The 136,411-nt window shown below is 44.8% G+C and overlaps 1 protein-coding gene and 2 long non-coding RNA genes across 8 annotated transcripts; all 3 read left to right on the forward strand.

Moving 5' to 3' along the window:
• The first annotated feature begins 1,929 nt into the window (after window positions 1-1,929).
• On the forward strand, window positions 1,930-39,114 carry LOC102149454 (uncharacterized). Of its 2 annotated transcripts, none has more exons than XR_011426338.1 (9): window positions 1,930-2,058; window positions 4,913-5,163; window positions 20,450-20,535; window positions 21,314-21,420; window positions 32,955-33,026; window positions 33,805-34,035; window positions 34,133-34,290; window positions 35,217-35,374; window positions 38,896-39,114. It is a non-coding gene; the product is annotated as an uncharacterized lncRNA (long non-coding RNA). The 2 variants fall into 2 exon arrangements; XR_011426337.1 differs by having other exon boundaries at window positions 33,805-34,040; window positions 38,896-39,088.
• LOC138917829 (uncharacterized) lies at window positions 21,696-30,506 on the forward strand. The gene is made up of 2 exons (XR_011426339.1): window positions 21,696-21,824; window positions 28,238-30,506. It is a non-coding gene; the product is annotated as an uncharacterized lncRNA (long non-coding RNA).
• A 16,008-nt stretch (window positions 39,115-55,122) lies between the features above and the next one.
• ST3GAL5 (ST3 beta-galactoside alpha-2,3-sialyltransferase 5) lies at window positions 55,123-102,160 on the forward strand. 5 transcript variants are annotated; one of them, XM_014731056.3, is made up of 7 exons: window positions 55,123-56,086; window positions 80,317-80,440; window positions 83,310-83,421; window positions 91,080-91,423; window positions 94,974-95,160; window positions 96,411-96,569; window positions 100,917-102,160. In XM_014731056.3, exons 2-7 carry the CDS (start codon window positions 80,319-80,321, stop codon window positions 101,160-101,162), a joined length of 1,170 nt encoding a protein of 389 aa, XP_014586542.1. In that variant the 5' UTR covers window positions 55,123-56,086; window positions 80,317-80,318; the 3' UTR covers window positions 101,163-102,160. The 5 variants fall into 5 exon arrangements, with proteins under 5 accessions (XP_014586542.1, XP_070092316.1, XP_023474549.1 ...); XM_070236215.1 differs by having other exon boundaries at window positions 55,379-56,090; XM_023618781.2 differs by lacking the exon at window positions 55,123-56,086 and adding an exon at window positions 56,434-56,632.
• Window positions 102,161-136,411: the final 34,251 nt, after the last annotated feature.

The following is a 136,411-nucleotide window of genomic DNA, read 5'->3' on the forward strand; positions in this document are numbered from 1 at the left end:
TCACTCTTTAATATCCCTCGGTTGCCACAAAAACATTTCTTCTGAGGGAAAGGACCAGCTGCACATTCCAGGCTTGTGTTGATCTTGGGTTAACTGCCACCCCAGGGTCAGCTGAAGCTTTGGGAGGACACGTCTTCTGCAATGTAGTGAACTCTTTGCTCCTACAGCGTCACACAGCTGTCTCTGAGGTGGATTATTTTCTCAGAAGAGTCACATGTTTCATCCAACTCTCTTGAGTTTTGCTCTGAAGCTCGAGGCCACCACATATGCAGGCCTCAGGCCTCAGGCCTCACTTAGCCTGTAGGCTCTTTCTTCAGGCATTACATCCCTCACAGAGTAAAATGAGGCAGGAGGAACAAGCCCGGGCCTGGCGCCTCACCACTCAGGGTGGAACCTTCCTGTTGCTCACCACAGCCTGACATACTCAGCCTGTCGGAGTTCCCAAAGAAATCATGCCCAGGCATGTTGAGATCTGAGTGGAATCTTTCTAGACAACAGATGCCTAACCATCCTCCTTGAGCCCACTGACCCCTCTCCCACTCATGCTGGCCGGAATTATTGAAAACACCTATCTGAGCCACCCCACCAATTGAAAAGCATCTCTGATCGTCACCATTTCATCCACAGTCCAAACACCCTTTGTTCTAGACTACTCAGAGAGTCTCCACCTCCCCGACCGCCACCCACCAGCAGCTCCTGATGACTCCCTGTTTGCAAGTACCATACCTCTCCTGTGGAAATCATTACTCATTCTTCTAGATCTGGAGCAAATGTGGCTGCTCTGTGCACCTTCTCCTCCCCCAGACCATTTTCAGTCCTGTTCTCTGAAGCCCGCTGCTCCAGCCTCTATGAGAGTACTCACCCCCCACAGTGGGGTTACAGTACCTCAGCTGTTCACTCGCCTGCTCCCCCTCCCCCTAACAGGGCAACTTGAAGGCAGAGCCTGAGCTTAGCATCTTAAGTGCCTATCACGGATCTATTGCTGAAGATGAGACAGGCAAGAAGCCCTAACTAGAGAAGAAGAGTAACAGTGCATTGAGTGCCTACTTCACTCCAGACGTTGTTCTAGGCTCAGTTGCTGTCCACAACAACCCTACGAGACAACTACTATTGCTGTCCTCACTTTGTAGGTAAGGAAACCGAGGCACAGAACAGTTATGTAACTTACACAGTCTCTCGATTGGTAAAAAATAAAGTCAGGATTTGAACCCAGGGTCTTTGCTCTTAACCACTGTACATAACACTTCTCAAACTAAGCAGGAAGGAGATAAAGAACTAAATTTTAGAAGTTAAACCAGGGTACACACTTTGGCTCTGACCCTGATCTTACTCACTCAAGCTGAGCTTCAATTTCCTCAAGGGTAAAATGGGTGTAGTGACAGTTGTTGCCCCACCTACTGTTCGGTTGATTTTAAAATTATACAGATCTGCTGTACCCTACAACAGCGATGCTGGTGTGCTGTGGCCTGTCCAGGCTTTTCAGTTTGAACTGCAGCTGCCAACCCTAATGTCAACCCTGTAAGAAATCATACTCACAGAGGATTGCCCGGAGAATACGCAGGGTATCGCCTCCTTTAAATTTGACTGAGCCAGACCATCAAAGGCTGCGTACTTGGACTCCTTTTTTGAACACTGACTTTCCTCAAAGTCTCCCACTTGATTTCATTATCATTGCCCGTGGGTGTGGGCCCTCAGCTGTGTATTTGAGATGATTTGGTTTATCGTGGGAGTGTTATGGTGTATGCCCTGAATGTGACTCAGTTTCTCCTACAGGAGGATCACAGGGACACTTCTCAAACACAAGTATTGTCTTTAGCACAGGCACAATGCTGAAATAAGGGAAAATGTTTTGATCATAATTGCTGGTAGTAGAGATCTTCTTAGGCAGAAAACAGTCCTTGTTTGGGAAAATATTTTCATAAGCTGTGAGGCTAGGAGCCCAAGAACTGGGTGTTTCCATTAACCAAGCAACTTAAGATAAGGTGCAGACTGCCCTGTCTGAGACAAATCGGGGAACTTGGCCTCTGAGAAGGAGGAGAAGACATTCAGGGAGGCCAGGTAAGGAATGGGAAGAGACGCCTGTAAGATGGTGAGTGAGGTGAATTCAGGCCAGCGGCAGAGGGGATGTATTGATTTGCGAGGGCTGTCATAACAAAGTTCTGCAGATTGGGCAGCTTAAACAAAGAAATTTATTTTCTCACAGTTCTGGAGGCTGGAAGTCCGAGATCAAGGTGCGAGATCAAGGGATCGGCAGGACTGGTTTCCTCCGCAGCCTTACAGATGGCTGCCTTCTCCCTGTGTTTTCACGTGGTCTTCCCTCTGTGTATTTCTGGGTCCTAATCTCCTCTTCACGTACAGACACCAGCCTTATTAGATTAGGGTCCACCCTCACGACCTCATTTTAACTTGACGTTTAAAGACCCTGTCTCCAAATAGTCACATTCTGAGGTACTGGGGGTTAGGGTTTCAACATATGAGTTTTGAGGGGAGTACAATTCAGCCGATAACAGGAGCCAAAGGACGTTTGAAGACCACCCTCCATCCCCCCAACCTTGTCTTCCTGTGAACATCTTCACTAACTACTTTGTGTGAATGGAATCTTTTGTAGAAGTCGAAGAAAAGGTAAGCCTCACGCCTGGGAGCCATGTGCTGTGGAACAGAGGTAGCCCTTCAGGGATCTTGAGAAAGTCAGCCTCCAGGGAAACAGAAGGAAACTTGGGACATGCTCTGAACCTCCCCTGGGCCTGGAGACCTCAGCTATGCATCACTGATCATGTTTCCTTCTTGGCTTTCATTGTCAGGAAACTCAGAGTCAAACTGGAGATCCCTTATAATAAACATTTAGGAACTTACGCAGAGTTACTCCCCATGCCTTATCCTGCTCTTTGGCCTTTATTTTCTCTTGCCCCTCTCCTGTGGACTTTCTTGTCTTTGTCTACCCAGCATCCCTTCCTTTGAAGCATTTTACGCCAGTCCGCATAGTCCCTACAGATCTGCCAATCCTAGCGCCCAGCCCCATCTCCTACCCTTATCATGGCGTGGGCACCTGACTCAGGCTGCCCGAAGTGCCCCACCCACATGGCCACAGGGATGGTCATATAACTCCAGATGGGCCAATCGGAGAATTGCCTGGGATTGATATGGGGAGAGAGATGTTCTCTTAGCTATTTGCTAATTTGAAAGGGGATGAATCGGAGGCTTCCAGGAGCTATCTTCCCCATCATATGGACATAGCTTCATTTAGCAGGAGGCCAAGTAGAGGCAAGAAGAGCTGAGAGATAGAAGAAGAGACAGTATCATTTGAGCCCCAAGATCTGGCTATACATACAGCCAGAACCACTTCTGGATCTACCTGTAATTGGAGCTAATAGATGCTCTTTTCCCACCATGCAACTGGAAGCAGGCTGGAGGTAGAGGTCAGATTAACTCTACTTCCCATTTCAAGCCCAGAAGAGAGCCCTCAATTCGATGACAAGGCAAAATGGGCAGAGCTTATCTCTGAGTCAGAAACTGCAAGGGTAAGCCCAGTTCAAGGATAAAGACCAGGAATAGACTTCTGGAGTCAGTTTACTAGCTAACAGAGTTGGTAAACTCAAATAGAACAGCCACCCACCAGGACTGTGGGAAAATTATATTTCCAGAAAATTCCAAGCTTGATAAACAGTGGTCTGTGATTGCTCAAACCCCAGGGCAAGTCCCAAGCCCTGCAATTATGCTGACAGGAAGTGGCCGCTAAAGTTGCCCCCAGATGCAGAGTCTTCCGCTATACCCTACTCGGAAGTGGCCATGGAAACCTCTAGACAAGAGGTGTTTTCGCAGTTAGTCGGAAGGGGGGCAGTTGGGCTGACTGACCCAGAGGCTGACTGCACTGCCAGGGGCCGGCCATGTTACTGCCCGACAGAGTGTGGAGTGTACTAGGAGCTGCTCGGCATGGATTCCCCTTCACCGCTTGCCAAATGGAAGACTTATTGCAGTGTTTCTGTTGTCCCTTTGTCATTGGGTCCTGGGTACACTGGGAGTGGTGATGAGGGAGGTTAGACTTATCTTTTAGCTATAGGCTACCAAATCCATGAAAGATTACCCAGAAATCCTCAGCTTGGGATTGGATGTGGCAACTAGACATGATTTTGGTTTTTAGTTTTGTTTCAATAGTCATTGTATTATGCTAGGTAGGGGTGTTTATAGAATTGTATTTACGGGAAGAAGGATGATTTTGTTTGTCAAGCTTCCTTCAATCTCTTTTCTGACCCCATGTGGTCTTGGAGGGTCTAGGAGTCAAGACGTTCCACTCCTATTTCCATCTCCACAGAGGTAGAGTTACCAGGCTGGCCAATCAGAGGACGCCATCTCTCCATCCATAGTGATTGGTTAAATTGTGGACATGTGACCTAAGCAAGGCCAATCATGATTGGCATATGAGCATTAGCTAAGAGAGGTCCTCTTTACCCAGGGAATGCTGAAGTAAACGCAGCTTCAAATTCAGCATTAGATCTTCTCTTCTTGAAGGTCCTTCAGTCATTGTACTGTCAGAGATTTTTCACTAGCTGCTTCATCTCATAAAGTTTGGAGCCTCAGTCAGTTTCCCCTTGACCCATGGCATGAGTTATTTAGATGATATGTTTTAATTTCCAAATCTGTATATTTTTTGTTGTTGCTGATTAACTTCATTGTTTTTGTTAGAGAATGTGATCTGTATAAATCTGTATGTTCAATTCTTTGAACTTTATTTAGACTTACTGTATGTACTAGTATGTGGCCAATTTTTGTAAAACATATCTTGGGTGCTTGAAAAGAATGCTTTCCTAAATTGATTAGCGTAGAGTTCTAGGTAAGTCAAACATTGTTTGTGCTGTTCAAATCATCAATATTCCTACTGATTTTTATTTTATTTTATTTTATTTTTGTTTTTTAGTGAGGAAGATTGGCCCTGACCTAACGTCTGTGCCAATTTGTGCCATTTTGTATTTGGGATGCTGCCACAACATGGCTTGACAAGTGGTGCATAGGTCTGCGCCCAGGATTCAAACCCCCAAACCCCAGGTCGCTGAAGTGGAACATGCAAACTTAACCTCTATGCCACTTGGCTGGTCCCAGTTTTATTTTTTATCCACTTGATCTGTACATTACAGAAAAATATATTAAAATCTCCTAGTATGATGATGGGTAAGTCAATTTCTCTTTGTTATTCTGATTTTTGCTCTATTTTTTGTGGGGGGGGGTTAAGTTAACAGCTAAATTGAGCAGAAGGTATAGAGATTTCCCATATACCCACTGCTCCCATACCTGGATAGCCTCCCCCACTATCAACATCCCCCACCAGGTGGTACATTTGCTACAATTGATGAGTTTACATTGACACATCATAATCACTCAAAGTCCATAGTTTATATTAGCTCACTCTTGGTGTTGTAGATTCTATGGGTTTGGGCAAATGTATAATGACATGTATCCACCATCATAGTATCACACAGAGTAGTTTCATTGTCCTAAAAATCCTCTATGCCCTATCTGTTCGTTCTTCCAGCACCCTTAATCCCTGGCAACCAGTGATCTTTTTACTGTCCCCATAGTTTTACCTTTCCCAGAATGTAATATAGTTGGAATCATACAGTATGTAGCCTTGCAGATTTGTCTTTCACTTAGTAATATGCTTCTCAAGTTCCTTCATGTCTTTTCATAGGTTGATAGCTTATTTCCTTTTTAGCGCTGCATAATATTCCATTGTCTGGATGCACCACAGTTTATTCATCCATTCACCCACTGAAGTACATCTTGCTTGCTTCCAAGTTTTGGCAATTATAAATAAAGCTGTTGTAAACATATTGGTACGGGTTTTTGTGTGGACATAAATTTTAAGCTCCTTTGGGTAAATACCAAGGAGTACAATTACTAGATCCCATGGTAAGAGTATGTTATTTTGTAAGAAACTACCTGTCTTCCAAAGTGGCTGTATCATTATGCATCCTCACCAGCAATGGTTTAGAGTTCCTATTGCTCCATATCCTTGACAGAATTTAGTGTTGTCAGTGTTCTCGATTTTGAACATTCTAATATATGTGCAGTAGCATTTAATTGTTGTTTTAATTTGCATTTCCCTGATGACATATCATGTGAAGCATCTTTTCACATGCTTATTTGAAATCTGTATTTCTTCTTTGGTGAGGTATCTGTTAATGTCTTTGGCCCATTTTATAATCGGGTTGCTTTCTTATTGATGAGTTTTAAGAGTTCTTTGTATATTTTAAATAACAGTTCTTTATCAAATGTGTCTTTTGCAGATATTTTCTTCTGATATGTGGGTTATCTTTTCATTGTCTTGGCAGTGTCTTTCCCAGAGCAGAATTTTTTAATTTTAATGAAATCCAGCTCATCAATTCTTTCTTTGTGTCATATCTAAAAAGTCATCCCCTAAACCCAGGGTCCTCTAGATTTTATCCTCTGTTATCTCCTAGGAGTTTTATAGGTTTGCACTTAACATTTAAGTCTATGATCCATTTTGAGTTAATTTTTGTGAAGATTGCAAGGTCTGTGTCTGCACTCATTTTTTTTGCACATGGATGTCTTATTGTTTCAGCACCATTTGTTGAAGAGACTGTCTTTTCTCCATTGTATTGCCTTTGCTCCTTTGTCAAAGATCAGTTGCCTATATTTATGTGGGTCTATTTATGGTCTCTCTATTCTGTTCCTTTGATATATTTATCTATTCTTTTGCCAATACCACATTTTTTTGATTACTGTAACTTTATAACAAGTCTTGAAGTCAGGTAGTGTCAGTGCTCCAACTTTGTTCTTCTCTTTCAACATTATGAAATCTTTTGTTTTTCCACATAAACTTTAGAATCAGTTTGCCAATAACTATAAAATAACTTACTTGGATTTTTATTGAAATTGCATTGAATCTATAGATCAATTTAGGAAGAACTGACATCATGACAATATTGAGTCTTCCTATCCATGAACATGGAATACCTCTCCATTTATTTAGTTCTTTAATTTCTTGCAACAGAATTTTGTAGTTTTCCTCACATAGTTGTACATATTTTGCTAGATTTATACCTAAGTATAAATGGGGGGGGGTGCTAATGTAAGTGGTATTGTATTTTTAATTTCAAATTTCACTTGTTCATTGGTGGCATATGGGAAAGCAATTAACTTTTGTATATAACCTTCTATCTTGCAAACTTAATGTAATTGCCTATTTGTTCCAGGAGTTTTTTGGTCCGTTCTTTCATATTTTCTACATAAGCAATCATGTCATTTGCAAATAAAGGCAGTTTTATCTCTTCCTTCCCAACCAGTATAACTTTTATTTCCTTTTCCTACCATATTGTATTAGCTAGGACTTCCAGAATGATGAAAGGAGTAATGAAAGCTAGCATCTTGCCTTGTTTTGGTGGAAAAGCTGTAGGTTATTCATAGATATTTTTTATCAATTTGAGGAAGTTTGCCTCTATCTTTAGTTTATTTAGAGTTTTTTTTTTATCATAAGTGGGTGTTGAATTTTGTCAAATACTTTTTCTGCATCTATTGATATGATCATATGATTTTTCTTCTTTAGCCTCTTGATGTAATGGATTATGTTGACTGATTCTCAAACGTTGAATCAGCCTTGCATACCTGGGATAAATCCCACTTGTTCATGGTGTATAGTTGTTTTTATACATTATTGGATTCAATTTGCTGATATTTTGTTGAGGATCTTTGCATCTATGTTCATGAGAGATATTGATCTGTAGTTTTCTTTTCTTGTAATGTCTTTGTCTGGTTTGGGTATTAGGGTGATGCTGGCCTCATAGAATGAGTTAGGATGTATTCCTTCTGCTTCTATCTTCTGAAAGAGGTTGTATAGAATTGGAATAATTTCTTTCTTAAATGTTTGGTAGAATTCACCAGTGAATTCATCTGGGTCTGGTGCTTTCTATTTTGGAAGGTTATTAATTATTGATTCAATTTGTTTAGTAGATATAGGCCTATTCATCTTGTCTATTTCTTCTTGTGTGAGTTTTGACATATCGAATCTTTCAAGGAATTGGTCCATTTCATCTAGGTTATCAAATTTGTAGGTGTAGAGTTGTTCATAGTATTCCTTTCTTACCGTTTTAATGTCCAAAGGATCTGTAGTGACTATATATATTTAATCATTAGTAATTAATTGTTACTAATATTATTTCTGATATTAGTAATTAATGTCCTCTCTTTTTTCCTTTGTTAGCGTAGCTAGAGGCTTATCAATTTTTTTGATCTTTTCAAAGAAGCAGCTTTTAGTGTCATTGATTTTCTCTATTGATTTCTTCTTTTCAATTTCATTGATTTCTGCTCGAATTTTTATTATTTCTTTTCTTCTGTTTATTGTAGATTTAATTTGCTTTTCTTTTCCTTGTTTCCTAAGATGGAAGCTTAGATGATTGATTTTAGATCTTTCTTCTTTTCTAACATATTCATTCAATACTGCAAGTTTCCCTCTAAGCACTGCTTTTGATGCATCCCACAAGTTTTGATAAATTGTTTTCATTTTGACTTGGTTCAAAATATGTTTAAATTTCTCTTTAGATTCCTTCTACAATCTATGTGTTATGAGTTGTTTAATCTCCATGAATTTGGGGATTTTCCAATTATCTTTTTTTCTTTCTTTTTTTTAAACATTGGCACCTGAGCTAACAACTGTTGCCAATCTTCTTTTTCTTTTTCCTGCTTTTTCTCCCCAAATCTCCTCAGTACATAGATGTATATTCTTAGTCGTGGGTCCTTCTAGTTGTGGCATGTGGGATGCTGCCTCAACGTGGCCTGATGAGCAGTGCCATGCCCACACCCAGGATCCGAACCAGTGAAACCCTGGGCCGCCAAAGTGGAGCTCACGAACTTAACCACTCAGCCACAGGGCCAGCCCCTCTTTCTTTCTTTTTAAAAGATTGACACCTGAACTAACATCTGGTGCAAATCTTCTTTTTTTTCCTTCTTCTCCTCAAAGCCCCCCAGTACATAGTTGTATAGTCTAGTCGTAGGTCTTTCTGGCTCTGCTACGTGGGATGCTGCCTCAGCATGGCTTGATGAGCGGTGCTAGGTCCAGACGCAGGATCTTAACCAGCAAAACCCTGGGCTGCCGAAGCAGAGCATGCGAATTTAACCACTTGTTCACAGGGCCAGCCCCTCTAGTTATCTTCTTCTTGTTGATTTCTAGTTTAATTTCACTGTGGTCTGAGAGCAGACATTATATAATTTCTATTCTTTTAAATTTGTTAAAGTGTGTTTTATGGCCCAGAATGTCGTTAATCTTGGTGAATGTTCCATGTGAGCTTGAGAAGAATCTGTATTCAGCTGTCATTGGATGAAATAGTCTATAGACGTCAATTATATCCAGTTGATTGATGATGTTGTTGAGTTCAACAACATCCTTACTGATTTTCTGCCTGTTGGTCCATTTCTGATGGAGAGGTGTTGAAATCTCCAACTATGATGGTGGGTTCATGTACTTCTCCTTGTAGTTCTATCACTTGTTGCCTTATGCCTTTTGACACTGTTGTTAGGTGCATGCATGTTAAGGATTAGTATGTCTTCTTGAGGAATTGACTATTTTATCATTATGTAATGTCCATTTATCCCTGATAACACCTTTTGGTCTGAAATGTGCTCTGTCTGAAATTAATATAGCTACTCCTGCTTATTTTTGATTAGTGTTAACATGGTATATTTTTCTCCATTCACTTACTTTTAACTTATATGTGTCTGTATATTTAAAGTGGGTTTCTTGGAGACAACATTTGTTGGGTCTTGTTTTTTGGTACACTCTGACAATCTCTCTTTTAATTGATGCATTTAGACTATTGATATTCACAGCGATTGTTGACAGTCAGATTAATATCTACCGTATTTGTTACTGTTTTCTATTTGTTGCCCTTGTTCTTTGTTCCTATTTTTATCTTCCATTCTTTTTCTGCCTTTCATGGTTTTAATTTAGCATTTTATATGATTCCATTTTCTCTCCTTTCTTAGCATATCAGTTATACTTCTTTTTTTTCCTTAACGATTGGCACTTGAGCTAACAACTGTTGCCAATCTTCCTTTTTTTATTCTTCTCCCCAAACCCCCCCCCCCCCCAGTGCATAGTAGTATATTCTAATTGTGAGTGCCTGTGGTTGTGCTATGTGGGATGCCACCTCAGCGGTGCCTGATGAGCAGTGCCTTGTCCATGCCCGGGATCCAAACTGGTGAAACCCTGGGCCACCGAAGCAGAGTGCGTGAACTCAACCACTTGGCCATGGGGCCAACCTCCTTTTTTAGCTTCTTTTAGTGGTTGCCCTAAAGTTTGTAATATAATTTATACCCAATCTAAGCCCACTTTCAAATAACACTATACCACCTCACATGCAGTGTGAGTACCTTTTAATAAGAAAAGCATCCTAATTCCTCCCTCTCATCTCTTGTATCATTGCTGCCATTCATTTCATATATATAATACATGTGTCATATAATGTATATAAAATGTATAAGCATATAAAATCAAATGCTTTTTTGCTATGATTATTTTGTGCAAACTGTCATCTGTTAGGTGAATTAAGAATAAGAAAAATAAAAGTTTGCGTTTTACTTTCACTTGTTCTTTCTTCAATAGTCTTTATACAGATCTAAGCTTCTGACATATATTATTTTCCTTCTCTCTAAAGAACTTCTTTTAGCATTTTTCACAAGGCAAGTCTACTGGCAACAAATTCCCTCAATTCTTTTTGTCTGAGAAAGTCTTTATTTCTCCTTCACTTTTGAAGGAGAGCTTTGCATGGTACAGAATTCCAGGCTGGTGAGATTTTTTCCTCTCAACAGTTAAAATACTTCACTCCATTTTCTTCTTGCTTGCATTGTTTGTGAGAAGGAGTTGGATGTAATTCTTATTTTTGCTCCTCTATATGTGTTTTTACCCCTCTAGTTTTTTTTTCGAGATTTTTTCTTCATCTTTGATTTTCTTTCACTCAAGAAATGATATACCAAGATATAGGTTTTTTGGTATTTACCATGCTTGGTGTTCTCTGAGCTTCCTGGATCTGCAGTTTGGTGTCTGACATTAGTGTGGGGAAATTCTTAGTTATTATTGTTTCAAATATTTCTTCTGTTCCTTTATCTTTTCCTTCTCCTTCAGGTACTCCCACTACATGTGTTAAAACATTTTGTAGTTGTCCTGAAGTTCTTGGACATTCTGTTCTGGATTTGTGTTTTGTTTTTTTAGTTTTCGTTCTCTTTGATTTTCAGTTTTAGTGGTTTATACTGATATATCCTTAAGTTCAGAGATTCTTTCCTCAGCTGTGTCCAATCTACTAATTAGCTCATCAAAGGCATTCTTCATCTCCGTTACAGTATTTCTGATCTCTAGCATTTCTTTTTGGTTCTTTCTTAGGATTCCCATCTCTCCTCTTACATTGCTCATCTGTTCTTGCATACTGTCTATTTCATCCATTAAAGACCTTAGCATATTAGTCATAGTTATTTTAAGTTCCCTGTCTGATAATTCCAACATCCAATGTTTGGTTCTAATGCTTACCCAGTCTCTTCCAACTGTGTTTTTTTTCTTTTTAGTTTTGCTTGTAATTTTTTCTTGATAGCTGGACGTGATATACTGGGTAAAATGATCTGCTGTAAGCAGGCCTTTAGTAATGGCTGATAAGCATGACAGAGGGAAAGCATTCTATAGTCCTAGGGTTAGATCTCAGTCTTTTAGTGAGCCTACGCCTCTGAACCGTGAACTTCACAAGTGTTTCTCAGGTTTTTTTCTGCTCCCTTAGGTGGGACAGAATGGCTAGAGTGGGCTAGAGTTGGGTATTTCCCTTCTCCCAGGTCAGTTAGGCTCTGATAAAACCCAGGAGGTTATGCTCTGGTTAACTAATGTCTCCTGAGGGCAGATCTTGTTAAGGAGAACAGAGTGCTCCTGTATATTTAAAAATGGTTCCTTTTCCCCTCCCCCTGCCCAGAGCACAAGGGGAATTTTTTGCAATATTTACTATGAGAACCTGGTGGAGCTCTTGCAGGTAACACTCACAAAGCATGCCAACCACCCCCCCATGACTAGATCCCCCTGGAGTTGCTCACTCTCAGACTTGTCCACACCTAATCTCCAGCAATTACAAAACAAGTTTTCCTATCCCACACTGGTTCCTGCAGAGATTTCTGCTCTCTCATATGTTGTCATTCTCTGTATCCAACTATAAGTCTCTCCAATTTGGGGGCCAGCGATTTGTCCTAGGACCTCACTTCTCTTACAGATCTAAGAAGAATTGTTGATTTTTCAGTTGGTTCAGCTTTTTACTTGTTGTTAGGATGGAGTGATGACTTCCAAGCTGCTTTTAAGCTGAACCAAAAACCAGAAGTCACTCTGTATTTTGAAGATGAGTTAGTAGGTATTTGCAAGTCTGGAATTGTTAAATCTTTCTGTGAAATAAATTTTTTATCAATATGTGTAACTCTCTTTATCATTGGTAATATTTTAATCCTTAACTTCTATTTCATCTGTTATCAGTGTAGCCACACCAGCTTTCTTTCAATAGAATTTGCTTGGTGGACCATTTTTCCATGCTTTTATTTTCAAACTTTCAATATTCTTGTGTTTGTCTTTGTATCTTAGAGACAATATATAGCTGTAGTATTTAAAAAAAAAGTTGTTAATCTTTGTCTTTTAACTGGAAATTTTGGTCCACTTACATTTATCACAGACGTGTTTGGATTAATTTTATCTTCTTCTGTCCTATTTGTGTTACTTTCATTGTTTCTTATTTCCCCTCATTTCTTGATTTCGTTTTAATTGATTGTATTTTTTCTCACATTGTATTTTTTCTCTTACTATTCTTTTAGTGGCTACTTTAGACATTTTAGCACAAATACTTAACAAAGTCTAAAGTTAATGTACTCTTTTGGGTTGCCTCAGAAGCAGATTGTAAAGTAGGAATTTGAACAAAATACTTTATTTGGGAGTTGGCTTGAACAAACACTGATCAGAGAGTACAGAAATGAGACAGGGAAGGAAAGAATGCCAATAAAGGGTGTATCATTAGGTTACAATGTGGCCAACTAGAGCTAAATCCTGACGGGAAATTCTAGGAGACTGTGCAGAACATGTCCCAAGGAATGAGGGAGTTGGGTTATTTATGAACTAACTCTCGTCAATCGTTCACTGAGGGCTTCTTTCAGGGTTATTAATTACTTAGCACTTCCAGCTTGTCCTGAACGTGTACAGGGGAGCCAAAGTAACCAGAGGGAGCCTTCAGCACGGAATCCCATATGCTGCCAGTTAGAAATTAAGCTAGAGTCCACAAATGGTAAGGCCCAAGACTATACAGGCAGGACATTTATAGCATCTATACAGTTAATATCTTTAACCTCCTCCCCCAAAATATGAAGGCCTTAGAATGCTTTAACTCGAACCACTCTCTTCCAAGTTATATGCTATTGTTGTCCAGAATTTTAGTTCTTTTTAATCACAGAAATTAGAGATGATAGTGATGATTTTATATAGTTAAGTGTTTAGATTTCTCCACATGTTTATAATTTTTCTTGCTCATTTTTCCTTCTAACACTGTAAATTGTTCTTCTGCGATAATTTTTATTCTTCATGAAGTATATCTTTTGAAGTTCTATCAGTCAAGGGTCTGTTGGTGGTAAGTCTTGTCTGAAAATGTCTTTATTTTGCTCTTATTCTCAATTAAGAATTTCTTTGGATATAAAACTCTAGACTGATAGTAATTTTCTCTTAGTATTTTGAAGATATTGCACCATTCATTGGCTTGTGTTTTTATGTTGAGAAGTCAACTCTCAGTTTGTCATTCTTTGGTAGGTAATTTGTCTTTTTTTTCTGTCAGCTCTTAAGATCTCTTTGTCTCTGGTGTTTTATAATTTTACTACAAACTGTCTAGATATAAATTTCCTTTTGTTTTTATTTCACAGAATTTGTTGGGCTTTCTAAATCTGACAATTTATGCCTATGCCATTTAGAACTAGATTAAGCACGTGTGACAGAAAACTCAAAATAATAGTGGATGATAAAATACAGAAGATTATTTCTCACATAAAAGCAGTCAGATATTAGGCAATCCTAGGCTGTTATGGGTCTTTTATCTCATTACTCCACTGTCCCATGGCCCATAGTTTCCTTTCTTAAGGTCCAAGAATGCTTCTGGAGCTCTGGCCCCACACCTGCATTCCAGTCAGTCAGATAGCGCAAGGGAAGGAGGGCTTGCCCCTTTTTCTCTAAGGATACTTCCCAGAAGTCTTATACACTGCAGCTTCTACTTCAGTGCCCAGAGCTAGTCACATGGCCACACCTAGCTACAAGGGAGGCTGGAAATTATAGAACATTAGTAGGGTGGATTGCCATCCCAGATGAATTTGTGATTCCGACATGAAGAAGAGGACAATGGCTGTTGGGATAGGCAACTAGTGATCTCTACTACAGTCTACCTTTTGGCTATTAAATATCCATTTTACACTCCATTCCCACGTATAGAGCACCCTCATCTTCCAAAAGAGAAACCTCAAAAGTCCCACCCTCTTACACTTAGCTCAAAGTCCAGCATCTTTGGGTGACATGAAGCTCTTCCTGTCAGGCTCAGGTGTGACTCTTTATGTTCTAGTGATCTATAAACTAAAAGACAATCCATCTGACAAACAATGATTGGGGGGAATAGGTTAACATGGTTAAAACTCTCGTTCAGAAAAGGGGAGAGGGCCAGCTCAGCGACGCAGCGGTTAAGTGTGCACATTCCGCTTTGGTGGCCTAGGGTTTGCCGGTTTGGATCCCGGGTGTGGACATGGTACCAATTGGCAAGCCATGCTGTGGCAGGCGTCCCACATATAAAGTAGAGGAAGATGGGCATGGATGTTAGCTCAGGGCCAGTCTTCCTCAGCAAAAAGAGGAGGATTGGCAGCAGATGTTAGCTCAGGGCTAATCTTCCTCAAAAAGTAAAAATAAATAAAATTTTAAAAAAAGAAAAGAAAAGGGGAGAATGGGAAACATGCGGCAGTCACTTGTCCAGAGCAATCACCAAGTGCATTTGAGCAGAGTAGTGGTGACATCCAGCCCTGGCAGTAGGGTCTGCTGCCTGGTTAGCCCATGTGGCAGCCCCAACTTCCTCTGGGAGGAACACCTTACTCTACGTGAGCATCCTTTGTTGTCATGGCTCCGCCTTTCTAAGGTTCTTCCCTGTCGCTCATCCTCCACAGCCACATGTGAGTGGGCCCTGGAAGGTCTGCTTGGAGCTGCCCGCTTTCACAGTCTGCTTCTTCTGGTGCAGAGTTGAGGCTTGACGTGTGCTTTGGGGATTCAGCTGTCACAGGTTGTGGTGAGCCAGTCTGGGGACTTTTTTGGCAGTCCAGGTCCCTTGAAAACTTGGTAGGCTTCTAGAATTTTTGCTTTCACTTGGACCCAAGATTGTTTCTTTTAAGTCTTGTGACCATCCTCTTGTAGTTGCTGTCCCTGCTCTGCCCATCCTTCTCCCCTTGGGATACCCTATTTCATTGCTTGCAAGACACACCTTTCTCAAACTTTTTATTGAAGTATAACGTATTTGCATAAAAGAGTACAAATCGCAGAATACAGATTGAAAAATTTTCAAAGTGATCACATCTGTGTGACCAGCACCTAGATCAAGAAACAGAACATTACCCATAACATAAAACTTCCAGAAACTTCTCTCCTCAACAGTAACTACTATTCTGACTTTTAACATCACAGATTTGATTCACTTATTTTTAAATTATGTAAATATTATGTATAAATTTATGTATAAATGGAATAATCAGTATATGTTGTTTTCGGGTCTGGATTCTGTTGTTCAAAGCCCCAAATGTTTGTGGGAATCATCCATATCATTGTGTGTGGCTGTAATTTGTTTATTCTTTTTGCTAAATAGTATTCCATTGTGTGACTATACCACAAATTATCTATTCCACATTTGATGGGTATTTTGGGGTAGTTACCAGTTTGGGGCTTGTGCAAACAGTGCTGCTATGAATATCCCTGTATTTCTCTTTTGCTGAATTTATGTACATGTTTCTGTTGGGTATTGTCCCTGTTACCTACTGCTGCATGACAAAGTGCCCCAAAACTTAGTGGCATCAAGCAACAACCATTTTGTTATGCTCATGGATTCTGTGGGTGAGGAATTTGGACAGGACACAGAGGTACAGTTTGTCTCCACTCCACCTTGTTTGGGGCCTCAACTGGGAAAACTCAAATGGTTCGGGGTGATTCAATCACTAGGGCCTGGAATCATGTGGAGACTTTTTCACTCACTTATCTGGTATTTGGGCTGTGATCACTCAAAGGCCGGGCTCAGCTGGGACCATACTCCAGGGTACTTACTCACAATCTCTCCATGCGGCTTCGGCTTCCTTATAGCATGGTGGCCTCGTGTGGTCAGACTTCTTACCTAGAGGTCTGGGGCTCTGAAAGCAAGTATTCTAGCAAGCAAAATGGAAGCTGTAATGCCTTTTATGACCTAGCTTCAGAAGTCACACAGTGTCACCAACACCATGCTCTGTTGGTCAAAACAGCTGTAAGCCCTCCGTGATTCAAAGGCAGTGGATACAGACATCCACCTCTTGAGAGGAGTGCCAAAGAATTTGCAGCTGTCTTTTTTTTTTTTTTTTTTTGCCTTGAAGAGTGAGTTTATAGACAGGGGTGATAACATATTTAGCTCCAAATATAATTATGCATAAACTTTGTTGGGCGTCAGAATCATCTGGAGGCCCTGTTAAAACACAGATTCCTGGTCCCATCTTCAGAGTTTTTGATGCAGGAGGTATGGGATGGGGACTGAGAATTTATTTCCGGGGAGGTCCCAGGTGGCACGCATGCAGCTGATCCAGAGAGCACATTTTGATACCCAGTGCATTGGAGAACTAAGATTTTTTTGTCCATTAGTTTTTTTTTTTTATTGAGTTATTGATAGGTTACAATCTTGTGAAATTTCAGTTGTACATTAATGTTTGTCAGTCATGTTGTAGGTGCACCACTTCATCCTTTGTGCCCACCCCCCACCCCACCTTTCCCCTGGTATCCACTAAACTGTTCTTGGTTCATAGTTTTAAATTCCTCATATGAGTGGAGTCATACACAGATTATCTTTCTCTTGCTGGCTTATTTCACTTAACATAATTCTCTCAAGGTCCATCCATGTTATTGCAAATGGAATGATTTTGTTCTGTTTTGCAGCTGAGTAGTATTCCATTGTACATATGTACCACATCTTCTTTATCCATTCGTCTGTTGATGGGCACTTAGGTTGCTTCCACGTCTTGGCTATTGTAAACAGTGTGCAACTGTCTTTTAAAACTGCCACATACCTAGGACTAGAATTTCTGGGTCAATGATAGGGTAGGCTTATGCTCATCTCTAGTACTGCCAATCAGTTGTACAGCATAGTTGTATCAACTTATACATGAGTAATGTATGAGAGTTCTGGAAGGTGGAGAGAATGCTCCACATTCCTGCCCACACTTGATGTTACCTTTTTAATTTTAGCTATTCTGGTGGGTGTGAAGTAGTAGCACATTGTGACCTTAATTTGCATTATAACTAATGATACAAGCTTTAGTGGGCTAAATGGTGCCCCTCAAAGATATCAGGTCCTACTTCCTGGAAGCTGTGAATATTACCTTACAGGGTAAAATTTCTGCAGATGTGATGAAGGATTTTGAGATGAGGAGATTATCTCGGATTATCTGATGGGCCCTAAATGCCATAACAAGTGTCCTTATAAGAGAGAGGCAGAGGGAGATTAGACATACACAGAGGAGAAGGCGAGGGGAAGAGATTGAAATGATGTAGCCACAAGCCAAAGAATGCCAGCAGCCACCAGAAGCCAGAAAAGGGAAGGAACGGATTTTCCTCCAGAGCGTCCAAAAGGAGGGTGACCTTGCCCACACCTTGATTTCAGACTTTTCGCCTCCAGAACTGTAAGAAAACAAATTTCTATTGTTTTAAGCCACCCGAGTTGTGGGAATTTCTTATAGCAGCCCCAGGAAACTAATAAGAACATTTTCATTTGTTTGTTGGTCATTTGGATATTCTCTTTTAATTAGTGCCTATTCAAGTAAATCGCCTGTTTTTCTGTTGGGTTGTCTGCCATTTTGTTTGTTGATTTGTAGCGGTTCTTTTTATATATTTTGGATATAAGTTGAACCGGTTTGAGGTTCCTGGGAAGCAGAGACTGAAGTGGAGTTAGAAGTGTGTAAGGCTTATTGTGGAGTAACTCCCATGAAAGAAAAGGAAGGATTGGGGAGGGGAGCCATTAGACTACAGTGCAGACCTGAAGGTCTCTGAGAGCCCAACAGGGAGCTCTGGGACACAGGTTGCCCATTAGAGGAGTTTCACTGGGGGTGGAAATAGCTAGGCCCTTGTACCACTGCCTTGTTTACCATTGGCTGGGAACACTCCACAAAGCTCTTGCTTGGTCATTATTGCCTTTCTCAATCGTTGTCAAGGATCACCCCAAGAAGAGCATGACCTTGGCTCAAAAGCTGATGTAGACCCGAGGGAGCTTAAAGCAGGAGGTTGTGAGTTAAACCACACTCCTCACAGCTCAGCAGCGAGTCCTTTCTTGAAGAGGGATCTGAATGGTGTACTGATGTCTGCCATGTGAGTCTTATATTGTGAATATCTCCTCCCAGTCTGTGCTTGCCTTTCACACTTTTAATGGTGTCTTTTGATGAACGGAAGTTCTTGATTTTAATGTAGTCCAATTTATCATGTTTTTCCCTTTATGGTTAGTCATTTTTGTGTCATGGTAAGAAATATTTGCCTATCTCAAGTTTTATTCTAAAATATATATTTTAACCTTTCACGTTTAGACCTATAGTCCACCTGGAATTGATTTTTGTGAATGACGTGAGGAGGAGTCAAGAGTTATTTTGTCCCTTTGGTTATTCAATTGCCCTAGAAAAGAACATCCCCTTTGCCACACTGTATTGCAGTTGACACCTTTGTCATCAATCCGTTGAACATATACGTGTTGATTTGCATTTCCATGATGGCTAATGATGTTGAGCATCTTTTCATGTGCTTATTGGCTGTTTGTATATCTTCTTTGGAGAAATATATATTCAGATTCTTTGCCCATTTTTAAAAATTGGGTTATATGTCATATTATTATTGAGTTGTAGGAGCTCTTTATATATTCTAGATACAAGTCCTTAATAAAATATTTGCAAAGGTTTTCTCCCATTCTGTCATTGTCTTTCTATTTTCTTGATCATGTCCTTTGAAGCACAAAAGTTTTAAATTTTGGTGAAGTCTAATTTGTCTATTTTTTCTTTTGTTACTTGTGTTTTCAGTGTCATATCTAATCCAAGGTCATGAAGATTTACACCTATGTTTTCAAGTGTTACAGTTTTAGCTGTGATATTTAAGTCTTTAATTCATTTTGAGTTACTTTTTGTATATGGTGTGAGATAGGGGTCCAGCTTGATTCTTTTGCATGTGAATAGCCAATTGTCCCAACACCACTTGCTGAAAAGATTATTCTTTCTTTCCTTCATTGAATTGCTTTGGCACCCTTGTTGAAGTCAATTGATTCTAAATGTGAGATTTATTTCTGGACTCTCAATTCAATTCCATTGATCTATATGTCTGTCCTTATGCCGGTACCACACTGTCTTGATTACCGTAGCTTTGTAGTAAGTTTTGAAGTTGGGAAGTGTGAGTCCTCCAACTTTGTTCTTCTTTTTAAAGATTATTTTGGCTATTCTGGGTACAATGGATTTTTGTATATTAACTTTGTATACTTCATCCTTGCTAAATTCATTTCATTCTAACAGTTTGAAGATTCATTCAGATTTTCCACATACGTAAACATGTCATCTACAAATAATAACACTTTCATTTCTTCCTTTCTGCTTGGTCAATTTTGATAGAGTCTTACTTCTCTGTCACACTTCCTAGTCTCTCTTATACTTCTTTAAACATATTATTTTTCTGTTATTTATCCAATTATTCCATTGCTGTTGTCTGTGGGGGTCAACTCTGCAGTTTGTTGTTTATGCTGACTCTAATTCATGGCAGCTTTTTTCCTTAAATATTTTATGATTTCTTTACCATTATCTCACGTTTCTTGGTGCTTTATCTGTTGGGATGTCTTGAGGCGTGGGTTTGGCATGTGTTCCTCACAGGAGGATTTGCATTTCTTCCGCCAGGTGCCTGGGGGGCACTACCAACCTGGTACTCTTTTACATTAAATTTTAGCTTTGAGCTTGGTGTTACATAAGAAGTGTAATTCCAGCCCCTAAAACAAGTGTAAGTAGGCTTATGATTAGGAATTACTAGAGGAGATCTTTTTTCCCATTCCACTCAGAGTCAAGGCCTAGATAGAACTTTGAGGGTTGGGGTTGTTTTCCTAGTTCACACACTGAGGGTGTTACCTTTCAGAGGTACTGTCTCGATGAAGGAGTCTCTAATCCTACCTCCCATCCCACGTAGGTCCCAGAGTCTGGCTCCTATTCCCAGTACACAAGACCTATCAAAACCTGGCTCTAGGCCCCCGGGGACTGGCAGACATCTTCAGGGTGAGTTCTGACTTCCTTTGCTTAATTCTGAATTTGGGTTTTCTCACCTTGGGCCTCTGAGGATTTCCCTTACTTTAACTACTACTTTAACCCTACATTTTAAAAGATGTCTAAAAAAATACTGTATCCAGCATTTCTGAGTGTTCTGCATTGACAGCGTTTCTCTGGCACTTCCGCTGGCAATAATCACTTCTGGAAGGCTGCCCGCTGACAAGTTCAGCTCCAAGCTGACCTGAGCATGTGCAAACCTATCAGACCACTAGAGCTGAACAACAAGGCCCTATTGCATAACAGATTTCCTTCTTTATAAGACAGTTGTGGTTGACCATAAAATTTGTTCCCCTCTGTTATAGTTCATACAAATTATCCGACAGTGATCAGTTGCTCTCAACTGGCAACAATTTTGCATGATCCTTCCCCCCAGGGGACATTTGGCAATATCTGAAGATATTCTTGGTTGTCACAATTGAGAAGAGGTGCTACCTGCATCTAGTGGTTAGAGGCCAGGGAAGCTGCTAAACATCCTACATTACAGAGGACAGCCCCCACAACAAAGATTATCTGGCCTCGAATGTCAATAGTGCCAAGATGGAGAAACCTTGACAATAATTACAATGTCTTTTTAAAATCACCCTACTGGAGTCTTGAGTACAGGTGTGATTGCTGTTTCTTCTAACTCTTTTGGCTTAAATCTAAAATTTGAAAAGGTTTATTTGTCAAAAATTAAAAAAGGAGAATGAACGTCGCTACCATCTACTGAACATTTTTTCTGCTTCAGGCACAGTGCCAAATGTGTTCATGAAGACAGTAACATTCCTCTCATCATTTTCTCCAGAACTTTGGTGCTTTGAGTCAAAGGTTGACATAAAGCTTTCAAAACAAATGGTAGGTACGCTGCAATTTTCAAGCCAATTATGTAATTGAAAGCAGAAAGTGTTTAGATTGAGTTTCTAGGCATGAAAATACATAACATTCAAAGTTGTGTTTTAGTCAGGTCAACATATCACAGTGTGATTGATATGACCACAATAACTTTTCCTCTGACTTTCGAAAAAGCTAGAGACGCAAACACAAGCCTTCAGCATTGTGACTCGGGCTTCCAGCATTGTGACTCGGGCTGCTAGGATCACTCCCCTGGCCTGCGTTATAGACTCTGTCTCAGTCTGTGATGTCTTCCCTGCAGGGTCTCCCTCTCGGGGAAAGGGGAACTGAATAATGATTTGAAAACTTGCTCAGCAGCATCAAGCCCGCTTGACTGGGTTAGAAAGAAAAAACCAAAACAAAACAAGGTAATACAAATCCTCACAAATACAGGGCCATTTGACTTGAGGAATCCCACAGTATTGTCCAGGGAGCAGGGCAGCGGGCAGGATGAGACAAGCAACTACAAAGCAGAAGTGGAATAAGGGTTTATTTTGATTAGGAAGGACAGTATGCAGTGCTGAGAATGATTCTGAGGAATGTCCAAACCCAAAGGGAAAGAATACAGTTATCAGTTTGTGATAATTGGTATATGCCACACTTGCTATGTCTGCTCTAACGTCTTCCTCTCATTTGAGAAAAGCATGATTAATCAGGAAAAGTTATTGGCTGTCTGACTTATATCATTTATATGGGGTTAGAAGAGGGGTCATCCCGCTCTTATTAGCACACACAGTAGAAAGGGTACAAATTCAGCTGAGGGTTGGCCTGTGTCATCAAATTCGTCCACACTTCCCCTTTGTCCCATAACAATTTGCTGCTCTTTCATCTTTCCTGCTTCTCCCAACTGCAGATCAGTTCCTGATTCTCTTCAAGTGCCCTCTTTGGCTTTTCCAAATCCTTTGGGCTACATACCTCAGCTCCTTGGTCATTGACCTTGGGACATCAGAGCCCCTGGTCCTGTGCTTGGGACTGAAGGTCAATGACACAGTCAGTATCCCTAATCTTGCTTTGGGGCAAATCAAATACTGGCACTTCTGATTGTCTCTTACAGCTGTAATAGTTTGTGTTGTATATTATCAAGATTTCAGGCAAAATATCTAGATAAGAGATGACATGATACGTGACCTAGGAATGGACACTCTGGTGGGCACAAACCCACCCTGAACTTTCTCTGGCTTGAGACAATCCTCAGAAAGTTTTCCTGGGTAAGGCTGTCAGATAAAATATGAGACGCTTAATTAAGTTTTAATTTCAGATAAACGAAATAATTTTTGTAAAATATAATCATGTCCCATTTGGTGTAAGTATATCCTACTCCTCAGTGCAGCCAACATTGGGTCCCCAAGACAGACCTGTGAGCAGCCGGCTGGTGGGTCAGGGATGGACAGGCGTCAGCTCCCACCTTCCTCCGCCCCTACCTGGCCCCGATGCACATGCGTGAGAGCAGCTCCAGCATGTGCCACCGCGTGTACCATGGGGATGCTGGGATGAGGAGCTCTGCCTCCCATGCATCTGCTGGAAGGCCGTTTTCTTCAAGGCCATTGTGGCGGGATTTCCCCAAGTCTGGACAGGTTTGAAGTGCTGCCTGGCAACCAGAGAGTGACCAAGGGCCACCACAGACACGGGCCTGGACGTCACTGCAGAGGTGTTGACGAGCAAGCTCCAGGGGACCAGCTGTACCTGTTTCCCCTCCCACGTGCCCTGCAGGGGCCCTGGACTCTAGAGGGAGGGAGAGGGGCCTTTCCTTTCCCCCAGCCCACTGGTCACAGAGGAGGAACCCCGAAATGGAGTCAGGGCAAGGCCAGGCAGACTCTCCTTGTCCTGCAAGACTCCTGTGACTGAGCCACTGTGTACCCTTCTCACAGGGACAGTCCCTAGTCCTGCCCGCCCTTCTAAAAGAGACCCTCATTCTGCCACTGGGCCTCATTGTCTGCCTACATGCATGGCTGCTGACTTTACCTCCCTGGCTTTATTACCACAGCTGTAACATGCACACCTAGTGCCCAGAACTTGGTTTTAAATACCATTCTCCAATAAAAGGAACCAGCGCTCCTTGGAGGGAAGATTGATTCTAGGACTGGGGCAAGGAATACACAAGAGGAGCTTGGAGCATCTTGTAGAGCCAGAAAGTAAGGAAGCCTTGGGGGGAAAAAAAAGGGAAAGCCCCTGACACAAACCCACACTGACGGGGATTTGTTAGAGAGGCTCGGAGCCAACTGAAAGAGCTCCCAATGGCCAAAGCTGGAACAAATTATTTTGAGAAACAAAATAATTAAAGTAACATGGGATTATAACCCAAAATATACAATAAATGTCCAAGAGTCCATAATGATAAAAAAATGAATGATTGAACAAATAAATAATTGAATAAATAAATAGGTGAGAGAGAAAAGATAAATCCCTCACTCAGAGGAGCTCTAAATAATTTATGTAGACAGTTCACCATCAAGGAAGTGGAGCGTCAGGTAAAAATTAAGGAAATCTGAATAAAGAATGGATTTTAGTTACTGATAATGCATCAATATTCACTCATTCATTGTGACAAACGTCCCATGCTAATGTAAGAAGTTAATAGGGGAAACCAGGTGAGGGGTATATGAGAACTCTGTACTAGCTTCTCAAGTTTTTGTAAAACTATTCCAAAATTAAAAGTTTATTTTTTAAAAAGACAGAAAAAAATCTAGCTTTATTGAATTTCTGATTATGAAAATAGATAATAACGTAGATTTAAGCAATACAGAAAATATAAAGACAAAACTAGCAATTACTTGAAATCTCAGCCTTCCCTTAACATTTTGGTAGTTCCTTCTAGATTGTGCCTAAGGGCCACAGAGTTGAATGTGAAGAATCTTATATAAATGAGCTCCTATATGAATTGCTATTTTATCACTTGCTTTTTTCCACACAACAATATATCCAGGATATCTTTCCATGCCAATACAAAGCTACATTATTATTTTAATAGTTTCATGGTATTCTGTTGTACTGTAATTTGCCTAAGCAAGCTTCTGTGCCATTTAAGTGTTGTAGGGTTTTTCCCCTCCTCTAAACAACACTGCATTCACATGCAGATACAAACATCCTTGTCGAATTATGTATTTATACAAGATAAATCCCTGGACCTAGAATTGGCGGGTCACAGGGAAGGCACATTTCCTGTCTTGGAGAGATTGCCAGATACCCCACAGCAGTATTGCTCCATTTTTTCGCCCCTATCGGCAGTAGATGAGAGTGTCTCTTTCCTCACATCCTGCCAACGTTGAGTGTTTTCATTCTTCTTAACATTTGCCAATCTTGTAGCTGAAGATAGCTGCTGATTTTGATCCATTCTTGTTGACCCATCTTTCAAGCTTGTGTTTCCATGTTTCTGCCTCTAAAATTACTATATCTACTCTATATTCTCACTTTTACCCAGCTCTTGAGTCCACTGGTTGAGTCCATATCACTAGAAATGGTTGTTGGAAGTCAGGGTCCTTATATTTCAAAAGTTCCTTTCCCTTTCCAGGGCCTAAAGTATTCCTGGAAGGTACATCATGGCCCAAAAAGATGCTTGTTGATATGAATGGCCCTGCGTCAATGTCTGCATGGAGGAGGAGTGGATTATTGGCGCCTGCATAACTGAGAATTGAGTGTGTTCACCAGGGATGTATAGCTCAGACCCTTTACTCTGCACTCGTCCGTCAGAAGTGGCAGGCCATGTTGTTCTGGGGGGCCCATTCCTTGGTCACAACTGATTGGATTAGAGGGAAGAACTGATCCAAGCTGAGCCAGTTAGATTCTCTTTCAGGCATTCAAAGAAAAAGACACAGAAACCAATCTGGTATCATGGGCTACTGGAGTTGTAAGATCATGAAGAGCTGAGGCCGTTTTTGTTAGCATAGTAACCCAAAACAATGAATTATCGTGGAGCAGGAGATATTAGAAGCCTACAGAAAAAGCTAAGAGGAGCAGAGATGAAGGAATGCGGGGAGGGAGGGATTGAGAGAGAGAGGGGAAAAAGCCTGCGTTCCTCCACCAGGCCCTGGGAGCTCTGGCTCCTGCAGGTGTGTTCCCTGAGGTTCCCTTGTATCCTTACAATAAATCCTCCTTTTACTAACCCATTCTTGACCAAGACTGTGAAATAATTGTTTAAGTGCAACTCTTTTTGCTCGTTTTTCACAGTTACTGAACAACCGTCTGATGACTAACCAAGTTCCTTTGATATCATAGTATAGGACTACACACCCATGAGTGTATATTCACCCACTATAAATGCATGATTAGCAAGTAGTTATTGAGTAACCATTATGTGCCTGCCATAAACGCGCCAGAAAAGTAGAGACTTAATTGCTCATGCCAAGGAGCTTAACGTGGGAGATAAAACTAATATATAAAGGGGCTGGCCCCGTGGCCGAGTGATTAAGTTCGCGCGCTCCACTATAGGCGGCCCAGTGTTTTGTTGGTTCGAATCCTGGGCACAGACATGGCACTGCTCATCAGACCACGCTGAGGCAGCGTCCCACATGCCACAACTAGAAGAACCCGCAACGAAGAATACACAACTATGTACCGGGGGGCTTTGGGGAGAAAAAGGAAAAAATAAAATCTTAAAAAAAAAAAAAAAATGTAGGGTTTAAAAAAAAAAAAACTAATGTATAAAATAATTACACCCCCATTTATCAGTCCCGCATGATAAAAGCTGGGCCAAGAATATCGTTCTTTGAGAAGACTGCTGAGATGAGGGAGCGACATGTCCCAGATGTAGGTGGGGTGAGTGCTGGAAGGCTCGTGGGGCAGCTGCTGAGTCAGGGACACCCCTAAAGAGAAGACCTTGGGTTGTGGGGTCGGGGGACCTCCCAGGAGGTAAATGAGCCCTCTAGGCAGCAGCCCTAAGGCCAACGGGAGTGTCCACAGTGCTCTAGCCCAGGAAGCTGCACTTTGAAAGGGAAGAGTTGCAATCCTGCTGGGCTTGGCACAAGGCGGTAGGGGGAACGGGAAGGAGCTGAGCTTACCAGCCCATGTGGGATGGAGGGGCCCACCCCAGTCCCCAGACTCTCTAGGCGAAAGGCCTCAGTTTCATTTTCTGCGAAAAGGAGGACTCTGCTTCCTTCACAGGGTAAGTTTAAAGATGTCAACAAGCAAACGTGTAGAAACTGCTCTGCAAATTTTAAACTGCTGTTCGAAAGAGAGCTGTGGTTGTCCCGGTGAGGATAATGCTGGACGTAGTTTTTATTTGCTATTGAGCACTTCTTTTAAGGGTAACAGCCCGTCGACCAGCTGTCATTCCAGGCCTGCAGGCCCAGGCCCACCCTACTCTGGGACCAGTCCTGACTTGCTGGAGGGGTTTGGGGCTCAGTAGTGGCTGATGTGAATGGACACATCACATGCCAAGTGGTTCCAGGGGCGTTATCTGCCTTATCTGTCTCCATCCTCCTTCAGAGATAAGCACTACAATGATTCTACTGAGCCAGAGAAGGCCAAATGACTTTCCTGAGGTCACACAGCTGCGAAGTGGCAGAACCCAGAGTCACCTCAGGCAGTCTTATCCCAGAACATTGTTCTGGACTTAGCCACTCTGTTGCCTTCGGAAACCTGCCTGCCGAGGGCCTTCCTTCATGACCCATGCCAGGAAGGGTCCGCCCTTCCCTCTTGTGTTCTCACCATCCAGATGTAAAAAATTCCTTTTGCTCTTTGATGGAACCAGTTTCTCTCTTGCCTCTTGGTCTTCGACAAGCTGTTCCTTCCTCTAGAATACCTTCCTTCCCATCTTTCTTTACTTGAACAACTTTCGCTTATTGTTAGGATCTCAGCTTAGACCACATGCTCCCTGGGAAAGCACTTCCTGAATCCTCTAAGTCTGAATTAGTGCCCCTACTCTGTGCTCCTATTGCACTTCCCCCACTGCAGAATTCATCACTCTGTATTGGAATTGCCTTTTGACATCTCTGTCTACCCATCTGGTAGCACCAGCACTGTGTATGCTTCCACAGGTGTCAGTCTTGCTCATTTGTGCATCCTGAGTGGTTGCAGTGTCTGGCACATAGGTGCTCCATACATACTTGTTGGAGAATGAATAAATGAATGCCTGCTCACTGCCACCTCCCTCACTCTTAGTCTACCCTGCCCTGTCTACACCTTGCACCTCTCACGGGATTCCTGTGTGCCCTTTTTGGTATGCACTCGCCTGGCAGTGGGGCCTTGCCTTGTACCTCCATGATGCTGACTAAGGGCCTAGAGCCCGCCTGATCCTGTTGTCTCATCCTCCAGAGCCATTTTTCACATGCTGGACTGGATGTTCTCCCGAGCCCACGTCCACCCCACCTGGTGAGCAGGTCTGGTTAGTCTAAGTCCCTCCTGGGACTCTTATTCCACTTCCGCCAACTGGGCCATGTCCTGCTGAGTCCTAACTGTGGCCCCATTCGCAGAGAAGGGTTTAATCCATACTTGAGCAAAATATGTTTAACAATCATAAAAGACCTCAAAGTAGACAAGGCTACCTTTCAGCCATTCCCTGAGGCCAGGAATGATGGTTTAAAATAAAATGATTCAAACATCCTGGACCTCAACTGATTACAACCTAGGACCAGAGTCTGGGGCTCCCTTGATATGCAAAGCATTAACTCTTTAGTTGCTGAATCCTGGGGTGGCCCAGGAGAAGAGACAGAGTCGCAAGGAGTGTGGCCTTAGGGAACCCAGGACAGCAGGTGTTTGCCAACTGGGACAGAAATATTTCAATATGTAAACAACTAATAATGCCACGTTGGTGTATTCTAGCTGTGTGCATTGTTTCTTCCACCAGTGACTTCCCTGAAGTGACCAGTGACCGCAGTCGTGGCAGGATTATGCAGAACTGGAGTGGGCTGAATGATTGGAAAGACAGCCTGTCTGCTGGTTACCTAAAATAACATCGTTGGTGGATATCAGCAAATCACACATGGTCGAGATGGGGAGACTGACAGTCAGCCCCTGGCAAGGTTTCCCTGTGACTTGGGGTTTGAGAGTCTCTGGAGGCTGTGGGAAGACAGAAGCAGATACTGACTCAGTTCCTGCCCAGAACAATAGTTGAGCGTATGTGTGTGCATAGGTGTCTGTGTGTATTTGGTGTCCAGATATGCACTGGACACCATATATGTCCATATATGTACATATATGTCCATATATGTACATTTATGTGTGGTCTGTGTGTGTGTGCTGGGAGTAGTATAAGTGTGGAGGGTGGTGTGTATATTTCTGCCCTGTGTGCCACGACTGTGGTGTGTAGGTGTGGTTGTGTGTGTATTTGCCTCTGTGTGTGTGTGTGTTATGAAGGTGCTGAGGCAAACATTCTGCATGAGACTGAGAAGATGGTGACCAGGAGAGAAAAGAATGGAGGCGACTCTCTCTTAGCCAAGCCCTTGAAGTGCATTGGACATGTTCATCCCAGGGGGCCGAGTGAACAGGAGACTGACTGGGCCACCGAGCAACTGATAGCACCTAGCGATGGTCCCACTTGGTTGGGAAGGCTCCTCGCCTCTGCAGGGTAGGAAGAGAAGTATATTCCAAAGAAAATTTGACAGAAAGGAGAGAAAGGGCTCTCCGGCTTCCTTTGCAGTTTATGCACAGCTTTTAGTTTGTACAATTTTTTTTCAGTATAGCTCTGTGCCAAAAGAGCTGGCTCAGTTGAGCATGTGGAGGAAAATTCATGGCCTGAGTCAGTCCCAGGCCACATCAAACAAAGCAAGGCATTTTTGTCCTTCCTGGCAGGGACAGCAGCAGGGAGATTATAAAGGATTTTGGTCAAGGGAGTGTCGTAATGAACATCCTGTTCTAGGAGCCCCGAGGCTCTGGATGGATTGGAGGAGAGACAATGAACGCCTTGCCCTAAGTCACAGCCCTGTTGCTCTCTGGTTGAGTGTCGGCAGAGCCCCAGATGGATTTACTGGTCAGTGCAGGTCATTGGAAGGGTGGTCTCACTGCAGACTTCCTGGCTTCCTGTGCAGAGCTCTTTCCACCACCCCAGCTAACAGGATCTGTGGTCTCCTCTATCTCTGTGGTGCCTTCAGAATCTCGTGTTTCACCTGGGCCTGGAGAAGTGCTCTGTCTGACCAATATGTCACAGGCTCTTCAGACACCAGGTCTGAGGGTTTGGACAAGCCCTGCTCCTTGCAAGGGAGCTTGATGGGACTTGACATAAAAGCTGCTCACAACGACATTTTGAGTTTACTGAGCAGAAACTGAGATCCACTTGCAAAATTACTTTAAGGGCTGAATTGGATGGGCCTCATACTCCACTTTCAGAAAATCCTTTCATAAATGATTAACTAATGACACAAAATGAAAATGTTGCCAGTTGGCTGTTGACCACATGGTGCAAATTGCCTCTCCAGCTTGCAGGTCACCAGTGTCTCCATTAACATTTGGGACATGGATATCCTAAGTTTGACCTTGGAACATTTGAGGAAATAGCCTGATTTTTAAACGATATTTTTTATTGAGGTATAATTTATATAGAGAGAAATGCTCAGCTCTAACCTACAGAGTTTGATGAATTTTGACAAATTTACACGAGTGTAACCACCATCCCAATCAAGACAAAACATTTCCATCACCTAAAAAGTTCCCTTTTGCCCTTTTTCAGTCAATCCCAACTGTTCTGACTTCGATCATCATAGATTGTTTTTGACTTTTCTAGAGTGTCTGTTATGGACTGAATGTTTGTATCCCTTCGAAATTCATATATTGAAACCTTAACCCTCCAGTGTAATGGTGTTAGGAGGTAGGGCCTTTGGGAGGTGATTAGGCCATGAGGGTGGAGCCCTCATGAATGGGGTTAGTGTTCTTGTAAGAGGGATCCCAGAGAGAGCCCTTACCCCTTCTGCCAAGTGAGGCCACAGTGAGAAGATGGCCATTTATGAACCAGGAAGCGGGACCTCAACAGACACTGAATCTGCTGTCTCCTTGATCTTGGACTTCCCAGCCTCCAGAAATATAAGAACAAAATTCCTGTTGTTTATAAATCCTCCAGTCTATGGTATTCTGTTAGAGTAGCCCAAACTAGGACCGTGTCATATAAATGGAGTCATACAGGATATAGCCTTTTGTGTCTGGTTTCCTTCACTGAGCATAATATTTGTGAGATTCATCCATGTTGTTGTGTATATGGGTGGTCCCTTCCTTTCTATTGCTGAAGAGTTTTCCATTGTATGTATATTCCACAGTTTGTTTATCCATTCATCTGTTGAGGGACATTTGGGCTTTTCCAGTTTGTAGCAGTTAAGGATAAAGCTGCTTTGAATGTTTATGTACCAGTCTTTGTGTGAGGTAGGTAGAAACTACATATGTCTAGGGTAAAAACACCTAGGAGTAGAATTCCTGGGTCGTAAGATAGGTGTATGTCTAACTTTATAAGAAACTTGTGGCTTGTTTTTTGTGTCACCTTCCTGAAAGGATGTTCAGAAGTCAGCGTGCAAAACCCACACCAAAACAACCTCCACAGGGAGAAGGTGGTAACAGAGGGTTGACAGCTTTTATTGCAAAAAACTGTTTTAACCAATTCCTGAATTAACCAACTCCTGAGTCGTTTTTATAATTGGTGCTAACTTTGGTCTGTACCCAAGAAAATGCTCATTCACATTAGTAACGGAAGCAGACTAAGCGGGGCAACAATACTGAAAAGCGCAGAAGGTTATTTACGCCAAAAGGTTGACCACACCTTTCGGAATTTTGCCTTAAGCTCAAGCAATTACAGTTTAGCAGGGTGTTTATTGAGAAAGTAAACTGTGGAAAGGTCACCCTTGGAAAAGCTAATCTGAGTCCCGAATTTTCACTGCTGTAGACTCTGTGTTATCTGGGAAAGATAAACAGGCTATTCTGTGACTCTAGGGCCTGGCTGTCTGGGCCTTCACCCTCTGTTAGATGTATCATCAAGCCGTATTGCACAAGAAAGCAGCATGAGAAAGCTTTTGTGTGTGGCAGACTAAACAGGGGCAAGGGGTCTGACCCTGGCTGGACCTGTGGGGAACTGGAGCAAAGGGGTCTGACCACAGTTATGTGGAGGACCCCAGAACCCCTTGGAAGTGCTGCTTCCCTTGGCAAGACCTCAGAGGAAACGGCTACCGGGTGGCTGGTGAGGCCAGGAACTAGGAATTATGGCCTAGAAAGCTCATGCGAGAGGCTGGACTGGCACAGCCTCCCCACCTGGAAAGTGGGGCCATCAGAAGTGGAAGCTAGAGCGGGGGCCTGCCGCCGTGGAACAGGAGCATCGGCAGGCTGCTGGCACGTCTCGGGGGACCAAAACCACTGACGCTGCATTTCCTGGCAGTGTTAGTTGTCCTCTCTCGTAGGATGAATCGTTGTCACCATTCCTCAGACTCTTCCTGTCTTAGAATTTTACACTCACACCCTTTGCCATGTGACTCTGCAGCCTCCCCATTAGCGTGAGTGGAGGAGACCTCCTGCCACTGGTGCTGGCATGGCCATGTGGCTTGTTTAGTCAGTGGGGTGTGGGCAGGAGTGAATCAAGAGGCCTCAGGAGGCATCGTGTGTCTCTGCCTAACTTTCTGTGGTTTGTTATGCAGGATTATCATAGCATTTGCTCACTGACATTTACACTAATAATGTTTCCTCCTGTTTCATAATAATTCAAATAGCAATTTTTAACTGGCTGTTTTTAATAAGACTGACTTTCCCAGCCTTCCTTGCAGCTAGGTGTGACCATGTAACTATTCTGGTCAATGAGAGGTTAGTAGAAATGTTGTGTGGCAGCATTTCTGAGACCTTTCTTAAAGGCCTGTGGCACACAATGTTCACCCCTTCCTGCATCCTGCTATCTGGAACAAAGATATGATGGCTGGAGCTCTGGCTGACATTTGGATCCTGAGAAAGAAGGCCATGTGCTAGGGAAGATGGAGCAGTGAGCTGCCGGGGCTCTTCTATGAGAGACAAATAAACTGTGTTCTTTAAGCCTCTTGATCTTTAAAATTCCCCTGCTGAGCTTACTCCAGACACAGTTCTCAAGCCAATTTTTATAAATCTGATAAATAACTGTGATTTTACTTAGAAGTAGACTAGTGTGCAACAATGATCCACTGTTACTACTAATCGACTGTTTGGTACTAATCCAAATGGGAACAGCGCTTAACAGTTTAAAAATAAATCTCTCAGGAGGGAGAATGGGGAGCGACTGGTAACAGGTACGGGTTCTGTTGGGGGCAATAAAAATGTCCTAATATGAGATAGTGGTGGAGGTCGGACAACTCTGTGAGTATATGGAAAACAATAGCAGGGTGTACTTTTAGAGGGTGAATTTTACGGTATGTGAATTGTATCTCGATGAACTGTTAAAAAACTGATCACCTGTTCATTGTTTACACCGTTGTGAGGCGGGTGCAGTGTTTTCCCCTGCACCACAGCACAGGAAACTGAGGCTCAGGGAGCTTACGCGGCCCTCCCAGTTCACTCACCTTGTGAGTGTCAGAGACGAGAGGGGAACTCGGGTCTCCTGACACCAGTGCCTGTGCTTCCTCCACTCTCTCCAGCGTGTTTGCACCTCCGCCTCGGGGCCGCAGGAACCTGGACTCAGGGACTATTTAGACAACACTGAGTTGGAGGTAAAGCTTGTTTTCAGCTCTCCATTTTAGCACCTTCTCCTCTGGCACCCTCTTCCTTCTAGTCACCCTCTCTTATATGCCGAGTACCCTGGTTGTTCAGGGTCCCCGCCCACTCTGGTTTACAAGTATTCTTGCCAGGAAATATAAAAAGATATTTGACTGATATAAATCAACATATAACACAATCGCAAGTAGTTTTGCCCACGTTGCCAGCAACACTAACTCTCACGTGCCCTCCCCGACACTTAGGGTGGCTAGAGGTTTGGGACATCTTCCTTTTGGCCTCCATGATCTGGAGGACTTCCAGTTGACAGCAACACACATTTATGGGAGGTCTGCTATGAACCAGTGATTTTGATGGATGCTTAGATGCATTCTTCCTTCAGCTTCCCAACGATCCAGAGAATCTGTGCTTTGATGAGCCCATGTTACAGATAAGGAAACCACAGCTCAGAAAGCTTAGGTGACCTACCCAAGGTCCTGCAGATGGTGAGTGACCAAGTCAGACTTCGCACCCGGGTCTCCTAGTTCTGAGCCCCGCATTCTTTTCCTTATTTTGTACACGCGTTTGTTCCTTAGTATCCCCCATGGGGTCCACCACAGGTCTGGAGCAGAGGAGGAGTTCCAGAGGGGAATGAAAAAGAAATAAATGAAAGCCAACCTTTGCCAGCTTGCTCAAAGGCTTTTTTCCCTTAAGCATGATTTATAAATCAGCCCTCAACCCCAGCACATGCATGCACGAGAGCGAGACTCACTCTGGGGTTTTCATTTCCAAAAGGAGAAGACTACCAACTGCTCTGGATTGATGACACCGTTTGGGCGTAAAATGGGCAGAAGGAGGATGGTAGGAAGAAAAGCAGGAGAGATGTTGCTGCCTCTTCTCAGAGGTAACACGAGCTGCCTAAACCTCTGCTGAGGAGATAGAAGGCAAGCATCCTGGGAGAGGAACCCCTTGGGAGAGTTTGAAGGAGACTGAGTGTCAAGGAAACCCGCAAACTACAGCAGAAAGGCAAGGTTGGAAAAGGCACAGGCTGGAAAGATGCAGAAAGTCTCTCGCAAAACTAACCTATCATTTAATGCCATTTATATATCTTTCCTCTTTTCAGAATGGATTGTGGCTAGCTGGACACTGGGCCCTCCGCTGGCACTGTGGTCACTGCTGGCCCCAGTGCCACCAATGCCACAGGACACTGGATGCCATAGCCACCAACTCCACCAGAAGGAGTTCCGATTATGTTGTTCAGTCTGGATTTAGAAGTCTCAGGTGAGGATCTGACTGGCTGCACTCAGCTCCTCTGTCTGTGCTCCTGCTGCTGGAGGTCAAGGGGAGCTTTTTGCCTTCTCGGGGTCCAGAGTGGGACCCTCACATCAGGGCAGATTCCCCACAATCAGGTGGCAGGCTCAGATGCTGCACAATTATGACAAGAATATGTTTCCTGTGATTGAGACACTGATACCTACTTCTCAGAGTTGCTGGGAGCACTGAATGAGATCACTCATTTATTCCATCATCATGCATTGAGTTATCCACAGTATTCCCAGCCCTGTGCTAGGTGAGGGGTAGTGTCTATAAGTCCCGGCACATACTAAGCATTCAATAAATGATAACTGTCTTAAAAGAAGCTGTGAAATGGGAGAGGAGGGGGAGAGAATGACACTTAGGAGGGTTTCTCAGTTGAGCACTCAGTTGAGCTCTGATCTCTGAGCTTCCTGGAAGCCAAGGGGAAGAGTTCTAATGACAATAACCATAAATAGCTGATTTATTGGGTACTTTCTATGTACCAGGCCTGTACGAAACATTCAACATGCATTCTCTCAGTCTTACTCCTCATGACAACTCTATAAATTAGATATTATTATTGCTCTGATTTTATAGATTACGAAAAAAGGTTTAGCATGGCTAAGTAACTTGGTCAAGATCATCCAATTAGTCACTGGTCGTGCTGAGTTTTGACCTATATCTTTCTGATCCCAGACCCCAAACTATTAATCACTGCTCTATAATTCTCTCCAACACCAGACCTCTGGGATGAACTTCTGAGGGACTGCCAGCTTCCATGGCTATGGGCCAAGCCTTTGCAAAGCTCCTGAGGTCAAGTTGCTAAAGCTGCTATCTTTTCCACATTTTTGTTTGCTGGGATGGTTTGCGTTTTGTGCAACTGGTTTAAAATTTCCCTTTCTTATCTTCAGCTAGGAATAGTGGCAGAAGTAATTGAGAAGCAAGAAGTATGAGGATGGACGGGGAGGGAGCAAACCACTTACCCGGTCATGGACGATTTGCCAGGAGCTGGGCCTTTAATCATCAGTTTTCTATTAATTCCTGGAACCAGACCCTCCCTGGCACAATGGTGAGGGAGACAAGGTTGATTTTATGCTCAAAAATATTGGGACTGGAAGGGACCTTAGAATCATCTAGTCCAATTGTTTTCAAGTGTTTTGAAAGCAGTGAAATCCATGCTTTAAAGGAAATCTTCGCAAAAGCCCAAATTCTAAAAGGAAATCAAACAGGAGGCGCTCTGGTTAAAGTGAGGTTGGGGGCCCAGAGTAGTTTGAGAATCACTGAGTCCAAACCCTGTGACACAGGTGAGGGAACTGAGGTGTAAACATGACGCTGACTTGTCCAAGGTCACATAGCTGTTTAGTGGCAGAGCCAGCTCCCCAGTCCAACCCAGCCCCAGTGCAGCAGCCTCTCTGGGAGAGCAGGCTCCTTGGTTCCTTCCAGCTCAGCACCCCCTGCTCTTGGGACTCCTCCTCCAGCCTCACGCAGGTAAAACAGAGTGAGGTGTTTCCCTCAAAATCCTAGAAGACGTTGGAACACAAGCAGTACATCTCTGAGATGGCCCGCCCTCCCGCCCTCCCCAGAGTGAAACAGGGCAGGGAGAAATATCCCCTCCCACTGCAGGCAGCTAAGCCTCATTGGCACCCTGTCAGCTCCGCTTCAGCAGGACGTGGTGGAATTAGTATAGGTGGGGTGGCCTGAGGAGGCATATCCAGTGGAAACAGCAGTGGTGTCTGTGTGGTCAGGGTCTCAACAGGATGCAAATGGCATCTCAAACTGGGTATCTGAGGAGAGTCTGAAGAAGGACCATTTACAAAGGTGTGGGCAGTGTTAAGGGAAACCTACAAGGGGCGATAAAGCATCACAGGGCTAGCAACAGCCCTTACCTCTCCCAGATCTGAGGGGACAAGAGAGGGAGTGGTTAGAATATGGGTCTCCTGGGAGGAGCTGCAGCCTTTCGTGGCAGAATTGGCCAACTCACTGGAGGGAGGGAGGAGGGAATAAATACTCTGACCTCGCACTCCTCCAGCCTCTGCCTCCAGTTCCTTCCACCGGCTGGACCTGACCAGAAGCCAGGGCAAAGTAGCCTGGATGATGTAATTCATAAAGGTCAGCATTGCAGGACACGGAGCGTGGCTAAGGAGGACATCTGGAGGGGCAAGGAGAATATATCCAATTCAGTGTGATCCAGTAGGAGAAGCAGTGTCCAGCAGACCTGGGCAAGAGCTGACTATGCTTGTTTGTAAGCACACATGAGCTACCCTGGGCACTCTCAGAAATTCTAATGGGGGCACAGGCACTTTGCAGGGGCAGATGTAGGGAAGAACTTGAGAAATAAGGTCATGAATGTGACCTCATTTGTCCCTGGGAGGCCTGGGGAAACTCACAGACTCCATTACTGAAGCCCAGCTGCTCTGAGGTTGGCGGTGGAGGGAGAATGCCCTGGTTGCAAGGACAGGCGAGGTCCGGGAAGATTCACGTTGCCCTTAGAGACCTCCTTACCTCCAGCACTCTTGCTACCATGGCAACCTCAGGAGAGTATGGTTTCCTCCTTGCCTTTCATATTTGCAACAGTGCAATGCAATTCTGATACTAACTACCCAGAGTTAGCACAGACTCCACAGGTAAGGGCACAGTCTCCAACAAGACTGCCCTTGCTTCACACGCCCGGCACAAGTTCAGAGGTCTCCAGGCTACCCACACTTCTGACCAACTGGCTACAAACTCGGGTGTTCCCACAACCCCTCCCCACCAGGTTGATAATTCACTAGAATGATTCACAGAACTCTGGAAAGTGCTATACTTACAATTTCAGTTTTATTATAAAGGATACAAACCAGGACCAACCAGGACCAATCAGGAAAAGTCTGGAAGGGTCCCAAACTTGGAACTTCTGTGTCCTCTCCACATGGAACCCAGGGCGCACTCGACCCTCTCAGCGCATCAATGTGTTCACCTGCCAGGAAGTTCACCCAAGCCTCAGTGTCCAGAGTTTTTCTTGGGGTTTCATTACATAAGCATGGTTAACTGAATCCCTGGCCATGTGATTGAACTCAGTCTTTCTCAGTTGAACCCACCCCTCTGGACTGATATCACGTGGCTCAAAGCCCCAACTCTCTAAGCACATGGTTGATCTTTCTGACATTGCCAGCCCCCATCCTGAATCTATCTAGGACCCACCAGGAGTCACCTCAGTAGCATAAACTCAAGTGTGTTCCTGGGGGCCCACTGTGAATAACAAATCCCAAGAGTTTAGAAGCTTCATCCCAGGAATCCTGGACAAAGACCAGATAAATTATTATACAACAATATCCCATAGCATGGCTGTCACAAGGCTGAAACATTTAAGCTGGATCTGACTAAAGGCTAACACTGTGATGGCTAGAGTTTCCCTTGGATCCCAACCTGCTGTGATCTTAGTGACAGCCTAGTGTGCTGTGTGGAGGATTCTGAAGCCACTTCCAGGATTAATTGGAAGGAGGGACATGATCAACTAGTCATGACAGCCCTGGAATAGAAGGGCATTGGAAGGGGAGAGTGAGAGTGTGCATGTGGGGTACTTGCTAACGCTGGGCTAAGGGATTAAAAAAAAAAAAAAGGAAAAATCATTTGCTGTTTGCTAACGAAGACTTGCTCATTAGAACATGTAAGACCCATCCCACTTCAGCTCCTGTCCTAATGCCATGTAGTGGGTGCCATGTTTAACCCTTACCACACAAGAGGTCATGTCTTTTTATTTCTTCTCAAAATCTAGACTCATGAAAGGGAGACTCAGAGAGAGATGAGCGTGCCTTGGCTGCCCCCTGAATTCTGGTTTTGAAACTAAGGAACCATGTCTACCCCATGACTGTCCTAGTGAATACAGGCATTTTTAGGGGATATCATGTCAACTCACATGTTGGGTTGATAGTCAACTGATATGAACCATTGGCTATACCAATTCTTAAAACATGGAAACACTTCATGCTGGTTGGTAAGTGATGGCTGCTCCCCACTCCTGGAGAGGCCTTCTGCTATTCTGGCTTTCCTGCCCCTCTCCTGGGACCAGGAGGGCTACAGACAGTGATTTTCAGAGCTCAGTGCAAAACGAAAATGCAGGACCGTTTGTTCAAAGTTTATTAAGAATTTCAAGATGGCCACAGCAGAGCATTCAGCCAAGCACATCCCTTGACCCCACCAATGCAGGAGGAGCACAGAGGGTGACCAAGAAATAAAGCTATTTTAAGACACTAACGTTGGAGGGTTGACTGTCACTGCATCATAACTTGGTGCATTCTGACTAATACGCACCAATGCCCTACAAGTTCTTACGTATTTTGACTGTCACCCTGCCCACGTGATGGTCTCCTTGACACCCAAACAAGACAACCAGAGTTGTTTTCTTGGAGCCTGGCTTGACTATTATCGGAAATTCTCAGAATTACACAAGGCACAACCATATTCCCAAACCCTATTTTTAACATATGAACTTTGCCAGTATAATGAAACCAACATTCAGATAAAATAGTAAAAGTGTGTTTTTATAAACTTGTTTTAATACGTTACCACAAAATAGAAGGACTTATGTTTTCATTGGATACTTTTCTTAAGGGAGTGCCAATTTCCTCTCACTGCTCCTGGATCTGACTGAGGCAGCTCAAGAAGGAGGAAGTCGGGGAGATCTGATCGGTGGTTACCAGGGAAAAGGGGGGGTGGGGGGAGGGTACGGAGGGGGAAGTGGTGTACCCACAACATGACTAACAAAAATGTACAACTGAAATCTCACAAGGTTGTAATCTATCATAACATTAATAAAAAAAAAAAAAAAAAGAAGGAGGAAGTCGGGGGAAACAGTGGGTTTAACTTTTATTGATTTGTGTAGTTAATCTCCTTCCTGACCGATTGGGTGAGCAGAAGAAAAGAACAAAGAAAGGAGGAATGCTGGCCTCCCCGCAAAGCTCCTCCACCCCCTTTCCAGCCCCTCCCTCTCCTGCTCTATCCCTCGGAGGAGGGGCGCTGAGGAGCGTTCGTCAGCATCAGCGTCAGTGTTTGGAGGGACTAAAGCGTTCAGGATTAAAAAATAAACACAGCCGGAGGTTCAAGGCAGGAAAAAGGGGAAGGGATGAACAAGCAGAACACAGGAATTTAGGGCAGTGAAACTATTCTGTACGGCACTCTAATAGTGGATACATGTCTGTATACGTTTGTCAAAACCTATAGAATGTACCACAAAGAGTGATCCCTAATGTAAACCATGGGCTTTAATTAATAATAATGTATTAATATTGGTTCACCAATTATAACTAACGTAACATTTATGCAAGATGTTAATAATAGGGGAAACTTGGCGGGGTGAGGGGTTATATGGGAACTCTGTGTATCGTCCACTCAATTTTTCTGTAAACCTAAAACTGCTCAAACAAAAATCAAGTCTATTAATTTCAAAAGAAGAATAATAAATGCTTATTAGAGAAAATGCTCTCCTTCTTGCTTCTTGCTGCTTGTTGTTACTCTTTCTCAGCCAGGCCTCTCCTAACCAAAGGAAAGATAAAGAAAGAGCGTATTTTGTTGTGAGCTCAGGAGAAAGGCTAAGAGAGACCACTTGACTCGCTGTGGCTTTGGACCCAAGGCCACTGTGTAACTGCCCAGGTGGTGCCCTGCTCAAGGGCACCACATCAAAGAGGGTAGTTCTCTTTATAGACTTTAGAGTTTTGTGTACGTATTACGCAGATTCCGAGAGGTGCCTTCTCCTGATTAGCTCCACAGCTGTCTAGGCCTGAAGCCTCCCCAAGGCTGGGAGGTCTCAAGGGGACCTGGCCTTGCCTACCCGGAGGCAGTTTGGGGTTTGGGGAAAAATAACCTCTCTACATTTACCACTCTTCAGAACCTTAAGGTGTGGCAGACCGTGGTGAGGCCTGCACATGGGAAGCCCAGAAATGGAAGTAAATGGAAAACTCTGAAGCCTTGTCACTCAGGTGCAGAGGAGGCGAGATGGCCCAGGGCTGGCCCAGCCACAAGTTCAGGGCTCAGAATGCACGTGTGGAGCTGAATAGTGCTGTTTCCTGAATGGCAGAATCAATATCACATATGACAGTACAACTGGTTTGGGGATGCTGACATGGCTGGGCCTATAAAAGGCTGGGAGCCCTCAGCTCTCAGCTCCTCTGCTCGGGCTGCCAGGACGGCTAAATTTTGGGCCTGCCCACACGAGACACAAGGGTGATTTGCATCTGCCCATCTTTCACCATCTTTTTCGCAGCTTGTTTGCCGCTTTGAGAGCAAGCCCGAGTAAGGGTACTGAACCGACGCGGGCCCGTCCTTGAACCTAGACTTGAATCTTGGTGTGGCCTCGTGCAGGGGGCAGGTGTGGGGAGTTGGCCGTAGTGGTTAGATGGGTGGGGTAACTGTCTCCATATATACAAACATCTGTTAACCCAGTAACCTGACTTACAGTGATGGTTTGTGGGAAAAAATTTTATGAGGCGACAACAGCAGTAACATTTTGGAGTCAGGAAAGCAAACAAATGAGGAATAACCGACTGAGCCGACTTTTGAGCCAGTCCCCAGGCTGACTGGGAGAAAACTAGAACAAATGTTTCACACCACAGACTCCTCAGAAAGAGGAAGCAGCGGCCCCAGGAACTTTCCACCCGGCAGGCAGGTGATGAGTGGTGAAGTGAGGACTGGGAGGAGCCCTGTCTGAGGGGTAGTTAATGCATGTAAACGTATGTTTACACATGTAGAGTTAGCACAGTCACGCGTCACTTAACCAGGGCACATGTTCTGAGAAATGCATCATTAGGTGATCTTGTCATTGTGCGAACCTCCTAGAGTGTACTTACGCAAACCTAGATGATATAGCCCACTACACGCCTAGGCTGTGTGGTAACTGATCTTATGGGACCACCATCTTTTTTTTTTTTAAAGGTTTTATTTGTTTCCTTTTTCTCCCCAAAACCCCCCGGTACATAGTTGCATATTCTTCGTTGTGGGTCCTTCTAATTGTGGCATGTGGGACGCTGCCTCAGCGTGGTTTGATGAGCAGTGCCCTGTCCGTGCCCAGGATTCGAACCAACGAAACACTGGGCCGCCTGCAGCGGGGCGTGCGAACTTAACCACTCGGCCATGGGGCCAGCCCCTGGGACCACCATCTTATATGCAGTCCATTTTTGACTGAAAAGTCCCAGTGTAACACATGGCTGTATATGTAATTACTTTGGACACACAGTAAGCAAGATTTGCACTTAGTAAGCAGTCTGTGAGTGCCTGCTGTTCCTATACTTTCTAGGCCTTCTCTGACTCCATTCCGCTGGGCGCCTGCCCCTTTGTCACCCCAGCAGAAGTCTGGAGTTTTACTCTCTGGAGAAGGTAACAGAGTGGATTTCTGGATTGACGGCCAAGAGACAGCGGAGTGTGGGGTGCAGAATGGAAAACAGAAGGATCAATTTCTAAATTCAGGGACTCCCAGCCCTTCTTGCTACTTGGGGTCCAGAACACACTGGCAGCCTGACCCCACTTTCTAGGCAGGAGCCTGGAAAATTCCTCTCTGGGGAGTCTGAACAGCCCAAAAGGAAAAACCTAAAGACAAATAGGTCCCTTGGTAAACAGCCCACCCAAATACTCTATAATATGATGGGGCTGCATCCACGCATGCTTGACTGATGAGGAGGTGCCACCTGCGGAGGGCCTGGGGCACTTTAAGAGGGAAATTAAAGACTTGTGGGTGGAAGGAACAGTATAACAAACACGCAGAGACAGGACAGGTTGAGGCATTTCAGGGAGGTGGCGAGTAGGGCACTGGGCCAGGGAGCAGGGCAGAGGTAAGGAAAAAGTAGGAGATGAGGTTAAGAAGACTGGCTGGCACCAAAGGGTACCTGACAAAGGCACTGGGGTGAGTGGCTGCAACAGGCTAAAATAAAGATTAATTTCCCCTTTCAGAGCCATGCACCCTGACCTGAGGCTGCAATAGCCATTGGAAATGGTGCGTCTGGCTCTGTGTCTGCTGGCTGCTGCCCTGGGGACCGGATGGAAGAAGGCCTCTAAGGCCAGGAAGTTAATTCAGTTGATAATAAGGAGCCTGATGAGAGTTTGGAAACAGGAGAGTGACGTATAGAATTGAGTTAGGCTGAAGGACGAATTAATTTATGAGCCAGACACTGAGAGAGAGGTGATGTGGGGCTATACCAAGGTTAACTGAGAAACTCTGAGATGAACCAGTGTCCATATTTACAGGATGAAGGGGAGATGGGAGACTAGAAAACAGAAATTGCTCAAAAAGGAATTGAGCCCTTTGGATGGGAAACAGGAACTCCGGTGGAATGCAGGAGGAAGGATTGAGCAAGAGAGAAGCAGCTGCCAACCTATCCGAATGAAAACAAACACCTTGAACACGACAGTGGACTTGAAATGTTACTAAACTTTTTGGCAGGTTTCTCCCCACTAACAAGCCCGACGCAGGAATACAAGAAAAGAATTATTTCCCTTCCCTACTGCTGTGGTGTTTTCAGCTGAAGACAGTCTCATGGAAGCATCGACTGTCCCAAGTGGCTGACGAATGCAGGAAGTTTGTGAAGTTGCGTTTCCCAGCAAATGTTTTGTCCTTGGAAAGTCTTTCCCCGCCTCAGCCTTCTGCATAAGGACTTCCCTGACATAGATAACAAGGTCCATCCTCTCATGAGGAAAGACGGCCATGCCAGCAAAGTATCCAGTGAAGGAAGCAGGACGTCCTGCTCAGAAGTTGCTCTTCCCCAGCCTGCCTGTGAACTTGGAATTTATTGCCTACTCTTATCTCTGCATAAAGGTGTGGACGGTTGTGGTTACAAGTGCCAATAATTATCTGGAAAGGGAAATAAAACGTTCATTTTTAACCATTCACACTTTGGTTCATTTAGCAGGGGAAGAGGTTCCAGAATAAATAATAAATACTGATTGACATTTGGAGTAAATTGAGGACTTTCACACTTATTATTTTGATCCTCTAAGTAAGTAACACTGAGGGCCTTATAGGGTTATTATCTCCCTTTTTCAGCAGAGGGAATCAAGACCCAGAAAGCTTAAGTGACTGGCCCAAGAACACACAGGGAGTTGTTGGCAGAGCTGGGACTTGAACCCAGGGCTCCTGACTTCCTGTTTGGTGCCCTTTCCCAGGTGTGGATGGTGGGGTGGGAGCTGTGACGGTCCGGAGCGTGGGCACTATCCCAGGGTTATGTGTGGTGGAGAGGGACTCCAGAGGACCTGAGAGAACGAGAGCTGGGAGCTCTGTTGGGCACACTACTACCTGCTAGGGGTGAAGCCACAGTCAGTTTCCCCTAAATATTTCCCATTGTCAGGCCTCTTCCCTCAGCTCTGGGTGAGACAGAATAAAGAGGAAAAGGGAATAGTGGACAGTAAACCCCAGGCCACCCACCAACCCCAAAACCCAGCCCTCCATCCTCGTTCCTCTCTCTTCTAGGGATCCTGCCCTGGAGAGACAGCCCTACAATCACTGTGAGCTCCAGATTACCCTACCAGGGACAAGATCACATGTCAGAGCTTGGCCCCTCTTGGGGAACTCTGTCCACTCCCGATATGTGACCACCCTAGCTCACAGTCCGAGGTCCCTGATGTGCTCAGAGCTGGGAGGTGACTGCCTGTGAGTGAGCCCACATTCAATGGTAAACTATGTCTGAAAGAGACAAAAACATGGCCAGAACTCTGGATTCAAACACCTAGATCCCAGATAAGGGGCCTCTTGAGGCCAAAGCTACCCTTCCTCAAGGCTGCGGAGAGAAATTCAGGCATAGAGGAAAAGCCCAGAGGGGATAATTTATGACTTGGACTTTGACCCAACCTCAGATGTGGAGATCAGCAAGAACTCCTTTATCTCCAAGGCCAAAGGAAGGGAAGAGGAAGGCAGAAGTGCTCTTTGGAGCTGGGGCCCATTGAGAATTCAAGGAGAGCTCTGAGGCATCCTCCACAAGACACAGTGTGCAGTCACTCAACAGTGTGCATGTGATTGCCAAGGTTTATGGGTCCAATGCTACCCATCTAGGGACCTCAGTTGGAAAACCCATGACCCATAATGAAACTGGATGACCACTTCCTCACCCCTTTCCCTCAGCCCTCACAGAGGAAGAATAAGAGACTGACAAGAGGGCCCCCCAAACCCATCCTTCACTCAGACCATGTCTCCAGTACATCCTTTTAAAATAAATAATTGTTAAAAATTACCAGGATAGGAATTCATCTGTGACCAGTTTGGACATCTTTCACGCATTAATGTTCTTGATGGCCTAATGAAGGCAATTTAATTCAACATAGCACTACGAAGGGCCTATTTGAGTCAGGTTCGATGGATGCTGATGACACAAAGAGGAATTCAGTATGGTCATTCATAGAAGCAGTCACAGCATAGTTGAGAAGACACATACACAACTAGTTACCATTCAGGCCAGTCCTAAGTTATAGAGTTATAGGGTAACAGGGGAGGCAATGATTATTTCCGAATACAGGGGAAAATTTAGGTGGTAAGCTTATAGAAGAAGAGATGTTTGGGTCACATCTTTGGGCCCCTCTTGGGAAGATTCATGATCAAAGGAGCGAGGTGAAATGCAGGTGTGTCTGAGAAAAGGGCAGTGCTCAGGGAAGGCTGATGCATGATGTATGGGAGTCTTGGGTTAGGCGGGGAAGAACTGAGCCAGCTGTGATCCAGTTAGATCTGGGGCCCAGCAAAAAATGGATTAGGACCAGGGAGGGAGTATAAGGGAGACAGATTCGTAAGAGGACTTGCAGTGTTGAACACTTGGACACTGTTATCGGAACAGACCATTTTCTCCTCTGAGGAGTAACATCTACGGTGAGAAACGCATTGAATCAGGGAGACCACTCCTAGCTCTGGCACTCACAGCTGAGGGACCCTGGATCAGTGAGTTCCCTCCTGGGTCTCAGCAAGCACCTGTACCGGTGCAAGGAATGTATGCCTACCATTGGTGGTGTTTGACATCGATCCCTCCTAGCAGGAAACAGGTGGCCCCATGAGAAGGGAAAGTTGAGGAGGGCTGACTCAAGGGAATGTTTATAATTCAGGGAGCCAACAACAGACGGTAAAATGCCAGGGACTTGCAACATCTGGAAGCCATTATCACTCCTTGATATGAAGGGACAAGGAGACGAAACTAGTAGCTGTGAGAGAGGGGCTGCCTGACCAGACCTGTATCCTTTGATAGAGAATGCAGCCACTGCCTACTGTGCCAGGGCAGAGTGGAGGCCAGGGGAATAAATAACCTGACCTCTAGCCACCCTCCAGTGCCTCTAAGCTGAACGCACACAAAAGCCAGAGGGCAAGGGAGCCAGTGGAGGCCATCTGTAGAGGTCAGCTTCTCAGACAGAGCAGCGCAGGGAAGGGACCAGAAGGAGGCATTGGAGAATATCTTTCACAGGTAGCAGGCTGATGGCTTATGCTAACAGTTATACGTTTATTGTAATGTGTGATAAAAAGAATATAGTAGCACATCAAAGCTATGAGTTCACAGCTGTTATCGCTTAGGATAAGGCTAAAGTAGATCTTTAAGTGATAAAAAGTTAGACAATTGAAAGAAAAATATTAAGTGATAGTACGAGTGGTACAAGAATATGGCAAAAATCACAAAGACGGTATCTGTAAAACTGAAGCTTGGGAAATTCTGGGCTGGTTGGTATATAGGATTTCTTCCATCTCTGACTCTCTTTGAGTTTCTAAGTGTCTATAGGTAGCTATACTGAGTACAAGGAAAATGCCAAGAAACAATGTAGAGTATTTTCAGATCACCTTGGTTCAGCAAAATGTTCTGATCATGAGTGATATGGGGAGACCACCACGGAACTCCGAGTCATCCTGTTACTCTCTTAAGATTGTTCTTCCTCTTCTTGAAAGTTAAAAAAAACCCACAAGGCTATCAAAAGACATGAGCAGGAACCTTCGCAGCCTCACTATTTGTTATAGTCTCCAACTTGAAACAACCCAAATATCCATCACGGGGATAAAAGAATTGTGATATAACCATATTATGCAGCAATGAAAATGAACAAATTTAAGCTGCTTGTGGCAACATGGATGAAACTCACAAACCCAACACTGAGTGAAAGGAGTCAGACACAAAGAGTTCATACTGTAGGATTTCTTTCACATAAAGTTCAAAAACAGGCTAAACAAACCTAAGGAGTGGAAGTCAGAAGAGTGGCTACAATCTCAGGGGGAGGATGAGGATGGCGACCAGGAGCAGCCATGAGGCAGGTTGGGAAGATAGGCAAAGCTCTGTTTCTTGACATGGTGTGTTCACTTACAGATAATTCATTGAGCTATACCTTCATGATTTTTGAACTTTTTGGTAGATCTCATCTTTAAGTAAAATATTTTAAGTGAATAGAAAACGGAAAGGTGTGACTTTTCCTTGTTTACCCTAGTGAAATGGCCACAAAGGATGAAGTGCCCCTCTGGGCTATGCAGACATGACGTGTCCCTGATGATCAAAGGCTTGGTTACCTCTTCCATTTCCACCAACTCCCTTCCCCCACTCCCCTCTACTTCCATTCTTAGCAGAACTCCTGCCATCCACAAACATTGCACAGATGCCCACGGGATTGGCAAAACAGTGCTCTTATCTTCTAAGTCTGGTTATGCCTGGTTGACTAGGTGACTGATATTAGTTGGTGTTCCCTCCTCCTCCTAGTTGATAGTAGAACTCTAGACCCTATGTGGTGCCAGGAAAATGGGTCAGGGGCCTGTTCCTTGGCCCATGATTGGTGTCGTTGTTACCATTTACGTTTACGTCTGGTTCTGGACATTTGTTATTCCAGGGTCCCCAGAGATGCCACACATAGCCCAGCCATGGTCTGACCACAGTACCTCCAGCTTTCCGCACAGCTGTGTCATTTAGTGGTCAGTACCTGGGCATCCATGGACATTCCTATAAAAGGTTCTCCACCTCCTGGGGTATTTTTGAGGAACTGGCAATAGGTCTCAGCCTCTCTAGGAGGCCATCCAACATAGCTTGGGCAAGGGAAACCCAAATCCCTAGGGTACAGGCATCCTGAGCAGGTGGAGGGAGGAGACAATACCTCCACTTCTTTAAGAATGAGACTAGGGGGAGGGGGAAGAACAGAGCTAATTTCTTATCAGGTTATTTGCCCTAACCTCTAAAGCAAGGCAATAGGGTCCATCCTATGGAATGTTCACAGAAGACGAAGTCCCTGCCTGCAAGGACTCGACAGCCTAGCCGGGAATATAAAAGAACCCTTGAGTTAAAAAAAAAAAGCAAACCTGACCAGACAAGGTAATTTTGAAGAGGCAGCAGAGATGCAGGGCTGACCTCTTAGGCTGATTTTGCACACTCCATCATACTACGTTTCCGCTTCATCACCTATATCGGTACGGAGGTCATAGACCTTCAGGCCCTCCGTGTGGAAGTTTCATTGCACCCATGCAGTGTCCATCTGCCCTGCAATTAAAAATAAATAAATAAATTTGTTGCTAACTTTTTAAAACGGAGAGAATTGACCTACAAATCCCGATTTCTAGCCTCTCTGGAAAAATCTGATGATCTAGCAACACAGGGTGCTCAATTCCCACACAGCAGCGATTCCCAAGAACTGAGCAGTGACTGTCCCCTTTAGATGAGGCTCTCCAGGGGCACCCCATAGTCCCCACCTATGGTCCCCACTTCCTATTGTCTCACAGCCTACTTCACTCATTTAAGTGACCTGCTTGGTGCCCCCAGGCATCTAATCTTATCCTGTTTTAAGATAAAAATTTAATATCTCCCTCCTGTCAGGAGAACAAAGTCCAGACACCTTAGGCTGGTAAGTCTTTCAAAATCTGGACCCAATCGCATCTTCCATTGCTTCCCTACACACGTTTTTCTCCAAATATTAGGGTCCACATGAATGATTGTCCCGGTTTTGTGCATTTAGCTGGTTGTGTTCTCAGAATCAAGTTTCATGTTTCAACTCTTTGGCTTGTGCTTTGATTGACACTCCGCTCTGGCATCTTAGACCTTCCAAGATCATCTTCCTTATCTCTAACCAACATCCTTGAGAAGTCCTCTTACTCAGGGTGTGATCATCGGTTTCTGTTGTCAGAAAATGTTTTCCGTTTGCCCTTGATCTTGAAAGATGATTTCCTTATTTATACAATTCTAGGTTGACAGTTATATTCTCCCAGAACTTTGTAGATACTATTTCCCTGCCTTCTGGCAACTTCCAGCATAATTACTATATCTCCGTAGATAATCTGTCTTGACCGTCTGGTTGCTTTTAAGATTTTCTTTGTATCTCTAGTGTTTTGCGGTTTCACCGTGATGTGTCTAGGATTTCTGTTAATTTTCTTGCTTATGGTTTGTTGGGGTTTGTGATGCTGAGGATTGTGTTTTTCAACAATTCTGGAATAATTTTCAGTCATGATTTCTTCCTTTAATGCCTCTGTATCATTCTCTCTATTTTTTTCTTTTTGGAAATCTGCTTAGGCATGTGCTAGACTTCACTCATTCTATCCTTCATGTCTCTTAATCTCATTAAGTTTTTCCTATAACTCTTTTCTCTTGGTGTTGCCTTTTAGGTAATGTGTTTGTATCTATCATTTAATTCACCGGTTATATCTTTATCTGTCTCTTCTATCATTTGACCTGTTGTAATTGATAGTCTGAGTTATAATTGACAGTCTCCTGCTTTTATTTCTTAGTCATACTTTCAATACCTTCTTTTATTTCCATAAACATATTGAACAAACTTATTTGATATTTTGAATCTCCTAATTCCGTTCTCTGCGGGTTTTGTGGGTCTGAGTCTTCATTTTATCATTTCTGCTGACACTCACGTGGCTTGTTTCCTTGTGCGTATTGGGATATTATAAATTGCAAACTCAAATTCCTTGGAACTTTGTGGGCATTATCTTAGGCTTGAGTCTAAAGAGCAGGTCCCTAGAGGTGATTTTCTTCTTACAAGTGCCTAAGAGTGCTACCAACCTAGAACCACTTTAAAAGGTTTTTGGTCACAAAGGTGATAAAAATTCCAGCCCCAAACCTGCATGAGTGTGGGCTTTTGCTTGAGAATTCTCAGGGGAAACATTTTTCTTTATTTTGGTTCTACCCTGAACTAAAATCAGATATCTTGAGGCAAATAACCATCTATTACAAGAATCCTACTGTTTCTCTGGGGAGCAAGATCTGACTACACCCACTGAAATTTCCACCCTTTGAGGGTTCTGGGCGTGCATAAGGCTCTCCATTCCAATCTCACATTCTCCTTCAGTCTAGGTTTTGTCCCCTACCTCTAGCCCCAGCCTGGTTGTCCCGTTGGCCAGAGTTAACAGATGGCCCCAAGGAAAACTCTGGCTCCCGCTCACCTCTCTAGATTCATGCTTTCTCGTAGTTTCTGCCTCAGAGGGGTTTCCTTCCATTCCTGCCAGCTCAGCCTTGCTGTAAAAACAGGCTTTGAATCATTTCCCCAGCAATTTAGGGATTTTTGACTTGGTGGATTTCTCCAGAATCCACGCTGCCATGTTGCTGGAAACATGGCACTCATTTTTCTATCGTCATTTTCCAGCAGTCTCCCAGAATCCTTTGCTCATCCTATTTCCTCTATCTTCCTCATCTTCTCCATTTGTTAAATCCTATTGTGGTAGGCAGAATTCTAAGATGGCTCCCCGAATTCCTAATCTCTGGTGTATGCACACTTTCTGGTGGTTATTCAACCAAACACTAATCTAGGTGTTGCTGTGAAGCGATTTTACAGATATAGTTAACATCCCTAATCAGTTGATCTTAAAATAAGGAGTTGTCTGGGTGGCCCTGACCTAATCACATGAGGTTTTTAAAAGCAGAGAGTTTTGTCTGATGGGGAGCAGAAGAGAAAGCAATGGAGCTGTGCTCTGGCTGGCCTGGAAGAAAGCAAACATCCATCATGCGAACTTCCCATGGGGCCACTTGGCAAGGAACTGCGGGCAGCCCCTAGGAGCTCAGGATGGTCCTTGGCCAACAGCTAGCAAAAAAATTGAGGAATTCAACCCTGTAACTGCAAGGAAATAAATTCTGCCAAAAACCAGTGAGCCTGAGTGAGGACCCCGAGCCCACACGAGAAATGCCGCCCTGGCCAACACTTTGATTTCAGTCATTTGAGACCCTGAGCAGAGAATCCAGTCACACTGTACCTGGACTTAGACTGTGAGATAACAAATTTGTGTTGTTTTCATCCACTAAATTTGTGGTATTTTGTTACACAGCAATAGAAAACGAATACAGCCCCAAACTGATATCCCCACCAATACAGCTACCTTATCCTTCAAAGTCAAATTCAACTTTCATCCCTCCAAAAAGTGTCCTTGAGCCCTGAGGCAGGTCCAGTTGTGGCCTCTTTGATGCTCCCATGGCTTTTTGTTAATGGTTCTTCTCTTACATCTAGTTGTGTTACTGGTTTTGTTTTTTCTTTTGTTTAAAAGTGTATTTCTCTTCAGTTAGATCATTTGGGCCTTCAGGGCGGGGACCGCATCTTAGGTGGGCTCTGGAGTCTGATGGCCTGTGTTCAAATCCTGGCTTTGCTTCTTCGGAGCCATGTGACCTTGGGCAGCTTATTTCATTTCCCTAAGCTTCTCCAAGCCTCAACTTCCTTAGGTAAGATATGCAAATAAGAAGACCCTACCTCAAGGGGGTGTTGTGAAGACAAAATGAATCATGTAAAGCACTTAGCATCATGCCTGGCACATAATAGGCCCTCATCAAATGTTTGTGCAATGACTATTTGGTGACGGATGGACAGAATGAGGGCCTGTAGACATGCCTGCATCTATCAATACGTGCCCCACAACTTCCAGAAGGATTCAGTCCAGGCGGAAGTGTCTTCTCCACCTGAGCTGCCCTCTGCCAGCCGACAGCCTTCCCCAGAGGTTTCTGTAACGTCTCTTTCCCTCCTTTGTTTGTTTGATTCCTGCTTCTCCCGTGATTGCTCACAGGAAACATTCCTAGAAAAACCTCAAGGGACAGACTCCCTTTGTGCTTCAGCGCAGCAGACAGAGTCTGCGTTCTGTTGGCTGCAGCTGTGCTCCAGCCCCTGGGGACTGAGGGTGGGGCGGCACCTCAGAAGGACACGGATGGGAGTTGAACAGACGGTAAAGCCTACCAGGAGAAACAGACCAAGACAACGCCTGGGCTGGAACCCCGACAACAAGGTGGTGGAAGGGGGCGAGGGATTCTCGACCCCCCACCTCACACACATCCTTAGTCTTGGCTGCTACAACTCATTTCCCTACTTTCCTTCCAGCCACCTACAAAATAGTCACATCAGCATCACTCCTAACAGCTTCAGAGACGCCAGGCTCTGGGGAAGGCCCAGCTTCTGTCTTGGTGTCAGATGAGAGCCATTTGGCAGGAGAAAAGAAACAGGCCATCTGGAGAGGCCTCACAGACCTCAGTAAGTTGAACCAATGACTCCCCTCATTTCTATTTATTGTAAAAAACAACATTATTACAACATGAAAGGACATTTCTTAAAAAAAGAAGAAAAGATTACTCATGATCGCACCACCCTCACACCACATCTGTTTTCTTTTTCCAAGTTTGCTTCCAGTTTTGGGCCACATGATAGAAGTTTGCAAACAATCTATGTCCTCTTTTTTGTTTTCACTTAATATTATATCTTAAGCCCTTTCCAGTGTTGCCATAATCTTCACATTTGCCTCTCTTGTATAAACTGCAAATATTCCAGCCAATTTGATTGAGGCATAATTAATGATGCCTTAACGCTTGGGGATCTTGCTTATCCCTTTGAATCTTTGAGGTTGGCTCCTGGCAAAGCTGTAAATGAAAGGAAGTTTGTTTTCTGGGCCCATGTGTATCCTTTACAGATCTTCTTTCTTCCCTGCTGGCAATTTGAGCCCAAGAGTTTTTTTGCCATGAGAACAACCTGCTCTCTGATCCCCACCTGCTTTCTAAGGTTGTTCCTCCATTCAGTGGGCTATTAAAAAATAATAACATAGTTTTATGTTTGCCTCAATATAAAAGCAATATGTGCTCATGTTGTCCAACTTGAGAAATACACAAAAGCAAAAGGACATAAAAAATCTGCTATAATCTTGCTATTCAGCATCACATGCCACTGTTCCTTATTGCTCTTAAAAGTGTTTTTTGGCACTTTTCATCCCACTTGCCTGTGCTAGGCCGTTTTCCCCCCAGACCCTGCTCTGCCTTCCAACTTCACTTTAGAAGCTAACTTTCATTGCAATGATGAAGGCTGAATGAGTAAACCCTAGAAAGTATAGTATCCTGAGGCCTCAGACACCTATTTAGGAAAAAAACATGAACAAACTGGACATAATGCATCGATTGAGGCACCTGAGCTTGGCTAGTGTAACCCACAGTGGAATTCATTGGATCATAAAACTGGAATGTACAGAGGTAGGATGGGCTGCAGGGCTGGTTTGATCTAGCAGCTCAAAAATGTCATAAAGGAAATGCTTTCTTTCTAATCTTTCTCTCTACTTCCCACAGCATTATTTTCTTCACAAGCTAAGCTCTTCTGTGGTCTCAAAGGGCTGCCTTATCAGTATTGTCTGAAACTACTTACTGCCTGGTTCCTGTCTAGCAGGAAATAAGAGCATCTCTCTCTCACCATCCAATAAATTCCTGAGATTTCCTCTGATTGAATCAGTCTGCTTCCTATGGCCACCCATGAATCAATCCTAGCAGCAGGGAGGATGGCATGACTCTGGGTGGCTTATATCAGCAGGTCTCAAACTTTGGTCTCAAAACCCTTTTACATCCTTAAAAATTACTGAGGATCCCAAAGAATCTTTTTAATGGAGGCTTTATCTATTGATACTTGCCAAATTAGAATTTAAATACATTAAAAATAATAAAATAATTCCTTAAAAATCTTAAAATTACATGTTAACATAACATATTAATAAAAAAAGTAAGTTTTCCAAAACAAAAAGATGGTGAGAAAAATGGCTTTTTTTTCTTTCTTTTCTTTTCTTTTTTTTTTTTTACATATTTACAACTCTAAGTCTGACTTAATATAAGACAGCTGGATTTACATATCTGCTTCTGGATCCCATCTGTTGCAAATTGTTTTGGCAAAGTACATGAAGAAACCTTGCTTCACGTCGATACGTAACTGGAAAAGGGAAGAGTATTTTAATAGCCTTTTAAGATAATTGTATATATTCTTCTTTAATACTACACCAAAACTCTACAACATGTAATTGCTTAAAGGTCGTTGAGCTGTGGAATCTGAAACCTCATCTATAAACTTTTCATACTCTTAAATTAAAATCCATTGTCTGCCTTGCATTTAAAATGGATATTTTACCTACATACGATTTGGTGACATCACGCGTTAGCCATTTGGAAAATAGCGATTTACTGAGCAAATGCAGGTCTTCCAAATGTTGGCACATCATACATTATCCAATATCCAAAAATCACATGTATTAATATCACCATCAGAAAAGTCCTTAAATATTGAGAACTTGTCAAGCTGATCATGGTACAAGTTTTCCAAAATTCTAAATTTCTTTTGACACTTGGAATTTTTTCATCATTGGCAACAGTCAACTGCGTTCCTTGAAGAGAGAGGCTGACTTTGTTCATTTTCAAGAAAATTCCTACCAAATCCCAAGTCAAAATAACCATAATTTGACAGTTGTTTTCTCGAGTGAAAATGGTGTTCCATGAAAAAAAAACCCCAAAACAGCTAGTTCAGCTTACAACTGAAATGATCACCTAAGTCCTTTTCCTTAAACACCCATCACACCTCAGTTTGCAGCAAAAGTGTTTTCTGTGCAGTTTCCATTTTGTCATATAAAATATTACAAAGATGCTTACTCAAGGGTTGAGATTTTAACAAAGTAATAATTTTTTACTGCTCTATTAACAACATTCTTAAGTGAAGCTGCATTTTTTTTTTTACCACGAGTGTGTGAAGAATGTATATTACTACAGTTTGGTGCCACTACCTTGATTGGTGAAGGCACCAACAGTTTTGCACACCTTCGCTTTTGCACCATCAGTGAGAAAGGTAAATAACGTCTTAGATTATTATGAAATAATTTTGATGTCAGAGATGTCCTGAAAGGTCCTCAGGGAACCCCAGGGCTTTATGGATCGTACTTTGAGAACCACTAACTTAGAACAAGCAGAGCCCACTAGCAGAGCTAAGAGTGAGCCAAACTTACCTAAAAAGTATGCTGCATCACAGAGGGGGAGGGTGGGATGGACACCGGGGGCAACCACAATGCCTGCTGTCAGAATGATTTAAGGAACTGTAAAGAATTACAAAATTATAGTGACTGTCCCAGATTTACAAATCGTCTGACAGCTTTGCTACTCTGGGTCCAGAAGCTTTTCTGATACCAGCTTCTGACTTGCAGAGATCCAGGTAAGGCTTTGAGATGTAGTGACTGATCCAATCTACTGTTTGGGGATCTCTGTCTTCATCCAGAACAGTAGCTAAGGCTGGCTCCACAGATAGTGAAAAGGATGTTTTAGGGCAGGGCTTATCTTATTGGACAAGTACGTCATCCTCTCTCCCCTCCAAATGTGAGTGGAGTGAATGAGGTAGTGGGTACAGGGTAAGCTAAACAGCTGCCCTGTTAGGGTGGGACAGGCAGCAGCTTCAAGCTCCCTTTCTTCCTCACCTTCACCTTACACCCACTCTTCCAAGCCAAGATACTGCTGACCCATATGCCAGCTGTAACGCTTTCAGGGCCTGGCTTTGTGGACAAGGAGTGTCTGGGAGAAAAGGCATAGAGCAGCCTAGGCAAGGAGACATGGAGTGTCTGGTCAAGCAGGCAGGCTTTGGGCTGGTCTCTGAGAGAGAGGGGGTGAGGCGCTCAGCATTCTCCTTGCAGCTGTCACTGCCTCAGCAGCTGCTCTGCCTGGCCAGCCTTGGCCAACCCACTGGATTTAGATCTCCCAGTGACAGCTTTTCCTCTAATATTTTCAAAATGCTCAATTGTCCTCACCTTAGAATAATACAGAAACATTTTATGTTTTATGTTCGCAAAGGCAAAATCCCTTTGCGAGGTGTGCAGGCAGAGTCCTCCCACTCTTTCCTTTCCAAGATTTACCTCCTGACTTTTGTCATCCAGATACGACATTTTTTCCAGTACCCCTACCCCACCAGGGGAAGAACACAGACATCTCCAAACTGTTTGGAGCTATGCACACCCTCTGGAAGCTGCTGCAAAGAAGACTGACAAGACTCTGGGTTTACTCAAATGTATTTGGCTCAGGGTCTGGGATCTGCTTTTTCATACCGGAACCTGCATCACAGATGCATGATCGTGATGCTGTTTTTCAACCAGAAATTCTGAAGGCAGACCAACTTCACCGACTTCACTCAAGAGTCAACAAGTCCTAAGGCACAGAAATATCACACGCACTTGGCCGTGTTGAAGAAATCACATCAGTGCTTTAAACTCTTTTTAATTCCTGAGTTTGGGGATTCACTAATGTTTATGCTTTTAAAAATTGTTTGACATTTTCTCTCCAGAATCAAGGGGGACTCGGGAGGCATGAAAATGGGCGCTCCAAGCGCAGATTCTGATCCTGGCTCTGCCACCAAATGTTCCAACGATTTAGGGTAACTCACTTCTGCTCTTTGGGCTCCAATTACCCATCTGGGAAACTAATGGGTAATCAGCGCTGTCTCGCTTTTCTCCGACACGTGGAACAACAAAAGGCTTTTCTGCAAGTGCCCAGACACGCCCAGGCTGCTCTCTAACTGCCCTCGAGGGCGCCAGGCACTCCGGACCAGTGTCAGCCCGGGGGGCTGCTCCGGCGAGCGAAGTGCATACGTAAGTACGTAAAGCCCCTTCATTCCGGCTCCGCATCTACGGGCCTCTGCGCAGTAAAAGCCTACAACCGGTCTAAATACACCTTCCGTACCTTCCGCCATCTAACCGCACGCAGAGTTCGAGAGAGCTGGGGGCACTTGGGCCCCGAGCCCCAGCCGGCCCAACCCCCGGGGCGTCCCGCTGGGGGCGCTCTGCTCCCCGCTTCCCCAACCCAGCGGGGCGGCGGGTTGCGCGTCTTAGGAGCCGGGCCGCCGCGGGAGCCCCCGCGCGCTCCGATTGGTCTGTCGCGTCCTCGTGACGCGAGGCCCCGGCCCCGCCCCCGTCGTGGCCCCTCCTCCCCCCGCCTCTGCCTCCGCGCCGGCCGCGAAAGGTCCGGGACTGAATGGGAGCGAGCGCGGGACCGGGGGCGGGCGGGGGCGCGGGGCCCGGGACTGGCAGCCGGCCAGCGCCCCCTCCCTAGTATGCGGACGAAGGCGGCCGGCGGCGCGGAGCGGCGTCCCCTGCAGCCGCGGACCCAGGCGGCGGCGGCGGCACCTGCCGGCCGAGGTACGTGGCGCAGCCCCCTCCTCGGCGTAGCGGGGCTGGCGGGCTGGGGGCGGCGGCGGCCATCCTCCTGCCCTCCCCTAGCTGGGCCCGGAGGCTCCGCCCCAGCCCCCGCGGACAGCGCCCAGGGCTCGGCGCCCCCAGACGCGCCTCGCGGGGGCGCGGGCTGAGAGTCGTGGCCTCGGGGAGCGGGGCGCCGCGGCCCGCACCAGTGTGGACGCGGTGGAGTCGCAGGGGTAAACGGCCGGGATGTCGGGTGGCCGCACTGGCCCCTTTCCCCCAGCTTTCCGCAGCGCCTCGGGGTTTAATTCATTGCTGGAAGCTTCCGAGCCAGCAGAGCCGAGTTAACTCATTTCCCCGGGACGGGATCGGGACACCCGCCACAGGGTAACTAACAGCTTCGGAAACTGTCTTTTGCATCCATCGAGACGGCGTGATCTGGTGTCTGTAGGTAGACATTTGCCAATGACCTTTCTTGCCCCCTCTCTGCGGCCAGCTTGCGGAAGAGACAGGTTTTGGTGACCTTTGGTTTCTGAATTGTAAGCAGTGACTTGACGTAGGTATGCATTCATTATGCTCCTTTAGTGAGTAACGCAAGGTTTTTGGAGAGCATCTCCGAGGAGCCGGGCAAAAAAGGAGAGGGGGCGTCCTACCTGTACTCCACACCAGCTAGGTGACCTTGGCCGACTGATTGCCCTGTGGGGCTCAGTCTCCTGGTCTGTACTTGGAGGAGTACAGACCTGCTGATGGCCCAGGTCTCGTCCAGGGACCTGGTTACGTGATTCTGGCCGCAAAATGTGTTTACAAATGAAAGGGGTCCTGCAGGATCGCTAGCTGACTTAAAAGACGAATTTTGTGTTCTCATGTCCTAATTAGTGTATATGGCCTTTGTTTAATTAAGTATCGTCCCTTTAAAAGGGAAAACGGTTTTGTGTCCTGTGCTTCATCTGGTACCCATGGCTTGCCTGCTCCTGGTGCCAAGCAGGTGCTGGGTTTGGGGGTTACAAAGAGGAAGGAGACTCACCTCCTGCCCTCTGCTGTTTAGCTGAGCCCTCCTCATGGCTTCTGAGTGCTAATCCTCTTCCACAGAAGGATGCGTATCCTGAAACTGTGGAAGAGGAATCCATGTCTGTGGAGTGAAGGGGCACAGACTCAGAAACAGGGTGGGTTGTGGCTTCAGGTGTGTAATCCTGAAAGCTTGACAGTTTAGAAGAGTGTCATATTTCTAGTGGTAGAGCCAGGGATCACTCAAATTCCAAGCAATACATGGCCAAAGAGAGATTGATGTGAACTGGAAGAGCGCTAACCAGAATGTCCTGAGTCTTTTCACAGTCTGTCCATTAGAGGAGTGCTGCTGTTTCTGTAGGATGAAGTGAACCTTGGTTATGATTCGTAGCCATTTCTTCCTCTAGGGAAGAAAAGAAATGGGTGAAATGGGAAGGCGTGAAGGGGTTTATGGAAGGAAGAGAAAAGGCTGACAGGCATAAGTTCTAAAAGCTTGCGTTTATGACTGCGTGTTTTGAAAAGGCTTATAATTTTGGCACAAACTGCCAAATTGTCACATGCTATCAAAATAGATTGGTGTTGAATTTTAAGGATCTATTCAAGGCAGAATAAGAACCAACCCTTTGTTCTTGGATTGGCCTCCTCCAGTTCTTCCCTGCTTCCCTAGCTGGGCTCTTTGGCAGCAGTGAGCGGAGTTTATCTAGCAGGTTGGCTCTTGTAAGGTGAACAGACAATAGCAAGAGGTGCGGGGTCCTCTGTGGGAGTCCCTCCCAGTGCTGGGGGGGCCCAGGGGCGTGTCTTGGAGACGGCAGTCCCTGGGAGAAGGGACGAGGCTCGCCTTCCACACCCTTCTAGCTCCTGAGGGGCGACTTAATCCGAGCTGCCTGTGGAGACATGGAGGATTGAGGTTGCTCCCAGAGGTCATGCTCTGTGATTTTAGTCTAACTGGGAAACCTTGGCAGAAATAAGACAACTGGGAATGTTCACACATTAATGATGGTATGAACTCCGCAACTGCTGAAAGAGAAGCAAGGACCAGATCAGTGTGACTGACCTAAGTTAGCAAAGACTTCCAAAAGGGGAGTGAATCACTGGCTTGATGTGGGAGGAAGCCATGAATGTGGATCGGGACGTGTGAGCTCTCCATGGGGAGAGACCCACCTTAAGCACATGTGCAGAGAGGGAGCGAGGAAGACGTGTAAGGGAGTGGGAGAACAATGAGGTTAGAGGGTACAAGAATACTACCAGGCTTGTCTTGCCTGGAGAGCTTTTTTTTTTTTAAGTATAGCTTACCTAGTAGGAAAGTAGACACACCATAAGTATACCATTCAACACATTTTCCAAATGAAACGCACCCGTGCACTCAGCACTCAGATCAAGAAGCAAGAACTCCCCATGTGCTCCCTTCTAGTCAGTTCCTCCTGGAGGATGACCCCTGCCTGATCTCCCACGCCTGTATCAATGAAATCCTCCAGTGACCATCTTCCTTCCTTATGAGTTAGGTTTCTGAGATTCGCTCGTGCTGCCTGTCGTTATGGTGTATTCACTCTCATGGCTGATGTGGCCATTGGGTGAATAATATAACACATACAGTCCTGTGCCACGTAACGACGTTCCCGTCAATGACAGATGGCATATACAGTGGTGCTCCCATAAGATCAGTACCATATGCCCTAGGTGTGTGGTAGGCTATACCATCTAGGTTTGTGTAAGTATGCTCTGTGATGTTCGCACAACAACAAAGTTGCCAGCGACGCATTTCTCGGAACATATCCCTGTTAAGCGATGCATGACTGTATTTATCTGTTTACTATGGACGGACATTTGGGCAGTTTCCAGTATTTGGCTGTTACCAGCAATGTTGCTGTGACTGTTCTCCTACCTGTCTTTGGTATACATATATGCGTTTATGATGGGGGTGCACGCAGGGGTGTGATTGCTAGACCATGGGTGTGTGTATCCTCAGCTTTGGGAGCTACAGATGAAGCTATTGTATTCCAATTTGGAATAACTACATTGGTAGTTCCTTGCTACTCGGTGGTGAGTGCCGTGTTGACTTTTCACTGGGGAGACTGAGGCAGGAGTTCTACCAGGAGTCACGATCAGTTTCTACCTGGCTGTGCCCCGTATGTTGTCGGCACGTGCAGTCACCTCCAGGCCCTCGTCTTTCCTGGTCAAGCAGCCGGACAGACTGGACTGTGTGAGGAAGGCTTTAGCTCCAAGAGCCTCTGTTGTCTAGGGGGGTTTCTCTGGCCTCCCGGCTCTCCTTTGTCTCAGCTCCCACCCTTCTTGCTGCAAACACTCCTGGGAACCTCTCCTCCCTTAGCTTTCCTTACGTCGTGCTCTCTGTACTTACTTCTACCTCCACCTGCCGTCCCTGCACCTCTGGATTTCTGCTTACAAAGTCCCCATGTCCTAGAGGAAAAGCCCGTTTCTTGTTTGGTCTTTTGAGGCCATACAAGACATTTTTGTTCTCCTCTTATGGCATGGAAAAGTATGCAGGATTAAGCTGTTGGATGGTTCGCCAGCTCCTGTACCCGTGAATTCTTCCTCTTTTCCCTTCAGGTTTTTAATATCTGGAATCATAATAGTTAAGTATCATATAATATGATTTGATTAATTCAGAGGGAAAAATTGATAAAAATAACAAAAATGGTCTACTTTGATGGAATAGTAGTTCTGTCTTTTGAATATTAAGGCTGTTTATAGGATTAAGTGTCATTTTCATAATTAAAGGCTTATATGTGTTGAGTTCAGAGCAGAAGCAGTTTTTCTACTACATGTGTAGAGAATGACTTCTTCCCTGGCCTGCCTCTCTCCTCAGCTTCTGCTTTTTCATCCTCTTTGGATTCTTTACCTCCTTTCTGTTGTTCACACACATCTTTGTTCCCTTCTAGACTCCAGCAGCAAGAGAGGAGGACAGTGTGTGGTACTTTAACAGGGCCTCCAATACTCTCCTCTCTTTGCTTGTCATTTTCTGCAATCAAGTCGTTATTCATCTCGGACTTGGTGGGTGATGCAGGCTTCTTGCTTTTCCTTCTTCTAGACCAGCACTGTTCAATGGAAATATAACCCAAGGCACACATATAATGTAAAATTTTCTAGTAGCTACATTTAAAAAATCAAAAAGAAACAGATGGATCAAAGTTTCAACTTCCCAGGAAGATAAAAACCTCTAAACTCTTACGCACCTAATAACATAGCTTCAAACTATATAAAGTAAAAACTGACAAAATGACAAAAAAAGTCCACAAATCTGCCATCATTTTTAGCATCACTCTTTCAATAACTGTTAGAACAAACTGACTAAAAACAAATAAGGGATTATTCCAACAAACAACACAGTAAGCTTGATCAAATTGATTATATAGAAAGCGTAGTCCCAGCAAATTAAGATTATACTTTTACAAAAATTGAGTATACACCAGGTCATAAAGTAAATCCTAACGTATTTAAAATAATCAGTATACAGACCAAGTTCTCTGAACACAATGCAACTAAATTATATATCAGTTTTAAAAGATAACTGGAAAAAAATTTGAAATTTTGAATTTTAAAATATTTAGATTTGAAAGATAAAGAAGTAATAATAATGAAAATATATATCATAACTTGTGAGATGAATTGTATCCTTAAGAAAAAACTTGTGGATGCAACTAAATTAGTATTTAGAGGGAAATAGCAGTCTTAATTGCTCATATTAGCATGAAAAAGCAAAAATTAATGATCTAATCTGCTAAATTAAGAAGTTAGGAACATATCAATTAAAATAGATCCAGTGAATTAGAAGGAAGGAAATTTTTAAAAGACAGGTGAAATTAATTTTAGTAATATATCGTAGTTAACTCAGTATGGCCCATGTGTTATGAAATCAATATAAAAATTGTTTGTGAGCTATTTTACATTCTTCTGTTTATACTAAGTCTTCAAAGCGTGGTATCTTACACTTATATAATAGAGCCCATCTCACTTTGGCCACATTTGAAGTCCTCAACAGCCACATACGGCTAGTGGCAACTGTGTTGGACAGCACAGCTCTAGGTCCTAGTCTGTACGTGTTGAGCTGGTTTGTCTCGATAAAGGAATATTCAGAGCTAAAACAGTAGTGGAGTTTAGTTATCTGCCAGGCAAATCTAGGATCATGGGAATCTAGCAGTTGGCAAAGAGACAGTGGGCTCTTCACTCTCCCCCACCCTCCCCAACGAACCCACGTGCTACAGAGCAGACGGGGGTCCAGCCCCGTGGCCGAGTGGTTAAGTTTGCATGCTCGGCGGCCCAGGGTTTCATGGGCTCAGATTTTGGACGTGGACCTAGCACCGCTCATCAAGCCATGTTGAGGCAGCATCCCACATGCCACAGCTAGAAGGATCCACAACTAAAAATATACAACTATGTACCAGGGGCCTTTTGGGAGAAGAAGGAAAAATAAAATCTTTAAAAAAAAAAAACATAGATGGGATGGAAAAAAAGGTAAATGCTGTACTGACTCACTTTATCCTCACCTGTTCTAGATGTGTTGTATATATCAGCTCATTTAATTTTTACAAAAGTCATGTTGAATTTGGTACCGTTATTATCCGCGTTTTACAGATGAGGATGTTGAGGATATTGAAGCTCTGAGAGGGTAAGAGACTCGAGGGGACGGAGTGGGATTCGGACTCAGGCAGGCTGGCCCAGAGGTGGTAGATGAGGCAGACGCATCCCTGCCTTTGCAGCATATGCTGCGTTCCCACCACCCCTCAGAATGGCTCCTGTCAAAATTCTCTCGAGAGGATTATCCGACGTGGCCGAGATGGCTCCGTGCCCTGGTCCAGGTTCGTGCATTCCTGGGCACACTGTCTTCACTCTCCTGGGTTTCCATAGCAGCCTCCTAACTAGTCTCACCTCCGAAGAGGACTTCCCCATCTGCAGCCCAGCCTCAAGAGAGGTCTCTCCAAAATTGAATTCCATTTAAACCCCTCAGTTGCTCCTTTTATCTTAGGATGAAATTTCAACCTATGGTGGCATGGCCTGCTTCCTGTTCCAGGCTCTCTCAGTACATTGTTCCCTCCTAGGCTGGGAACCCCAGGGAGTTCCAGGGAGTTCCCCTCGGACACTCCCGTCAGAGATTTCCCTGAGCTGCCTGCTGTCTTTGCTGGGGGGGGGGGGGGGGGGCCAGGGAACCCCCACATGTCCTATTCATTCCTTCCTGGGGGAGCCAGAGCCTTTTCTAAGCCCCCTCCTGGACACACACACACACACACACGCACCCCAAATCTAAAACGTCTCGTAACACTCCCCTCATGTCCAATATAGAATAAGTTAAAAAGAAAAGCTATGAAAATAATTCCATTGGTGATAGAGCTACTTGTCTGATTTTTAAAATGAGTTTATAAGAGCTTTTTGAGGAAGAGACCATTTCTGTGCTGCCTATTGCTGTATCCCCAGGCGCATGCCCCGTGCCTGATTAAACCAGTCGTATGGATGGTAGGATGGCTGTTTGGGAGCCTGCCCAAATCTGCTTTCCCAAATTTTTGGAACAAAGAGTAAAAGGGATATGTGATTGGGGTGTAAAAGGACATTGTATGTTTTAGCCGTGCATCTTACAGACCTGAATACGCATCATTGGTTTTAGGAATCAAGCATGTTTAACTTGTTCTGAGCTCAGAGCGGCCCAAACGGAACTTTCCTTTGTCTTCTGTGTGTGTGCTCCCTCTCTCCTTCAGTCTCTGAACTGCCAGGGCCAGTCAGACTCCAGGTTGTCCCCAGGTACTGTCCCTCCAGTTCCTTTTCGAGGGTCTTTACCACTTTCTGATTTGGAGTTTTCTGTGATAATCTGGTTCTTTTGTTCGTATAGGACAACTGGGGTTATTGGATCGTGGATTATCACATAAACCGCCTGGCAAATCCTCCACGTTCCCTTCCCCATCCACCCAGCCACCTGCTCCCTGAGGAGTATTGCTGAGGTCCTGTTTGGTGAGGTCACTTCATAGTCCCAGCCCTTAAGAACCCATACCCTCACCCTTTCTTTTAGGGGGTGGGATCTTGGTTATTTTAGAATTTGCACATGTACTTTCCCATCACCTCATCCCCTGTGTTTCCCATTATACTCAAGTTTCGGGGAAGGTCCCCATGTTGGAGCCTGTTTATATTGGGCCCCAGAGTTGCTTTTGTTAACTAATTCTGACTTTCACTTTCTCTGTTAAGTATTAAATTCATCCCAAATACTTGTATTTCCTTTAGATTAAGAGTGAAATCTTCCATTCAAAAGGTAGCTGCTAGATTTTGCTTATTTGTGGCATTCGTGGGGTTACCACAGACTCATTCTCCTGTAGCGTCTTCTGCGTGTATCATTTGCTGTCACAGGACCCACCACCAGGAAGCTATCATGTAAGGTGTTTTGTTGAAGCTTGCAGGGGCGCTTTTCTCAGTTTACCCCAGTGTCATGTATTCCCTCTGGCCTCATCCTCTTTGAGGGGTACACCCACCTCTGCCATTAATCATCTCAGGGAATGGTGGAATGGTGGCAACCCGTGGAACCTTCTTGCATGCTCTTTTGTTTTCCATTAGCGACCTGAATTTGTTATGCAGGCTGGATCTCAGCTGGCTGGGTGCTATAAGAGCAGCCCCTGCCAGCTCCGTCACCAAGTTCTGTGGCATCTTTTTCCTCCATATCTCTTGGTTGGCCACCTTCTCAGCTTCGTTGCTCGGGCTCAGCGCCCCCATCAGCACTGGCTGCAGTGATCTCAGTGGCCCCTTGCCCACGCTCTCCCTTGGCCTCCTTCATTCCAGTGTGAGCCCACCACCCCCCTGCTTAAGAACCACTTAGGGCTGCGCGACACCGCCTCCTTTGGGGCCAGTTTGGAGGACCTCGTTCCTTCTTAGCTGCATCTTATGCCATCTCCCCTAGGTCCCCTGTGGTCTGGCCTGAGCACACCCCTCTGGGCCTTTTGGCATGCCCTTCCTTCCATCTGGAATGCCTGCTCCTCTCTTCTTTCTCTCAAGTTTTGCCCAATCTTCAAGGACCCGTTTACACATCATCTCTTCGGGGAAGCCTCCCTCATTTCCTCTAAGGAGCTCGTGATTCCTTGCCCAGGGCGCTCCAGTGCCTCTCGTAGCGTTATTCTGGCACGGCATTATTGGATATTTCAGGTATTTAGATATTTTCACTTTCCCTCACTGGATTATTCATTTAAAGAGGAAAGGGGCTGTGTCTTATTTATCTTTATGTTCTCACTGCCTGGTGTATGGAAGGTGCTTATTAAGTGTTTATTTAAAAGATTATTAGGTGAACACAGCAAATTATACAATAGAGACCAGCCCTTCTTGGCTGGTGCTGTACGGGAGAATTAAGCCCCAGTACTCTAAGGCAACCATTGTATGTTATGAATTAACTTCTGTCCTATGCTTCTAGAATGATTCTAGTTACAGACCATCTTCGGGAGAAGTGAGAAAATAGACACTCAACTCCTTTTCTGTAGGACTTAATAATTCTTCAGTGGAACCCAGCTCAAAGAAGGCTGGTGTAGATGGTGTGATCCCAATCCTGATTAAGTACACATATGCAAAGAGAAAAGACCGACAGAGTATAGACAAGAATGGTAACAGTGGATATCTCTGTTAGTATAACAACAAGTTTGTGATTTCAAAGTGTTCTTTCTGCCTGTATATCATTTCTGAAGTTTCTAACTTTGTGATTGCAGAGTTTTAAAAAAATATTTCTTGAATAAAGCCAAATCGGAGTTCCTAAACCTGGTCATGCCTCAGTATAAGGCTGTGGAGAGTCAGAGTTTTTGTTCTTAAATATAGCTGCCTGCACCATGCCTCAGTGGACCAGGAATCACCACGCTGACCCCCTCAGCATTGCGCCTGGAGAATTGGGCTTCAGTGTTAGGGTGACTAGCTGTCTGCTCTCTGAACCTGGGTGTCTGTTTTTGCTGCCCCTGGACACCTTGTGAGTTGAAGAGCTGAGTGACCAGCAGGCGTGGCTCACTGTGAGAGAAGCTGGCATACTCCTGGATCCTTCTATATACTCTTAAAAGCAACTCTAAAGGTGTTTTTGTTTCTGTTTTCTTAATAGCTCGGAGAGAACGTAGCCTGGGGTTATTTGGATTAAGTCTGTGAGGCTCTCACGTGTTAATTCTTGCTCATCAACTACTGCTTCACCCAGCCCTGGTTTTTTCGCTGAAGTTTGACCTCGTTTGACATCACACAAAATTTTACCCTTACCCTGGCAAGGATCTACCAGGGGGGCTGAAACAAGTAGATTTTATGAGGAACAAGATATTCACTTAGTCTCCAAGTTTCTCCCATCAAGTTACTTATTAATTACGAAGGGAAAAGAGTAACTTGACGGTGGAGAAACCTGTCTTACACCATCTTAACCAGTCGATCCAGTTGCACATCACCTGTGCTGGGACAAACCAGCATCATGTGCCTTCTCAGGAAATGCATCGAGAAGGCGCAGCATCACTTCTGTGACAGTCCTGCCAAAAATGTGTGACTTGAATCTGATCATGAAGAAACAGGAAAACCTCAGTTGAAGAAATTCTACAAAATCGTTGGCCTGTACTTTTCAAAAAATGCCAAGGCCATGAAAGATAAATGAACTATTTCAGATTAAAAGAGGCTGGAAAGACTTGACAGCTGAATGCCCCATGTGATCTGGGACACGCGGTCCTGGTTTTGCTCTAAGGCTGTTATTAGGACTACTAGAGAAATTTGTATAAGGTCTTTAGTTTAGATAATAGTGTTGAAGCAACAATACCTTCCTGATTTTTATCACTATCCTGTGGTTGTGTAAGGGAATGTCGTTGTTTTCAGGAAATACTAAAATGTTTAGGGGTAAATGTCATCATGTCTTCAACTTACTTTCAAATGGTTAAAAAAGTAATATACGTGTTATCTAATAGAATGGCGAAGCAAATGTGGTAGAATGTTAGCAATTGGAGAGTCTGGGTGAAGGATCTACGGGAATTCTTTGTACTGTCTTGCAATCTTTTTTCTAAGTTTGAGATGATGTCAAAAAATAGAGTTTAAAAACTCAGAAGCCTGCTGGCCGTGGTGCTGCAGCCAGTCTAGCATCAGAAGCCTCAGGGGGCTTATCAGTGTCCGCCCTTCCTGTGGTCGCTGTCATTGAAGTCATTTCCCACAACACTGAGCTCTCTTCAGAGCTGGTTTTGCTTTCGCTGGCATCGGTAGAAAACAGGGTGGAGGACCGCTATTAGGGTGGCTTCGCCTGACTGGGAGGTTTCTCTCTTCAACTGCCTGTTGCTGCTGCCACTGTTCCCGGAGCCTTCATGCCTCCTGGTTGTCCTCCGGTACCTGGTCAACCAGCTCTGACCCACACATTTACCTGGTTTAGACTGGACCTACAGCGGTCCTGCACAAGAGGCTTCCCAGGCAGAATGTAACTTTGAAAATATATTGAAACGCAGTTCAGAGTTTTTATGCATCAGATCAGTGCCCTTCCCCAGCGAATTAGGCACAAGGTCCTCAGAGGGTGCCTTGTACCCAGAGCCTCGGCATTAGCCAGTTAAACATGGTCCTCTCTCCTGCCTTGATGGAACCTCAGTTGTGTGTTCTGGCAGAAATCCTGCGTCTACCATGTTCTGCATGAGGAGGGGGGGGTCCTTTTCCCGGCCACACTTCATTTTACCCATCTTAGGGCAGCCTTCTACACTCTGGCTGGAATCTCTCCTGTGGGGAGAGGGCGTCAAGGGCAGTTCTTGGATTCCAAAGGGAAGCTCTGAGCTGGGGCCTGGGGTGGTTTGTGGGTGGGTCTGCTTATAAGAATTTGCAGACAGGAGTTCCTGTGGAACTTCCCAGCCCCAGGGAGCAGAATCTGGTAAGAACAGTGGGGTAGCTTCTATTCCTCCTTGTCTTTCTCTTCTCGCTTCCCTTTCCCAGAATTTCCTGTCCTCCAACCCCCACTCCATTTTCTCCATTCTTGTGTCCCCTCACTCGTTCCTGTTTATCTGTTTAAATCCTCCCCTCTTCTTATTCAGGCTTCCTATTTCTCTCTCCTAAATGGCCATAATGTATTGGTGTCCGTTGAATGAGCTGAGTTTTATGTTTCCTGTTCTAACTTTGAAAAGTAGGTAAGTGAGACTCATAAAATTTTAGTGGAGAGAGGGGCAATAGAAATGTTCCCAGCCAACCCTGCTTTTTACGTGTTGGCAAACGTCCTCAAAGAGGTGAGTTGGCTGTGATCAAACAGTTGAGTATTTTATCTCTTTCCTCTTCTCTTAAAAAACAAAACGGAACCGATCCGGTTGCTCTTTTTTGTCCCATGGTGGTGGGTGGGACACTCATTTGGTTTTGTTTATCTCCCTTCTTCACCACATGCACACAGTGATGCTTGTTGGAGAAGGGATTCCCATCCCTGTTCTCCATGCTCCAGGTGTGCTCTGGACTCTGCCAACACCCCATGATTATGGTACCCGGGCGCAGGGAAGGATCTGGTCTTCACATTTGCCTCCTGTCAGGACCATGCAGAACTTGGGTCAGCCTTTCTGTGGGAGTCTGGGTACAGGCCACTGAGCAGTGCAATCTTTTATTCGTGGGTTCATTTGTTCAACAAGTGTTTGGTAAGGGCCTTTTACGTGCTAGGTACTGTTTTAGGTTCCGAGGTTATAGCAGTGGATGAAATCGACAGAGTCCCTTCTCTAGGCATCTCATATTTTAGTAGGGAGAGCAGACAGGAGGCAAGTATGTATGTGTAGTAATGAGTGCGCTGAAGTAAAGCAGGAAAGTGAATTACAGGGCTGAGGGGTGCGATGCTGTTTTACAGAGGGTGGGCTTTCGAACAAAGACCAGAATCAAGATGGTGCGGGAGAGAGCTGTCTGGAGGAGGGGCAGAGGGAACTGCAAGTGGAGACCCTGAGGTGGGGGTGGGGGTGTGAGGGACCGCAGGAGGCCTGCCAGCCTGAAGGAGAGTGAGGGGGAGGGTGTGGGAGAGCAGTGGGGAGGAGGAAAGGGTTCTGGATCGATGCTGAAGAGTCGCTGCCCGCGTAACGTCTTTGTCACTTCAGTAAAATCTTGGAGAAATGCCATCTCTTGTGGCCCAGCATGTTCTGGTTTTGGAGAATGTTTGTGTATTCTGAGGGCTCAGAATTAATTGCCTTAATACTTTTAAACATGTAAAAAGCATGTAATTGAATGATAGTAATGATGTATTCTCAACCCTAGAGGAATACCAGTTGATTAGAAGCAGATTAAAAAGCGTACCTCCGAGTCCTTGAGGTGCTTGCGTCTTGGTTGATGGTCAAAATTAGTAGAGTGCAGACTGCATTCGCAGAGCAACACTTTTATTTTTCGTTGCAGAAGACGAGTCCTCATAACTGCACAGTTTATAGGAAGATCTGAAAATCTTTAGGCTAAAATCTGTTGTTAATTTCAGCTGTGAGAAGCTTGCTGGAGAACAGGGTTTCTCAAAGTGCCACACCCACGTAACTCAGGGGAACTGACTTAAGATGCACATTTGGCATCCTCACCTGGTCCTACCAGGCGGGAGATTGTGGGGATGAGGCTGGGAATCTGCAGACTTCACAGCCTCCTCCAGTGGTTCTTGTGCATGGTCAGGTTGGAGAATCACTCGCCGAGACCTTGAGACCTCGGTGGAGGCATTGATAATTTCAATTGAACAAATACTAGAAGACATCAGGAAATGATTGGATGTGGTCTCCACACCAGTGTTCTCATCAGCACTCTCTTTGTGCTTTTGATATCATGGATGAAATTTCACATTCCTAAAAGACAAATGAGATACTGCCTACCCAGTGGAAATAGGAAAGTACCGTGTAGTGGGGTTTTTCCCCTTTAGTTGTGGGAGTGGAATGAGATGGTTAAAGGTGCTCTGCTGGAGGTGTGTGGATCCAGGAATGAGTATTGTCCTCCCTGCCCCCACGCAAACCTGTGAACTTCACCTCTGTGGGGCTGGTGCTCTGCCCGGGCTGGTGTGTGAGTGCAGGCCTGTACTTGTCTGTCTGTTCCCATACCTGTACAGGTGAGAACATGACCACATATCCTAAGAATCAAGATGTCTTGAGATTATGCAACCAGAACCAAGCATAGAAAAAGATTAGATACTGAGGCTCGAGTATCATCAATTTTCAGCCCACAGTGTTTGATTTTCAGTTTTTGCCTTGTTTAATTACCCTCGATACTTTAAAAATATGGGAATTGTGGAATTTTAATATGTACAATGACTTTATCCCATTGGGTAAAGTTGGGAGCGATTCTGTCCCCCAGGAGACATGTGGCAATGTTTGGAGACGATTCATATTGTCACAACTGGGAGCGAGGAGGAGGACCAGAGATGCTAACGGCATCTAGTGGGTACAGGCCAGGGATGTTGCAAAACATCCTACAATACACAGGACAGCCTTCTACAGCAAAGACTCACCCAGCCCAAAATGTCGATAGTGCCACAGTAGAGAAACCCTGCAAAAGATCAATTGAATGCCCCTTATCTGTGTTATATGTAAGGATTCAATGTGAACTTTCATATAAAAGGAGTTCCACAGATAAGACTAGTTTGAAATTAACTACCTAGTTTGTACAAGGATGGCAGTCAGCTTGGGTGGACAAAGGAGGACAGGCCGACTTCTGGAATCAGTAAAAGTAACATGTCGCCAATAGCCCTGTAAGCCACGAGTAAGGCCTTGGACTGGTGTCCTCTTGAGAATTTCTAACTAAACCGTTGTCCCCTCACCCCCAGCTTCCTTTCCCTTCCCTATGGGTGGGGTAAAACAAAGCTTAGTTGAGAATTTCACTGGCACCAGCTGCTTCCCACCTTCTGGGTTCCCACCTTGCTGCTTTGTCCATGGATGGGCTCTGGCAAGATGGCCTAGGGGGTCAGCTCTCTGACCACACCGTGTCTGTGTCTGTGCTGGGTGTCAATGCCACGCTTCTGAACGGTCGCCTTTCTCCCACACCCTCCCCACACCGTTGTGTTACATTCCTGTTGTAGTTTCCCGGGGCCTTGGGTTTCTAGAAAGCAGGGACTCAATCCGTCATTTCTTTGCATTATCACAGAGCGTAAAGGAGAAATCGATGAAATTAACTTTTAGAAATTACCCTTTTTTGTGTGTACAGTGAGGGTGCCCATATTACTTTTTTAGGTTAAAGGACTTTGAAATGTGTTGCTACTACTCTGTTGCTTTCTTAAGTAACTGAAATTTCAGAGTGCTATGAAACCCAGGCTTGGAGTTGTCACATCAAAGTTACAGATTTTGCTTAATATTTCCTTTTCTGATTTCCAGCAGTATGCCGTTTGCTTCTTCCTCTCCTCCCCAACCTCTCAAAGGCAGGCGGCTCTCCCTAAGGCTGGGAAGACTTTGCTCTTTGTTCTTCCCCTTGGGGATCTTGTCTCTTAGAGCAGCCCTGTCACCTTTATCCACATAGCCCCAGGCCCTTATCTGGCTGTAGCAGACCAACTGTTGACTATTAAAGAGCCCTGTCTCCTTCCTTACAGACAGAACCCTAATTTTGTTTGGGGAAGCAACCTGCCCAGCTTGTAAAAAGTTCCTGGCTAACCTTGCAGCTCGGTAGCCACGTGATGTAGTTCTGACTAAAGAGACATAAATGGAAGCCTGTCAGGGATTCCCAGGAAAGTTCGCCCTCTCCTCACAGAGGTGCCTCCCCTTACTTTCTGTCTCATCCCTCTTCTCCCTCCTGCCTGGCATGTGATGCCATGGATTCTGTCGCGCAGCCACGTGCACCCCCTGACTGATGCTGCAGCTCAGATCTCTCCCAAGGTCCCCAAGCCTGGCTTTTGAGCCATGCATGGGATTTATCAACGTGATGGCTCGCAGGCATTTGGGACTCAGGAAGGCCGAACTGACCTGATAGCTCCACAGCTTTCCCTCCTCCTGTGACCTCTCTCTGCACTTGAGTTGTCTTCCTCTCCCCATGACTGCCCCTGTCAATTTGCTGAGGCCTGTAGGGTCTGCTGCTGAGAGCACGTGGCAGCCTCTCACCAGCCTGCCGCCTCAGGCTCGCCACCCTGCTCCTCTGCTGTCCTGCTGCTCCCCCAGTGGTTTTCCTCCACATTATTTTGTGACCCCTCCTGAACAAAATCCTCAAGGGCTTCTCCTGCTCGTTCGTGACCTTCTGCCATCTTCCATATGTTGACCTTGCTGACTTAATGGCCTGTCTTGTGTCAGGTTCCTTAGAAGCAGAGCCTGAAACAGGAATTTGAGGGCTCCTGGCTTATGGAGAGAGCTGCCAGGAGAAAGGGAGTGAGGGAGGAGGGGGGCAGAGGAGGGAGCCAAGCAAAGCTGTGGTCTCAGCTGATCCCCCAGGGAACTCTGGAGCTTGAATTGCTCTCCCAGGGTAATCCTGCCTGGAGGCAAGAGTCATTGCCCTGTCTGTCAATCATTGGCTGGGGACGGAAGGCAAATCTACAGAGAAGGGGGCAGCTGTGTGCTCTTAGCAGTCAGCTCAGCCAGATTCAGCACCAGCCCTGGCATCCAACAGGACCACAGTATTACCCTTAACTCCTGCCTGTACCCCCACCCCCACCCCGTGCCACACTTTCTCTCCTGTACCCAGTCATTTGCTGTTCCCCAAACTCACAGGCCTCTGGGCTTTCTTATTCCGTTCCTTCTTCCCACAGTGTGTGCCTTCCCTCCTCACCCAGCTCCTCTTTGTTGCCCCCCACGCCATGCTGTAGCTGTTGTGCATTCTCCTCAGCACTACCACGTGGTTAATCTGCGTGCACCCCAAGGCTGTCTTCTCCCTGAGGGCAGGCTTTCTGCCCTGTCTTCTGTTCTCCTTTATCAAGTGGAGTTCTTCATCTAAAACACAAAACCCCAAACATGATTTGAGTGACCATTTTCTCAACTTTCCCATAGACGGTATAGTATGCCAGTCTAGGAGAGAAGTTAATTGGTACCACACTGTTTATGTTTTAGGGCTTACCTCCCTTGGACGTGCTGAGGAAGCCTGGTGCTGGGATGGACATTTTGTTGAGCCTGAGGCCACGTTTTCAACTGCCTCTTGGGTGTCTTTCTTAAATTCAGCACATCATCATCACTAAAGTATGAAAATTGACATCCATTCCTACTTCTTTCCATAATTCGGACCCACATTTATCTTTGCATGCTTCTTTTCATCACTAGTCTTCCTTTTATCATTTTTCAATAGATGTCTGTCCTTGTCCCCTCCTCTTCCTCCTCGCTGGGGATGGCCTCAGGCTCCCCTTCCACCTGGACAGCAGCGAGCACCCAGTCTCCTGCCTCAGTGTCCCCAGGCAGCCTAGTGTGCGGCAGACCAGTCCTCCCCTCCTGCTTTGAAGTCCTTCTGCGCTCAGAAACCTCCCACCTTAAAAGCCATGCTCATCTGGCTGCCGTATTAACGTCTCCGCTGTACCTGCTCACCTTCCCAGACAGTCCACTCCACCCTTGTTGATTTATTCACTGCTTTCTCAACCAGATTTTTGTTTATAATAAACTGTGCCTTGGTGTGCCTTCATTATTAAAACAAAAATAAAAAACCCTTCACGTATATGCATAGCCACCTGTTGTCCCAAGACCTACCCTTCCTCAGCACCCTAGGTGGAGGACACGGGCGTGGACGTGGATAGCTGTGGGTTGGAACTCTCAGCTCCTTATCCATGTGTGACCTTTGGCGGGTTAAATGGGTAGCAATCCAGCGAAGCGGGTGTTGTTAGGATTTAGTGATACCGCGTGTAGGCTTATTCCTCCCAGTGAGTATTCATGCCCCACCCACTTGCACCAGTGGTTGTCTGGCCAGTTAATGTGACACTTCATCGTGTGCTGCTTTGTGGCATCTATTCTACCCTTGTCTGAATGGTTAATTTTGGAAATGTTAGTGGCAGTTCTACGAATGGACTGAACGCCCAGCCTGCCCTCATATTTCTTCATCAGGGCCTTAAGAAGAATGATGTCTTCATCAGGCATACAAGCATTTAAGAAGAATCCGTTACATTTTTATATGTGAGAGAAATACGTATTTTGAAAGCCAGGCCTTTCTGCATAAAGATGGTTAGTGCAGCCGCATGTGGAGGCTCTTACCCCGGCAGTCTGAGTGAGGAGAGGGTCACATGTATGAGCTCTGAGACCCTCACACTTAGGAGGACATGGTAGGGGACAAACTGCCTGTGAAGGAGACAGAGAAGGAGATCTGGGAGGGTGCCACAGGGCAGAAGACGGGCAGGCCCTTGGTGATGGCCTGCCAACAAAGTCCTTGGAGGAGTGCCTGGAGCCACCATCACCTCCGAAACCCTCATAAGAAGCTGAGTATTTATTCAGTAAATATATATTAGATGCCTATTATGCACTGTGCATAACAGATGTAAGATGCAATAAATATGTAAGAGATGCCTCTTGGGCACTGTGAATTCAGTGGTGAGCAAAGCAAAGACCCCTGCTTCCGTCGAGTCTACGTTCTGGTGGCAGAGAGGAGACAAGAGACAGATGTATATTAAAAAGAAAAAAATGATGACTAACACATCTCATGATGATAAGTGTTAGAAAGAGAAAATAAAAGCAGTGCAAATAGGAACATCCGTATAAGCAGTTTTAGTAAGTGGAACATACCTGTAGTAGTTTATTATTCTGACATAAGCATTCTTCATGTTATGTAAATTAATTGAGTGGAGTAGAGGGTCCAGATCACTAGAATGAATACAGTCTGTGTGCGCATGCACACCGTTGGCTGAGGCGTGGCTTTAGTTCGGGGAGATGTTTGTGACATGCTGCTTCTCCAGCTCACGCTGCAGTGCCAGCCCAGATCAGGTGAGGGTGAGTCGTCTGAAGCAAGAGGGCCTCTGTCATCCTTCCTTTGTCCATTAATTCACTCACCAGCTTTTTGGAAGCCCCCTTGTGCTCAGGTAGAGCTGGACATGAGGCTTCCACAAACGGGGGTGCCTCAGTCTCCGCTCCCAAGGCAAATGGGACTTGAGTGTCAACGTTCTTCATTTTGCTTCTCCTTAAACATTTTTTTCCAGCTCAAGAAACCACCCCAAAATATAGTAACTTACTTTCTACTTTTTCATCCTCAAATGCTTGATTTATGAGAATTTGTCCCTAACACACTAAAGAGTTAATTCAGGGTTCCTAGAAATATTTTTTGCTTGGGTAGTTTTCAAATAGCTTTTCATCATATCATAAGGACTTTTCCCCCTAGAAGGAAAACATCTTTAATTTTTCAGAAATAAAAGTAGTAATGTACAGAATTCAGGTAGTATAAAAAGGAATACAAAATGAGAAATTAAATTACGCACAGTTGCGCCCCCTGTTGATAGCATATAGATATACCTTCTTCTAGATGTCTTTTATGCCTGTGTGCACCTATGGATATGTAAACAGTCTTCTTCTACATTCTGATAATTTTTGTTAGTTAAAAGTGTAATCACCTCTGAAGTTAATGGTGTACACTTACTCACTAGTTAACAAAACATGCCCATGTTTCAATGTTAATGTAAGTGAACTTGTAATCACAACCCGTCCTCAACCAAACAAAACACTGGAGACGAAAGAAATGAGTGAAAACAGTGCAGAGGGTGCAGGGTGAGCACGCCTGTAAACTGGCGACCCCAGTTCTCCAAGGGAGCATGCTCAGGCCGCCCGGCGGCACGTCAGCTACGCGTCAGTGAAGATGACCCACGCTGGCCTCCTTTTGCATGTTGAGGGGTGTGGAATCCAGATGGTCACTTGTAAGTGGAAGAATACCTTCCGAGCCCAAGTAGGAGGATTCGATGAAACTCTGTGGCAAGTCACATTCTGATAGCTTGAGTGGCTACATCCTGGAACATGATTATATGTATATACACATACATTTTTACAAAACTGCTTTTTTCTAACAGTATCTTTCAGTGTCAGTAATGTGTGTACCCCATGCCTTAAGCTGGTGCTTCTCAAACTTTAATGGCATATGAATCCCCTGATTCAGCAAGTCTGGGGGGCCTGAGACTCTGCATTTCTAACCTGCTCCCGGTGATGCTGAGGCTGTGATGCTAGATTCCACTTCGCGTAGCAAGGCTTTAAGGACTGCAGAGTATTCCACGTGGTTTGCACCATAATTTACCAACAATTCCCTGCTGTTGGGCATTTTAGATGTTTCAGTAGAGCTTATGTTTTATTAATCTTTGCTATTATAACTTCTGTTAACATTCAGTTTTAATCTTAAATATTATCATGAAAATACATTTATTTTTTTGGAAGTTTATCTTGTTTGATGACAGACCATGGGCATGTAATGCACATTCTGTTCAGTGTGAGACATTTCTTTAGGGCCTGCTGTGTGCTAAGCCCTGTCCTCGCTGTTGGGGATACCAAGATGAACAAAGTTCTGTCCAGGTGACTGAAGCTCAGTCCTCCGGGTGCTTGCAAAAAGGGAGAGGAGACCTAAAATGTACACAGAAAATCTGAGTTCATTGTGGTAAACAGAGATGGGGAAGTGCCCATGGACGGCTGTGGGGTTGAAAGATAGAGGGAGGAGGGTTTAAGGATGAAAAGTGGTTCACCAGGCAGATTGTTGGGAGGGATTCCTGCTGGGCTTCCAGACTGAGGGTGCATGCTGTGCAAAGGCCCTGAGGCAGCAATGTGGTACATCCAGGTTTCTGACAGTACTTCTTTGTGGCAAGATTGTGACAGACGAGTTTGTCACCTGGAGTCATAGAATTACTGAGATGAGCTGGGAAGCATTAAGTGGATACATATTTTAGAAAGATGGCTTTAAGCGGGTGGATTTGAGACAGGGGATTCCAGGTAAGTGACCTCCACTAAGGGAATGTCAGTGGGCATGGGAAGTTCCAGAAGGTGTGATTGAGAGGCCCTGGGGATTGGTTGGGGCTGGGAATGGAAGCGAGGAGTCTGAGGTTGACCTGCAGGTTTTGTTTTGGAGGCTGAGTGGATGGTGCCGCTACCAAATAATGTAGGGAATAGAGGAAAATGCCAGGTTCTGCGTAGTAATGTTGTTTGAGGTGAAGACGGTGGGCAGGTCTTGAGATACACAGGTCTGAGCTTGCGTGAGCAGTCTGCAGAGAGCTGGAGTTGGAGTCTGCTCCCTTGCGGAGGTGAGTAAAAGGCAGGTGGTGAAATCCTGCAGTGAATACGTGTGGAGCTAGGAGGGGGAGACCAGGCCCTGGAGTCATAAGATGTGCACGTGGGAGTTTAGGATTGTCGAGGTCGTCAGGGACGGATGGTTCCAAGGCATGCCAGGCATGGTGTGCGGACTGAGGAAGGCAGACAGACCCAGGCTGGGAGCGGCTTGGCGGTCACAGGGAGCGGTGGCAGCGGGCAGAAGAGGCAGTGGAGGAAGCTGAGCGTGTAGAGAATCTGCAGGTTTAAAAGGGGGTTGGGGGAGAGAGACCTGACCCAGGGGGAGGCCATGAGGAGCTTTGGGGAGATGTTGCTTCTCCAAAGATACCCAGGAGGGGAACAGAATGAACAAAAGAAGGGAGTCTGTGATGGGGCTAGAGGCGAAGCCTGAGGCTAGAAGTGAGGGTCACCAGAGGACGGCAAGTGCCTTAAAGCCCTGCCTGATGAGTTGTGTAAATGAGACTGGGAGCCCGAAACTTCCCTTTATGTGAAGTAATAGTCACAACAACTGGCACTTAACATAGTGCTTCTGTGCCACCCCTCTTCCCTGGATTAATCCTGTGAGGTAGGTAAGACCATTATCCCCATTTTACAGATGAGGAAACAGCGACAGGAGTTGTGGTAACTTGCCCAAAGCTTCACAGCTGGTAGGTGGAGGAGCTGAGCCAGGTGTCGGCTGGATGCTGTTATCTCATACCACAGCCCTATGCTGCATAACGACATTTCAGTCAATGAAGGACCGCGTATATGACGGTGGCCCCATGAGATTAGTGCCATACAGCCTAGGTGTGTGGTAGACTGTACCATCTAGGTTCCTGTAAGTACACTCTAGGATCTTCTCACCAGGATGAAATCGCTTAACGATGCTTTTCTTAGAAAGTGTCCCCATCGTTGAGTGACACATGACTGTACATCTCCTGAGATCCTCTCCAGTGTGATTAGGAAAAAACAAAACACAACTTTCTTTTTGAGCATTTGAATGGATTGTGTGAGCGTGTTATATGGCAGTGATGGGGAGAACAAGAAGGAGGTCAGGACTGTAGCCCCTCCTGTTACCCCCAGAGTCTGCCCGTTTCCTTGCTTGATTCCACTTTCCTGAAAGTGGCAGAAGAGAGTCATCTGATGTGCCAGTCAGGGTCCAGCAGGGAACCAGAAACCATGCAGATACTTCAGGCAGAGAGGGCTCTCATGCAGGGAATTGATTACAAAGGTCATGGCAGGCCACCGTGAAAAAGACGTGTTAGCCAGAGATCAGGAAGCTGCTGTCACCCGGGCTGAAGCTCGTGCTTGTCACAAATTTGCTGGTGGTGCCGTCACTTCTGTTGAGTAGAAACCTAGGATGCTGGCTGCCCGCCGCTGCTGCCAGAGTCACGTGCAGTCGCCCTCCGTCGCCTGCTAGTCTTGCTGCCCCGTCAGCAGCCCCACCGAATTAGGGGAGTGGAAAGGCTGCTCCTTTCTTCTTGTCTCCGGTCTTCCACCAGGACGTCCCACAATCACAACTTAACAGGAAGCCAGCCAGCAGAGGGACTGGAAATGTAGTGTACAGGCTTGCAGCCTGAGTGGCAGAGGGACTAGACAGAGGGGCCGAGTAGAGCTGAGAGGCAACAGGGCTGTCATTGCACCAGCAGTAAGCAGAGGGGAAACCCGGCTTCTTTCTGATACCACAATCAGCTTTGTTCTCTGGAGGCCCACTTTGGTGAGAGTTGAGTGTCATTCTGGTCATAAAAACACAGACGTCTTAGAAACTTCAATTGTACATACATACTGGTTATAGGTAGCCTCCTGGTTCCCACCACGTCACTGACCATGTATTTAAGTAACCACGAAGCTGTGGTGTTTGAAAATGTTCCAGGGTCTCAGTTGTTCTAACTTCTCATTTAGGAATTCAGTAGATTCTTCAGCAGCAGTTGACTGGTGAAGTCCTTGGCACTCTAACTACTCAGATAGAGCGATACAAATCTCTCAGAATTCTTGCACTCTAGTGCTACACAGTTAGAATTGGAGTGGAGGGAGAGATTGTTTACAGTAGCAGGAAAAGTAAATACTTGAATGTCAGTTTGATAAAGGATTTTTTCCAAAGAAAATGGCACAACCCTAATGGGGGAAGTGAAGTGAATAATGAGATAAAGCTTCTTCCTGGCTGACAGACTAAGCTTAGTAAAGACGTTGTTTCTTAAATTAACATATAAATTTATCATAATGGCAATAGATGCCTATATTTGTAGAGAAATGACTTTGCTCTTAATTAACAATTGCTTAAACAAGACAGAAGTTTATTTCTCCGTCGTATAACAGTCCAGAGGCAGGCAGCCTGAGGTGGAATGACAGCTCTGTCCTGGGGTTGTCCAGGGACCCAGGCCCCTTCTCTGTTGTTGCTCCACCATCCCTTGTGATGTGCCCTCTGTGTGGTCCAAAGTGGCTCTTCATGTGTCAGTATTTCAGCCAGCAGGAAGGGGAATAAAGGAGAAAGGGGAGTGTGCCAAAGAATGCACCCTGGAAGTTGTACAGTTCATTTTTGCTCACATTCCGTTGGCTGGAACTTAGTCATGAGGCCACACCCAGCTCCAAGGGAGGCTGGGAAATGTAGTCTTTATTCTGGGAGGCCATCTGCCCAGCCAAAAACCTAGAGTTCTATTAAGTTGAGAGGAAGAGGGAAACTGATTCAGGGGGAAACATAGCTATTTCTACTAGCATATTCCTGGGAATATTACTTAGAAAATATGAGAGTAAAATTAATTCTAAAGAATAAGTGAGCAAGCATACCTGAGAATATAAGAAATATATTTTCTTAAAGAAAAATTTCTTTTAAAATAGCCCAATTTTTTTTTCCTAAGTGTAACACTTTTCTTCTGTTTTGAATGTAATACTTTTTTAAAAAACTTTTTTGTTACAGAAAACTTCAAATATACAGAAGAAGGACAGTATCGAGAATTGTGTAATGAGCCCAATGTACCCATTGTCCAGCTTCGACAGTTATCAGTTTAAAATTAGTCTTGTCTCATCTATTCCCCCCAACACTTGTCCCCTTCCTGATTTTTTGAAGCGGATCTCATTTCTGCTGTTTCATCTATAAATAGTTCTGTATGTATCTCTAAAAGATAAAGCCTCTTTAAAAAAAAAATTCAACTTTTTATTTTGCAATAATTGTAGATTCACATGCAGTTGTAAGAAATAAGACAGAGAGATCCCATGTACCCTTTAGTCAGTTTCCCCCAATGGTGGCATCTTGCAGAACCATGGTTCACTGTCATAGCTGGGTTATTGACACAGGTACAGTCAAGAGACAGAATATTTCTGTCACCACAAGGACCCCTCATGTTGCCCTTCTCTAGCGACATCCACCACCCCCTCCATAACTCCTGACCACTACTAATCTGTTCTCTATTTCTATAAATTTGTCATTTCAAGAATGTTATATAAATGGAATCATACAATATGTAATCTTTTAGCATTGGCTCAGCGTGGTTGCCTCTAGATTCATTGACATTGTAGTGTGCATCAGTAGTTCATTCCTTTTCCTTGCTGAGTAGTATTCCATGGTATGGATGTACCACATAAAGGCTCTTCAGAAACATAATCTGCCTAACTCTTCCCTCTTTTTCCTCCTCTTATCCTCTTCTCCTCTCTTCACAGCAATGCCAAGTGAGTATAACTGTGTGAAACTGAGAAGCGATTGCTCAAGACCCTCCCTGCAATGGTACACCCGAGCTCAAAACAAGATGAGAAGACCCAACTTGTTATTAAAAGACATCCTCAAGTAAGTATGAACCCTTGGGCATAAGATCCGCCTGATTTGGGTCAATTGTGTAGAACTTAGAGAAAAATGAAAAATTCAAGGAGGGCCCTAAAGCTGGCTCTCATGCTTGGTCATAGGCTCATTTAAAGGCACATCTGAGTAAAGATTCAGTGCACAGGTGCCAGGGCTTCATGCATCACACTGTCCGTGGGAATAGCGCAGTGCCCAGCCAGGGAGCCGCTCAGGTTCTGCGCCTGAGCTTCAAGGCCCACGAGGGCAGCTCGTCCTGCCATGGTTGAACAAAAGAGGGCTTTTCTCCTTAGCTATTTTAAGTTAATCTAAAACTCTGCTTAATTAAGGTCCCCTACAGACATTTGAATAACATTAAATATTGAACACGAAAAAGGATGACCAGTGTTTCCGCCAGGTCACCCTTACATCCTAATAAGTGGTAGAATGGTTAAAGGAGGAGCTTGTCAGTTTTATTTGGTACCAGCCAAACCAAGTTGAAAACTACCCTTTTTTCATGTCTAAAGATAGAAATCCAACCATGAAGTCTGGTCTCCTGTCTCACTTTACTGATGTAGGAGGTAGAGAAGGAGAAAGGTGGGGAAAGGAAACGTGCATTAATGAACACTTGAATCATTTCCATCTCCTTCTGTCATCAGCCAGTGTTTACTGAGGCCTGCCCATGCTGTGTGCTGGGTGCTGGCCGCATGGCAGCAAACGAGATGGACCTGGGCCCCGTGCAGCTCAGTGTGGGCCAGACAGACTGGCCGCCAGGAATTACAGCACAGCTCCATCGATGCTGTAGATGCTGGGCCTGCTTCTAACGCCCTTTCTCCTTCCTTTTTTTTTCTTTTTTTATAGTTTTTTTTTTTTAAAAGATTTTTTATTTTTTCCTTTTTCTCCCCAAAGCCCCCCGGTACATAGTTGTACATTCTTCGTTGTGGGTCCTTCTAGCTGTGGCATGTGGGACGCCACCTCAGCATGGTTTGACGAGCAGTGCCATGTCCGTGTCCAGGACACGAACCAACGAAACACTGGGCCGCCTGCAGCGGAGCGCACGAACTCAACCACTCGGCCACGGGGCCAGCCCCGTTCCTTTTTTTTTCTTAATAATCAAAATGAGGGAATTATTACATGCACTGAATGTAATACCTTTTCTGGGGGCTGGAGAGAGGAACGGGCAATACTACATTCAGAAGATTCAAAATTCAAAAGATGTGAAAGGTACCCAGTAAGACATCTCCCCAGCCTTGCTCCCCACATTTCCCCTCCTGCTTAAAGAAAATCTATATTACCAGTCTTGTGTGTATAAGAAATTGTGTGTGTGTGTACATGCATGTGTGCATATATTCTCACCCTGCCCACTCCCTGGTTTTTCACACAAATGGTAGCATCCTATTCCTTTAACCTTGTACTCAATCCCAGGGGAAAATTAAGATGCTTCTCCAGGTTTTCATGAGGGAGCCCATTGAAATGAGATTCAAGAAGTCTTGAAAACACTTCCCAGCAATATTTTCTTGTATCATCATCCTCAAATATTAAGGAATATTTAGTATCTGTTGTGTACAATATGCTATATTTTTCTTAACTGCCCTTTTCTTTGGAAAATATATTTATTTCCTCCTTAAGATTATTCCTTAACTTTGTTTTTTTCAATAACACAAATTATTTAAAGCAGTGGTTCTTAAACTTTGGTTTAAACTTCTTTTTTTAACTTTTAGTTTGTCAGGATCACTTGGGGAGCTTATTAAAAATGAGATTTCTAGGGACTGGCCTGGTGGTGCAGCGGTTAAATTCGCATGTTCTGCTTTGGCAGCCTGGGGTTCACCGGTTCAGATCCCAGGCGCAGACCAATACACCACTTATCAAGCCATGCTGTGGCAGGCGTCCCACATATAAAGTAGAGGAAGATGGGCATGGATGTTAGTTCAGGGCCAGTCTTCCTCAGAAAAACAAGGAGGATTGGTGGCAGATGTTAGTTCAGGGCTAATCTTCCTCAAAAAAAAAAAAAGATTTCCAGAACCAGGACTAGACTCAATTCTTTTCCCCCAATCCTCTGTGTGTGCATGTGTGTTTTAAAGTGTGTAATAGTGTGAATTTATCAAATCTTTAAAAGCACTTTTTGTATTTAAGGGTGACGGGTGGTACTGTCTCACCTCAGTCAGCCTTGTTTCTGGACACTTCTAATTCTTGAGAGGAATGATGAGTAGATTGTTTATTTTGCTTTTAGGACGCAGTATTTTTCCCCTCATTTTTTTTTATTGTAGTAGAATACACAACATAGAATTTACCATCTTAACCATTTCTAAGTGTACGGTTCAGTCATATTAAGTACATTCACACTGTTGTGCGACCATCACACCATCCGTCTCCAGAACTCTTTCCTCTTGTAAAACTGATGCTGTGTACCCATTATAAACACTAATTCCCCGTTCCCCCTCCCACTGGCCCTTGGCAACCACTGTTCTACTTACTGTCTCTCATTTTGGATGCTCTGTGTACTTCGTGTAAGTGGAATCGTACAATATGTGAAGGACAGTATTTAAAGTTGCAGAAAACTGAAGCTGAGATTCTGTAGTTCACAGTCGATTGTTTTTTCAACAATCTGCATTGTGATTCAGATTTTATGATGATAACTTTGTGGAAGAAAGTTTATTCTGTGTTTGCTTGTGACAAAGACAGTCATAACTAACTAATTTGACTTGTCAAGAAAGTAAGAAATGGTGCCTTAAATTGACCGCTGAGGTCAACTTTAAAGACTGTACTCTTATCCTGCACGGCAGGCAAACTCAGCTGGGGTTAGGTTTTTACTTATTCCACACGGTCTCTCTTGATTATCGCTTGCCTGCATCATTATACCTAACTGATTTTTTTTTTCCAGGTGTACGTTGCTTGTGTTTGGAGTGTGGATCCTGTATATCCTCAAGTTAAATTATGCTACTGAAGAATGTGACATGAAAAAAATGCCTTATGTGGACCCTGACCGTGTAAAGGTTAGATACTCCATGGCTATGGTTTAAATGAAAACATTTCCAAGCATACACTTAAATGGTATTATCATCTCTAAAGTGTTATAAATAAATGTTCATGTAAGTTCTAAACAGAGTGGAAAACACTTAATCTTAGCACTCCAAAACGCAGATCAGAGACAACTCCCCTCACAAAATAACCTACTCTCCCTCCCTCCCTCCTTCGCCTCTCTTTCATCCCTGCTCTTTCCCTCTTTCTTTCTCTCACATCTTTATTGAGGTGTAATTCACACATCATAAAACCCACCCATTTAAAGCATACAGTGCAATGATTTTAGTATATTTACAGAGTTGTGCAATCGTCACCATGATCTAAGTTTAGGACATTCTCATCGCCTCCCCTAAAAAACTCCATATCCATTAGCAGTCACTCCATTCCCGCCTCCCCACAAGTCCTAGGCAACCGCTAACCTATTCTGTGTCCCTATGGATTTGCCTATTCTGGACATTGCATATAAATGGAGTCATACATTATGTGGTCTTTTATGACTGGCTTCTTTCACTTAGCATGTTTTCAGGGTTTACCCATGTTGTAGCATGTATCAGTACTGCATTCCTTTTTATTGCCAAATAAATTCGTTGTGTGGATATACCACCTTTTTGTTTATCTGTTCATCCATTGATAGACATTTGAGTTGTTTCCGCTTTTGGGCTGTTATGAATAATGTTGCTGTGAACATGTGTGTAAGTATTTGTTTGAGTACCTCTTTCCAGTTCTTTTAGAAACCTAGGAGTGTAATTGCTGGGTCATATAGTAACTCTGTGTTTAACTTTTTGAAGAACTGTCAAACTATTTTCCAAAATGGTTGTATTATTTTACATTCCCATGAAGTAGAGTATGAACATTCAGTTTCTCCACATCCCTGTCAACACTTGTTAGTCCTTTTTATTGTGGCCATCCTAGGAGGTGGGAAGTGGTATCTCATTATGATTTTGATTTGCATTTTCCTGATAACTAATGATGTTGAACATCTTTTCATGTGCTCATGTCCATTTGTATATCTTCTGAGGAGAAATGTCTATTTAAATTCTTTGCCCATTTTTTAATTGGGTTATTTGTCTTTTTATTGAGTTGTAAGAGTCCTTTATGTATTCTGGATACCAGTCCCTTGTCAGATATATGATTTGAAGTATTTTCTCCCATTCTGTGGGTTATTTTTTCACTTTCTTGATGGTATCGTTTTCAGCACGAAAGTTTCTAATTTTGATGAAATACAGCTTATCTATTTTTTCTTTTGTCACTTGTGCTTTTGACGTCCTATCTAAGAAACCATTGCCTAGTTGTATGTTTTCTTCTAAGAGTTTTATAGTTTCAGCTCTTAAATTTAGGTCTTTGATCCAGTTGAGTTAGTTTTTGTATATGGTGTGAGGTTGGGGTCCAACCTCATTCTTCCACACGTGGCTCTCTGGTTGTTCTGGCACCATTTGTTGAGAAGACTTTCTCCTTTGCTGCATTCTTTCTTACTTCTCCACCTGGAGCCCTTCCCTCCTTTTGCCTCCCTGTTACTCATCTTTTAAATCAAATCTCAGCTCAGGAGTTACCTTTTCTAAGAAGCCTTCTCTGATCATCCATCTCTCTGTCTTCTGGAAGCCCCTTCATCCCTTAATCCTAACACTTGTCACTGTAGTATTTTAACTGTTTGTCTTCCCCCCTTGTGCTCCAGGCAAGTCCTTGGGAGACAGGGGTGATGTGCTAACCTTTTACACCAATTAATATTCCCTTATGTATATTACACTCTAGAGGGACTGGGGCTTTTACTTGAACCACAGCATGGTATCTCATCCTTGAATGCCAGATTGTACAGAAAATCCACAGTTAAATAACAGGCAATTCTTTGAGTACTTTCAGTAATGTACGTTAAGTTTACTGTCCCTTTGAGGAGTAGGACAGATGCCTCCTCTTCAACTCTTCATACCTACCAGTAGCCAGAGAAAAGCTTTAACCATGGACTGTGAGTCCTCATTTAGGCTGATGGGGCCAGCTTTGAAACCTGAATTCACTGCTAGACCAATAACAGCCTCTCATGGGGCTACTGCCTTGCCCTGATTGGCTGCAGTGAGGATGGCTGACCAATCCCTGACAAGGGCCGATGGGGGTACTGGGTGGGTGGATCTGTCTCCTAAGCCTCAATCCCTGTACACACAAGGGATGACAGCTGCCTGAACAAAACTGTGGTTCCCTCAGAGGAAGAAGCAGGAAATGGAGACCGAGGAGGCAGCCCATGTGACCGCCACATCAGCCCAATTCTGAAAGTTTCTAAAAGATCATTGTTTTTTCCAGTTATAAAAATAACACCCAAAATTCAAATAATACAGAAATGAATAAACTAGAAAGTCCCCTGTAATCTGTGGGGAGAGCGAGAGGAATAGGGGGCAGGGATGTAAATCAAACATGTTTGTAAAAGTCCCAGTCAGTTCAGAGATTAATCAAGAAGAAAGTGAAAGCTGCCATAACCATGGTGGAATTAGGGGGCTTTTATTCCAGTACTTGAGGCTTTTTTTAAGTGGCTTTTACTTATTTATTTACTTATTTATTTTTTGCTGAGAAGATTCACCCTAAGCTAACATCTGTACCAATTGTCCTCTACTTTTTAGTATGTGGGTGCTGCCACAGCATGGCCACTAACAGAGCAGTGTAGGTCCACTCCCGGGAACTGAACCTGACTGCCAAAGCAGAGCATGCTGAACTTAACCACCAGGCCACCAGGGGTGACCCTTCAGTAGCTTTTTAACATTTTTGACCCTGTTAAAATGCCCCACTTTTCACAATGGTCCTGACGGGACATCTCGCTTCATTCCAAGCAGAGGAAACAGTGTGTGCCAAAAACACATGCCTCAGAAGGCTTTGCAGATTAGAACAGCAAGAGTCTGATGTCATGGAAGATTTAGGGGCGGGGTGGGGGGGGGGAGATAGCAGGATATGAGACTGAAACCAAGACAGGGCCAGAGAATGAAAGGCCTTGAATGCAGCACTAAGCAGCCCCTAAATTTGATACCTGGTTGTGCATCATTAAAGCAGGAACAGAAACTGCCTGAAGTCCCCAGAATAGAAGAAATGGCTCAGGAAGCCAGCCCGTGTGGTCCTGGTGTTCTGATGCCTGCGGAGTTCAGTATGAGCTCTCGGTAGCGAAAACTCTGTCTCCAGGCTGTTGGTGGAGGTCCAGCCTTCCCGCCTGGAGCACTTGGGCAGATGTGAATTATGTGGATGTGTATTGGCAGAAGAGGGTCTCAAAGCCAGAGGTTGGTGTCCTGTTAGCTTTAACTACATTCAGCAACTCGCAGTGTTGGTGGGACCCTGCGAGCCTAATGGACGCTAAGCGCTGTCTGGTGGCCCTGGCCCTGGCCTAGTTGAATGCAGCAGCAGACATGTGGTCGTGCTGGTTGTGGGTTTTGTATTTTCTTTTTAAAGATGTCCCGTAACATGCCGTTTGTTAAACAAGACTGCCCGTGGTCTCTGCGGGGATGTTTGGACTCTTGGACAGTGTGGTTCAGAAGTGAAATTGCAATTAAAAGGCATTTGAGGAGAGGAGAGGGCGCACGTTCGTTTCAGTTTGGGTTTGGGCCCCGTGGCAGCAGGAATTTAAACGTGGCCCTCTCTCTTCTCAGAAAGCTGGGGCCACGTACTGCCCTGGGGACTGCATTCTGTGCTCTGTGGTTAATTATGGCCAAATGTATGTCTTCTCTCAGACTCTGCAGACCTGTACCACATAGTTAAAGTAAGCACACTAACCCCGGGCTGAGTTAGTAAGTTAGTCCAGGCATTCGCACCTCCAAAATGATCCTTTTCTCTCCTTGGTAGGGCCCCCCTCTTTCCCCAGACCATCCTTGAATGCCGTAGAGACAGGAAACTAAACCTTGACCTAGAGTTAAATGCTTTAACCAAGATTACTCTCCTGGTTAAGCAGGTCTGCAGCTGGGTGCGGCATCCAGATCTTCTGACTGTCTTTTCTAAACAGTGATGAAATGCACGTGCAGTAGGATTTCACCCCTTGTAAGCACACAGTTTGCTGAGCGTTAGTCAGTATATACGGTTACACCACCATCACCACAATCCCATTTTAGAACACGTTACCACCCACGTTAGTTTCCCCTGCCTCTTAGTAATCAATCCCCATCCTCACTTCCAGCCCCAGGCAGCCGCTGGCTGGTTGAGTTTTTACTGTGGTATTTATTCTTGCTGCAACTTGGCCATGCCGATTTTTCTTTTAACCAGGTAGGTGTTATAGACAGCTAACTTTAGTGTGAGTTAAAGGCAGCAGTAGCTTTGCCCACAGGTGCTGTTCTTATATGATGGCATTCAAGCCTTCGGAGGTTTCAGGCACTGTGCAAAATGCGGTGGCCGTCACAGCAGCCCTGTGAGGCAGAGACCGGAACCGGAGTTCACCAACATGGAAACGGAAGTTCCGTAAGGTGGCTCACGCGCTCGGTTCCCGTGGGCCCTGGCTGAGTTGGGCTCCTGGCCAGGTTTGGTTAGCCCCAGACTGGAAGTGCTTCTTCAGCGTGAGTGCTGTGCACTGTCCTGGATCTGAATGAATGAATAAACGAATAAATGAATAAGTAAGAAATTGCCTTTTACTAAGAATTATGCCACTTACCTATATTTCTGAGAGGAACTATCCTAAAAATTATGGAGTAAACATGCAAGTGGAGATTTTGCCAAGGAAAATTACTTGGATTCTTTTTTTTAATACTCTTCCGTGAATTTTCACGTTGTCGTTTTCCATGGCAAATGGCCGCGGCATTGAAGGTCGAAACCACCAGGTGTCTGTTTATTTTTGGTTATGGGCAACCAGGAAGCTCAGTCTGGAAGACTTGAAAACTGAAGCCCTCATTTTCATGCCTTGACTTGAGAGAAGTGGGAGTTGCTGTATCTCTGAGAGAGTCACCAGGGCCCTGCGTCCCGGTGGTCCTCCCCCGGGTGGGTGCCATCCAGCGCCCTCCACCACCTTCCTCACATGCCTGCTTTGGCTTCCAGCTCTGGAGCTGTCTGCGGCAGAGCAGAGGAAAGTCACATGCTCCTCTGTTCCTCACTGCCTGAGGCATTTTTCTCCTGAGCTTTGAAGCGTAGAAGAGGGGGGAGGGAGGCCCAGACAGTTTCTGGTCAGGAAGAAATGATCCTGGGGGCTTTCTCATGGCTTGTTACACATCTTTAAAAGAGTTGAAATGAAAGAAAAGGAATTGCTGTGGATTTAGACTTTTCCAGCGGCTTTTAGAACATTCATTGCGCACGCTGTGGGTAAGGCACAGGCGAGGTCACAATCAGGGTGATTACGAAGCCTTGTGCTCTGCTCACAGTCTAGAAAATTAAGTTTGAAGCCTGAGATGGAACTCTTTGCCAGAATGGAAGTGGAATGAAATCTCACTCCTTCCAAATGAGACTCCTAAAGAGAAAATTTGGCAGCTCAGGAGCGTCATGCACCGGTCTGCGGCTGGGTCACCTCCCTCTCTTTCCGGTCATGAGTCAGTCACTAAGCAGCTCTGGGTTTCCTTTGGCGCTTCCCAGATGTTCCTCTGTCCGAGGAGATTTGTAAAACCCGAGCGTGGGATGTCATTCTATAGTGAAGAATTGGACTTTTTGTTCTCTAAAAATTGCTGTTCGTAACCTTCAGGCCTAGAGTCTGCAGACAAATGTGTAGCGTGTGGGTGGCCCCTCTCTTTGCCTGCCCACTCCATTGGGCGTTAAGTGCCTGCTGGGTGCAGAGTGTCGTGGGCTTGGCAGGCCTGGTCAGGGGCTGCTGGGGTCATGGCCAGGTCCTTGCTGGGCTTTCCCACTGATTGCTCGTGAAGATGCCGTTCGTTTTCAAACTCTTGTTCTCAGTGGTAGTGATTGTGTGCTGCTCTCTGTAGGCAGAGGCTGTGGTTTTAGGAGTTTGGAAAATAATCAGACCCAGTTAGCATGCCAGCTCAGCCCTCTTACTGGTTGTGCCAGCTTGAGCTCACAAAGTGAAGATACTAACGGCCATCCTGTAAGGTGTCAGGTGTCGTGATGGTGAACTGAAACAGTGTCTGTGCATCTGCAGCATTATCCTCTGAGGCTCAAAGAATCCCAGTTCCCCTTTTCAGAAATGGGGCCAGATCCTCAAGATGTAGACAGTGTGCTCTTCCTGGGTACTAACAACTTTTCGAAGCTGTAATTTAAGAAGAAGAGAGAGGGTTCTGCTATAATAAGATGTGTTCCTACAAAAAAAATTTATTATACAAAAATAACAAGGCTTTGAGGAAAAATATAATTGATGCATTTAAAACATATACAACAATAATAATCCTCATAATAGTACTGACACAGTTCAAAAGACATGTTTGAGGGCCAGCCCCAGTGTCCTAGTGGTTAAGTTCAGTGCGCTCCGCTTCAGCAGCCTGCGTTGAGTTCGCTGGGCGTTGATCTACACTGTTCTGTTAGCAGTCATGCTGTGCTGGTGGCCTACATGCTAAATAATAGAGGATGATTGGCACGTATGATAGCTCAGGCTGAGTCTTCCTCAGCAAAAAAAAAAAAAAAAAGAGAGAGAGAGACATGTTTGAGCCTAAAAATAAATATCCTAGTAAATATAGGTCTTCACACACACACGTGTGTGTGAAGATACTTGGTGGGAAGAGGTGTAAGGCAGAGCCACAGCTGCTGAATGTGGAGATGAGGACAAAAAGCACAGTGATGAGGGAGGACTTCCTGCCGAGTGGTTCTGAGGCAGCCTTTGGCCAGACTGAGCCGAGAGGAAGACTGTGGGGCGAATGGGCATTTGTACCACGTTCCTCCGCGGCTTGCTGTGTTCAGCTGGGCTAGTGTACTTGGCGTTCAACAGCCCTTCCTTGTTGATGCAAAACATTAACATGCCGGGAACATTGTATACAAAACGAAGGCAAGCTCTATGTTGATATGACATTGTGCCTGGTTACATTTAGAGTAATTTGCATTCCAGACTGTATGAGGCTCATTACCCCAACTGATAAATAAGTCTGTTGCTCATCCTGCTGGATAGGAGCCTGAAATAGGAAATCTTTTTTTAATTGTGGTAAAAGACACATGACATAAAATTTGCCGTCTTACCCATTTTTAAATGTGCTGTTAAGTATTTTCACGTTGTTGGAAAACAGTTATCTAGAACTTTTTCATCTTGGAAAACTGAAACTCTATACCCATTAAACAATAGCTTCCCATTTTCTCCACCCCTAGTACCTAGTCCCCACCAGTCTACTTTCTGTTTCTGTGAATTTGACTACTTTAGATACCTTATATAAGTGGAATCATACAGTATTTGTCTTTTTGTGACCAGCTTATTTCACCTAGTATATTCTCCTCAGGGCTTATCCATGTTGTAGCATGTGACAGGATTTTATGGAACATGAAATCTTAAATACCTCAAAAGATGTTTTTTACCCCAAATTTATTTGAATGTGTAACAAAGCAAATATTCTTGTTGAGTTTATCTCCTTGTCGCGTGATTCTCCCAGGTTATTTTCTTACAGTTTCTAGCATCAGTGAACTTTTAAAAGCAAATGTTAAAACACAATAATCAACAAGGGAGCAGCTCCATCAGACGTCACAGGGCAATGTGTCATCCGTAAAAGTTTATTTCTCAGGCCTGCAAGTCTTTTAAACTCAGATTGGTGTGATTCCATTCCAGAGAGCTCAGAAATATGCTCAGCAAGTCTTGCAAGAGGAGTGCCGGCCCAAATTTGCAAAGCAGTCGATGGCGCGGTTGTTTGAGCACAGGTACAGCACGGACTTACCGCCTTTCGTGCAGAAGGCTCCCCAGGGGAATGACGCCGAGTACCGGTATGATCCTCCCTTTGGCTTCCGGAAGTTCTCCAGTAAAGTCCAGACCCTCTTGGAAATACTGCCTGAGCACGACTTCCCTGAACACTTGAAAGCGAAGAGTTGTAGGCGGTGTGTGGTTATTGGAAGCGGCGGGATACTCCACGGGCTAGAACTGGGCCGAGCCCTGAACCAGTTCGATGTTGTGATCAGGTACATTGGTTTTAAAACCAGCCTCTCTCCTCTGAGCTAAGTTCACTGCTGTTGGTCACTGCGGCTCCAGGGACAGTGAGGGACACAGGCAGCCCTGCATGTCCCTGCCTCAGGGGACTTACTGATTGAGAAGGTGAAACTGAGACGTGAAATGATTGCATGCCCCAAACTGCCGTCATTTGGCAAAACGTTTTCAGAGGAGGTGAGGTTTGGGAGGATGGGCTGATTCAGATAAGCCAGCAGAGGAGGAAGACTGTGCTGGGGAGGGCCGAGAGCACGTGGGGGGAGGTTGAGTCAGGGGGGGCCTGGCTTCTGGGAGCAGGGCGGGGTGTGGTGAGCCTGGAAGACAGCACTGGTGGGGACCTCGAGAGCACACAGGGGACTTTGAACGCCACGTAACAGACAATAGACAGTCATCCTAGTTTCTTTTTGCTTTAGCTGGCTAAAAATTGTTTTTCTGTTATAAAAATAAAATATGTTCATTCTTGAAAATTAAAAAAATACAGAAAAATATAAGGAAGAAAATAACCACTCATAGCACAAATAACCAACCACTCTCAATTTGCTGTATGTTTTCAACTTTTGTTATATGTGCACACTGAGTCCGTTTATCTTTCTTATAAAGGATTTTGCTTTTTTAACTTAATATCATGAACAGTTTCTGAGGTCATGAAATATTCTTGGAAAACTAACTTTACTGAGTGCTTAATATTCCTTTCAATGAGGATATCGTAAGTTATTTAGCTGCTCTCCCATTGCTGAACGTTCAGAACGCTTCCAGTGTCTTTGTTATTGTGAAAATGCTTTCATATTCTCATGCAGATGTCTTTATGTACCTGTGCGATTATTTCTTTGGAAATCATTCCAAGAAGTCCTAGAATAATTGACTTAAAGGTATTTGAGTGTTTTTAAGGCTCTTGCTACACTTTAGTAAACTGTCCCTATCTGAAGGCTGTGCAGGACCAGGAGCGTGATGAGTCGAGTCTTAATTAAACTTGTTCAGCAGTGCTGTGTGAGTTTGATTGAAGGCAGGAGAGAATAGGGATGAGAGCCTGGTTGAGAGGTGGCAATCAGGGCACGTGGTGTGTGGGCGTGGTGTAAGAGGGAGAATGTGGAAATAGAGGCTGAGGATCTAATCTGAGAGGTATATTGAGAAAATAAATCACAGGACTTTCTGACAGTTTGACAGTTAATGTCGGGACACTAAGAGTTCTAGTCTGAGGGTCTAAGACATTCTTGGAACGGCTATCAGTAAGAGGGTAGTTGAACATCTCTGGTTGGTGCGGGAGGATGACAAGATCCCTTTCAGATATTTTGAGACTAAAAGTGAGGATATGTTCACAGAATGCCTTTGTCCCCAGTAGCTGTGATCTCAGCCAAGTTTCCTGACTGTGCTGGGCCTCCGTGTCCTCCCCGGTAGATGGAGGCAGTGACAGTACCTCCCTCATAGGGTTACTGTGAAGACAAGATGAGTTAACACACGGAAGGCACTTAGGTCAGTGTCAGGCTTGTAGTAGATGCTCAATAAATACTAGCAGCCACTTTTGGAGAATGTGTAGAAGGGCGGGGACCAAGGAGGAGAGGGCAGGGGGTATAGGGTGTTTGTAGGAAAGAACTAGACTTCTGTAAGGCCAAGAGATAGCAGAAACAGCTAAGAACAGAGTTTTAAGGCAAAAGGGGTGCCATGGGCCCAGTGGCCAGAGAGCAGGGGTGGTGTGAAGTGAGACGGTGGGAGTGGGGTCAGAGCTGCAGGGGTTGTAGAAGTTGGGGTGAAGGCAGATCTAACCACTGCCTTTCACTGGGCGCTTTCTGTGCCGGGCACTGTGTCACGTGCTTTAGGTGTTCTCCTTCTTTGGGGAAGCCTTCACTGTTAGCCCCTGTCATGGATGAGGACACAGAGGCACCACAGGGCCCAGGGTCCAGGCCACACCCCAGCATTCCAAATGCAGGATTTTGAGCTTCCGGAACCTCAGCCCTCGCCCTGTGTGAGCACCTGAACGACCTGTGCTCAGGCAGCCCCCGGGGAGGCAGTCAGGACCCCATGCCCATCTGTGGTGTGAGACTGGGATACGGGAGAAGAGGTGAGAAACCAGGGGCTGACAGTGCACACTCAGATGCAGTGGAAGAGAAGGGCGGCCTTGAGCTGGCTGGGAGGAACGGTGGGATTTCGCTCTTCAGGGAGGAGGCAGGCAGGGGCCCCGGGTGAGGAGCCCCACCGGGCAGGAGGAGGGAGGGGCCCTGGGAGAGTGGGACGGGGCTGAGAGTGTGGCGAGTCAGACTGGGGAGCATGGACTTCATGCATAGGCACGAGAGGCCCCTGAGCACTGGGGACAGAGGAATGGTGACTTAGCCTGATTCTGAGAGAGATCGGGTAAGAAACTTTCTTGGGTAACTTTTAGGTTTAAAGCAATTCCAGACTTAACAAAAAAGTTGCAAGAATAGTACCAAGAACTCCCATTCGCTTTTCTCCCAGATTCCCCAACTGATAACACTTTATCACTTTGGCTTTATAATTTTCTCTCTATGTATATTATTATTCTTTTCTGAACCCTTTGCGAGTTAGTTGCAAATATGAAGCCCCTTTACCCCTAAATACTTGAGTGTGCGTTTCCTAAGAGCAAGGACATTCTATTATAGAACCACAGAGCCATATTCGGATTTAGGAAGTTAACACTGATACAGTGCAGACCTTACTCCAGTCCTTACTCAGATTTCAGCAGTTATCCCAATACTGTCCTGTATTAAAAAAAAAAAGGAAAGAAGAAAAATAATAACTGGTCCAGGATCATGTCTTGCGTTTAATTGTTCTGTCTAATAATATCTTTTTCATAATCCGGGGATCAAGTATCTGAGATTTAGAAGAGGAAGATCAGTGAAATAGAAAAGAAAGGTTAAGTACAGATGGGATAAAATAGATGAAAAACCAAACAGACTTTTTTGAGATTTTGAAACTGTGTAACTGGGTGAGTGGTATCACTGTTGAAAGAGTTCCTAGCATTTTCCCCAAACAGCCACCCTGGTAAAGCCTTTATTCATCTAACAGTTGTCAGTGCCCCCAGTTCTGCTTGCACTTGGGCCCAGTGCCCTCCCCAGTCCCCACCCTGTCCCTGTAACTGAGGTCGGTGTCTGCCTTGCTCTGGTTTCTAGATTCTTCTTTCTGATTACCTTTTTGAAATTCTGGCAAGAACCACCAATATCCGAGCACAATGGGCAGCTCTCAGGGAAACAGTGCTGGTACCCAGAGAAAGCCCACAGTTAATATGTTTGAGTTGGCTTAAAATGACAGGACTAGACGGAATTGCTCGATATTCAAAGATTAGATATGGGCGTCCCTCGTGGACTGAAGACAGCATTCATCAAACGCCTGGAAAGGGCAGATCTCTGAGGAACGGTGACGAGGCTGCTGGGAGGGACGCCCTACCCCCAGCCGCGTACGCATTCCCAGTCCTAAAAAAATTGTGGGGAACACGATGCAGGCATTTTGTGTAATGTGTTAAAGTCGTTGCTGACTTGCTTTGTCCATTTACCTTTGTCTTTTTTATTTAAATAGGTTAAATAATGCACCAGTTGAAGGGTATTCAGAGCATGTTGGAAATAAAACTACTATAAGGATGACTTATCCAGAGGGTGCGCCACTGTCCGACCTTGAATATTATTCCAATGACCTGTTTGTTGCTGTTTTATTTAAGAGTGTTGACTTCAACTGGCTTCAAGCAGTGGTAAAAAATGAAACTCTGGTAAGCACTAGAAATTCAGCTATCAAACATCCTTCATAAGAAGTGAAGGGATCTCTAATTGTAATTACAGACTTTTATTTTTAAACAAACACAGTGGAATGCATACTTTTGTGTTGACTTTCAAATAACGACTCCCTTTGTAGAAACCCCTCACGACTCCTCCTGGGAATTGCTTTCAGAACTTGATTGAGTCACATGTGAAAATTGTGATCATTACTTAGTGGAATATCAAGTTTGCGACCAAAATTGCTATGATTGAGGTTGATCACCCATGTTATTCACCAGGCTTAAACTTACATGGCTTCTGGCTATTTCTAGAAGTTAGATTTATGTGGATGAATATAAGCCATTATTGAGGATATTCAAAAGAATATACATACAATCTCTGAGGAATATTCTCCAAACATGTTTTAATTGGTGGTGTTCTTATTGGAGTTTAATTCACAGCATTCCAGAGGGCAAATGTGGAGGAGATGGCCCTTACTTTATCATATTGTCTGTCTTTACAATAATCGATCACAGTTGTTTATAGTCCCACCCATTATGTTGAAATAAATTTCGGAGGTCAACTGTCGAGGAGTATGTGCGCAGTTATATACACCTGCACAAACTGGTTGTCTGCAAAATTAGTAGGACATATTAAACTTTTCATAGAAGCTTCACGTGATGGACAATTTGCCATGGTCTCCAAAAGCTTGATTCTGTAAACGTTATCATGGTCTTCTGGATTTTGCTATTGGGTAGAAGTTGTTCCAGTTGGAAGATGAAGCACATATGAAATGACTTGCAGTCAGTTACCAAGAGACTTCACAGGACTAGGAAATAGAGTAAGTGGAGAGAGGATGCAGGTGAGGGCCTGACCAGAAGGGCTCTCACAGCACTTAACACCTTGAATTGGATCTATGTGCTTGGTCTTCCCTGGGCAACATGGTGGCTTTTGATCCTAAAAAGGCTTACCATCTTAGGTCATTCCCTGTGAAATTTCTTCCCCAAACAAACGAGAGCTGCTTCTGCACCTCCTCTCCTTGTCCAGTGCCGCATTCATAAATCGGGCCCTTCAGAGTTGCTTTTTTTGAGTTGAGGTACTGGGTTTGCATAGATCTGTGACTTTGTTGCAGAATGCCGTGCCCAAACACACATGGGGTCACACCCATGGCTTTGGCCTGATTAGGGGGAGATACATTCTCACCCTGCACTGATAAGAGAACTTTATTAAATACCCCTAATGATTGCGTGCTTTCTTTCCTTAGCCATTCTGGGTGCAACTCTTCTTTTGGAAGCAGGTGGCGGAAAAAATCCCACTACAGCCAAAACATTTCAGGATCTTGAATCCAGTTATTATCAAAGAGACTGCCTTTGACATCCTTCAATACTCAGAGCCTCAGTCGAGGTTCTGGGGCCGAGATAAGGTATTTTTGTTGCTACTGAAAGTTAACTGTTCTTCTCTGTGTTGGAAGGGAGACATCTGTACACATTTTCCTTGGGCTCAGCTGTATACCCAGAAGCATCTTCCAGTGGAGAAACCTGGTCACTGACGAGATGCTCCCTGTGTGTATCTCTGCACGCTGCATCTTGACTGCTGGGCTCCTCCTTGTTTAACTGGCCTGCCCCCTGGTGACTCGTCTCGTTAGTATAGTCAGTACATAGCACGTGGGTCGCTGAGATCTCGTTTAGGGTATTCTTGCTCCGGGACTCCATATGACTAACTGCAGGACGCTGAAAGGCACTTTGGTGGTCTGAAAAGTCCTTTGCGTTTTAACTCTGTGGGCTGCTCCGGTGAGAACTGACATCTGTCATCACTTTATAGGTGATGGTAAATAAAGTCAGCAGTCCTTTTCAGTTGATGCCTGGGTCCCACCCAGATATTCTGATTTGATTGGTCTGTGCTGTGGTCTGTACGTTGGGATTTTCAAAGTTCCCTAGGGAATTTTATTTTGCAGCCTTTTGAGGACCTTTGTCCTATAGGCTGTTCCCTGCTGGAGATTCTTTACCTGCAATTAGCCTGTGCTGTCACCAGGGGGTGGAGATGCCTTCATTGCCTGGTTCTTCATGATGTGAATAGCTAAACCTGTTTCTTTAAAACTTTATTTTAAAAGCAGTGGAAATTGTTCTTAAAATTTTAAGCAAAACCTCTATATATAGGGGCCAGCCTGGTGGCATAGTGGTTAAGTTCGTATGCTCTGCTTTGGTGGCCCAGGGTTTGCAATTTCAGATCCTGGCTGCAGACCTACACATGCCTTGTCAAGCCATGCTGTGGGGGCATCCCACATACGAACTAGAGGAAGACTGGCACAGATGTTAGCTCAGGGACAATCTTCCTCACCAGACAAACCAACCAACCAACCTCTCTATATAAAGGAAAGCAAGGAATTTTGTGTTGGGGGCGGGGGGTCACTGCTCATACTAGGGGCCTGAGATATGTCCTAGGAGCGGGGGCTGGTCAGGGTCGCAATTTGCAAACACTCAGCTAGACTCTTAGGTGTCATCAACCACTAGGCAGATTAGCACGTTCTTCTATTTGCCCTATGAGTCAAATTCTAATTGAAAAGATTCTTTAAAACAATTGTGTAAATTTTAAAGGAAGAATTCTGTGGTTATTAATGAAAACAAACACCTAAATAGGTTCCTTGAAAGCAAAAACCTAGTTCTTTACTGTGATCAGCTAAATCCAGCCCTGGCTCCAGCGCAGGCTTGAATACCCAGCTCCACTGAAGCGTTTCTCAGAGCTGAAGCTCTTCGCTAAGCAGGCCGTCGTCTTCCTCAGGGACTCGGCCCCCTCGGGTGCTTTCCTGCCTCTCCAGCTGTGGGCACCCCGTGAGGACCACGTAGTTTCTGCCCATTGCTGGACCATGTCCAGGGCCAGTTTTCCAGTTGGAGGTGGTGCGTTTTCCCTCTCAGAGGAGAGTGGCTCGACCCCTCCCAGCCACCATCAGGGCCTGTGACTAGGATCATTTTTCAGCTTGCTTCAGCTCCTCTCCCACATGGAAGCATGTGGGGTCCCCCAGACTGTAGGCTACTTTTAACCTAACTGTTGGCATCACTTTTTACAAAACAGTTAAAAGAAAAAGACTTAAACAGACTTTGGCAAGATTCTTTAAGTTATAAAGAGGTTTCACTATAAATATACTTAAGTATCTTTCAGTGTCCTTAGATTTCTGTATCCTTTAAACTGCCCTGTTTCCTTATTAAATTCCATAGAATTTTTTTTAAACACAGGCAAATGCCCATTTGTTGGTTTTGTAGGTAGATTTTATTTAAAAAGTAACCTTTAAAAAATAGATTTAACCACAAAATATGAAATTGCTGAATGGGAAAATTAGAATACCAGTTAAGTGGGGGAAATTTATATATATGACAGAGGTTACACTCTCAAAGTACAAAGAGATCTTATTAAATCAAAAATAAAAATATAAGCCAATAAAAAAATGGGGAAAAGATATAAACAGACATTTCACGAAAGAAATTAATACAGCCAAGAAATACATGATAAAATGTTCAACTTCACCAATTACCAAGTAAAGCAAATTCGAGCCACAATGACATTTTTTGCTTGTTTTCTTAGGAAAGATGTAAAAGCTTGATAATGTTCTTGTTTGGCAGGGAGGTAGATAGAATTATAAGTTGGTACTTTTTCTGGAAGGTAGTTTGGCAGCATATATTAATTTTAAATATGAGTAGTCTTTGACCCAGCAATTTGACTCCAAAAATTTTGTTATGGGGAAATCAGAGAAATATGCAAGGCTGTGCTAGGATGTTCACTGTGGCATTAATAGTGAAGAACTCAAAACCGCCTGAGCCTCCATCAGCAGGGGGTTGTTTAGACATCTTACGGTATAGTTGGTACAATATCGTGTGACTGTTCAGGATGAAGAAAAACTAGTGGATATGATAGCACCTCCACAATATATTAAGCAAGAAAATCAAGTTACAGAACACGTATATAATCCCATTTTTGTTTAAAAATAAAAATGTATCTATAGATGCATAGGAGAAAGCTTAGAAATAAACACCAAACTGTGAAGAATGCCCTTCTCTGGAGGGTGAGTCTATAGACGTTTTCTTTCTGCTTTATAATCCATTTATTACTTGAATTGAATACTTGTTTATTTCTATAATGGATAAAATGATGTTTTTCTTTTGGATAAAAACAGTAACTTAAAAGATGACTTCTGGTCTGAAATTGCGTTGTCAGAAACCTCATGCATATGCCCTTCCAGCAGAGAGGGAGTCTGTGGGTGATGAGGTGTCATCTTTGGGCGTATGTTCTGGAGATAACATGCTTTGGGTAGTTTCTGATAGTTTTGCCCTGTGAAGGGTTGATTTCATGTACTCCTTCTGCAAACACTGACGGACTGTCCCAGATGTGCTGGGTGCCGAGCTGGCCACAGGTGGAGAAGACACGACACTGCCTTCGGGTCCTAGGGCTGAACAGGAGGAAGGCTTCCTTTGGGTTGATTTCTCTTAGTTTCTATTTCCAAACATGAAGATTGACTGTTGAGTTCCTTTTTAGCAAGTGAGCTTGGCTTTGAGAGGTAGACGCAACACACCGAGGAGCAGGCAGCGGTTTTGAAGGAACGGTGGGTTCAGTCGAGGCTGCCTAATCCCACCTTAATCTGTGAACTCTGAAGGGTTCACTCTTGTTCCAGTTTACAGAGAAGGGCAGTTGTTTCTGGCAGCCACCGACTTAGCTAAGATGAACAGAGGCGGTCCACTTGCACATGAAGAGCTCCACAAGAGTCTCGATGAGTAATGCGCAGCAGCCTTCAGCGAGGGCTGGGACGGCTGCGGGCTTTCTGTCTTCCTCTCTGCGTGTGCACTGCCTTCACCCAGGACTGGCATGGAGAGCCAGAAAGCACGAGGCCAGATGTGCAAGTGGCAAGACATGGGACATGAGGAGGGAGTAGTGAGACAGTCAGAATCCAGAATGGTCTGGCCATTTGGTGCTCTAGGCCAAAGGCAGTAGGCTACGTTTTGGACGGAACAAATGTGAAAGCCCTTAATTTGGGCCTAAAAATGTATTTGCCCAAACAGAGAGTGAGCAGAAGTGTTTCTAGCCTAGCAGCTGTACATGTGAAAATGGCCTGGAGGTGTTATTGCCAGAAAAGCAAATGGGGCTCTTAAGTGGGACGTGGCTTCAGGCAAGGGGTGAACACAGTCTTCAGTGGTGGAGCTGAGGCCGCTCTGTTCTCACACAGAGCCCGTCCACGGGAGCTAGCCAGGAAGGGGCAGGCTCCAGAACCCATGTCCCGAGAAGGACTGTGGAAGGTCCTGGGGCTGCTTATCCCGGAGCAGACCTTGTAGATGTTTGTCATGTGAGAGAGGAAATGGGCTTGTTTTGCAATTCTGGTCATCACTCATAGGACCAGTGAGCAGAAGTTTCAGAAAGAACACCTTTTAGCTTGGTACAAGAAGAACTTCAGGTGGTGTTTGAAAAGTGTTCCCGTTACAGGCTAGTTTTAGAGTCTAGGGACTTGGATGGGAAGTCAGACTTTAAAATTCTGTGGCCACAACTAGAAGGACGTGCAACTAAGATATACAACTATGTACCAGGGGGATTTGGGGAGATAAAGCAGGAAAAAAAAAAAAAAGATTGGCCACAGTTGTTAGCTCAGGTGCCAATCTTTTAAAAAAAAAAAATTCTGTGATGTGTAAAATTGCAGCCCCCAATGCACCGTTTATCACTTGCATAGCATGTAGTGTGCTATTTGAAAGCACTGAATTGTGCTAAGACTTTTTTTGCCTTTTGTCTGTTTCAGAACGTCCCCACCATTGGCATCATTGCTGTTGTCTTGGCCACACATCTGTGCGATGAAGTCAGTTTGGCAGGCTTTGGATATGACCTCAGTGAACCCAAAAGACCTTTGCATTACTTTGACAACCTCTGCATGTCTGCCATGAACTTTCAGACCATGCATAATGTGACGACGGAGACCACGTTCCTTCTCAAGCTGGTCAAAGAGGGCGTGGTGCGGGATCTCAGCGGGGGCATCAATCCATTGTGAATTCTGAACACAGAAAAACCTCACTTGAAAATGCAACTCTGACTCAGAGGGCTGTTTCTCATAGCCTCCTTGATGCATTTCATCCTTCAAAGACTTTGAAGTGCAGCTGGTGTTTGTAACTTTTAATTTAAAAAACACGAACAGTTTAGCTCTTCCCACTTTTTTCCCCCTATTTATTTGAGTCCGTGTTTTTTGCACAGAATTTTGTAAGTTAATTTTGAGAATTGAATTGGAAGGACTTTTCAAAGAGAGTTGTATGTAACGATATTTTGTTGTATTTTAAGAAAGTTATTTAATTTGTGAAAACTCTGTCCAGGTCTACTGCACACGGAACACCAGGGCATTCAGTGGAGAGAGAAGGGAGCTTGCTCCTTAGGTGCTCTGAAGGCCTGATTCTGGTTCTCTGCGTCTCGTTTGGTGGGACAGATGTGGGAGGCACTTCCAGGATGACGTGCTCAGTAGCTAAACCGCTGGTACTGGGTTGGCCGTGCTGCTGTGTGAGGCCTGGGCCGCTCGGAGAAGTTCACAGTCCCTCTGCTGGCCTGCCTTCTGCCAGAAGACTTGCTGGAATCAACCAGGGGAGCTGTCCTGGAGGTCCCTGATCAGGGAGGGACACAGAAGACATTTTCTGTGTCCTCTGAATATGACGAAGCCTCGCTGGGCTGCAGAAGCCACTGTCTTCCCTGCAGTGATGACAACTCTTGAATGTCTCTTGAGAGTTTTTAACTACCCTTTCAAAGCACTTAAATGTTAATCTAAGGTATTCCACTGTCTGTCTGAGGTGGCTTATAAAAGGTAGGACAAAACCTCTCTTATCCAGAGTCGTAGAAGAACAAACCCTTTCCAAGAGAAATCGCCTTTTCTGAAACACTGAAAGGAAATCCTCCCAGTGTTATACATAGCCTATTAAAAATTTTTTTGGAATTCCTGCCTGGCAGTGCGTACCAGGCAGTGTGCACTGGTCAAAAAAAAAAGAATAAAAGCTTTTGAGGAACTCACAGTCTAGTTAATTTGAGCACTTTTTTTTTTTTTTTTTTAAAGAAAATAGGTCTCTAAGTCTACCTGAAGTGTCCTTCCTGGATGCTGCTAGGTGGAGCTCCCTGTGGGTGCCTCATGAGGATGGAGAGTGAAGGGAGCCTTATCCTGCAAGGGGCTGCATCCCAGACACCTGCGAACTCTTCTGGAGAGGTGTTGGTGGCGGTGACTTCCTCCCAGAGAACAGGCTCCTTCTAGCTTCTGTCTCTTAGTTGCTCTAGTCTGCTGTCAGAAGATCTGCCGCTGTTTTGCTCCCTCCCTGTTCTCCCTCTGCGTTGAGCTGCTGCCCCCTGCCTCAGTTTCTCCTTTCCCTTAACTGCTGCAGCCCCCATGCAGCGTTGCCTCCCAGCCCATTCTGATGTCTTCCACGCCTGCCGCCGCCTCGGCTTATCAGGGCCAAGAGCCAGGTCACAGCAATCAGAGTCCCTTGGCTCTCCAGGTCTCTGGGGTCAAGCTCAGAGTAGCCGGCGTAGCAAAATAGTATTTCTTTGGTTTTTGTCTTAAAATTTTCTATAGGTTTTGCTTTCTGCTTTATAAGATACTGTTTGTTTAAGAGAATATGCTTTAAAATTCTCACCAAATGACTGAGTTTTGAAAATTGAGAGCTGGGAAGATGGTCCATAGCTGTCCTGTGACTCAGGTGGGGCCAGGCCTACTCGGCACATCTCCATCCCTCCTCCTTCAGGGGCTGCTTACTTTATTTTTTAAAAGCCAGGGTTTGAAACTTCCTCAGACAGCTTTCCCAAAGTTGTGAGCATTTCCTCACGGGTTCCTGTGGCCTCATGTCCCACCTCCTTGCCCAGCGGCTGGGGCGTGTGTGGCTTAGTGCCCAGCACTTGGTCAGCTTTCAGCACATGTCAGGCCTGGTGCCATCTCCACCCCGCCTCCTCCGTCCATCCTGTTTTGCATCCTTACATTGCTTTACCCATGCCTCTCGACTGTTAATTACTAGCAGGCCGTACGTGCCCTGAATGAATAGAAAGTTATATTTTCTTCAGACCTTTAATAGAGTCCACCAGCCAATCAGGGTTGCTCAGAGACCGTCTTCGGGAACTTAGCGCTCCGGTGGTTACCTGTTGAAAGTTCCTTCTTTGCTTCACAGCTACTGCCGGTGACCCCAACCCACCCACCCCCAGCTTTTCTGGGAATAGACCTCGAGGTGCTCCAGGTGCCACAGGCTGATCTCCAGCCATGAGGTTTCACCACCGCTCTCCAACTTTGTACAGCTTTATAGGCACACGCGCACAGCTCTCCTACGTCGTTGTAATCATTGGTTTTGAGGCAACTTAGGACGACTTATACACGTTGTGTATTTTAACATACTTCTTCCTGGAACTTTGAGCTGTAGAAAATTTCTTCGAGTTTTAAGGCTTTTTTTGTTTTTGTTTTTGTTTTCCCCTACAGAGAGCCTATTCTCTCCAGAAACCTAGGCTGGCCTTAGAAAAATGATTTGGTACTGGAGTGAGTATCCCTGATGATGCATCTCGTGTTTTTAGGCAAAGCTAAATTAGAATCTTCTAGACAACTTTGTGTACTCTGGGTGTTACCTTGCTTTCTTCGTTGCTCCTTTTGTGTCACACCAGTTTTTTCATTTCCCGAGAATGTGTTAATAAGGCAGTGACAATGTCTATTTCCACAAATTTGGGGCGGGCTCATCATTTATTGGACCCATTAGTTAAGTTGTCAAACCGGCCTTTTGACTGGCCTGCTTTTGTTGAACAATGACCTCTTGGCCATCAGCGGTCAGTCTACTTTGTGTGGCAGACAGAGACTTAGTTATAGAAGAGAAAAGCAATGGTCACACCCTCATCTCCCCAGGTTATTACAGATTTCTAAAACCAAGGACCACTTTGTTTTGGCTGCATTCTAACCCCAGTGCTTTGGAACTTGATATCAAAGGGATTGTTGAATTTGCCTTATTACTGTCTCAAGAACCTTTTAAACGAGCATTGTAGGAAGATTAAGAAATGATAACTTATTCTCCTCCTTGGCACAACATCCAAGTGTGGGTTGTTTTTTCATCTTTTCTTTGGGACACTCCAGTTAAGTCCATTCCAAAGAAGAAAAGGAAGAGTTCCTGTTACTCAGCTGAGTTCCCCTTAGAAGGAAGTGAGCTTTTAGACTGTGGCACCGGGGCCTTCCTTTCGTTCACACACGTGGTGACAAAATGCTTCCCTCCAAGAAAGGACCCTGTGTTTGCTGCCCGTGGGATCAATGCCCTCTTCCCAGGCACTGGCTCTGCTCGAACGCCCCGATGACAACACACTCAGCTCCCAGACTATAGCGCCGACAACAAAGGGAAGCAGGTCCCAGTATGTAGAGCGCACCGGAAAACCCAGCTCTCCGTGCCCTTTCCCTGGAGGTCAAGACACCCTTGGCCCAAACTTCTGAGTGTTTATTCTCTCCTTCCCACTTCCCAAGGTCGCTTTAGCATGGATTTGTGTTCTCAAAACATGGTATTTGCCTGTATTTACCAACAACGAACACTCAATATAAGACCGAAGTAAAGGGGGCCAGCCTGGTGGCACAGTGGTTAAGTTCGCACGTTCTGCCTCTCGGTGGCCTGGGGTTCGCCGGTTCGAATCCCGGGTGCGGACATGCCACCGCTTGGCACACCATGCTGTGGTAGGCATCCCACATATAAAGAAGAGGAAGATGAGCACAGATGTTAGCTCAGGGCCAGGCTTCCTCAGCAAAAAAGAGGAGGACTAGCAGGAGTTAGCTCAAGGCTAATCTTCCTCAAAAAAAAAAAAGTTAAAAAAAAAGACTGAAGTAAATTGGGAAGGAGAACTATTCATTAAACATACACACGCAAATTTTATTGACTAGAAATTAATGTTCCCCAAAAGGAAATTGCAGTCTTAGTAGGTTAACTTTATTGTTGGAATGATTAGCTTTGACTAACTCCCAAGATTTAAGTTTCAACCTATTTAGCAGAGAAGAAAAGTTACGGTGCAACAAGTGTAAATAACATGCTATGAAATTTCATCCTAACTTTTTCAAAAGCAGGTCCTTCCAAAGAGCTGTCAGTAAACCATGTAGGAAGGAAGTCAAGTTTATAGATTCTCTTCTGTCTGGAAGAAGTGAGATGTCAAGCTTTGCGATGGTGTCAGGCTGCCATCTAAGATTTGGCAGATGTGGCTGTTATAACCTTTGTGTAGCTGAAAATGTAACAAAGAGAATTTTCAGAAAATGTAAACATTAAAGAAACTGACTATTCAGTAGACACCTTGTAGCAGCAAGACTAATAATTGACGGTACACTAAAAATTTGTAACTTCTAAAAGAGCCATGTATTTCCACTCTACCCTCTGTTAACCTGGCTTATGTTTTTCGACTTATTGAAGAAAATCAGTACCAAAAAATTTGATATTAAAAATGATGAATTCATTCAAAATGTTGGTTAAGTCCTTGAAATGAAAGACCAGTCTAAATTACCACACAGTAATGTGAATGTGACAGATGACTAACAACCGAGCATATGCAATGAGGCCAGTCAAGGGTGATTAAAAACAGTAGTCAAACCCAAAAATATGGTCATGCATCATTTTGTGATGGGGATACATTCTGAGAAACACATCGTTGTGTGAACATCATGGAGTGTACATACACAAACAGTGGTGCAGTCTACCACACACCTAGCTGTGTGGTACTAATCTTATGGAGCCACAATCAGATATGAGATCCATTGTTGACAAAAACATCATTATGGAGCTCATGGCTGTAGTTTCACATCCACCGTTACCCATAACCTATCAGGCTGGCTCATTTGAGGTGGGAAGAAATTGACTATCAGCCCTGAAGCAGTGAGAACTCAAGAGTCCATCTGTAACTAAGTTGTCAACTCTCTAGTGATAGAATTTTTTTTTTTTAAAGATTTTATTTTTTACTTTTTCTCCCCAAAGCCCCCCGGTACATAGTTGTATATTCTTTGTTGTGGGTCCTTCTAGTTGTGGCATGTGGGACGCTGACTCAGCATGGTTTAATGAGCAGTGCCATGTCCGCACCCAGGATTCGAACCAACAAAACACTGGGCCGCCTGCAGCGGAGCGCGCGAACTTAACCACTCGGCCACGGGGCCAGCCCCTCTAGTGATAGAATTTTATGCTTCGTTTCCTCTATAGCACCCATGAGAAGGCCTTGCCTATTGTAGGCACTAAATTAACTTGTTTTGATTTTATATCTTCGATGGAATTTAAAGATGGGCAGCTGATGGTCTAAGATTGAATGTAACAGAGAGCTCTTGGGTCTAGAAGCTGGGTTAAGGGAGTCTTAGGCTAAGAGGAATGGAATACAAATAACTAAAGCAATGAATGAACAGTCACTTTTTCTATATGTAGTTGTCCTAATGGTTTAAATGATAGTTTAAAAGAATATGTCAAAAGCCGAATAGCACATGAGAAACCAAGAAACAGGTTTTTAAAAGCTAACCGAAGGTATGTCTACCTATTTTTAGAATAAAAATTAGCATTTGAAGTTCAAAAAAAAAAAGGTGAATATCCTGTTTAATGGCTGCATACATACATTCATTTCATACATTTTGGAAAACCAACTTATTGCTGAAGTTTCCAAAATACGTATATACCTTATCTTTTTGAAGACCTGCCAGGGTGTTATCAAGCTATGGGTTGGGGTTTCAAAGCTCCTGCACCAAAGGCTCTGTGTTTTCTTTTCAAGGCAGTCATAGCGAGTTTATTACATGCAATTTGGAGACTAAGATAATATACCTCTATTGTATCTACATGTTCGCGCTTTTTTTTTTTTTTTTTTTTGCTATACATAGTTTACTCAATAAAGATTACTTTTAAAAGACGGTAATTACTAAAGCTCTGATCATTTTGCATTGTGCAGCCCCGTCCTTAAAATAATGGTGGACGGAAGACCTTCTGACTGTAAGGTTTTGTTCTGGAGCTGCTTGCTGTTCCAGTGTGATGTTCAGTATGAAGGGTGAGTGAGCTTCAACATACACACACACACACACACACACACACACACACACTCACCAAACAAGCAAAATGAGACTCTAAACCAAGAATCTTGTGCTAAAATGAAAGTAGCCTTTCCCTCCCCATCTTTTGCCTGTGGCTCATCTAAGTCAATTTTCTCTGCAAACTTGATCTCAATTTAAGAACTCAGTATACTCTTTGATCCCAAGGCGTGAGCTCAGGAGAGGTCAGAAGGGATAGACCCTCTGTCCTCTTGCTAACCTCCCCTACTGTCCCAACACGGCCACCACCAGTCCCACAGAAGACTGACAGGGAATGAGGAACCATCTGGTCCAACCTCTTGCTTCACGGACGAGCATTTTCATTAGGGTTCATGCACATTAGCCTGGCACCCCTCATCTGCAAGGGGTGGGCTGTCTCAGTTCCGATTACATCGTCCAATTACAGGTCAAATGTCCTGATTTTGAATTTGGACAATATAATGACCATACTCATTGCTTTATATACTTATTCCTACGGACCTATTTTGTGTTTTTTAAAGTATTTATCCCTAGACGTTTGGAATCCCAAGACGTTCGGAAGGAGTTCTCCTGACCACTTCCATCTCAGCCTGCAGCTACTTAAAATCTCTCTAGAATTTTCCTCAAACCTCTCTCTATAAAGAGCCAATCCTGAGTTTCTTCCCCTCTCCCTTCTCTCTGCCCTCCCCATCCCCTGCTCACATCCTGTACTGAATATTGATTTACCTTCCCTCCAACTAGAAAGAGTCCTTCCTCTTCAGGAAGTGGGCAAAATTGGGCTGGCGACTGAGGAGATTCTGGTGGAGAGCAAGGAGCCATATTCAAAGAGCACAGCTTTGTTCTATTTGTCAGATGTCAAAACTTCCTGCAGAAACAAAGGACTGTCCAATTTTTATTGTCCAATTCTGAATACTCCTGAAAAAAGATTTTTAAATCTTATATAATATTGGGAAGATTTTTGATTACTGTTTCAATTTCTGTACTTGTGATTGGTCTATTCAGATTCTCTATTTCTTCTTGATTCAGTTTTGGGAGGTTGTATGAGTCTAAGAATTTATCCATTTCTTCTAGGTTATCCAATCTGTTGGTATATAGTTTTTCATAGTATTCTCTTATAATCCTTTGTATTTCTGTGGTATCCATTGTAATTTCTCCTCTTTCATTTCTAATTTTATTTATTTGAGACTTCTCTTTTTTTAGTGAGTCTGGCTAAGTGTTTGTCAATTTTGTTTATCTTCTCAAAGAACCAGGTTTTACTTTTGTTGATCCTTTCTACTGTTTTTAGTCTCTATTTCACTTATTCCTGTTCTAATTTTTATTACTTCCCTCCTTCTACCAACTTTGGACTTTGTTCTTATTTTTATAGTTCTGTTAGGTATAGTTTAAGATTATTTATTTGAGGTTTTTCAAGTTTGTTGAGGTGGGCATGTATTGCTATAAATTTCCCTCTTAGTATCTCTTTTGCTGCATCCCATAAGAGTTGGTATGTTATATTTTCATTTTCATTTGTCTCCAAGTATTTTTTTAAATTTGTCCTTTGATTTCTTCATTGATCCACTCGTTGTTCAGCAGCACATTGTTTAGTCTGCATATATTTGTGACTTTCCTGGCTTTTTTCTTGTAGTTGATTTCTAGTTTCATAGCATTATGGTAGGAAAAGATGCTTGATCTGAGTTCAATCTTCTTAAATTTATTAAGGCTTGTCTTGTTTCCCAGCATATGGTCTGTCTTTGAGAATGTTCCATGTGCACTTAGAAGAATGTGTGTTTTGCTCTTTTTGGATGGAATGTTCTACATATATCTATTAAATCCATCTGGTCTAGTGTTTCATTTAAGGCCACTGTTTCCTTGTTGACTTTCTGTCTGGATGATCTATACATTAATGTAAGTGGGGTTTGAAGGTCCCCTACTATTATTGTGTTGCTGTCAATTTCTCACTTTAGGTCTGTTAGTAGTTGCTTTATATACTTTAGTGCTCTTGTGTTAGGTGGATATATGTTCACAAATGTTATTTCCTCTTGCTGGAATGTCCCTTTTTCATCATTACATACTGCCCCTCTTTGTCTCTCATTGCCTTTTTTTCTTGAAGTCTGCTTTGTCTAAGTATGGCAGCACCTGCTTTCTTTTTCTTGCCATTTGCTTGGTTTATCATCTTCCATCCCTTCACTATGTGCCTATGTTTGTCTTTAGAACTGAGATGTGTTTCCTGGAGGCAGCATATTATTGGGTCTTGCTTTTTAATCCATCCAGCCACTCTTTGTCTTTTCATTGGAGAATTCAATCCATTTACATTCAGAGCGATTATTGATATATCAGGCCTTAATACTGCCATTTTATCTCTTGTTTTCCAGTTGTTCTATATTTCCATTGTTTCTCTTCCCTTGTATTTCTGACTGCCATTTCATTTTAGTGGTTTTCTGTGTGGGTTTTCTCAGTTTTCTGTTTATTTATGATTTGTGGCTCTATTCTGATTCTTTGTTTAGTGGTTACCATGACATTTGTATAAAAGATCTCATAGATAAGATAGTCCATTTTCTGATAGCTTCTTACCTCCATTAGCCTAAGCATCTTCCATCCTCTCCTCTTCCCCTTCGGAATTACTGTTGTCACAAATTATTCTTTCTTGTGTTGTGAGTTTGTTAGTAAATTGAAGTATTTATAGATATTTCTGATGCTTTCCTTCCCTTTATCTTTTATGTTATAATTAAGTGTTTGCTAACCTGTTCTCATAGTTAGCTTCAATTTTCTGATTTGTCTGTCTATTTATCTCCTTGCTCAAAGCTTTGTAAACTTTTGCCTTTTTGTTTCAGGTTGGAGGGATTCCTCCATCATTTCTTATAAGAGAGGTCTAGTGGTGATGAACTCGCTCAGATTTTGTTTATCTGGGAGACCTTTTATTCCTCCATGTATCTTAAGGATAGTTTCACTGGATAGAGTATTCTTGGCTGAAAGTTTTTGTCTTTGAGTATTTTGAATACATCATTCCATTCTCTCCTAGCCTGTAAGGTTTCTGCTGAGAAATCCACTGAAAGCCTGATAAGAGTTCCTTTGTAGGTTATTTTCTTCTACCTTACTGCCCTTAATTTTTTTCTTTATCATTGACTTTTTGCCAGTTTTAATATTATATGCCTTGGAGAAGGTCTTTTTGCACTGATGTAAATAGTTCTACTGGCTTCATGTATTTGTAAGTCTAGTTCTTTCCCCAGGTTTTGGAAGTTCTCAGCTATTATTTCTTTCAACAAGCTCTCTGCTCCTTTCTCCCACTCTTATCCCTCTTGAATACCTATAATCCTTATGTTGCTTTTCCCAATTGAGTTGGATATTTCTTGAAGAATTTCTTCACTTTTTAAAAATCTTAGTTCTCTCTCCTCCTCTACAGGAAGGATTTCTGTATTTCTGTCCTCAAATTCACAAATTCTTTCCTCCATAACATCGGCTCTATTTTTTATGGTTGCTAGATTTTTCTTTTTAAATCTCATTGTGTTCTTCATGTCCAGAATTTCTGTTTTTTTATTTTAAGTTTCAATCTCTTTGGTGAAGTATTCCTTCTTCTCATTAATTTTATTCCTGAGCTCATTGAACTGTCTTTCTGAGTTTTCTTCTAACTCATTGAGTTTCTTTATGACAACTATTTTGAATTCTCTATCATTTAGATTGTAAATTTCTGTGACTTCAAGATTGGTTTCCAGAGACTTGTCATTTTCCTTCTGCTCTGAAGTGTTACTATTGTTCTTTTTTTTTTTTTTAAGATTTTATTTTTCCTTTTTCTCCCAAAGCCCCCAGGTACATAGTTGTGCATTTTTAGTTGTGGGTCCTTCTAGTTGTGCCATGTGGGACGCTGCCTCAGCATGGCCTGATGAGTGGTGCCATGTCCACGCCCAGGATTCGAACCAGTGAAACCCTGGGCCACCGAAGCAGAGTGAGCAAACTTAACCACTCGGCCACAGGGCCAGCCCCAGAGGTTGCTCCTGCCTGGTTTCGAACTGGAGACCTTTCGCATGTGAGGCAAATGTGATAACCACTACACTACAGAAACAAGGGGTCTTCATGTTGTTTGATGACTTCATCCTTTGCCAGTGTATTTGTGGTAGTATCAGGTCTCAGATTCCAATTGCCACCATTGGCGGGGAACAGGAACTGTGTTTTCTGATCCTACGCCATCTGCTGGAAGTTGTGCAGGTAGGGCTACTCTGTGTTTGCCCAGGCTGGCCACAGCCACTCTGCAGGTTGCACTCATGTGGGCAGGGCCTCTGCACTGGGTGGGCAGGTCGGGCACCATAAGCAGAGCCTCTGGGCTCAGCAGGGGATTGGCTGAGCTGCTGCATGCTAGGCAGGAGGGGTGCCTACCCAGGGGCTGAGCTGCCACTCAGTGGGTCCCATGGGCTGCTCTGCTCCACAGGCAGGGCACCTTCTGAGTGGGCAGGGTGCCTTCTCACCTGCACTATGCTCAGTGGGCAGGTATCTTCATGGGGCTGAGCTGCCACTGCTTGGTGTAGAGTGTTCCCACCGGTGGGGCCACCACAGCACAGTGGGCTCTCCTGTGGACTGGGCTGCAACTCTGACAGCATTTTCACAGGCTGAGCTGTCCCCACCTCCTCTTTCAGTCATGCCTGGCTGCTTTGTGAGGATCCCTGACCTGGCTTGCTGCCGCTGGGGAGGAGGAGGGGTGTGCTCACCTAGTTTCACTGCCTCCTGGGGACTCAGTCCTCCCACCTTCAGATGTATAGCTGCATGGATCTCTCAGACATCCTATTGTGCTGTGCAGGGAGTCCTCTGTTGGTTAATGCATGTCCATTTAGTTGTATTTTGAAGAGGAGAGACTAAGCGAATGACTCACTGCACCATGATGCTGACATCACTGTCTTTAGCCTTATTAAGTCTCTATGTAAATAAAGAGATAAATGACCTCCTTTGTGTAAACAAAATTGCATTTGGCAGCCCTGCAGATGTCCAGCCTATCCATTGAGGAAAATCCAAAGCCTCTATTAACACACACTGATGCAACTTTATTATAACAGAGTAAGGAGAGGGAAATATTTTAAAGTGTTGGTCCTATGGGCCAACTGCCCAAAGTTGCTGTGTCCACAGCTATGGGATGGCAGGTGCTGGTCCACCATCAGCTTTGTGGGTTTCTCCATGTTGCTGCCACTGCCTGGCTCAAGAGTTGTTTGGCCCCAACTCTGGGCGAGCTCTGAGCAGGTCAGAACAAAGGCCATGCTGAGACCTACATGCTCCAGATGCACCCCTACATTTTCCAAAACTTGGAACTGAAATTGGACCCAACAATATCTTTACTTTCAAACACACTACAATATAGCAGGTCTTAGGATATGGAAGTGAGACTAACAGTGGGAGCTCTTCTGTAGGACGCTCGATTCCGTGGCTCTGGCTAAACTTCTGGTAGACCATTCTGCTCTGCATCCCTTTTGTTCAAAACAACTGATGCTCTGCCCACAAAGCCAGGCAGATCCTCTCGACTGTATCTCAGTACCCAGCAGGGCTGTCTTAAAGATACTGTCCTGTGGCACCGGGCACCAGCTCCTCTCCTGCTCTGCCAACATGGCCACCCTTAGTCCCGATAGGCTTCAGAGAGCTATGGATGGACTCTGATGGACAGGCTGCGAGCAAAATAGACCCTGTCCTACAATGCTGGAGTTCAGTCTAGAGGGTAAAAGATGTTAAAGAAGTAAACACGACAAAGGTAGGTGTTAGAGTGAAGGAGACGTGCACCACAGAGTGAGTGTATGGGGATGTCAGGGAAGCCAACCTGAGGCCCAAGCGGTGGTCAGAGGGGGAGATGGGGGTTGGGAAGAGAGCTCCTGGAAGAGTAAACAGATCTTCTAAGGTGCAGAGAGGACACAGCAGACAAGCTTTATCGGATCAAACCCAAGAGGCAAGTGTCTGCTCAGGGTACGGCTTCTAGAGGAACGAAGCCCAGCAGGCCAGACTAAGATGAACACTGGGGTAAAGAGCATTCTGGAGTCACTAGTGGTATGAATAGGAGGAGTGTATATATATATATATATATATATATATATATATATATATATATATATATACACATTATATTATATATATACTCTTAATGTATATATATTATATTAATGTATATATATGCACACCGTATATCCAACTTATAATATCCACACTATATTAATGTGTATATATATATATATACAATATATCCAACTTATACTGAAAAACACCGTTGTGGCTGCAGGTGGAAGGAGAGTGGGGGTTGGGGGAAGTGGGGACTGGAGACAGAGAATGGATGAGAGAACCAAGGAAGGTGATTTCACTGTGGGCAAGCCTGAAAAGGGGTTGGTGCTGGAGGTCTGGGCCTGGGGGGCATCACGACCCTCCAGTTGCCTTCTGACCCAGGATCCTGCCAGCCACTTTTCTGGATCTGTCTGTGGAGGGTGACTGGAGAGAGAGCCTGGGACAGGAACCAGGGGGCAAGGAGGTAGGCCTACCTCTGCCAAGACACTCATATGTGCTCTGGGGTAAGTCACAGCCCCTCTCTGGCCGTCTCATCTGTTAAACAGGGCATTGGCGGGGCCCCAGCACACACTGATTTGTCTTTAATAAAAAGAAAACCTCCAATGCTCAAAGGAGTGGCCGTTAGGTGGGCCACAGTGTCGCCTAGTGGCCGTTAGGTGTGTGCACAGCTCTCAGAGCCCGGGGCTTCCAAGGGCCCCCAGTGCAGCCAGTGGACCCATTTCTCTGCAGCATCAGGCCTGCTGGCTCTCACACCCTCTTCAGCTGCTGGGGCACTTCCCTCCTTCCTGCACTGTCTCCGGCCACTTCTCCTCCGGACTCCCCTTCCTCTCCCCATGCCTCTGCCCTTGATCTTCTTTTCATCTCACTGTAATCTCTTCCTGGGTGATCATCCACTCCCATGGGTCAAACTACCTGCTTTGATAGCTTCTTTTTGTTCCCATACCCAGGTCTGCAGTAGGGCATCCCCATCAAGTCTCCAGAGCCCCAGCCCAGCATGTCCACCTCCTTTAGGACATCGCCTCCTCCTCGCTTAGCATGGACCTCAGACTCCAAAGGCGGAAAATGCTGTGCCTCACGCCAGAGCTCTTCCACTGAACGACTCAGTTTCTGATAGGCACCGTCTCACAGGTACTACAACTCAGAGTCCTGTCCAATTGCTGGCAGGTCAGGTGGATTCTCCCTCTGGAGTGTCTCTTACACCCCACTTTGTCACTTGTTAAATGGACGGTTTGGAAGAATGAGCCTCCGGGAGGCAATGGGGCTCCTATTGACCCTGCAGTGCCCAGCTCTGCCTGGACATTTCCTTGATCTGCTGGCCCTGCCTACCCACAGCCCCTGGCTCCTATGTCTGCCATCAGTAAGAAACCCAACTTGTGTTTTTTCTTCATAGTACAAATAACACATGTCCACTGGAGATATATCTAAACATACATACTCACAGAAGGACAAAAATAAGAACATCAAAACTACCCCTGTTTCTATACTGAGGTATGCACTATTAAGAATTTAAAATATTTTCTCCCAGTGTGTTTTTTCTATGCATGTACATGTATATAATTAGACAGAATGATTGTAGGTAGCTTAGATTTTACAAAAATAATCATATTGGCCATACTTCTCTGTAATATTCTCCTCCACCTTTAATATCTGTGTTAATTCGTGTATATCTACCTCATCCTTTTTATGACTATGTTTGAATATACCATGATTTAGTAACCCAATGCCCTAAGAAATACCGTTAGGTTGTTTTAACTTTTATATTATAAATAATATATATTTGAATTCTTGTTAGATAATTTTCTTAGGATAAATTCCTAGTAATAGGATTACTAGGCCAAAGGAACATATGTTTTCAGAAACTCTTGGTGCGTATTGTCAAGCTGCCCTCCAAAATAGTCCTACTAATTTATAGTCCCCTCAACCATGCAGGGAAGTGTCTGTTTACACGTGGCCTTGACAATTCTGGGTATTATTACTTCTCTTTTTTGATAATTTGATAAAAAAAAGACGTATTCTTTTGAGTTGAATATCTTTGACTACAAGTGAGGCTCAATATTTTTATGTTAGCTGACCATTTATAATTTTTAAGTAAATTGCCTATTGTTCTTCGCACATTTTTTCTGCATGAGTGTTCATTTTTTCCTAATAATTTCATAAGAACTCTTTATATGTTAAAAATAAATTCTTTGATCCCACTTCTGCAATGAAAGCATGAGGAGCTCCACAAAGCCCCTCCCTCCCCGGTGAAACAAGCAAAATTGATGAAAACTGTTTTAAAAAGTTTATATCTGGAAATTGTTCTAAGAGCAAACAGCAAATAAAGAAACATTTATTCAAGAAAACCTACTAAAACTTGGTAAGAATAGCAAGAGTATGTGGTATTTGAGCCACCACCCTTTCTCTCCTTCCCCACCCCCAACCATCTCAGCTTGATGGAAGCTCCATTCCAGGTGGGTATGGCTAAGAAGACAGGGTTCCTCTTCCCTCAGCAACTGATCATGAGTTATCCTGTCTCACCAGCAGGGACAGGCCACTAGCATTCCTTGTCCTCTCCAACTGAAAATTGAAGAAGTGAGTGTGGCCAAGAGGTTGGGGATTCCTTTCCTCCACCCATAGAATGGAAGTGTACCCCAGGAATGGAAGGCCAAGAATACTGGGTTCCCCATCACCCTCAACCCAGCTCACTCATTCCATGCTGTGGTTTCATGGCAGGCTGATAGAACTGAGGGGAGAAATTGACAATTCAAACATAATACCCCACTTTCAATCTTGGATAGAACAACTGGGTGAAAATTGACAAGAAAATGAAAGACTTGAGCTACGCTCTACACAAACTAGGCTCAGCAGAAGTCTATGGAACACTCCATCCAACAGCAGCAGAATACACATTTTTCTCAAGCCCACCTGGAGTACTCTCCAGGATAAAACATACACTGGGACATAAAACGAGCCTTAATAAACTTAAAAGGATTGAAATGGTAAAAAGAATGTTCTCCAATCACAGTGTTATGAAATTAGAAATTAGTAAAAGAAAGAAATTAGGGAAATTCACAAGGATGTGGAAATTAAATGACACACTGCTAAGTAACCAAAGAGTCAAAGAAAAAATCATATGGGGAATTAGAAAATACTTTGAAATTAATGAAAATGAAGACACAGCGTACCAAAATTTATGGGATGCAGCTAAGGCAGCGCTTAGAAGGAAATTTATAGCTGTACATGCCTACATTAAAAAAGAAGATCTCAAAGGGCAGCCCTGGTGGCCTAGTGGTTCAGTTCAGTGTGCTCCACTTTGGCAGCTTGGGTTCAGTTTCCAGGCATGGACCTATACTGCTTTCTTAGCAGTCATGCTGTGCTGGTGGCCCACATACTAAAAAATAGAGGAAGATTGGCACGGATGTTAGCTCAGGGTGAATCTTTCTCAGGAAAAAAAAATGATCTCAAATAAACAAGCTAACTTTCCACATTAAGACACTGGAAAAAGAAGAGCTAACTAAACTCAAAGCAAGCAAAAGGAGGGAAATTATAAGCATTAGAGTAGAAATTAATGAAATAGAGAATAGAAATATAATAGGATCAACAAAACCAAAAGTTGGTTTTTTGAAAAGATCGACAAAATTGACATTTAGCTAATTTAATCAAGAGAATAGAGAATAGTCAAATTACTAAATTCAAAAAGAAATGAGGAGACATTAATACTGACTTTACAGAAATAAAAAGAATCATAAGGTGCTACTATGAACAACTGTATGCCAATAAATTAGATAATGGATGAAATGGAAAAACTCCTAGAAAGACACAAGCTATTAAAACTAACTCAAGAAAAATTAAAAATCTGAATAGACCCATAACAAGTGAAGAGATCAAATTAGTAATTAATCAATAACCTTCTCACAAAGAGAGCCCGGGACCAGATGGCTTCACTGGTGAAGTCTACCAAACACTTAAAGAATAAATATCAGTTCTTCGCAAACTCTTCCAGAACAGAAGAGATCACTTCCCAACTTACTCTATGAGACCATTAACACCCTGATACCAAAACCAGAAAAGTCATCACAAGAAAACTACACAGCAATATCTCTTATGAATATAGATGCATAAACCCTCAACAAAATGCTAGCAAATTGAATCCAGCAATATATAAAGAACTATACACCATGACCAACGGTTTATCCCAGGAATGCAAGGTTGGTTTAACATCTCAAAATCTATTTTTGCAATACATTATATCAATAGATTAAAAAACAAAACTCACATGATCATCTCAATAGGCGGGTGGGGTGGGGCATTTGACAAAATCTAACATCTTTTCATGGTAAAAACACTCAACAAATTAGGAATAGAAGGAACTTCTTCAACCTGATAAAGGGCATCTATGAAAAGACCACAGCTAAGGAGTTTTTACTTAATGGTGAAAGATTAAATGCTTTCCCCTAAAGATTAAGAACAAGACAAGGATGGAGCCAGCCCAGCGGCATAGTGGTTAAGTTTACGCACTCTGCTTCAGCAGCCTGGGGTTCACTGGTTCAGAGTCCCAGCACAGACTAGCACTGCTCATCAAGCCATGCTGTGGTGGCATCCCATGTAAAATAAAGGAAGACTGAAATAGATTTTAGCTCAGCAACAATCTTCCTCAAGCGAAAAGAGGAGGATTGGCAACAGATGTTAGCTCAGGGCCAATCTTCCTCACACAAAAAAAGAACAAGACAAGGATGCAAACTCTCACAATTTCTACTCAACATTGTACTGGAGATTCTAGCCAGGGCAACTAAGCAAGAAAATGAAATAAAAGTCATCCAGACTGGAAAGGAACAAGTACAATGGTCTCTATTTGCAGATAACATGATTTTATACATAGAAAATCATAAGGAATCCACTAAAAATGATTAATAAATGAGTTCAGCAAGTTTGCAATGTATAAGATGAATGTACAAAAATCAATTGTATTTCTGTACAGTAGCTTTGAGCATACCAAAAATGAAATTAAAAAAACAATTCCATTTACAACAGCACCAAAAAGAGTAAAATACTTAGAAATACAAAAGAATTCTTTTAACAAAATGTGCAAAACTCATACTTTGAAAACTATAAAACATTGTTGAAAAATTAAAGAAGACCAAATAAATGGAAAAACATCTGTTCATAAATCAAAAAACTTAATATCGTTAAGATGGCAATACTCCCCCAAACTGATCTACAGAATTAATGCAATCTGTATCAAAATTCCAAGTGCCTGTTTGTAGTTTTCAAACGTGTTCTGCTCCTGCTGGATGAAGTATTCTACAAACGTCAACTAGATCCAGACAGTTGATGGTGCTGTTCAGTTCAACTAAGCAATTACTGATTTTCTCCCTCCTGGATCAGTCAGTGGTTCAGCCTTTTTCTTGCTGTGGGAGTGGGGGATGACTTCCAAGCTCCTTACATGTCGGAGGTGAAACAGGAGTCCCCTTGGTTTGCTCTTTTGAGCGGGAAGGAGTTACAAATAGGAGGTGGGAAAGTTTAGACATCTCTCTCCCAGGTGCCCTTGGGAATGTATGTAGATAAAATACCTTCATCCATACGTGTTGGAGAGGAAAATGGCTGCCTGTGGAAAATAAAGATGGGACGGAAACAGGAACAGAGAAGGAGAAGGAAGGAGTTTCTGAGGGGATCTTGAGTCTGGTATTGCCAAGGGCATTCCAAAAGAGGGTACATGCTCCTGCTCAGACCTGAAGCATAAGCGGGAGGAGGCTCTGGGGCCTGATTTTCAGTGCGCAGGTTGGACGCCAACTGGTTAGAATTTCCAGGCTTTTCAGTCATTTATAGAATCAGGTCGACAGAATATTCAGTACTGAAACTGTGTCTATTGGCCCTAAATATCTCTACCTGGCACTGGGCCAGGCACTTTGCAAACATTATCCCTCATCCTTAGGATAAACCTGTTAAGGTCCATGATAGCCCTCCTTCAAAGATGGGAAAACTCAGGCCCCAAGGGGAAAGATGACTTCCTAAGCCACACTGCTGTCGAGTCTAGAGGCCAGGAGTCATTTTACAGATGAGGCAACAGAGGTTCAGAGACGTGATATTACTTACAAGATCACACAGATGGCAAAGCCCTGGGATTGGAATCAGTGCCATCCCTCCCTGTCATGCAGCCTTGCACAGATGCTGCCCTGCCTGACCAGGGGCGGGGCTTGGAGTGTCACTCACCCCAGGGGCTCAGGCGGGCCCTGGAAGGACCTGGGCTCTGCTGACTTTGGGAAACCACAGAAGGGCTCTCCCAGCCTTGATCATGCAGCAACAGGGCAGACAGTCGAGAGAGATCTTGTTAGTTCTAAAGAGATCCAGGCCTCCTAAGCCAAAGGTTGTTAGACTCAGGTTGGCATTAGCTGCCAGAGCTCCAGTGCAGGAAGGCAGGCAGTCTAAGAATCCTGAAACTTGATGGTAAATTTAATGTTATGTGCTTTTTACCACAATAATAATAATAATAATAGATTCTTGAACATCATAGCAGCATTGTTGAGAAATAGTAAAAAAAATTTGGAAATGACCTAAATGTTCAACAGTAATAGACAATGTTCCTTGGGTTCTTCCTACATGCCAGGCAACATTCTGAACACGATGTGCATTATCTCATTTAATGCTCATAACATCCTAAAAGTAGGTACTATTAGTATCTCCATTTTGTAAGTGGGTAAACTGAGGCACAAGGAGGTTAAGCAACTGCCCCAAGGTCACACAGCTGGTGCATGGTGGAGCTGGGATTTGCAGTCTCCTTCCAGAAGCTGTCATCCTAAACACTGTTTCAGTAGGAGCTGGTTATAGTTTGTACCTTAATTTTTGAAAAAAATTTTCCCCAGTTGGAAATGTTTAAATTTATTTCTTACATTAAGTGGGAGAAATCCAGTTATAGAATAGTCTATGTAGTATTATCTTATATTTTGGGGAGGGGCAGCTATTCAGGAGCACAATCTTATAGCACTTAGTCAAATGTGGTGTGGACATACCTATGCTTTATGACAATGCAATGTCATCCCTGGGTTTATATCTTTATTGCAGAGAACACCTCACACAGGTCTAAAAACAGAACACGTATAAGAACATTTATCACAGCTTGTTGGGCAGCACTCCAGGTATCCACCCTGTGGGAGGGGACAGGCGCAACGTGGCTGATGCACCCCCTATGAAGCAATATGCAGAGTGAGAACCGACAGACCTGGTGTAGATGCTACAAGATGCTCTGTCTTAAAATCAAAGAGCTGAGCACCAAAAAGTAAACGAGAGAATGACATCTGTATCACTCTCTGTCCAATCAGCAAAGTGGAAACCACTGTGAACATGTTAAACAGAAGAGATTCGGGCCAGCCCGGTGGCACAGTTATTAAGTTCGCACATTCCGCTTCGGCGGCCTGGGGTTCGCCGGTTCAGATCCCAGGTGCAGATATGGCACCGCTTGGCAAGCCATGCTGTGGCAGGCGTCCCACATATAAAGTAGAGGAAGATGGGCATGGATGTTAGCTCAGGGCTAATCTTCCTCAAAAAACAAACAAACAAACAAACAAAACAGAGGAGATTTAACACAGGTAAAGGGGTTGGAATTGCTGTAGGAACAAAAGTCGAAATTCAGGCTACCTACAGATTCCTACTTGCTGGAAGCAAAAGGGAAAGAGTGTCACAAAAGCCCACACTCCCCAGCTGCCACTGTTGTCACTGCTCCCACCACGGCTACCTTTGGGACTGGGAGAGCTGCTCCAGGTGCCCCACCCCCAAAAAGGCTTCTCCATCTCCCCTTTCCAGTTTCCCACCATTGCCCCTCATTGGCAGAACCTAATGAGCAGAAAGACAAGACAGTCTGGGAATATAGTTTTCAGACTTCCAACGCCTGCAGTAGAGAGGATGGCAGAGATGGGCAAGTGGGAGACAACAGACGCCACCCAACACAGCCCACCCCTTTGGCTCCTCAGCATCCATACAATTCATGTTTAAGCTTCCAAAGGACAACAATCACCAGGCCCCCAGGCTTCTGCCTTGCAGGATGCAACCATTACTCATAGAAAGAAAGACACGCTCACCCTCTCCACAAAATATTAGACACAAAGTCCCACTAGTCGCTGCCTCCATCTCTGGGCAACGCTAACTCCTCTTCTAGTTCAGTTAACAATCCCGCCTGAATTTTCTGTTACCTGGAACTATATTGTAATGTTACACACCATCAACATTTCTTATGCAAATTATTAAAGGAAAGGCAGCAAGGGAAAATGACTAATGTATACAACAAGGAAGAAAATATGCATAGCTCCTTTAGTTCACACCTGTAACTGGTCACACGGTCTTAGCTGATATCAAAATTCCTGTGTTTGTAGGACACAAATATGTGGCAGTTCTACAAACGGTACTTTGGGGGTTCAGAGCTGGGCACTCAGGAGCCCTCCTTCTCTGTTGAGAACCAAAGTGGTTGGGCAGGAGAGGGTGCTAACACAAGAGCATTCACTGGTATAAGTTACAGAAGCCTGAGTCCATTCCCCAGGGACCCCCATGCAGACCCTAGAAACCCAGTCCCCAGGGATCATCCAACACAGGTTAATAGTGTAGCCGCTGGCATCAGAGAGCCAACTCAAGTCCAACTTGTACTACTACCTAGATTTGTAGCCTTGAACAAGTTCCGACTTTCCAGCGTCTCTCATCTGTGATGGAAGACTAAAAGAGATTATCAGTGTAAAGCACTCCATAAATGTTAGCTATTAGTATTAATAGCTGTCACTGTGAATTATTTTTTTTATATCTGAGGCCAGTCCAGAAAGGACTACTTACAGTTACTTAGGTCTTAAATTAATGTTCCTTTCATTAAAATAGAAATAACCTAGTTATCCCTAAGCCGTTATGTTCAGTTTACAAATCTTGTTATTCTGTTTACAAATATGGCGAAATAAAAACAGTGACCTTCAATTTTCTTTGACTAATGATCTATTAACTCAACATAAAGACCCTAAGCTGCCTTTAAAAATCATTTGCAAATTTAATTAATTAAATTCCCCTAAACACTTTGAACTGAATTTATAAATTTAATATACTGCGTTTCCTTTGTAAGGATTTCTGTTGCCTAACAAAGCAAACTTATGACTCTAACAAGCCAAATGTCTCCAAGTAATAAATTCTCATAAGCCTAAGAAATAAAATGTATTAATATAACGAAGCGCCAGTTTGCTTTAACATCCTATTAACATTTGCAAAAATGGAGTCAATTTGTCTTTCCCCTTCCCACTTAAAATCACAAGTCTGAATTCTATTACTCGTTTAAAACTGGAGGCATCAGGCTAAACTGTCGGTCTTCAATATGTTAGATTCTCTTGACTATTACAATATTTTAAAGATATAAATATACACATGTCACTCCTGAACTGAGCATGAAAGTTTGATCCTAAGGGCTTAATTTGTTTTATCATCTTCATGTTTCAACCTCAACTTTCCCAGGTTAGGAAGGGGCCCTTGAAGAAGCAGACGCACCACGTTGAGCAGGCTGAGGGCGCCACCCTCAGGGAACTGGTGACACCAGGCTGGCAGTTTATGGCCGCAAAGCGGATGTTTTTGGGTTGGAGCTTCAGGACTGAGGATTGCGGCTCTGGGAGCTGCAGAGTCCAGAGGGCCACAGCGGGACCCACCAGGCCCTTTCTGTCCTTGGGATGACAGCAGGGGGCCCCAAGTCCATTCCTTTTAGAGAGGATTGGCTTTGCAAACCCAGGCTCCCAGGGTATGGAGCTCCTTGCCCAACTTTCCACAACCTCTTTAATTTTTATTGACTTAGTTGAGGAATCGGCAAGCCCACTCCTCACGACCATCCCCTTCCCCCAGGTTTCTTCAGTTCGATTCACCCAACCCACTCACTGTCTGGGCCACGTCTTATTGGCTTCAGCTGTGGCAAGAAGGTCACTCCAAGGACACGGCATTTTCCCACAGGCGCACGTTGCTGCCCGGCACAGAGTTTAGAGGGTGCAGGAGCTTTTCCGGAGATAATCATTTGCTGTTTGTTCTTGATATATTTTCCTCCCCCTATTCAACCTACCTTTCCTGCTTTTATTTTCAGGATCCTGAGCAATTTAAGGAGATTAGGCTGGGGGTTGGGGAGAGAGAAAGAGGTGGTTTGGGGGGAACTCAGTGGCCAGGAGTAGCAGTGTCCACCAGGGAGGGGACAGACCTCAGGTGGCAGGGCTGGGCTGTGTGGGCTTCAGGGGAGGGGGGGCCTGGGCCCAGGCCCCAGGGCTACAATCCTGGCAAGGAAGCAGCGGGTCCTCCCTGGGGCCGGGACATGGAGCTCTCGCCGTGGCCCTGACACACAGAGAGGGTTTAAACCTCCTCATCCTCCTGCCATTTCTGGCATCACGTTGGAAGTCAGGCCTAGGGAAGCAAAGCCCCACTCCCACCTCCTAAAGCAAGTGAGAGTGAATTTTTCTGCAGCCCCGGCAGAGGTGGCGTCAGATCGAATTTGATTTTAACGAAATAAGGAAGAATGCTATTTCCAGGTAAGGACTGAGTTCTGTTATATTCGCATAAAATGATTCTATGTGGTGTAGGAGGAAGAGCATAGCAGGGGGGTCTGGCTCAGCCATTCAAGAGCTGTGGGACCCTGAGCAACTTACTTCACTTCTCTCGGCCTCAGTTTTCTCATTTGTAAAATGGGAATGAGCCTTCCACCTACCAGAGTCCCTCCTAGTGCACGACTGGGGCGGCCCTGCGGGAGCGTGGTGAGGGTCAGAGTCATCCTCACCTTTAATCAAGGAGCGGCCAGTACTGGCCCAGCCTGGCCAGCAGAGGGCGCTGCCCTGCCATGCAGATGGTTCCTGCCTCCTCCTGAGGGATGGGCCGCTCAAGGAGGCCGCCGTTATCTCAGGGCTGTATGGAGCAGGATGTGGTATCCAGCATCCATCCCCCTTACAGTGGAGTGGTCCAGACGCTGGGACTCTCAGGTCTTACCAGCCTATAGGCATAAGGTGGCATGTGTCCAGGTCCTCTGTCCCCTGAGCCTCCCACTCACAGATCCTCGGCCCCCTTAGCACTGTGCCCTGTTTGGAAACCCCTGGGGTGGCTCACGTGTGGTCACAGACCAGTCTGCACCCACAGGGAAGCACTGCGCTCTGTCAGACATCTGGGGTATCCCACATGGTACCCATGGTACCCCAGACTCACAGCGGCTTCCGCTTGTACACGGACCCCTGCCCCAAGGGTCAAAGCTGAGAAGTGGTCAGGACAGAACACACACACACACACATACACACACGCACACACACTGTCTCCCCCGTGAGAGGAGTGAGGACTCAGCTCTAAGTCCTGCAGGGGCCAGACCATGGGACACTGGCCTCCCCATCATCAATTCCTCCCTTCTCACAGGTGGGGCCCGGTCACTGGGTGATCCCCTCAGCTGAGCTCCCAGACTACCTGGGAGGTCCAGATCACCCCAACTGTGTGGCTCCCCCTTAAACCAACTCTTTAGCTCCCACAGTGTTCCAGGCCCTCTCATACCTCTCATGTCACTTAATCTCGAGGAAATGAGATAGACAGTATCACTCCCATGGGGAAACTGAGGCTCCGGAGAGGTGAAGTGACTTGCCCAAGACTTCACGGAACTACAGTGCTAGGACACAAACCCAGACCTCCAGATTGTAAAGGCCACGTGATTTCCGCAACACCATGAAGCCTCTTCGGTGTGGGCAGTGGGAGTTCTGGCTGTTCGGGGGAAGCAATATAGAGGCTCCAGCTGCCCAGCGGGAGGCTGGAAGACCTACTATGCAGTATAGACTGTCACGGCTCAAGCTGAATTTGGCGTCACGTGGAGCACAAGCAGGCCTGGTGAACAGATGCCGTTGCAGGCTGCTGGCTTGGGCCAGCCCAGCCAGAAGGAGCTCAGACCCCTGTGAGGTGTGTCTGTCCTCACCTGAGACTGAGCAGGGCTCCTGGGAGGCCCTGATGACAGGACCATTAAGGGGGAGGTGGAGGCAGGGTGGGGTCCCACAAGTACCCATGGGCAGGGGACCTGAGGCCACACTCTCACTGTCCTGGCTGCTTCCTGGGCTGGCAGCAGATATCAGGAACATGGGGCTGATGCCTACCTTGTTCCCCACCTCCTCAAAGCAAGCTGGCTTGGGTCCTTCTTCCGCTTCCCTCACACAGGGATGTCACCCATCACCCTAGATTTGCCATCAGCGAAAACTCATTTCTCACAGGGAGAGACCCTGCTCTGCACAAAAGACTGGGCCAGCCCTGCAGGGGTCTTGATGAGGGACCAGCATGAGGAAGACAAACACATCCACAGACCAGGGTGGCCCAGGCCAAGCACACGGCAGACCTGAAGTTGCAGGGGACAGTTCTGGGGCAGCTCAGATAGGGAGTCAGCCTCTCGCTAAGGACCTTGTGAGCAGCTAATGTGAGGACAGAACTTAGCGCATAGTCAGCAGACAGACCTTTGTGCCAGGGGAAGGGGCTGAGCCAAGGTGGGAGGGGGTTGGGGGCGGCGGCAGGTTCAGGACCAGGGAGACGCCTGATGGGCTGCAGCAGGATGTGCTCCAGGACACTTGGCAGGAATGACACTCAGAAGGCAGGCTGGGGCCCAGGGGTGGGGAGCTTCATGGCAGGCTGAGGGACACCACGGGCATAGACAGCTGACCAGCAGTTCACAGGGGAAGCCAAGCACCTAAGACTCTGAAACAGACTGCCCGGCTTCCAATCCTGACCCAGCCAATCACTAGCAGTGTGACCTTGGGTAAGTCACTCGTTTCTGCGGTTTTCCAGTTTCTCACCCAGAAAATGTGGTTAAAGTATTACCTCACGGGGCTGCTGTGAGGATTAAATGAATTGAACGGTATGCAGCGCTCTGGTATGCAGCGCTCTGCGTGTGCCTGGCTCATGATACCATCACTGCTACCTCGTGTAAATAATAACAAGGCTACCGTTTAGCGAGCACCTACGATGTGCCAGACTCTGAGCTGATTTCCTATTTACATCATCTCTCTAATCTTCCCAGGAAACCTTTGAGGTAGCTTACCATCATCCCTCCCATTTTACAGATGCAGAAAGGCAGGCCCTTGCCCTCAGTCACAGAGCTGCCAAGCGCTGAGCCCGGTTCCCACCCAGGCCTGCCTGACTCCGGAGGCCAGTCTCCTCCCGCTGCATCTTTGGGGGGCGGTGGGGCGGGAGCTGGCGGGGGGAGGAGGGGCGGGGAGGAGCGGTCTGGGCCATGCAAAGTGTGGTTTCCGGATCACAGGGATTCTGAGTCCAGCTTTGTGCGCCTGGGAGGTGGGGGTAGGAGAAAAGTTCAGGTCCCCACCCCCCTCCTCAGCTCACCGGCTCTGCAGACCCCTCCCCGCGCCCACACCCCGGGGTCCTGATTTTAGGCGACACAGCGGTGCTGCCTGTTAAAAACTGAGCAGGGGGAAAGGAGGGGAGCGCTCCACCAGCACAAATGTGTCCCTGGCCGCGCCTGATTCTCCGGAGCCCGGCGCGCACAGACAGAAGTTGTGTACACAGGATTTTAGTATTTCCTCTCCGGCTCCAGCCCCAATTTGAGGGCCTGTAAAAGCTTGAATGGCGTCCAGTGCGGCGTGGTTTGCTAAGCTCGGCTCCCGGCGCGGAGTCAAAGCAGCCCACACAGGGACCCGGGCGCCTGCGGGGGGCGCCTGGGGCGCAGGGGGCGCCCACACCCACGGCCGGGCCGCCTCCCGGGCTGGCCACGCCGCCGCGCAGCAGCCCTGGGGACCGGGTGCCCTGATGGGGAGGGAGGCGTGACTGCGTGACCCCTTTCTTCCCCTGCGCCTGTTGGAAAAAAGGGTGAGCTGGAAACCTCGAGCGCTTCATTGAAGGGGGCGCTCCCCGCGGAGGGGGAGCTGGTCCAGGCGTCTCTTCTAAGCTCTGTACCCCATGGCGGGGAGGGGGAGGGGGCGCTTTTCTAGTCCCCACTTTGAAACTTGCCCCTGGCACCTCTCCCTCGCCAGAAATCACCCAGTTAAGCTTCCCTGACTAGCTGTGTGCGTCCACACCACTCACTCGCCCTCTCTGGGCCTCAATTCCCTCATCTGTGAAAAGAGGCTGTGGGGCTCCGTCTCAGGTCTCTTCAGCTCCAGCTCCTGCATCCTGGAGTCTGGGGGAGATTAGGAGCAGCCTGGGCTGCAGGTAAGGTGCTCTCTGAGGGAGGGAGGCCGGCGCTCCTCTCTGGGACTGTGACCGTCCCCCCCCCCCCCACCCCCCACCAAGCAGTTAGTAAGGGGAGGAGTGTGTTTCAGGGCCAGGAGGAGACCCGAAGACCCCCACACACTCCAGAGACTGGTCACGGGAGTTCCAGGGGTCACTCGCACCCTGAGCACAGCGGCCTCTGTGGCCAGGTCTCAGTTCACACGGCGCCTGGACCTCCCACGTGGAGTCCCGGTAGCCACAGTCAGCCTGCGCTCCGCAGTCTGTGCTCTGCGATTCCCGAATCCGAGGCTCTGATGGCCAAATGCGAGTGTGTGGTGCCGGCACGCTGTGTAATGTTTGGCGCTAAGTCTGACGGGAACAGAACTCATTTGGTGACTTGAACTGCCACCAGTTTTAGTCTGTTTGTCTCACTTATTGGGAATATTCATACAATGCATTAATGAGTATTAATATTAATGTGTTTGATTACAGGAGGCTGCCGCTGACCCTGCTGGCGGGGACAGAGTTATATAATAAACACCATAGCACCATGTTAACTTTTCTAACCCCTCTCAAAAAAAAGCTTAAAAACTTCCTGGCCCCAACGGTTTCAGATAAAAAGCTGTGGACCAGTAAAAACCATAAAACAAAGAGACAGCACAAGAAAGAAATGGCCATGGCAGTGATTCAGGCGGCTTTGCCATGCATTCCACACAATGACGTGCCAGAAGATGGGGTCTGCTGGCCCCTCAGGCCCTCTGGCTCCTGGGGGCCATGGTGTTGGGAGCATCTTGTAGATGGAAGAGTGACTTTGATGTTTAAATATACAGATACTTATGTATAATATGGCCCCGAAAGCACATTTCTTTATGGGTGGCCAAAGAGATTTTTTTAAAAAGTCTTATTTTGAAGTAATTATAGATTCACAAGAAGGTGTAAAGAAAGGTACAGAGACATCCCAAGCACCGGTCACCCACCTCCCCCAGTGTTAACGTCTTACATTAATTAATTAATTAATTAATATGACAGTGCAATATCAAAACCAGGAAACCGACCTTGGTACCATCTTTAGAATGTATTCAGATTTTCCTAGATATACATGTGTTTGTTGTGTGTGTAGCTCTTTGCAATTTTATCACACGTGTAGCGTTGTGTAATTTGTCTTTGATACTCTTAACAGGGGCTTTTGCAGAGCAAAATTTTTCATTTTAATGAGGTCCAGTTTGCCAGTTTTTCCTTTTGTGGATCATGCCTAGGTCTAGATCCCAAAGGTTTTCTCCTTTTTTTTCAAGTTTTATAGTTTTGTGTTTGTATCCATTTAAGTCCGTGATCCATTTTGGGTCAATTTTTGTATTAAGTGTGGGGTTAAGTTGAGCCTCATTTTTTTGCCAATGGCTAGCCAATGGCTGAAGGGTTTATAAGAGCCTCTTGACCATCTCCAGTTTTTGCCTTAGGAGCACCTCTTTCAGATGAAGTAAAGGCGGCCTGGAGGAATTAGACAACTTCCCCAGAATTACTCTGGTCACCGTGAGTGCTGCTCACCAACCATTTCCTGCGCTCTCTCCTCAGGCACGTGGCAGACTCACACCTCCAGGCCCCTCTGTAGTCGGATGGGGCCACATCCATGACTGGTCCTCGCCAGTGAGTTGTGAGCAGAAATTATATGTGTCTCTCCCAAATCAGAGCATTTAAATGCCATTTCCAGACCCTCCAGATCTTTTCTTTCCCTCCATCCTGGTAGCCAGCAAGTTCAAAATGGTGGTCATTCCATCAGCCTGCATCCCCGAGTGGGGAAAAATGGAACAGAGCCCCTAGTGGACTCATGATGGACAGTTAGAATGAATAAAAGATAAACTTTATGTTTAAGCCATTACCCTGTTAAGGCCATTTGTTACCACAACATGACCCAGCCTATGCTGACTGCTACAGCCACCAAGGTGGACTTTGGAAGAATCCGGGTCCTCTCTCTCCAGAGTAAGAGCACTATGCACTTGCCATGAGAGGAGAGCAGCAAGAGAGTTTAGATGGCTCCGTGTGAGCCCTCTCTGCTACGGGAACGCCAGACTCCAACAGCAGCTGTCCCCAGGCCACCTGCTGTAGCTCAGCTCAGAAAAGGGCCACAGGGAACTTGGCAATAGTGCTTGTGTCCAGTGACCCAGAGAGACCTCCCCTCTGCTTAGCACTGGCCACTCCCCCTGAGCCAGGGCTGGATCTTCTTCTAAGGGTCCCTCTGAAGTGGACAGGGACAAACTGGGACCCACTGAGACAAGGGCCTGGAACAGGCGTGGGGAGACACAGTGGACTTCACAATGTCAAGTTCAGAAGGCAGGATTTCTGAATCCTTACCGTATCACCAGGAGCTCCGTTTCGGAAAAAAAATAAAATGAAACAAAAACATTTCAGGCTATGTCTGCAGGATGTGCGAGTCCCTTTGCCTCTCAGTATCCATTTCCCTTCTTCCTTTTATCAAATCCAATTTGTTTGGGAGGAAAATGTACCTAGGTCCGAGCAGAGGATCAATGGCTGATCTACAGCAAGCATGACAAGCCTGTTCTTCCGTTCCAGCCCTCTTGTTTCCAGGTTGGTCTATAGGATAAGGGTGGAAGTCTGCAGAGTGTGTGTGTGTGTGTGTGTGTGTGTACATCAAGTAAAGCTTCAGCTTTCCTGATAAAAGGGGACAGATTCAGCTGATATGGCCCCTCTCTTTCCATCTTTCTGTCTGTTTTCTTTTGAATGTGTGTGATACATCGAGTTGTACCAACCATCTAAGACCATGAGGAAGAGGCCAAGAGAATCTCAGAGGTGTTGAGTTATGATAGTAGTGTTACAATGCCGCCTCCTGATTTCTTGTTATGAGAAAAAACTCCCCTGTGTGTTTAATCCTCTGTAGCCACGTTTCCTGCTACCTACAGCCAAATGCCCTCCCCACTGGTACAGTTCCTAGCAGGGGAGTTGGAAGAAAAGACTTTTTTCTGGTTACCAACCCCTGTATTCTCCTCTTTCCTCAGCTGGGGCCATATGGTCCCCAGGGCAATCCTGTCCCCAGAACTTGTCCCCAGATCAATCCTGGCCTGCAGCAGGAGGCATCATTTAGACAGTCCTGCATCCTGGGCTCTGCAGCAGGAGCCTTTTGCATCTTTCACATCAACTCCAGCGTTATCTCCTGGAAACATAGACCTAAACATGGCACACCTCTGCCAAAAAATTCTACCAGCTTCCCTGAGGCCCTAAGAATGGCGTGCAGATTCCTTTCCCTAGCCCTTAAGGCCCTTCCTGTCCTGAATTCAGCTTACCTTTGCAGCTTAAGTCCGCTTCCTCCTCACCAGGCACCACTCCCTTCCGGGACTTAACCCATCCCCCTCTTCCTGCGTCCTCCAGGGACTGATATGGTTGTTCTCTCCTTTGCATTCTTTCTGCAAACCTGTACCACTGCAAGTGGCACCACACCTTGTAATTATTGGTTGCTGATCTTTCTGTCCAGAGATTATGAGCTCTGAGGACAGGGGCCAGTCCTTATTCTATTTGTATGTACTTCAGCTTCCAGCATGACCAGTACTCAAAAAACAGCCTGTTGAATAAACAAAACGCCACTGCTTTGGTCATACTTTGGATATTAACCCTGAGCTTCCTCTTTGGGCTCTATATGGAGCCACTCTTTAGGTAGGCTGTGAAGTTCCCCGCTATAAGGAAAGAGTTTCTCAGTTTCCTATTAAGCAATATTTATTGAGCACCTACTATGTGCTTGTATCCATTAGCTACCACCACATCATGCTGTGTAACAAATATCCACAAAATCCCAGAGGCATATAACTGTGAGCATTTATTTCTCACTTGTCTTTGGGTTGGCTGGGAGTATTACAAGGTGTTATTACAAGCCTCACTTTTCACAGGTATAGAGAGCTAAAGTACTCATCCAAATTTGCACAGTTGGTAAGCAGCAGAGCCAGAATGAAAAGCCAGCGAGCCTGGCTCAAGTCTGGATACTTAACCATTATGTCACACTGCCTCTCTGTTTTAGACTGAACGTTTGTGTCCCCCCCAGATTCGTATGTTGAAACTTAATCCCCAATGTGATGGTGTATGGGGATGGGGCCTTTGGGAAGCGGTTAGATCATGAGTGGGGAGCCCTCATGAATGGAGTTAGTACCCTGATAAAAGAAGCCCCAGAGAGCTGTCTTATCCCTTCTTCCATGTGAGAAAACAGGGGAAAGACTGTCCTCTGTGAACCAGTAAGCGGGCTCTCACCTGACAGTGAATTTGCCAGCATCTTGGTCTTAAACTTCTCAGCCTCTATAACCGTGAGAAACAAATTTTTGTTGTTTATAAACCACCCAGTTTCTGGTATCTTGTGATAGCAGCCCAAATGGACTAAAACCCTCTCCATCTTGGAGAGCATCCCACTTCTGTGCATAAAGACTTTGCTCATTTTTTAAATCACAGCCTAATATTCCTATGAATGGACGTTATATACCATCATTATTTAGCCAGTCCCTATGGATGTGCATTTAAATTGTTTCCAAACTCTTGCTATTCCAGACAATATGGCATGACTAATTTGTGCCCAAGTCATTCAGCATCCATGAAGTATGTCTGCACGGGAAATGTCTAGAAGTGGAATTGCTGGATCAAAGTTACGAGCCGCTATAATTTTGATAGATACTGCTAAATTGCTTGCCAACAACCTATGGAGTATCAGATTCCCCACACCCTTTCCCACACAGCGTGTTAGCAAGCTTTCTCATCTTTAGCAGTACGATAGATAAAAAATAGTATCTTGTTGTGTTAATTTGCAAGGTTCTTATTACAAATAGGGTTGAAAAAAAATCATAATGTTACCTTACGGGGTTATTGTGAGGATTAAATGAATTAAGACAATTAATACATGTCAAGTTCCTAAAACAGTACCCAGTACATAGTAAGCCCTGAATAAATGTTGATTGTCGTTACCATTGTATATTAAGTGGGAATAAGGGGAAGAGCAAGGCCTGGAGCAGTATGTATAATATGCTACTATTTGCAGAAAAAACCAGGAAGCAAGGACATAGGAAATATCCTATATATAGGATATCCTATATAAATATATATATATATCTCCTATATATGCACACACACACATATATGTGTGTATATATGTACTTGCATGTATATATAACATCTCTCAGAAAAGATATGCAAAAGTAGAAAACACTGGTGCCTCTAAGGAAGGAACTGGATGCTGGCGGCAGGAGCGAGAGGAGATGTTTCGCGGCATTCCCTTTGTATCCCATAGTTTTTGAACCATGTGTGGGAATCACTTGTTCTTACATAGGCAGTAGTTACTGGATCTTGCTGTAGAAAGGCTACACAGGCAAGGCGAAGGCTTCATCCCCACGGCTTTAGCCTCTATTCCCCGGGAGGCGGCAGAGCCGGGTATGCCACTTTCCCACCCTTGCCTCCGGAGGGCGCCAGACTCAGCCCTAACAGTAGCTCAAAAGAAGGCTGGGTTTGCACCAAGCCAAGGAATGGAAAGGGCTGGTGTTCATTCTTGCCCATTTCTCCATACTTTCCAAACCCCATCACTCCATCCAGCTCCCTCAAGGCAAAAGGCGGCAGGACGATGCAATAAAAAGGGCACCTTTGCTACCGTCGAGACGCCCCGTGAGGTAATAGAAAGAATTCCTGGACTTGGCCGCCCTCATGCAGTCTCAACAGTGCGGCTGACCTCCTGAAGAGGCAAGACCCATACCCTCCCTGAACCTTAGTTTCCTCCAAGTGGAAAGGGGTTACTGACAGCCAGCGTACGTTCATGGGCTTGGCTTACATCAAATAAGAAACGTGAAACCACACTGAAAAAATCAAAGCATGATGTTAACCAGCTTACAGAACATGAGAGTGGAGAGTAACAGCCAGTGCACGTGAGCCGTCACCAAAGAGAGGTTTCTCACGTGCTCTTGGTGCCCCTCCAAGGGGCATCTGTTCCCAGCATGGACCTCCAACCCGGGAGCACCTTTTCTCGTCCAAGAGAACGGAATGAAACACCTTGGCCAGGTGCCACCAGATGTCAGACGCCAGGCAGAAGATAAAGAGAACAAAAGTGTAGGAAAGGGAGAGGCCAATTCCAGGTTTAATAAGTGTCTGCGGGAATTTTGCGGAATGTATTGGAAACATCGACGTTTGGTGAAAATCCATTGATTAAAAACTTAATCCTCAGCCATAAGAAGGAATGAAACTCTGACACATGCTACAACATGGATGAACCTTGAAGATGTTATGTTCAGTGAAACAAGCCAGACACAAGAGGACAAATATTGTATGATTCCACTGATGTGAGGTACCTAGAATAGGAAAAGTTATAGAGATAGAAAGTAGAATAGAGTTACCAGGGGCCGAGGGAGGGGGAAATGGGGAGTTGGTGTTTAATGAGCTCTGAGTCTCAATTTGGGGTGATAAAGTTCTGGAGATGGATAGTGGTAATGGTTGCACGACACTGTGAATACACTTAATGCCACTGAATTGTCATTAAAAATGGTAAATTTTTATATTATGTATATTTTGCTACAATAAAAATCTCCCATAAAAGGAAGGGGGAAAAACCCCTTTAATGCTCAAAGCGAACTTTGTGCAATCACCTTAGCAGATACTGAAACTAATTTGAAAATAAGGGCCCTGCAACAAGAAAATACCCAACCCCAAGTGTGGGGATAGGAAGGTGTGGAGGGTGGAGGGGAGCAGCAGAGTTGGCAGGAGAGGGTCCCACCAGGTCCAAGCCGGCACCATCTCTTGGCCACATTGCTTGAGATTCCCTCTAGTTATTAGTAAGGAACCCCTGGGCAGTGAGACTAGAATGCCACTGTAGGGTATTAATGGTCATGTATATTTGAGTCTGTGTTTGTGTAAGCAGTATCATAAAATGTACATGGTTCTCTTGTCATAATGTAAGGTCATTCACGCTAAAATAAGTCTTTTTGTTGACTTCATATAGTCCCGAGTTTAAACAAAGGGGAGGACCCCTTCGCCTGGTTACCTGGGTCAGGTAGACCTTACCACACTATTAAAATTGAGATTCTGCTGTTTCAAGGGGAGGAAATCAGGAAAGCCCCATCCCATCCCTCTTAATAGAATTCTGTCCCAGTGAGGCTTGCTTCTGTCTGGATGTGTGACCCATGACGGTCATCAGGGAGAAAGGACATTATTAAACAGCGCATGAGAAGATGAAGTTCATCCACCTCTGCTCTGTTGCCACCCTCTGTTCCTGAGGTGGGCAGACCCTGAGGAGAGAAGGGAGGCTGGGGTATGGACACAGCTCAGGAGGAGGAGAGAGGGAGCCGAAGGCGGACAGAAAGCAGTTCTGGTTCTCTGAGGCTGAGCAGGAGAGGTTGTCCCTGTTGTTGGCAGAGTCGGCCCCTTAGCACAGGCAGAGTGAGTGACAACCAATACAGTGGGGCCTCTTGGACCTGGGGAAAGCCTGACCACCTGTAACACCTGCTAGCCTCACCTCCCAGGATCTGACAAACCCCTTCAGCACATGACTACCGAGGGGTCTTTTTAAGGAGAGTAGCACATGTTAAATGTACTAAACAACAACTCATTTTGCAGAGTGTATTGTTAGGACAAAATTTGGCTATTGTGACAGAGATCAAAAGCTTACCAAACTTTATTCCTATGGCACACAGAGAAAATTATAACAATTATATAGCTCATGAGATAAAAGAATAAGGCCACTTGTGTGCAGAGGCCACTGGCCCAGGGATGGAGCTGATCAATAGCTCCACACAATTGTAACCCATTTACAGCATGCCAGGGAGGCCCAACATTGATTGGGAAGCTCTGGCTCAATTAATATAGATTCCCACAATTCCCCTCATATAGCAGAGTGAGTTGTTATGCTGCTCTGCTCTATGAAGCCATCGAGGGCCCAGACCCCGTCTATGTTGTTGCTCCTCCATCCCTAGCACGTTGCCATCATCTGCCAGATCCAAGATGGCACATCCAGAGAGAGGGAAAAGGGGAAATGAAGGCCTGCCCATCCTCTTAAGGGCATGTATTCTTTGTCTGTTGCTGCATAACAAATTACCCCAAAACTTAGTTGCTTAAAACAATGAACATCTATTATCTCAGTTTCTGTGAGTCAGGAATCAGAGGTTGCAGTCAAGATGTCAGTCAGGACTGCAGTCATGTAAGGCTAGACTGGGGCTTAAGGATTTGCTTCCAAAATGGCTCACTCACATGGTTGTTGGCATGAAGTCTCACTTCCATGTCACATGGGCCTCTCCAGATGGCTTCTTTTTTTTTAAAGGTTTTATTTTTTTCCTTTTTCTCCCGAAAGCCCCCCAGTACATAGTTGTATATTCTTCGTTGTGGGTCCTTCTAGTTGTGGCATGTGGGACGCTGCCTCAGCGTGGTTTGACGAGCAGTGCCATGTCCGCACCCAGGATTCGAACCAACGAAACACTGGGCCGCCTGCAGCGGAGCGCGCAAACTTAACCACTCGGCCACGGGGCCAGCCCCCTCCAGAGGGCTTCTTGATTGTCCTCATAGACATGGCAGCTGGCTTCCCCCAGAGTGGGTGATGCAAGAGAGAGAGCAAGGAGGAAGTAAATTGCTTCTTCTGTCCTAATCTTGGATGTCACACACAATGACTCCTGCCACATTCTATCCATTAGAAGCAAGTTATTAACATGGTGTACACTTAAGGGTCAAGGGGGAATTAGGCTCCACCTCAGTGAAAGAAGGAGTATCAAAGAATTCGCGACATGTATACAACCACCACAGGTCATATCCAGGAAGTTGTACACATACTTCTTCTGCTTGCACCTCACTGGCTAGGACTCAGTCACATGACCACACATAGGTACACGGCGGGCTGGGATAGCCTGTCCTTGTTGTAGTGGCTGTACAACCAACTGAAAATTGTTGGTCTATTACTACGGGAGAGAAATGGGGAATGAATAAAGTTTCTCCCTCAGAAGCAGCAAAAATGCAAATATACTAGGAGAAAAAAAAAAGAGTCCTATGGAATATAATTTACATTCTAGGAGAGGTAAAACGTGAGTTTTTGTTTGTCTTTTATTATTATTTTATTGAGGTCATTATAGCTTATAATATTGTGAAATTTCAGTTGTACGTTATTGTCA

This window comes from Equus caballus, chromosome 15 (assembly GCF_041296265.1).
Source record: "Equus caballus isolate H_3958 breed thoroughbred chromosome 15, TB-T2T, whole genome shotgun sequence".
Classification (NCBI taxonomy): Eukaryota; Metazoa; Chordata; class Mammalia; order Perissodactyla; family Equidae; genus Equus; species Equus caballus.

Excerpts from the sequence above, each read along its gene's own strand:
- ST3GAL5 (XM_023618781.2), top strand. The coding sequence starts at position 56,548 with ATGCGGACGAAGGCGGCCGGCGGCGCGGAGCGGCGTCCCCTGCAGCCG. Across the intron at positions 83,422-91,079 it reads TGGACCCTGACCGTGTAAAG|AGAGCTCAGAAATATGCTCA; the intron begins GTTAGATACTCC and ends ATTCCATTCCAG. Across the intron at positions 96,570-100,916 it reads GGTTCTGGGGCCGAGATAAG|AACGTCCCCACCATTGGCAT; the intron begins GTATTTTTGTTG and ends TGTCTGTTTCAG.